Genomic DNA, 144,179 nt, shown 5'->3' on the forward strand with positions numbered 1-144,179 from the left:
GGTAAAAGTTTATGTATTAATTGTGTTCACAAATTTGTAATTAACTGATCTTGGGTGCCTGGTAATGTGTGGGCTTACATCACAAAGTTTCAAAAAGTAAGTCCACAAAAACACTTAAGCTGTATAGAGAGAGCTTAACAATACACCTGGTCACTGCACTATTGTTTCCATTATCATTTCCATTCCCCACTGGCATTCTTGACAGGGCATCCGCGATGACATTTTCCTTACCTTTTAGAAGATGAACTGCGTATTTAAACTGCTGTAAGAACATTGACCACTTGGTAATTCTCCCTTGATACAATTTACACTCTTGTAAGTAAGTTAATGCTTTATGATTTGTATAAACTTTTAGTTCATGCCCAAACAAATAATTTTTAAATTTTTTGAATCCCCATACCATTGCCAAAAGTTCCTTTTCAGTTATCATGCAATTTCTTTCATGTTTCTGTAAGGTTCTGCTTGTAAATGCTATAGAATGATGTTCAATTTTCCCATTAATTTCTTTCTCTTGGGATAAATGTACTTCCAGTCGATAATCACAACTGTCTGTCATCAAACAAAATGGTAAAGATAAATCAGGTATATGGAGCATTTCACCTTCTGCCAGTTCTTTCTTAATTCTGTCAAAAGCTATCTGGCATTCTTCAGACCAATCCCACACTGCATTTTTTTCTTAACAGGTTGTTCAAGTATGGTGCATTAAGTGCCTGTGTTTTCACATATTTTTGATAAAAGTTTACTAATCCAAAATAAGACTTTAAATCTTTTTTATTTCTAGGTTTTGGGAATTTTGCGATGGCCTCAATCTTTTCTCCATCAGGCAAAATCCCTTTTTCATTTATGCAGTGGCTAAGAATTTTTCTAATTTCAAAGTCACTCCTCCCCCCACCTGTCTCATTTTCTCACCAGTTTCCTTTAAAATTTGAATATGTTCCTCCCAGGTCTTACTTGATACCAAAATGTCATCCACATAAATGATTAACTTTTCTAAGAGTTCTTTACCCAAAACAAAGTCCAATCCCCTAATAAATTCCGCCACAGATACATTCAAACTAAATGGTACAACACAACATTGAAAACATTTCCCATTAAACAAAAATGCAGTGTATTTTCTAGAATCTCTTTCTAATTCAATCTGATGAAATCCAGAAGTCAAGTCAATGCTAGTCATATATTTTACATTTTCAAACTTATTCAGTGGTTCATCTAGGCTTTCAGGGTGGTCAATTTCTCTCTCCAAATATTTATTCATGTGTCTAGAGTCAAGCACTAAACAAGTTCCCCCATCTTGTTCAGAAACTATCACTAATGGGTTATTGCAAGATCTACAACTTCTTTATATTATTTTCCACCTTTCAGTTTTCTGAAATTCTCTTTCTACCTCCTTTCTCTTAGAGATGGGGATAGCATACGGTTTTATGACCAACGGGTCATGAGCTTTCAATTTTAGTCTACTCTCCCTGGTTTTATATAAAATATGTCATTATAATCCCACAAAAAATTTTCAAGCTCTCTTCTGTTCTCTGCATTAACGCTTTTAGCTACTAGTTTACTGTAATAATTAACACTACCCTCATCAATCCCAAATTCTTCCCCTTCCTCACAATAACCATCACCATTAATCTCTTGCATCCCTCTAATCAGACTACTTAGACCATGATCTTCCATTACAATACTCATTTCACCATGAATTCCACTTTTTGGTTCTACAGATGTTGTTTTCATGTCAACCCAGATAAAATTTACTTTACCCTTAACAATCCAGTTCATACCTAGTATCAAGTTTTCATTCAAATCATAAATTACTACACATCATTGTATAAATTGTAAATCATTAATCTTAAATTCAATTAAGACTTGTCTACTAATCAACTTACTACTTTTTTGTGTTGCCCCTTTTATCCTTACCCCTGTTACTGGAAATTCTGTGAAATTTTTATTATTTTTGATCCTGTCTCTTAGCTTTCTCGATATTCATATAATTGGGCTACCTGTACCCAGCAGACTGATTCCCATCCAATAATTAATCTGTACTACAATATATGGACTTCCAAATTCTTTACTCATTTCATTGACCTCATTTTCAAATAACAAATCCTCTTCTATTTCCTGAAAATTTGCCCCTTTATTTCAGTCACTACATTTTATTACAAATTCTACACATTTACTAATCATATTACCACCTGGAGACTGTTCCATATTTTTCATGGCAATTTTATCATCTGAGTACATACTTTGACAAATTTCACTTAAGACCTTACACTTTTGATCACCATACTGACATTTGTTACTATAGTCATTGACTACACTTAGTACTCTATCACTAACTAGATCTTCTTTTCCATTTTCACAAACACATTCAGACAAATCATCACTAACATCAACTGGTAACATTAATCTATCAGGCACTGTTCTACTGGTTAATAACTCATTACTCGAACACACATCTGAATTTGCAGAATCATTCAGCATCAAATCATCAACTTTAACTTCTACATATACCATCCCATCTAATTCTGTAAGTTACATATCATCATCTGGAACATTCTCATCAGAAACATTATCATTACACTTAATATTATTTTCAACATCAAACACATTTCACTATTCACACACTTCTTCAACAACCTCAACACTGTGACTACTCTGGTCTACCACATCCTCATTTTCCTTTCTATTATCTACTGCAATTTCATCTGGAATTACTCTGTCATTATCATTTCCATTACCAAACACATGAACATCAGCTTCCACACATACAGCACATTTCACAGTCACTCAACATTGTCACTAAACCAAACTCATCAGATCTGTTCTCATCACTATCAGCAATTACTACTGCATTACTACTGTTAAAGAAATTTGTCAAAGTGTTTTCTTCTAATTCAGATATTTTACCTTTTTGTTCATCTTTGTTTTCAGATAAAAAATTTTCCCAAAATTCCCTATCAAATTTAATTCTATTCACTTCAGGTTGTATTCTGGGTACAAAATTTTGGTATGTCATATTTGTTCTGCCCTTTCCCCTTCTGAAATTACTGCAATGTGCCTGATTGTACTTCCCATGTCTATTTGCCCCATTTCGCCAGGCTCCGAAAGGGGCAGGTCTTAGTTTATCAGATCATTTCTTCTCTTTTCAAAATTGTTGCTATTGTTTCCCTGATTTTGGCCCCACTGCCTATTTCTTGGTATGAAATTCCTATTCTCAGGTCTCTGCATATCATTCCTCTCTCCATTTCTTCTGTCATCATTTCTGAATCTGCTATTGAAATGATCATTGAAAGCTCTGTTATTGTTATTTCTGCCATCATCATGTCTGTCATTACGTCTGTCTTTTCTCTCCCATGCTAAATCCAATTTAGCTATATATCTAAGAAATTGTTCAGTTGTATTATCAGGTCTGTAGACATGACTCCACTGTACCCTGCTCAGCAATCTACATTTTAATGCATCTATTTGAATAATTTCATTGAGTGGTTTATTATGATGTACTAAAGTTCTTACCTGTTGTTCACAAAAGGTTGTCATGTGTCCACTACCCAGTTTGAAATTTGGCCCAATCAAAAATTTTGACTTAATTTTTTTTTTTAGTTTCTGACCAGAATTTGTTAATGAAAGCTCATTCTACTCCATTAAACGACATTTCTGGTTTGATTACTTGGTTCGCCCATGACAAAGCGTCCCCATGTAAAAACTCTTTAAAAAATTTAATTTTCAAATTATCGCTTATTTTATCATTGAAATTGTGTTATATCAGGTACATGAAATCAACTGGATTTATATTGCACTCTCCTGCAAATGTTTTTATGTTAACATTGTTCCACAATGGACTGTAACTACAGAAAGATTTCACGATAACGGAATCTTCGATTTCTTGAAATTTAGATTTGAAGTTCGAAATTTTCCCTACATCTTTTAACTCTGCGAAATTCTCATTTTCAATTTTGGTGAAATTTTGGTCAGTTTCTGTGAACTTCTTTACAAAATCTTTGTTGAGCTTTTCCAATTTTAACACTTCTACAGTAGCAACTTTTTCGAAATTTTCCATGGAATCTAACCTGTCTTCGAATTTTTGGTGTTCCTGTTTTAAGGTACAACATTTTTCTCTTCTATAGTCGACACATTTTTGGTATTCTCATCTACTTTTTCCCAACATCTGTCAACTCTCTTTTGTCTTGCGAATCTGGGTTCCATACTTGCCTAATTTTCTATCTATCGAATCAAACTTTTGATCAAGAGTGATTCTATGCTCGTCAATTGACCATTTTTGTTCATCAAAAGATTTTGCAATTGCCTTTTTCTGTTCTTCGATTGATCTTTTTTTTCTTCCATTAGTTGAACTAACCTATCCAAGGCTGATACATTAGGTTCTAATCCACGAAAGGGTGAACATCCACTGCCATGATCCAGGGCTGGTACAAGCCCAAGTGCTGCCCCCGTGCTAGCTGCTAAATTGCCACCCCCCCTTCCCCCCTCCCCACTATTTTTTTTTTTTTTTTACAAAACGTTTTGTGGGATTTTATTTAAAGAAATCTGTAGGAAATGTCAGCAATCAATAACAATTTTTGTATTTACTTTTCAGATCTACCTGGCCAGTCTTAAAGCTTTCAGTACATGCTTACATATAAACCGTCATATTGACAATTATGTTCAGCATGACGGTATAGATGCACTCAAGAGTATCTTTAAGTATTCTTAAATGGACATAATTAATCAAGAATAATCTAATTTGAAATGAAGCATTCTGTATCCACTTACAATTTCTTTACAAAACACAGAGAACATTCCAAATCATTTGACAACAACCTAAAACATTTGAGAAAAATCCAAAATATTCATAAATAACATTTGAGGATGGAAATTCTGTTTGTTTGTCACCAGTTAAATACACTGAAATGTGGTGCTACAGAAGAATATTGAAGATTAGATGGCTAGAGCACATAACTAATGAGCAGGTATGGAACAGAATTGGGGAGAAGGGAAATTTGTGGTACAACCTGTCCAAAAGAAGGTATTGGTTGGTAGGGGACATTCTCTGAGTCAATGGATCTCCAATTTGGTACTGTAAGAAAGGGTGTGAGTTGAAAGTCGTAGAGGGAGATGAAGAGATTGTTACAGTAAGCAGACTGAGGGATGTAGGTTGCACTAGTTACCTAGAGATGAAGAAGCTTGCGCAAGGTAGAGTAGCATGGAGAGCTGCATCAAACCAATTTTTGCACTGAAGTCAACAGCAACAACAACATCCATTCTCACTCGTACCTCTTCCTTACAACAGCCCTATCCTCCTCTCCCCTCCCTGTCTGCTGCATTTCCCATGCCCTCCCTTGAGGAACCACTTCCCCTCCCCTACTGAAGAAGTGGCCCCATTCTTTGGTACCTGCCAGTGATTGCACTCCCCCCCCCCCCCCCCTCCCTGTGGCCCCTCTCCACAGTGTCTCTTGGGCTGGAAACCAACTACTGTACCTCAGCCAAGAGACACACCTTCTGTCTGTGCATACTCCGAGATTTCTTGCTCTCTTTCGGTTCTGGATCTTTCAGAAGCCTGTACTCCCTCCTTGCCCTACCCTCCTCCACCTCAGAAAGAGAAGAAAGAGAGACGTAAGTCCCAGGACAAACACCCCCCTCCCCCTCCTGGTGCCCCCAGAATAGCAGTCTCCCTCTTTGAAACCTGAGTTTGATGACTTGCGACAAATTTGTTATTAAAAACTGCTGTAATAAAAAATACACACCAGGCATGCAGTTCAAAGGTAGCAAGGAGACAAAGGTGGAAACTTTAAAAAACAGTGACAATCCTTTTTAATATGCCTCTTCTTGGAGCATTGCTTCAGAACAGACTACTTTAGTATCAGTGCCGTAAACATTGATGTGAAGAGAGCAGATTGTGTGAAGAATCAGTTTGCATGGTTAGTTGTCTTGTATTACAGTGTTGTGAGTAATTTTCTATTTTTGACTTTATTCAATCAGAAATATAACATCTCTAAAAATGAATATCTGTTTGTCTTCTAATTGTTTTCATACTATTCAACTGATTACAATGAAGCTGTAATGAATTGTGCTCAGCCTGTGAGGATAACAACAACCAGCCACCCACAGAGATAGGAGCGAAGAGCAGGTGATACAGAAGCTTAGCTCGGGACAATTTTGAGCAATTTCACTCAAATTTGGTATATTTATGACTCATGATGTGTATAAAAATACTGTCAAGGTAACATACCTGAATCACCCTTAGGAAAGGCATTGGGAGTGTGAAGATGTGACATAAAAAAATTGATAGTTATCAGTTACACATTAACTAGCAGAAAGAGCCACTGCGAGCTGCTACTGTAAATTATACTCATAAAAAACGATGGTAGGTGAGAAGTATTATCTCTGGAAAAAGCTTCTGTGCTTCTTCTAAGATTATCTGTCTGCTGTTAGTATCTACTGATTCAAGCTAACCATCTCTGTAATATCATGCACAGCCAGCACTTGCTTCAAGAGGTCAAATGTTTAGCATTGTGAATAGAAACACACAAAAGTAGAAATGATGACACTGTTCTTGCTTTAGGAACAAGTAGTTCAATCCCTGGGGAGGAGAGGAGGATAGACTGAAGAAAGTTAGAAAGGAAAGGCAGACCTAGTGTGAGACACCCATGTGTGGTTATAGTTAGGGTAGGCATATGTGAAGGGTAGCCACCTGAGAGTGTATGAGAACAACAAAAATTGATGGTGAGTGATAAGGGGGTCTAGTGAAGAAAAAAAGCAGGATGGGAATTTGCTAATGTATATTATGTCAGGGAGGTTGTTGAGATGTGAGCATGTCATGTCGTGAGATCCTGTCTCCTGGAGTTTAGGAAAGCTGGTCTATCTCAGCCACTCGCCAACCTGCCATATATCAACATCCAGTGGGTGGCCATGTTGTCTATCACAGCTAGCACAAATACCTTCTAGGTAAACCCAGCCTGCACTCACCTTGTATCTTAGTACACATTCCAGACAATGACCACAGAGGCCGATTTGTTGTCTACAGAATCTGAGGCAACCACCAGGAGAGGCATCTGGCTCACTGCCAGTGGAGTGTGGATGCTTGACCATGGTGCTGCAATCACAGGTCCTATTTTCATGATGCAAGGTCACGTGGTCAGCGTTAGGTCCTACCTTGACCACATTACACAACAATATTTATACCAGTGCACAACCACAGAATGGCAGTTCAGCTGCAGCCACCAAAACAGCTCGTATGGTGAGCTCCCTGGGCAATTATGCTGATAACTGCCACATTTCCTCAGTGTCTCTGTGCGAAATGTCCTAGACAGACCTGCAGCCAGCATGCCTCTGGCACAGCCATATATGAAGCAGCTTGGAGATGCCAGCCTTCTCATCATTGCTACACATCACTAACCTCCACGATTTAGCATTCCACACACAGTATCATGGCCAGATAATGTATTTCGACTCGAAGACATTCTTTAGTGTAGTCCTTTGGATTAAAACTTTGTTACTTTTCCATGAACTAGTGGTTCATCTTGAGAGACTGTTTAGAAGATTACTTTTTGTATTCAAACATTAAAATTTCTTGGGAGCTGTAGTGTGGTTCTTTTTACTGTATAGGCCTAATAGATGAAACAGATAATGTTTGCTTGGTCTAATTTCATTTGTTTCCTGAAAACATTCAAGATCACTCAAAAACCTTCAAGAACATAGTAAAAATAAAAATTCAAATATCATAAAAATGTTAGTATTTCACACCCAAGTATACTCTTGAATGCTCAAAACTATTTCTAAGTACTGTTAAATCCACTTAATTAAATTACAGTAACCTAATTTGAAATGAAGTATTTATTTATTTATTTTATCCATCTTTCTGCACTAACATGCAATCGATGTCGTCAGAAGAGTTACAGCTATTTGTACATTATGTTTTACAAACCAAAATATTACATAGTAAAAATATAGCAATGTTGTAAACTATTAGCTTACAACAGCCTCTACACCTAGATCCACACATAACAGTAAGCCATAATTTATCAGCATTAACATGCAATCAATGTTGTCAGAAGTATTATAGCTATTTGTACATTATGTTTCATATAACAAAAATATTACATGGAGAAAAAAAAAGACAGTGTTGTACCCTATTAGCTTATAGGTAGCTGCCTCTACATCCATAGCTATACATAACAGTAAGCCTTAGTTTATCAATAAATTAGATCATTTTTACAACTATTCTGAAATTCTTCTACACTGTAGAAAGTATTTTTCTTCATCCACACTTTGGTTTTAGTTTTGAAAATATCCATTGAAACCAATTGAGCCTGTACGGGTAAAGTGTTGAATAATTTTATGCCTATGTATTCATAGCTAGATTGGGTTTTCTTAAGCCTGGTTGTGGGTATATCAATCATATTTGTTTGTCAAGTATTGTGTTGATGAACTGATTTCCTTATAGTGTAGTGGTTTAAGTTTTCTTTTATGTTTAATAGGCAACAATATATGTAAAGAGATGGGACTGTGAGAATCTTTAAGTCTCTAAAATAAGGTCTACATGAGGTCTTGTTGTCAGTGATTTCGTAAAAACGTCTAATTGCTTTCTTCTGCCAAGTGAAAATTTTTTGTCTCCTCGAGAGTTACCCCATAAAAGAATGCCATATTGCAGATGGCAATGAAAGAAGGCATAGTATGACTGAAGCAATAGATCTTGTGTAACACATGTGTGTAGTTTGGCTAGTAGGTTGATAACTCGTGATAGCTTTCAACATACATAATCTGTATGTGTGTCCCAAGTTAATTTTGAGTCAATGTGTATTCCTAGTAGTTTAACAGATGATAACTCCATGTTACTGTCTGATAAACTGAAGATTATCTTGACAGTCTTTTCATGGTTCATAGATAAGTCATTAGCTTTAAACCGGATATTAGATATTTTGAGACACTCTTCACTTTCCTCCTTCAATATGTTTATATCCTTTCCAGAATTAACTAATGTCGTGTCATCAGCATAGAGGATAGATTTATGGGATAAGTTATTCAGAAAGTCATTTACAAACAATATAAATAGTAGAGGGCCAAGCACTGAGCCCTATTCTGTATGCTGCTACTAGTTAGCATGACTACGACGAGATTATGTCACTGTGCATGTGTGGTTGAATTGGCCGCCAACTGTATCAGCCCAGTCCAGCCCCTGGAGCCCCCCTGTGGGAGGTGTGGGCGCCATGCAGTCTCCAGTAAGCCATCTGCCAGGGACTTGTGCATATAAATGCGCAGAGCAACACTGAGTGAGCCTCTCTGTTCTTTTAGTGGATTGAGAGGCTTATTTCTGTTATTGTTTGGAGGTTATGAATAAAACGATATTTGTGTTAATTGAATTGTTTTTGTGTATTACTTGGTTATTACACATTTCTTTACAGAACAGCAAGAATATTGCAGAATGTTTTAGATCATCCTAAAACATTCAGGAACATTGCAAAATGTTCGTACATGAAATGTAAAAATGGGAAATAGAGCAGTGGAATTTCCATTTGCTCACTGCCAATAAAATATACTTGCAAAAATGTATAACATTTGTTTGGCAATGGTATGATCTCACTCCATGACACTTCCCCATTAATTGAAAACAGAGCGATGAATTGAAGTTCTTCACTGATCATGTAAGTAGTACAAAATAATGCTATGTCAAAGGAAGTATTGCAAGCTCTCAAATTTTGTAGAAAATGTTCTGACTTGGGATTTTCCCCAGACATCTTATAAATCATGGAGAGACACCTTCTGTGGTATTAATTGATATTTTCTCCCCGAGGAACACATTCCTGGTGTTTCACTAAAGTATTTCTTGGTGTCACAGACCCAAAGCACTTGATCCATTTTGCAAGTGATGACGTGTTTGTGTTTGTAGTCTTAAGTGGTATCATAATGGAATGATCCATCTGCCAAACTCTAATCTCCACATCTCCTTTTCATTTCTCATACACTAATAGTCTGCTCCTGTGCTTGTGATCGATGTTTTTCATGAACTTAACTCATTGTAACTATACGTATTCTGTTTTGTAATGTTGTTTCTTCAGCAGTTTCTCTGTGTCAGCTTGCTGAGTGTCTCACTTGATCCTCTTTCCTAATTTCATTTTGTTCATCTGTTTTCTCTCAGTCTGTTCATTCTCTTAGGTTGTGAAGCTAAACACACTTCTTACTCCTGATTTGTTCATTTCTTCACTGCTCTGTTTCTTTTTTGTCAGTTCACCACAGACAGTATCTTCTCCACTGTTACATAACAGCATCCGGATAAATGTTAATCTTGCATAACACACTAAAATGCCACTTACTACACATCCCACTATCTTAAACAATCCACTTCCACTTACCATTATTTAATTTTCACTTTCCCTTGATTGACCATAATAGACTTAAAAAAATACAGTAACACAGTGAGAGGATACAAGATTTTCTATGGTGTTATCAGTAATAATCCTGAGTAAAATTACTGGACCAATCAGAAAGTCCGTTCCCATCATAGATCATAGAATATAAAAGAACCATGACAAACTTCATTTTTGTGAGAAGAGGGGTATCATCGTGGTCTCGAGAAATAAAATTACTTCTATTTGAAATGATGGTTTCTTTGGATTATAACCTGTTGTTCTGTTTATCTGTGGTATTCCTTTCGAGCTTTGTGCAGCACTCAGTATAGTTGAGCTACATCTGGCATCACCACAATTGCACCACATCGTAAACTGCTGAAAGGAATATCGATGACACAAACATCCAGTGGAAAGTAATGTCATCTGCAGTGATGGTATTTTGTATGATGTTTATTTTGATCACTAATGTGTTATTCAGTACAAGTCAGTCACTGTATGATGCAGAAAAGAAGGTGAAAATGTGCTTTTATCCTCAAGTTGACAGAATACTCTGTTGGTAAGGCTGTTAACTATTGTAATGAATACATAATGAGTGTCTGTTCAGAGTCCATAACTTTTATTGACTCCAGAAGGATTTGACAGATGGGAACTCATGCAGCAGTTGTCTCATCATTGCCTACATATACACTTCTGACACGCCTAAACCTCCAGATGTCAGACACTCTGGTACTAAACATCATGTGTTGATAGAGTATCAACCAAAACACTGATTTAGTTTGTGATGTATGCTGTCATCCAATAGAAGATGCATGAACAGTAATTAATAGTAAAATCAGAAGTACAGAGTATAGACAAAACATACCTGTGTAAGGGATAGGGAAGGACATTTCTGAGTTTGTAGCAATGACCTTTTGACAATCTGCTTTCGCTTAATTAGTTCAAACTACCATACCTATAGTGTGTATTTGTGAAGATAACCACACCTATTTATACAGATGTACACTGTAGGTTTGCTACTTTCAACTAACGAAGCAAAAGCAGGCTACCCAAAGAACACTGCTACATACTCTGAAAAATCCTTTTACATAGCAGAAAAATGTTCTCCCATATAACAATTTTACACGTCATCTGTTAAAATAAATTGGCAGCAGAGGGTTTTGAACTCATGACCTTTAGCAGAATGATCTGACACTTTACCAACTTACCTACCAGAGATATTCAGATTTAGAGCTTATAGATACTGTTTGCCTAGACTGTTCACCCATCTTCTGCTGGACGGCAGCACACAGCACAAACTAAGTCAGTTGTTTGGTTGATATTCTATTGACACACAATGTTTGGTACTGATCTGAGAGTCTGACATCTGGAGCTTTGGGTGTGATCTGGAGATCACCACCAACACAAAGCAGGGTAATGAAATGTTTGATAATGCTCTACAATGTACTGAAACATTCTGGAAGATTTTCAAACCTTCTGGAAGTCTTTACCACATTCCAGAACGCTGTAAGCCATTGTGCAACGCTCTGGCCAGTCACAGAAACTTCAGCACTCGATTCCCAGCTGCTTCGCACAATTCTGTAATAAGCACATTGATATGAAGCTCTCATATGGCATCTATATCTTTGAAACCTATTCATGCAGTTCCAAAACAAAACCACTTTCATGGATGTGGGTGGTTGAAGTGCTACTATACCATATAATCCATACGGTGCTACACGAATAGGGTGACCAGCTATAGCGAAATATGGGGACATGCCACTTTTCCTTTTATTACATGTGTTGATTGATTATCAGCTTTCATGGATTTTAAATTTTTTTCAGAATTTTGAAAGGTTTTTTGTGAATTTGCAGGTAATCTCTGTGTGTTAGCCTATTTGAATCACATTCACTTGTTATTGTTGTGGTAGTAGATTTAGAAAGCTATCCGATGGTTCTGATAAAGTACAGTAACTCTGTTGCACATAATTCTATTTGATCAGCTCATACAAGAGGGATAGAAAAAAATAATGTGGTTCAACTATATGAGACCACATATTTTGCATGTCACAAGGGATTTTCCCCTTGTTTGTCAAGTGGTATTTTGTATGTGTCCACTCTATTTGCATGTGCCACCATATATGTTACAGCTGGAAAAGACTTAGCCACACTCAAGTACCAAAGTTAAAATCAACTTGGAGCATTCAGTACACAGTTAGTTATGAAGACACTGTTAGTATTCTCTTCCCTTGTGTAGTAAAGATGACAATAATCATGCATCTAATGAACTTGTGATTGTTTTCCAAATTGTGTAATACTGTAATAAAGAATTCCCATCAAACAAGAAAACTACCATCCAGTATCCTTGACATCGATTTATTGTAGAATCTTTGAATATATTTGAAGCTGAAACGTAATGAGATATCTTGAACAGGATGATCCCCTCAATGTAACCAGCATGTATTCCTGAAACATTGATCATCTGAGACCCTACTCACACTTTCTCCAATGACATACTGAAAGCTTTCTATCAAGGCAATCAGGTAATGCAGTGTTTGTTGACTTCTGAAAAGCATTTCACTCGGTACCACATCTATACCTATTGCCAAAAGTATCAAGTGAAATTTGTGACTGGATTGAGGACTTTTTGGTAGGGAGGAAGCAGCGAACTGGTATGGGTGAGAGTCATCGTCAGATGTAGAAGTAACTTTGGCTGTTACTCAGGGACATATGATGGGAACCTTGCTGTTCATTTTCAATGTTAGTGATCTTGCAGACAATATTAATAGTAAACTCAGGCTTTTTGCAGAAGATACATTTGTCTGTAATGAAGTTCTATGTGAAAGAGGATCCTGATATGATTTCAAAGTGGTGCAAAGATTGGAAACTTGCTTTAAATGTCCAGAAATGTAAAATTTTGCACTTCATAAAAAGAAAAAAAAGTAGTAACCTATGACCATAATGTCAATTATTCACTGCTGGAATCTCCCTACTCATACAAATGCCTGGGTGTAACACTTTGTAGGAATATGAAATGGAATGATCACATAGGTTCTGTCATGGATAAAGCAGTGGAGACTTCAGTTTATGGTAGAATACTGGGCAAGTGCAATCAATCTACAAAGGAGATTGCTTACAAATCACTCATGTGACTGGTTAAGGAATATTGCTCAAGTGTGTGGGACCCATCCCAGAAACAACACATACACGGAAGTGCAGCATGAATGGTCACAGTTTTCTTTAATCTGTGGGAGAGTCTTGCAGAGGTACTGAAGGAATTCAACTGGAAGACTCTTGAAGACAGATGTAAGCTATCCTGAGAAAGTCTGCTAACAAAGTTTCAAAAACTGGCGTTAAATGATTATAGTAGATGTAGGTGTAATGTACTGTTACAATATGAAATTATACTGTGATGATAAGGGCTTTGAATATTCATTTACCTGGTGTGCAAGATATACAAGACAGGCTTCAAGAAGACTTCTATAATTTCAATTCTAAAGAATTCAGATGCTGACATGTGTTAATATTACTGAACTAAGAGTTTAATGAGTAATTGTTGCAAAATATTGATGTGGGTTATTTACAGAAGAATAGAAAAACCAATGGAAACCAACCTTCAGCAAGATCAGTGTGGGTTTTGGAGAAGCGTAGGAACCATGTGAGACCATAACAACTCTACAAATTACCTAAAAAGACAGGTTAGAGAAAGGAAAACATACATTTATAGCATTTGTGGAGTTTGGGAAAGCTTTTGACAATGTTGACTTGAATACACTCTTCGGTATTTTGAATGTAACAGAGATAACATACAGAAAGTGAAAAGTTATTTATAACTTGTACAGAAACCTGACTGTAGCTATGAGTCATAGAACATGAAAGAGCAGCAGTGGTTGAGAGGGGGGTGAGACAGCATTGTATCCTATCCTGTATGTTGTTCAGGTTGTACTTTGAGCAAGGGGCATAGGGAAGCAAGAAGAAATTTGGAGATGGAATTGCAGTATTGAACTTTCCATGCAGATCCTATGAACTATGAGGGTTGATCCTGAAGTAACATTCCCAAAGATCTCAAGCTGCACTGGAAGGTGCTATGAAAAACTGTCAACACTGCTGTGTGCAGTTGTATTGGCTCAGGAGCTGTCAGCAAAGGAGGTGCCCACCATAGATTCCTGCAAGTGTGATATTCATTCATAATTCGCTTTTACACATGTAAGGGGCCATGCATGGATATTCATCGTCAGTTGACACAAGTGTATGGTGACAAGTGTATTTCCATTCAATGCATTTGAAAATAGTGCATGGAGTTTAGTGCCCGTCAGAAGGAGATCCACAATGAAGAACAAAGTGAAAGAGTTTCAGCTTCTGAGGCAGTTATCAAAATGGTCTATCGAAAAATGCTTCAAAGCAGGAGGTTCGCCATCCATGAACAATTTGCTCGGATTCCTGGGAGTTCTTACAGTACAGTTGAAAGAGTTTTAATGGAAAAATTGGGGTATCACAATTGTTGCCCTCAATGGGAACCATGTATTCTGACAGCAGAACTCAAGGATATATGACTTTGCCGTGCTGGCCAGTTTCTTCAACAGTTTCCAGAAGATAAGGATGAATTGTTGGACCCCATAGTCATGGAACAGGAAATGTGGGTGCTTATTTCACTCCCAAAGCGAAAGAAAAATATAAACAGTGGTGTAACTCAGGGTCAACAGTCACAAAGAAGTTTAAACAAACTCCTTCTGCTGGCAAATTCATGATGACTCTCTTTTGGGATTGTAAGGGGATACTGGTAATGGATTTCAAGGAACCTGGGACAACAATCACTCATACAGTTATATTGAAACAGTAGGGAAACTCAGGCAAGCTATGCAGAACCACCAGAGAGGACAACTGGCAGAGGGTGTAATGCTGCTTTACGATACAGCCCGACCTCATGTCTCCCACCAAACTCAGGAACTTTCGACAAACTTTGGTTGGACTTTCATGCCCCTCCCATTTTACAGTGCAGACCATGTGCCTTGCGATTAACACTTATTCCCCAAGTTAAAGGATCATGAGGATGGCCACTGCTTCTGGAAGAGGTGAAATGCCTCAGCGGGTTGGTGGCGGAGTTCTATGACAAGGGGAATCAGAAATTGCAGCACCATCTACAAAAATGCGTGGAACAAGTGGCAATTATGTGGAAAAATAGTGCTAAAAAGTTTCTTCTTTGTAACAGTGTAAATTTCTATGAAAATAATCAGTGTTGTCTGTTTGTAAAAATGAAGGGAACCTTACATCGCGATCAACCGTCATACTTCAAGGGAGTGATTTTTAAGTACATTGCCTCTCTGGCTATCTTGTATTAATGGACTACTTTCTTTGTTATTGAAGTCATCACACTGCTTAACTGATTTCTCCTTCAGCTATAGCACATATAGATCTAATTTTACTATCTCAGGTGTTGATTTCAGTCAGTACACAGAGATTTTTGATCACTTTCTTAAGTACAGTACAGTGTTTCTCGCAATACAAAGTCAGTCCTACTTTATCATTTCAAACAGTTTCCTTTTTTTTTGCTAATCTTTTGATTCTTTTTGTAATCCATGGCTTTTTTATGTCTTATTTGAACCACACTCTGTCATTTCATTGGGAAAGCAGCTGCTAGAGCTTGATGGAAACCAGTACATAAATACATTCACCTCACTGGAATTTATGTCTTTCACATTATATACATCCTTCTAATCAATCTTTTGTAACGCTGTATTGAAAGTTTCTGTTGTTTGTTCATTTATTCAAATGTTTTGTATGATACAATTCAGTATGGCTAGTTGTGCATGATTTTCGGCTGTTTGCATTTTTCATTATCCTCACAGTCTTTATTTGTTTCCGGAATGTTGTTATGCTATGATGAGAATTTCCCCAGAATATGATGCCATGTCTCAATAGGGAGTGTATGCAAGTGTAATACACCACTCTAACTGTTTCAGGTCTTGTGTTATTCCATATAATCCTCATCACATAAGTCATTTTCGATAGTTTAGAATTAAATGATGTGATGTTGAAATTCCATTTAAGATTGTCTTGTAAACAGATGCCAAGAAATTTTGTTTCAGTGACACTGCTAATTCTTTTCTTTTCCATGGACATATTTGGTTTTAATGGGTTTTTATTTTGTTATGTATGGAAGTGTAAGACGACTGTTTTTGAGGGTTTATCAGTAATTTATTCCTCATAAACCACTCTGTGACATTTTCATTTGTGACGTTAGCATTTAAACTTAGAGCCAATTTGTTTTCACCTTCAATTAATATGCTCGTGTCATCTGTAAATAGCGTTGAACATGTGGGGGGAAGTCGTTTATGAAAATTGAAAAAAGAAAGGGACCTAAAATTGAGCCTTGTGGTACACCGTGGGCTAATGTGGAAGGATTCGGTTGATAAACTTGGAGTTCGTTTTTCCCATGTGTCTTACCTCTGTTATCTGAGAACGATTTTCTAGGTAGGATTTCAGCCACTTGTGTGGCATACCTCTTACACCATACCACACTAAGTTTCTTAGGAGAATTTCGTGGTCTATTAAATAAAATGCTTTTGTTAAATCCAGGAAAATCCCCGAAGCATTTTTGTGATTATCCACTGAATTTAAAATACGATTTATGAGGCTAAAAGTGGCTATTTCAGTACTACACTGAGGCGTGAAACCATGCTGAAATCCTGAGATCATATTTTTTTTGTTAAAGAAATCAGTTAATTGTGGCATAACTAGTTTTTCAATGATTTTTGAAAAACCTGGGAGGAGTGACACAAGCCTCTAGTTGACCATCTGCTGCCAATCGCCCTTTTTGTATAGGGGTACAACTTTTGCAGTTTTTAACTGTTGTGGGAAAATACCACTCGATAGTGAAGAACTGTATATATCTAAGAGTGGTGTGAGTATCTGTTCAGCTGATATTTTTATAATATAGTCTGGCACATCGTCAACTCCAACTGAATATTAATTTTTTAATGACTTTGTGGTGTTTATCAGTTCTTCCCTACTTATTGGTCGAAGGAACATGGATGTATTTGTTACACTATTTCCAGAAATTTCCTGTAATATTTTGTTTGATGTTTTTCCCATTTGTTCCTTCACTAGCTCACCAGCAATATTGGTGTAGTAAGTATTGAAATGGTTAGCAATTAGTTTTGGATCAGTGATCTTGTTGCCTGCCTGTGACAATACAATATTTTTGTTTGTTTCCACATTTCCAGTAAGTCTCTGTACCGTGTTCCACATTGTCTTAGCTTTGTCTGATGATTCCATAATACGTTTGTCTTTTTCCTTTAATTTTGCTTCCCTTATTACACGACTCAGAGTTAAATTGTATTTTCTGAAGTAGTGAGCAAATTCAGGGCTGCTATCTGTTGATAGTGCGAAAAGTTCTCCTTTTCTTCAACATGATACTTTGATCCCTGATGTAATCCAAGTTTTGGGTTTGCTGGGGCCTTTACAAATTATTTTCTTTTTGGGAAATGCAATTTCAAAACAATGCCTGTAAATTTCATGAAATTATCCAGCTTTTCATCTGTGTTGTAACTGTTGTAGATTTTATTCCACAAGTGGGTACTTAGCATATGTTTGAAGTGCTCAATATTTTGCATGCTGAATTTTCTCTTGTAGATACCACTTCCATTCCTAGACACGTCAATACTTCTGCATATGGCTAGTAGCTGTGCATTGTGGTCACTGTAGCCAGTATTAAAGTTTTCTGAGGTGTTCATGTCTGTGTTTACAAAGATCTGATCAATAAGCATACCACTACTTTTTGTTATGAGTGTAGGGGAGTTTATTTTAGCGCACAGGTTACATTCTTGAATAATATTAAGGAATTTTTCTTTTTGGGAGCTGTGTGTTAAAAGGTTAATATTAAAATTGCCAGACAGAACTATAGTTTTGCAAGTATTTTTAAGTTTCCCTAGTGCAAGTTCAAGTTTTTGAAAGAAAATATTTACATTGCTGTTGGATGATCTGTAAACACACATTATTATTGCTTTTTCTGATGTTATTTCAATAGCTGAGTCTTCAAAGTGTTTTTCACTTCCTAAGTGATTTACACAGTCTATTATCTTATAGTCTATGTTTTCTTTTACATAAATGTAGCTTCCTCCAATCTTTGATATTGATCAGTAGTTTGCCATAATGAAACCGGTTATGTTTGAATTCTGTAAATAGTCCTTGTCTAGCCAGCGCTCACAAAAACATAAAACTGATACCTCCTTCCACTCATTGCTAAGAAGCACATTTATTTCATCAAGTTTGTTTAGTAGGTACTGTACATTTTGGTGAATGACTTTCAAAGTGTATATATAAGTTTGTTTTGTAACACATTCTGCTGTGGCCCCCTCAGCTACTCTAAAAAACATCTACCTGTCCCTTGGTGTGTGTTTCTTCCCAGCCATTTATCCAACATGTTTTGGACCATTTTTGTGTTATTCATTCTTTCTTTGGGTTTCATCCTTCTCGGTGACTCAATTTGGACCCCTTTAACACGTTCTGCTTTGTTTTTTGGGATTTCATTGCCTGTTATGAGCCAATTATCCAACGTACTGGTAAGTTTTCTAGTGTTATGCTTTACAAAATTATATATTTTCTCCGTTAGGTATTGTTTACCAGCATAGTTTAGATGAAGTCCATGTCCAGTGAGCACAGATTTTTCAAGAGTGCTTACATCTATTACATTTGCATAATCAAATTTTCCACAAACATCCTTCATGTCAGAGTTTATCTTAATCACTAATTTATTCACACATGACCTGGTAGGTAGGTCATGCCTGTGTGGTTGGTTCATAACTAACACATTCTAAGTGGTAAGCAATATTCTCAAATCATTCCTTTTATCTGAATGAACCAGAAAAGTAGTATTACTGTAATATACAAAGAGTGTAATTACAACACTGCATGAGCCTGAGTTATTTTAATTTTGAGGCCAGTGTCATTATGTTATATTTATGTTGGAATAACACGCCTGATTTCATTTTGGAACATGTGGTAATGAAATTTCAAGAGTAAGGTTTCTTTTGTTTATATGTCTTTCTTGTGAAGTCTCCCTCTGTGGTTTCTTGAGCATTTCTGTGACACACAAATGCTGCCCAAGCAAACACGAGACAGTCACAACAACTCTTCTCTGAATTTTTCTGTCTCTACAGTTAATTAACTTAGGAAAAGTTCCCATAACAAGAAACAATATTCAAGTGATGGTTGAATGATGGATTTATACATAATATCTTATTCTTCCCTCTCCCATTTTCACGTACATTATCATTGAAATAACAATACCTGTGACATGGTCTCTGTTGTAAAATTTAGAGAGAATAACCTGTACAAGACTAAAGAACTCAGGAAAATGTGGCTGGCTGACAGTTAAGAAGAATCCACAATTTACAGGATAAATGTAACCAAACTACTGCAGTAACCACAGGAATAAATCAACATTGAATACATGAACAAAATTTCCTCCTACTTTAATTCAAGATTGGACATAAATTTGTTCTGATGTGGCAACATGTCTGCCCATTTCAACTTACCTTTTCCTGAGTAAAAACCTGTTGTGATTTATGCTTAGCTGCTTCAATCCATGGCTTTCAAGATGTAATGTGAGTAAAGCTTAAGTCAGATTTTGAACAACTGATGGTTTCGAAAATGGTGTTAGTTGGCACATAGAAGGCCATTGTACCTCATTATGTTTGTATCCAGAATATATTCCAAGACTGGTATTCACCTTCACTGTTTCATTCCTATCGTAGTTTTGATGTGGTATGTGTGGGATACAGTAACTGTAGAGCTTACAAATTCATTTCAGAGTTAATTATATATATGTGACTAACATTATTTAAAGGTAAGATTAGTTGATGGATCTTTTGTACATTCTGTAAATCAATTGACATCAAATTTCTAGTAGTTTTTTTGGGACTTGTGTGAACTCTTTTTGTAGACACACTACACATGAGAATAACTCTACCAGGTATCTCCTGGATGTTTGTATTGCTCTTCGATATGGGGAGATAGTTGGAGACTTGCTTTATATTACCTACTGTATGTTGCAATAAAATGGATGGTAAAGTTTGTAAACTTAGAAAGAGTCTGTAAGGTTTAATGCACTCCCTCAAATTATGAATGTTAAATTTGACAAAGTAATAGCTGACTTAGGATCTGTGAGCAGTGATTATGAGGATTGCTTGTATTTAAGTCTGAAAAGAGCAATGAAATGTACTTGTTTACATTGATGATCTGCTGGTAGCTTCAACTTCCCAAAGTGGAATAGATGACTTAAAGATGTTAAAAAGTGATAACTTCAAAATTAAGGATTGAGGTCTGATTAAGAACTATCTGGAAATGAAAATTTTTAAAATTTAATGATGGGTACTGTTGCTGATTGTAAAGGTTCCTGTCTTTGAAAAATATTAAAAGTTTTTTACGTATATTAATGTAATTCTGTTTCAATTCCCATGTAGTAAAGTGTGTTGAAAAGAGATTAATATGAAAATGAAGACATTGAGAACTGATGTAAAAAATTAATGGGATCATTGATGTATGTCACATTAGGTTCCATACCAGATATTCATGTAGCAATAAGTATTGTGACCAGGTACCAAACATAATCTAGTCTGTGTTTATGGAAAGTTTTAAAATTTGTACTGCAGTAAATTAAGTGAACCATAAAATGAGATTGTTTTGTGCTAAGGAAAAAAACTGTACTGATACCATAATTGGTTATGTTCACTCTGACTGGGCTGGTCACAGAGGACATAGAAGTCCACAAGTGGTTATCTTTTCAAAGTTTTGGGTTGCAGAGTTTCTTGGGCATCTAAGAAACAATCTACAGTGTCCTTGTCATCAAGAGAATTAGAATTTTTAACGTTAAGTATGGCGAATAGTGAAGGCTGTCAGCACAGTAGTAGGTAACATAGTGTTTCTGGCAGTCAAAGAGCTGTTGTACTGCATGAAGGTAATATGCCCATAACAAGCTTTTGCAAGATCCTACAGCTCCATAAAACTTAAGCATATTTATGTCAAAATTTTGCTTGTGAGGGGGAAAGCTTTTGTGAAGAAGTTGTGTTAATGTATGATAGCACAAATGAGCAACAAGCTGATGCTCTGACACAGCCAGTAGGTGATAAAAAATTTTAGAACTTTACAGCCTTGCTAGGACTTACAGCCCAGCCCAGCCAAGCTGTGTCGAGCTCAGCCCATCCCAGCCCAGCCCAACCCAGCCGAGTCAAGCTGAACTCAGCCTAGCCAAGCCATGCTGAGCCCAGCCCAGCCCATCCCAGCTGAGCCGAGCCGAGCCCAGCACAGCCCAGCCAAGTCGTGCTGAACCCAGCCCAGCCCAGCTGAGCCAAGCCCAGCCCAGCCCAGCCAAGCTGTGCTGAGCTCAGCCCAGCCCAGCCCAGCCCAACCCAGCCAAGTCAAGCTGAACCCAGCCCAGCCAAGCCATGCTGAGCCCAGCCCAGCCCATCCCAGCTGAGCCAAGCCGAGCCCAGCCCACCCAAGCCATGCTGAGCCCAGCCCATCCCAGCTGAACCGAGCTGAGCCCAGCCCAGCCAAGCTGTGATGAGCTCAGCCCAGCCCAGCCCAGCCCAGCAGAGCCGAGCCAAGCTGAACCCAGCCCAGGTAAGCCATGCTAAGCCCAGCCCAGCCCATCCCAGCTGAGCCGAGCTGAGCCCAGCCCAGCCCAGCCCAGCCCAGCCAAGCCATGCTGAGCCCAGCCCAGCTGAGCTGAGCCCAGCCCAGCCGTGCTGAACTCAGCCCAGCCCAGCCCAGCCAAGCCGTGCCTAGCCCAGCCCAGCTGAGTCCAGCCCAGCCCAGCCGAGGTGAGCCCAGCCCAGCCCAGCCGAGCCAAGGTGTGCTGAGCTCAGCCCAGCAGAGCCCAGCACAGCCCAGCCGAGCTGTGCCTAGCCTAGCTGATCTCAGCCAAGCTGAGCCGAGCCGAGCTAATCTGAGCCAAGCCAAGCTTAGCCAGCCTCCACCTGGCAGTGATGTGGTCTCTCAGCAGCTGGTGGTGGGAACCAGTTAACGTTTATTTCAGTTTTACTGAGGAGTTTTTAAAAAGTAAAACCACACTGCTGTCTTACCTAATACTCCATACTAAAGGCACTGTATTCTGTTTTGTGTAAAGATTTTAGTATTATGTCATCTCACCTGCAAACAACAACATTTAAAGATGTAAGTTAAAACTGCGCTACATGATGGCAGCACTAGAGTAATTCTGAATGTGGGAGAATGTTAGGTAGCCTGAGACAATCTAATCCTTTATAGTTCTATATTTCCTGTACAGGGTGACCCACCTAAAACTTGGACCAGAGTTATTACGAAAATGCAAAGTGCTATGGACGTGCACCTTTCACGGAATGGACTGGTAGTCAGGGGCTCATATTGTTAGCCAATCAACAGATTGTAATAATACTTACAAGGGCAGGCCCTGATATTGGGATCACAGATCTACTGCAGACTTTGTAAAGCTTTAGTAGACTACTAAAACAACATAATGTACAAGTAGTAAGGTGCACTACTCTTGCAGTTCTGAGAAAATCGCAAGAGAAATTTTCGTGTCTATCACCTAACTAATGTATATGTACAAAGACAGAGAAAAAATTTGTATGCAGCTTAATAATAAGTTTAAGATTATTTTGCCAATAGGTATTGTAAATTAGTTACTAATTGGGATTTTCAATTAATTGAAAACGAATAGGTGAAAATGAAATATAAAAGAATGAAGAAACCTAAAAATTGAAATAATGAATTTCATGGTACTGAATTCACAATGTGAAAATTTTGATAATTAAGTAATTTTTTACTTACTTTTTACACTAAATATAATTCATTTGATTTGTTTTCTTAAGTTCACCTTTTATAAAAAAAAATATTAAATTTTATTTTCCAACATTCACCTTTTGTATGAAAAAATAATTATTCTGAAAATTTGTGAACTTGATATGAAAAAATATTCACTTTTATTAATTTTTCTGAGTAATTTAAACGAAATATGTGAGGTACACCATGAAAAAGTGGATTACAGTTGGATATTTCAGTAAGTTCTAGATAAATTCTACTGAGCTAGCTCAGGAGGTACGAGTGAGTTAGCTAGAACTGAGCTAGAACCTACTAAAATATCCTACTCACTGCTTCTCACAATCGCCACAATAAAATATTTGACCTAATACAGAAACAGACTACACCCAAAATCATGAAATTATTTACAATACTCTTTGCATCTCTTTCTTTCATACTGATTCTTTCAAAATTTAGTCTAGTATTCTAAATAGTGCAATGACTTCTGAGGTCTTTATCCTCAGATCATATCTAGCTCATGTAAAATGTCCACCAATATTTCTATTTCAGTATAAATCCATTCTAATCCCTTAGGATCCAACCCCACTTCATCACCATATTCACTATATTCTCCTAGTTCTTCCTGTTTCCTACAATACCTTACAGGAATTACAGTCCCTTTCCTCAGTTATCGGTTTCTTTTTCCTGTAAAATATATTTGGTGTAAAGAACATAGAGAGATCTGTGTACATAAATTATGCATAATATTTTGACTGTGAAATATTTTTTTAATATTATGCCAGAGATATGCTTACATACAGAGTCATCTTTTACATTCACAAAAATAATTAAATTTGACACCATAATAAATTTTCGTAGAGATCTGTAATTATGATTACAGTGATCAACGATGGTCACTGATCACTGATGGTGACTGATCACAGATGGTCTCTGATCAATGGTGGTCAGTAGTTCAGTGATCAATGATGGCCAGTATTTATAGATATTATGAATTGCATAAGGCCTTTACCATTTGGATTTTAGCATACCCTCTTTAGCATTTATTGTTAAGTAATTTGTGTTTAACTTACAGCATTTGCCATTTACTGTTTACCATTTACTGATAACTGTTTAATGTTTACTGTTAAGCCTATAGCATTTACTGTTTAGGATTAGGCATTTGTTATTCAGCCCTAACTGTTTAACATTTATCATTCTATGTTTACCTTTCAGTGTTTAGTTATTAGCACTTACCATTTAGTGTTTGCCATTTGGCATGTACCATTTACCATCTAACTAAACTAATACTTCATCCAAACAGTCCTCAGAAGGTCCAATGGCTACCAACCACTCACTGTGTCAATCTTAGCTGAGAGGCATCACTGCATGCGAATATGGAGGGGCACATGGTCAGAGGGGCAAATGGTCAGCACATTGCTCTCCTGGTGGTTGTCAGTTTTCGTTACTGGAGCTGCTACTTATTTGACTCCTCAATTGGCCTCACAAGGGCTGAGTGCACCCCACTGGCCAGCATTGCTCAGCAGACCTGAATGATCACCCATGCAAGTACTTTCCAAGCCCATAGTTTGATGTGAACCCATGTTACCAGTGTGGCTTCTACTGTATAGCATTTAGCATCTACTGTTTGCCATTATCTGTTTAGTGTTAAGTGTTTACCATCCTGTGTTTACTGTTCATCATTTACCATTTAATGTTTACCATATACCATTAGCATTTAGTAGAATGGGGTGTGTGGGGTACGAAATACAAAGTTGGTTTATTTTTATCATCTTGGTTTCCTAATACTGTGCTGAGTAGATGAGGGGCTGGGGTTACAAAGCACACAACTGGTCTGTATATAAATACTATGACTCGGAACCATTTTACGCTGGAGAGAATGAATACCTTTGACTTTCAAGGAAATAATAAAAATCGCAGATAAAATAGTTTTTTTATTTTCAAAAAAATAATGAATGTCTTTGACTTTTCAATGGAGGTTATGTATAATAAGTATCTGGCACAGCATTTAAATACTTTGCTCTAATTGGATGGGAAAAGAGGAAATGGAGCGGTCAATTGCTTTGTTTCCATGCAAGGAGGTAAGGGTTTTCCATTAACACAGTTGCAATATTTCCACCATCTTGTGTTTGTAATACTGGACTATGATTTTCTGGAGGTAAGTGGGAGGGGGAGGGGGAGGGGGTGTGACTTGGTGTGTCTATGAAAAGTAGTGTAATTCGTCGCCAGTTTTACACACTATCCTGTGATTGGTAGGAAAAAGGTGAGGGGAGCTGGTGTATGAAGTTCACAACTGGTCCATGATCCCTTATATCGAGAAGAGAAATTTTTAAATCTTCCATTACCACAGTTGTGATATTTCTACCGTCTTTGATTTTTATCATGTAGTATAACTGGCTGAGAATAAGGTGCAGTGCACTGTGCGATTGTTAGGAAATATGTAGAGAGGAGGGATTTTTAAATTTTTGAATTGGTTGGAGATAAGAATTGTTAATCCAGAGCGTGGTTACATTCAGTTGGCAGGGGGGATAGATTTGCCTTCCTTTCAATTGTGTCACTCCTTAATTGGTCATTTGTTGTTTAGTAAAAATTTATGCTTATTGTGATTTCATTGCATTTTCTATTGTTCTCAGGTGACCACTGTTCGACATGGTCTCGAAGGGGTGTCCAGGAATTGGTTATGTCAAGAAGAAGTTCTTGCAGTATGAATTGAGGATTCATGAACAACCTATAATGGGTAGTGTTCCAGAGTTTGCAGCTTGGTTGTGCGGGGTCTCGGATATACGGATATCCTTTACGGAGGGTATGATTGGTGAGGTAGGTGATGCCTTGCAATTTATTTTGAGCGCCGTTGATAAGATAGACTGGAGCCTTGCCTTTTTCGAGGATAGCCAGCCAACACATAGGCAGATATCTTGTATACAGTCCCAGTTACTTGGCTGGCTCTGAGCACTATGCGACTGGTCATCAGTCACCTAGAACTTAGAACTAATTAAACCTAACCTAACCTAAGGACATCACACCCCCCCCCCCCCCACCCCCCACCACCACCACCCAGTTAGTTCATTTGGGGAACCACTTAAGAGATTTTGATTGTGTGGAAGTTAAAGACGCCGAGAGGCAGCAAATAAAACAAGTTACGAGTCATGTGCATGGTTTGTAAAGCAGAACCGCAGCCCTAAGTTTAAATATGGAAGGCGCTAGTTCGGAACAAGGGGATGTTGGTAGTCAGCGACACTCAGAATTGTGACGTAAAGGTTCGCAGTCAGGTAGCCTTCGACTGGTTTGCTAAGCTGCCCGATCCAATTATGTGTTTATCTACTGGATTATCGGAATTATCTGTCGATAATTTGAGTCAGGTTCAAGAGCTTTTGTGGTTATTAGCCGAGTTGGAGGTTCAGACAGATACCTTCCGTGTCCTGCACAAGGTAATGCTCCCGCTACTGTATCCCTTAACTAAAGGAGTGTTAAATGTATTAGTTTCGGAAGTTTTGACGAGTCGGCAGTCTATTAAATATCTGAGGACTTTAATTATAGCTAGGTAATTGTCAGCTCGAATGCGAATCGAACTTGAGCTCAAGTTTCTTTGGCAAGTGCAGGGCTCTGCTGAAACATTAGAACAATACGTGGAGAGCGTTCGTAACGCAATGTTGGCTCTGGATATGTCTAAGTCTGAGTCTGATGTCATATCTAACATTCTTGAGGGGATGCGCCCTGATGATTGGTCACGGCTAGATTTTGCTAGCCGGCCGACTTGCCTTTCGGAGCTGGACCAAGTAGTGGAGTAAATTCAGGCCCTCGCATTCGCTGATTCCCAGCGTAGTACTAATTATAGCGCAGGGATACTATCTTTAGTTCCAGCGAATTGCAGGTTATGCGCTGAGCCTGTTGTGCAGACTAGGAAGCTTTGTATTCGCTGTGGCGGCACTAATCACTTAGTGCACAATTGCTCTATTCCTAAGGGATCGCAGGCAAACCTCGACGCCATAGGAAGAGAGGGGGTGGGGATCGTAAGCTACCCTTCCGATGTGCACACATCTGTGCTCCCGATAGGCCCCCTCTCCCCTAAGTTTGTCCTCGGGAGGGAACAGAGCCCCTTCGTGGAGTGCTTGATTCCGGAAGTTCGGTGTCCTTGATTGATTTGGAGTTTCGTTGATTGAATAGGTTATCTGTTGTGAGATCTACCTGGCAGAATTGTCGAGCTGCAACTGGGGAAGAGTTGCCTGTGGTGGGGGAAGTGCAGCGTAGCCTATCAATCTGTGATTTTACATGGCCAGTTACCATGTTGGTGGTTGAGGGATTAGCCGTACCCTTACTCCTGAACTGTGATTTCATTCAGCATACCGGGTTGGTATTAGAGTATGCTAGTCATACATTAAGCATTAAGTTCAGACCGGAGGAAAAGATAGCGCTGTGTGCATGTGATCATTCTAACTTGGTCAATATGGTGGGCAGCAAAGCCAACAGGTTTGGGGTTAGTCGCCTCCCTGATGATCGCGTGGCTCAGTTAATAGAATTGTTAGATGGGTTTCCTGACGTCCTTCCTGACAAACTTGATGTAACTAGCCTGATTGAATATCACATTCATTTGTATGATGGGCTACCGGTTAGGCAGTCGCCGTATAGACTATCTCCACCCAAAATGAGAACCCTAAAGGAAAAATTGGACGCTATGTTGCAGGAGGGCGTTATCAGGCCGTCGACCTCGTCTTACGCTTCACCATTATTACTTGTTCCTGTAGCCGGCGGTAAGGATTATAGATCTGTAATTGATTATTGGTTATTGAATAAGAAGGTTATGTTGGAATCCGTTCCCTTACCCGATATTCATAATTGTTTTACGTGGTTTTCAGGGGCGAGATGGTTCACTGTTCTTGATCTTAATCAAGCTTATCATCACATTCCCCTTAGTGAGGAATCAAAACATGTTACCGCATTCTGCAAAGACTGGAATCTCTTTGAATTTAACAGAGTTCCCTGTGGTTTAGCTACTGGCGCCGCAGTATTGTCACGTTGGACCGTTTTTTGGGAGATTTAAAACTTAAGTGTGTGTACAACTATCTGGATGATGTTGTGGTGTATAGCTGAACCTTCGAAGAACACCTTTCCCATCTTGAACAGGTGTTGCGTGGATTTCGTTCTGCTGGATTGACCTTTAAGCCGGTCAAGATTACTCTTGCTAGACACCAAGTTTCATTTTCAGGCCATCTTGTCTCAGGCGACGGAGTTAGAATCTATCAAGAGCGGACCAGTGGGATTAAGAAATTTCTGACCCCAAGGACAAAGAAGCAGGTCGAGCGTTTTATCGGCATGGCGAATTATTTTCGCAGCTTCGTCCCTAATTTCGCACAGTTGGCTGCCCCTCTCAATGACTTGCGAAAGAAAGGCCAAGAGTTTACCTGGGGAGACAGCCAACAAAATGCTTTCGAGGCGATTAAGACCACAATTGCGAACCCTCCCGTTTTGGTAGTTCCCGATTTCCAGAAACGTTTTGTAGTCCAAACCGATGCTTCCAAAACCGGGATAGCAGCCGTCCTTCTTCAAGAGGATCAGGGCGTGAAGCACCCCCTTGCCTTTGCTTCAAGGAAGCTCACCGCTACAGAGTTAAACTATTCTGTTTATGGTGTGAGGCTCTTGCAGTGCTCTTCGCCTTGGAGAAATTTCGATTTTATTCGGAACATAGGGAGTTCTAACTCGAAACCCACAATCAAGCATAGAGCTGGGTGGGTCCTAGCTCGACCTCTAAAAACCGGGAGGATTGCTAGGTGGGCGGTCCGTATTTCCGCCTTTTCTTTTAAGGTGCGTCGTATTAGAGGCTCCGACAATCAGGTAGCTGACGCCCTTAGCAGGATGTTTAGTGAAGACCTCGAATCTCAGCTAGGGGGAGAGCATGACTCTGGTAGTCAAGTGGTGAATAGTGTCCTCACAGAGATCCCTCAATTATTCATTGACCTTAAAATCAAGCAGAATGAGGATCTGTATTTGGGTCCGATCAAGCGGAAGGTGACTGCTGGCGAAGGCCTGCCCTGTTACTCTTTAAGGAATGGAATACTCTGTAAAGAGGTTCGTAAGTCTGGAGACGATAGAATTTGCTTACCACTTGATTTAGTTTCACCTCTCTTTCAGTATTTCCATAATTCTGTACTAGGAGGGCACCTTGGCTTCTATAAACCCTTGACCAAGGTGTGGGCCCATGTGACGAGGCCATCTCTGTACCGCGATGTGCGGTGGCTCGTCAGTCAGTGTGACGACTGTAGAAGGAGCAAGGCCAGTTCTCACGCCCCTTTGGGTCTACTTCAGTCTCAAAGAGAGCAGCGACCGATGGATAATATGTTTATCGACTTTGTAAGGCCTATGCCTAGGACTAAGGGAGGGTATCGTTACATCTTCGTCGCCGTGGATGACTTTTCGCGTTTTGTATGGTTGCTGCTCAATACCTGGGTCGCTACGAGTATAACCGTATGTCATCTGACCCATATTTTCTTATGGTTTGGCCCCCCTGAAACAACTTGTTAGCGATAATGCGCCTGCCTTTGTGTCAAGAGTGTTTAAACAGTTTTGCTTCCGTAGTGGAATTGGGCATATTACTACTAACCCTTATTATCCTCAAGCATCCTTGTCAGAAAGGGTCAACTGTAACCTAAAGGCAGCGCTTGTAATTTATCACACCAAATCCCCCAGTAGGTGGAATACTACACACCCGTGGTTAAATTCCGGTTTCAACATGGCCCAGCATGAAACTTCTAGGGTAGTTCCGGCTGAGTTAATGTTGGCGCATCCAGTCAATTCGCCTCTATCCAATCTTTGGCAGATCAATAACTTTTTGCCGTTTTCCATTCCTCCGGATACCCTTAGGGAAAATTGGCAACGTGCTCGAAACAACATGGAGTTAGCCCATCGACGGCAAGCCGAATGTTATAACCAAGGCAGAAGCGTTTTTCAGGCTAAGACCGGGGATAAGGTGTTTATAAAGAACATCACTGGTCAGAAAGCTCGTGGTATGGGAACTCGTAAATTTGTGCAGTGTTTCTTCGGACCGTGTGTTGTCACTAGAGTCTTAGGTTCTGTTAATTTGTAAGTTAAGGTGCTTGCAATGGGGAAGAGGTTCAGAGTGCACCTTAGTCAAATCAAGCCTGTTAGATAAGTCTCTTTTCCTTCTTTCTGTGGTGGTAAGACAAACGGGGAGGAGGCTGGTCAGGTTTGAGCGGGGGAGGTTGAGCCATGGTGCGCCTTTTCTGGCACACTAGGTCTCTGGCACGACTATCCATTAGGATGCTATTACACTATCAAATTTTTTTGTCAAATATCTTTGTCCAATACCTTTGTCAAAGATATTTGATGGTGTAATAGGGAAGTTTGTCAAATGTCGTCCAATATTTGATCAAATCTAGGGCCTCAGTGTAGATTTGATCAAATAAGTCGCTTGTCTTCTGTTCACTGCAATGTGACATGTTACCACATGGAGTGCTAGCATCGCTGCATTCTGTCATCTGTAGTATTTTTATAAACATTGCGGGTAAATACAATTGATGTGTGCCGACAACTACAAAATTAATAGAGGTGTATGAAGCTGATGAGGCTCTTTACAACGTGAGGCACGCTGAATCCAAAAATAGATTACGGAGATTGGAGACCTGACGTAACCTAACCTAACCCTCTCCTGTAGCAAGGAATCGAAGTGTTACAGTGAGCCTGTCTTCTGCAGATGTAGCAGTTCTTAAGTGTATATTGTGCTTTGTGATATGAGGATACACATCATTGAGCACATACTGAAATGCATGCTCATACATTCTTGAGTAATTGATGTATGACTTGACGTCCTTCACTATAAGCTCACGTAACAAGTCTTGTTGAATGCTTTTAGCGTGTCATTGTAAAACCCACGGCTTCACCCAGGTATGTTTCCTTTTTTTTCCCCTGCTTCTTTTCTGCATATGCACACAGTGCAATTGCCTTACATGCAACTGCTGCGGTTAATAACAAGTTGTTGTTGTCAGCCATCTTGAACTTTGACGAAAAATATGATGACAGTGTAATACCCCTTCTAGCGCTACGTCAAAGATCTGGGTCAAATACATTTGACGGAATATTTGATCACATCCTTGATCAAATCTTTGACGGAGAAATTTGATAGTGTAATACCGGCCTTACCCGGGTGTACTATAATCTTTGCCGCTATTGTGATCTGGTGGTGGGTATCTGCGGTCAGGGAGTTGGTCGTTGGACTCGCTATGAGGCGCTAGGACGTGCTTGAGGGGACAAAGGAGTAAAACACGGGCGGCTAGCAGCAGTCTACCTTGCAGGATGGTCAGGAATTTGTGGGGCCCTTGCCTGATGTCAACTCCGGGAGACGCTCGTCGCATTGCGTTGGTGCCTGTTTTCTCGGACAACGCTTCTCCATTGAAGGTGGAAGTGGTTTTGGTGCCTTTGTTTGGTGGAACTATTTGCGTTGTAGCGACTATCACTTGTTGGTTGCTCTAATGTATGTGCTGTTGCAGTAAGAGCAAGGCGTGTGATCGCATGGAGACCAGCTGTCACTACTTCCTTTAAGGAAACCAGCGTCCCCAAAATATGTAGTAACTGTAAGGTACTGAAGATACTAGCTCATAATCTAGTTCTGATTTTATGCATACCATGCTTACACAGTTGCCAGTTACATTACAGACCTATGCAACCAAATTAAAGTGCACAAACCTAGTTTTGTTGTGAAGTTGTGCATTTGAATAATGTAATATTATCTTTAAATTATTTCCGTGTCATCTTTGTACACATTGTCGGCCTTAATCATATGTGTAAATATTGTTGGGTAAACTATGAGTGTAAAGGTCTAATATTATTTTACAGCATTGCATTTGTGTACAAGTCTTAGTTTAAATGTTTTACAGCATTGATATTGCTGCAAAATTTAAGTAGTTTCTATTGAAAGCACTTACAGTTTTTTAACTTATATTTTGAGGTTCGCCGATGACATTGTAATTCTGTCAGAGACAGCAAAGGATCTGGAAGAGCAGTTGAACAGAATGGACAGTGTCTTGAAAGGAGAGTATAAGATGAACATCAACAAAAGCAAAACAAGGATCATGGAATGTAGTCGAAATAAGTCGGGTGATACTGAGGGAATTAGATTAGGAAATGAGACACTTAAAGTAATAAAGGAGTTTTGCTATTTGGGGAGAAAAATAACTGATGATGGTCGAAGTAGAGAGGATATAAAATGTAGACTGGCAATGGCAAGGAAAGCGTTTCTGAAGAAGAGAAATTTGTTAACATCGAGTATAGATTTAAGTGTCAGGAAGTCGTTTCTGAAAGTATTTGTATGGAGTGTAGCCATGTATGGAAGTGAAACATGGACGATAAATAGAAGCTTTCGAAATGTGGTGCTACAGAAGAATGCTGAAGATTAGATGGGTAGATCACATAACTAATGAGGAGGTATTGAATAGAATTGGGAGAAGAGGAGTTTGTGGCACAACTTGACTAGAAGAAGGGATCGATTGGTAGGACATGTTCTGAGGCATGAAGGATCACCAATTTAGTATTGCAGGGAAGCGTGGAGGGTAAAAATCATAGAGGGAGACCAAGAGATGAATACACTAAGCAGATTAAGAAGGATGTAGGTTGCAGTAGGTACTGGGAGATGAAGAAGCTTGCACAGAATAGAGTAGCATGGAGAGCTGCATCAAACCAGTCTCAGGACTGAAGACCACAACAGCAATAACAGCATTGTTTATTGATCTCTTAACTTATATTAATTGATGTTTGCTTGGTGTTTGCCATGTTTTCTGCGAGTTTGGGTGCGTGGGAGAGGCACCACGTTCCGCTTTGGTGCACAGAAGTTGTGATGTGTCGACTAATGGGCCCCGGCGTTTAGGTGTTGTTTTTTACGGCTGGTCTGCTGCTTCCGGCATTTAAAGTTGTCACCTTTTGCCCAGGGCACCCTCACATCACAGCCCATTTGATAAACATTTAACATCTCTCATGTACTTAAAAAAATAATTTTAATTTTGTTTACCAATGAATTATATTAAGTGTAACGTATTGTGCTGGTTGCGTTATTGCTCAGAGAAAATTTTTATCTCATCCACGTTTTTAAATTACTTCATATTTATTCTTCATTAAGTAATTCTAATTTTCTGCTTGCTTGAGAAGGAAACTATTGGTCATTTTGGATATAGTTTTTAAGACAGCCACGTGTTGATTGTATGTTAGCTGTTTTATAAATGTGGTCTTGAATAAATTGTTAATTTATTTATTTATTAGTTGTGTTTAAGGAGTGACATTATTGGGGCTTGACATTTCAAAGTCAGAGTGGCGCAGTGGGAGCGTGCTGGGCCCATAACCCAGAGGTGGCTGAGCACCTGAAGGATAATTTGGAAAATATTTCGAGTAGACTTCCCCACCATGTTATAGTTCTGGGTGGACATTTTAATTTGACAGATATAGACTGGGAGACTCAAACGATTATAACGGGTGGCAGGGACAAAGAATCCAGTGAATTCTTTTTAAGTGCTTCATCTGAAAACTACCTTGAGCAGTTAAACAGAGAACCGACTCGTGGCGATAACATATTAGACCTTCTGGTGACAAACAACCCCGACCTATTTGAAACAGTTAACACAGAACAGGGAATCAGCGATTATAAAGCGGTTACTGCATCGATGATTTCAGCCGTAAATAGAAATATTAAAAAAGGTAGGAAGATTCTTCTGTTTAGCAAAAGTGACAAAGAGCAGATTTCAGAGTACCTGACGGCTCAACACCAAAGTTTTATCTCAAGTACAGATAGTGTTGAGGATCAGTGGACAAAGTTCAAAACCATTGTACAATATTCGTTAGATGAGTACGTACCAAGCAAGATCGTAAGAGATGGAAAAGAGCCATCGTGGCGCAACAACCGAGTTAGAAAACTGCTGCGGAAGCAAAGGGAACTTCACAGCAGACATAAACATAGCCAAAGCCTTGCAGGCAAACAAAAATTACGCGAAGCGAAATGTAGTGTGAGAAGGGCTATGCTAGAGGTGTTCAATGAATTCGAAAGTAAAGTTCTATGTACTGACTTGGCAGAAAATCCTAAGAAATTTTGGTCTTATGTCAAAGCGGTAGGTGGATCGAAACAAAATGTCCAAACACTCTGTGACCAAAATGGTACTGAAAGAGAGGATGACAGACTAAAGGCCGAAATACTAAATGTATTTTTCCAAAGCTGTTTCACAGAGGAAGACTGCACTGTAGTTCCTTCTTTGGATTGTCACACGGATGACAAAATGGTAGATATCGAAATAGACGACAGAGGGATAGAGAAACAATTAAAATCGCTCAAAAGAGGAAAGGCCTCTGGACCTGATGGGATACCAGTTCAATTTTACACAGAGTACGCGAAGAAACTTGCCCCCCTTCCTTCAGCGGTGTACCGTAGGTCTCTAGAAGAGCGTAGCGTTCCAAAGGATTGGAAAAGGGCACAGGTCATCCCCGTTTTCAAGAAGGGACGTCGAACAGATGTGCAGAACTATAGACCTATATCTCTAACGTCGATCAGTTGTAGAATTTTGGAACACATATTATGTTCGAGTATAATGACTTTTCTGGAGACTAGAAATCTACTCTGTAGGAATCAGCATGGGTTTCGAAAAAGACAATCGTGTGAAACCCAGCTCGCGCTATTCGTCCATGAGACTCAGAGGGTCATAGACACGGGTTCCCAGGTAGATGCCGTGTTTCTTGACTTTCGCAAGCCGTTCGATACAGTTCCCCACAGTCGTTTAATGAACAAAGTAAGAGCATATGGACTATCAGACCAATTGTGTGATTGGATTGAAGAGTTCCTAGATAACAGAACGCAGAATGTCATTACCAATGAAGAGAAGTCTTCCGAAGCAAGAGTGATTTCAGGTGTGCTGCAGGGGAGTGTTGTAGGACCGTTGCTATTCACAATATACATAAATGACCTTGTGGATGACATCAGATGTTCACTGAGGCTTTTTGCGGATGATGCTGTGGTATATCGATAGGTTGTAACAATGGAAATTTGTACTGAAATGCGGGAGGATCTGCAGCGAATTGACGCATGGTGCAGGGAATGGCAATTGAATCTCAATGTAGACAAGTGTAATGTGCTGCGAATACATAGAAAGAAAGATCGCTTATCATTTAGCTACAATATAGCAGGTCAGCAACTGGGAGCAGTCAATTCCATAAATTATCTGGCAGTACGCATTAGGAGTGATTTAAAATGGAATGACCATATAAAGTTGATCGTCGGTAAAGCAGATGCCAGACTGAGATTCATTGGAAGAATCCTAAGGAAATGCAATCCGAAAACAAAGGAAGTAGGTTACAGTACGCTTGTTCGCTCACTGCTTGAATACTGCTCAGCATTGTGGGATCCATACCAGATAGGGTTGATAGAAGAGATAGAGAAGATCCAACGGCGAGCAGTGCGCTTCGTTACAGGATCGTTTAGTAATCGCGAAAGTGTTACGGAGATGATAGATAAACTCCAGTGGAAGACTCTGCAGGAGAGACGCTCAGTAGCTCGGTATGGGCTTTTGTTGAAGTTTTGAGAACATACCTTCACCAAGGAGTCAAGCAGTATATTGCTCCCTCCTACGTATATCTCACGAAGAGACCATGAGGATAAAATCAGAGAGATTAGAGCCCACACAGAGGCATACCGGCAATCCTTCTTTCCACGAAAAATGCGAGGCTGGAATAGAAATGCGAGACTCAAGGTACCCTCCGTCACACACGGTTAGGTGGCTTGCGGAGTATGGATGTAGATGTAGTTGTAGATGTCCGTGGATTGATACCACGCTCTGCTACTAATTGTGACTTAGAAAGTCGTAGCGAGTCCGACTACCAACTCCCCAGCCGCAAATACCCGCCACCAGATCACAACAGAGGCAAAGGTCGTAGTACACCCGGGTACTCGATAGTCGTGCGAAAGATCTGGTGTGCCAGAAAAGAGACACCATGGCTCAGGAGGGGGCAGAGGTTGTGGTCTCCCACTGATATGGCCGATAATAGAACTTATAACGCCATCCATCTGAGGTCATTAGTAGTAACATGTATGATCTTGAAAGAAGCTCCATGATTGAGTTCAAGATTGTGTCTGTATGGATTCTAGCTGTGCTAGAACGCCCATACCTATACCACTACAGTAGTCTGACATGGCACCAAGCAAGCTATTGGCAACTAGTTTTCAGTAATCAAGTTTTGTACGTAGAAAACCGGTGTTTGTTAGTAATTGAGTACTCACACATTTTTGATGTTTTCAAAACAGGAAGCCTGCCTGTTTTTACATTAATTCTTATAAATCTGTGCTTGGTTCTGAAAGGGCCAATGTCAATATTCGTCAAAACTGGTTTTATTGGTGTACGCTATATAGTTTCACATGCCCTTCATATTGTTAAAACGGCCAATGTCTAAGCCCCATAGGATGAGAGATACTAGGGGTTTTAAGTTGTAAGCCCCAAAGTGTTTTATTAAGGTTCCAATCGGCATAAAAGGGCCAATCTTGCCCTTGGCCTTTTTTGCTGAAGGATGGTTTCAACAACTGAAACAGTGCTGTGGCATTGGACTTAAATCTGGCGGGAATACACAATAATAAGAGTTGTTCCTTCAGCAATTCCCCTTACCATTCGGCACATTGTTAGTGAGGAGTCTAGACAGTCATGGTGGACACAAACATGTTTCACAGAGGCGATAAGGAAGAACTTGAGGAACAAACTGCATCTGAAATATCACCGCTGAAGTCATCACTTTGCCTTGAAGATAAGTTTACCAAAATAAACTAGTATCAGGAGCATTTATCCCTAATTTTTCCAAAACAAGACCATAAATTGACTGGTATCTCTATTTAATGCCAATCTAAAATATTATCATCCGCCTTTTAAATTTATTTCATTTTTATTTTCTTTAAGGTCATCCCAGTACCAGTACAGAAGGAAATTCATGGTCGTCATTATTGGCAGACGTGATTTCAAGTTCTGATGAAGATGTTTTTGAAGATTCTGAAGAATATGTTCCAAGTGGTGGCGTAAGTAGTGATGAAAGCAATGACTGAGGGAATATAGCCGTACAAAAGACAGTTAAAAAATCTTCAAGGACGAAGAAATTGATCTAATTCAACCGCAGCCTGGCAATGAAATAACAAAGTTCAGTGGAAGGTGGAGGAAGAAATGTGATCCAGAGGATCAGCCAGAAAAAGAAAGCGAAACGAAAAATTATGGGAGAAAAATTGGAGTAAAGAATTTTAAACAGCAGGAAATGAATATGTGACGTCGAAATGAAAAGTTATACCTGCTAAAGTTCTGAAACCATCGTGCAAGTCCAGGAAAAATTGTGGAGGAAAAGTAAATGACGATGAGAGAGAGAGAGAGAAAATGTTAAATAGAATATTACGAATTGTCCCCAGAAGCTCAAAATCAGTTCATAGCTAATATGTGTCTGAGGAAAACAAACATGTGGAGCGTTTAAGGAACAAACCTGAAGGAACTGCAAGCAGGCGAAAATATTCCAGGAAGTACTTTCTTTACAGTCCTTCTTTGCAGACTAAGATAGAAGTATGTGAGGATATGTTCCTTAGTACATTTTCTTTAACACAACAGAAGGTAAGAATAATCGAGGAGAAAAGACGCGGCTCTGAAGGAGGAGTGTGTTCTGAAGATGGACGTGGTAAACATTCTAATCATCCGAAAGTTCCATCTGACGACATTGATTTCATAAAGGAACACATTAACATGTTTCCTTCCTACGAAAGCCATTATTCTCGATCTCATTCTTCTAGAAAATGTTTATCTCCAGACTTGAATATTTCAGCAATGTACCGGCTCTGTCAAGAATTTTTCAAAACCAAAGGTATGAAGCCAAGAAGTGAAGCGTGTAACCGAAGAGTTATATCGACCTGGTTCAATCTTAGCTTCCACAAACCGAAGACTGACACTTGTGCAAAATGTGACAAACACGTTATGATGCTCAAGAATTGTACTGATGATGCTGAAAGTTGTAAGGTTGAAATGGAACAGCAACATTTGGATTTATCCTAGGCTGCTTACGATCAGAAAGACAGTAATAAAAAGAAAGCTGAGCAGAATTCCAATATAGTAACCCTGGCCTTTGATTTGTAGAAATGTCCACCCACTCCTTTTCTACGTTGTGGAGTGGCATTTTACAAAAGACAACTTTGGACCTTCAGCTTGACCATTTAAGTAAAGAGACATAAAGAATGTTCTCCAGTATGTTACATTTGGAATGAAACAGTGGCAGGAAGAGGTGACCAAGAAATAGCTTCTTGTCTATATGATTATTTGATGAAACTGGCCAACGAAAGGTACATCTGTACAGCGATTCGTGGACCACACAAAACAGTAATATTTTTTTTGCCATCCTGTTTCTGAGAGCAGTGGAAGAATTCATAATTAGGGAAGACGTTTGGAAATCAACCACAAGTTTCTTGAATTTGGACATACTGACTTGGAAGTTGACTCAATTCACGCAGCCATTGAGAAGACAAAGAAAACAACAACTGTTGAAGTAGAACTGCCAAGAGACTGGGCCAAATTAATACGCATGGTCCCCGAAAGCCATCCATAACAGCAATAGACCTGGAACAAAAGGACCTCTACAAACTTAAAGACCTGATGAGGAGCCATTATCTGCAAGAAAATTGACACAGAAGGAATCCTATTGTTTGAAACAAGATAAAATAGATGAAGTATCACTCAGGTATGCCAGGAATTGTCTCCCACAAACACAGTTACTCCTCAGAAGAACCATTCAGGATTATAAATCTGAACAGAAAGAAAACTCGATGCTTGTCTATGCCAAAATTTGCACCTATTTCTGAAGACATCATACCTATTTCAGAAAAGAAATTATAGGACTTAAGGAATCTCTTTCCGTACATCAATGTAAGCAGTCGTCCATTCTACATGCAGTTCATCAATCAAATGAGAGCCAATACACAGTCAGATGAAAGAGATAAACAGATACCTTACGAAGGGAGGATGAGAATGGTGACGACGGAAACGAGTGATATATTTTTTCTGTCTCCCCTTCTATAGTGTCAACCATAGTATATCCAAATTATTTGAATGATATTAAGAATTTTGAATAAAGTTTCCCCGCTGCTTACGAGACCGAACAGTGTTTTCATGATTTACGGAGATAAAATGTGTCTTTTGGAACACGTAACAGTTGCTATCAGTTATTAAATTGCAGAGGAATGAATAAAGTGATTTAATTAATCTTAAAACTACCTGTTTCTGGTTATTCAGTGTACCTGACCCTGATGTCCAAATGGGCAATGTCAAATAATTTAAAAGAGTTCATGATTTTAAAGCAGGCCAATATAATCGTAAGTCCTTTAATTCTGAAGTTGAATATTCTAGAAATTTATTATTTAAAAATAAGCTTTACTTAAGATGATTTACTATAATGATGGTAAGAAATAGCCACATATAGGAGGCCGGAGTGGCCGTGCGGTTCTAGGCGCTACAGTCTGAAGCCGAGCGGCCGCTACGGTCGCAGGTTGGAATCCTGCCTCAGGCATGGATGTGTGTGATGTCCTTGGGTTAGTTAGGTTTAATTAGTCCTAAGTTCTAGCCGACTGATGACCTCAGAAGTTAAGTCGCAGAGTGCTCAGAGCCATTTGAACCATTTTTGAACCAGCCCCAAATATACTGTTAATAGAATGAGATTTTCACTCTGCAGGGGAGTGTGCGCTGATATGAAACTTCCTGGCAGATTAAACTGTGTGCCCGACTGAGACTCGAACTCGGGACCTTTGCCTTTCGCGGGCAACTGCTCTACCATCTGAGCTACCGGAGCACGACTCACGCCCGGTCGGTAGCTCAGATGGTGGAGCACTTGCCCGCGAAAGGCAAAGGTACCGAGTTCGAGTCTCGGTTGGGCACACAGTTTTAATCTGCCAGGAAGTTTCATACTGTTAATAGTTGTCTAAAATTGACAGAAAATATTCAGAAACAAACTAAGATTCTTCACATTGGCCCTTTTAGAACCAAGAAATAGAAATCTCCTACGTCCCTTTTGTTGCCATCTTGTTATACACATGTACTATGTAAATGTGGGTGCAAATATTGAGAACAGGCTAATACTTTTGTATAATTTATTTTTAAAAAACGCAGCTGTTTATACACAACAGTCATTTTTCTGGAGTGCCAGCTTCAACTAAGCATGTTTATCAGCTGCCGGTCGTTCCATTTCCTGGCATTATCCTGAGGGGTGCGCCCAAATCTATTCCTGGCCCTCTTGTCGGCACCTGCCTCCAACAGTGCAGCTGCTGCATCTGCGTGCCCATTGTACGCTGCCCAGTGCAGCGGAGTCGTCGCATTCTCCTCCGTGGCGTTGGGGTCGGCACAGGACGCCCCCAGAAAGCGCACGGCAGCCGTGTGTCCAGTCATTGCAGCCAGGAACAGGGGCGTGTTCTGCCACATGTCCCTCGCCTCCAGGTCAGCCCCTGCGGAAAGCAAAGCCTTCGCCGCCTCCACCTGCCCCTGTCGTGCTGCCCAGAACAGGGCGGTCCATTCCCACTGCCCCCTGGCCTCGACGTCTGCCCCTGCAGCCAGCAGACACTTGGCCATCTCCGCCTGTCCATCTCTTGCCGCCCAGTGCAGGGCGGTCCAACCGTCGCCGTCCGTCGCCCCCACGTCCGCACCTGCAGCCAGCAGGGCTCGCATTTCCGACATTCGTGACTGCTGAGCTGCTTCCAGCAGCCTCCTGCCCTTCTCTCTTCCCGAAAGTCTCCTGCACAAAACAAAGACATTCTCACACGTTGCCATACACACATCTGATCACGGAAGCAGATCTACACTATTGGCCATTAAAAGTGCTACACCACGAAGATGACGTGCTACAGACACGAAATTTAACCGACAGGAAGAAGCTGCTGTGATATACAAATGATTAGTTTTTCAGAGCATTTACACAAGGTTAGCGCCGGTGGCGACACCTACAACGTGCTGGCATGAGGGAAGTTTCCAACCGATTTCTCATACACAAACAACAGTTGACCGGCGTTGCCTGGTGAAACGTTATTGTGATGCCTCGTGTAAGGAGGAGAAATGCGTACCATCACGTTTCCGACTTTGAGAAAGGTCGGATTGTAGCATATCGCGAATGCGGTTTATCGTATCGCGACACTGCTGCTCGCGTTGGTCCAGATCCAATGTCTGTTAGCAGAATATGGAATCGGTGGGTTCAAGAGGGTAATACGGAATGCCGTGCTGGATCCCAACGGCCCTGTATCACTAGCAGTCGAGATGACAGGCATCTTATCCGCATGGCTATAACGGATCGTGCAGCCACGTCTCGATCCCTGAGTCAACAGATAGGGACGTTTGCAAGACAATAACCATCTGCACGAACAGTTCGACGACGTTTGCAGCAGCATGAACTATCAGCTCGGAGACCGTGGCTGCGGTTACCCTTGACGCTGCATCACAGACAGGAGCGCCTGCGATGGTGTACTCGACGACGAACCTGGATGCACGAATGGCAAAACGTAATTTTTTCGGATGAATCCAAATTCTGTTTACAGCATCACGATGGTCGCATCCGTGTTTGGCGACATCGCGTTGAACGCTCATTGGAAGCGTGTATTTGTCATCGCCATACTGGCGTATCACCCGGCGTGATGGTATGGGGTGCCATTGTTTACACGTCTCGGTCACGTCTTGTTCGCATTAACGGCATTTTGAACAGTGAACGTTACATTTCAGATGTGTTACGACCCGTGGTTCTACCCTTCATTCGATCCCTGCGAAACCCTACATTTCAGCAGGATAATGCACGACCGCATGTTGCAGGTCCTGCTCGGGCCTTTCTGGATACAGAAAATGTTTGACTGCTGCCCTGGCCAGCACATTCTCCACATCTCTCACCAACTGAAAACGTCTGGTCAATGTTGGCTTGTCACAATACACCAGTCACTACTCTTGATGAACTGTGGTATCGTGTTGAAGCTGCATGGGCAGCTGTACCTGTACACACCATCCAAGCTCTGTTTGACTCAATGCCCACGCGTATCAAGGCCGTCATTACGGCCAGAGGTGGTTGTTCTGGGTACTGATTTCTGAGGGTCTATGCACGCAAATTGCGTGAAAATGTAATCACATGTCAGTTCTAGTATAATATATTTGTCCAATCAATACCCGTTTATCATCTGCATTTCTTCTTGGTGTAGCAATTTTAATGGCCAGTAGTGTAAAAGCTAGGTGTCGCAGAGGTTAGCACGCTTCACTCGCATTTGGGAGGACGGCGGTTCAAACACTGACCCGGCCATTCTGATTTAGGTCTTCCGTGATTTCCCTAAGTAGTTTAAGGCAAATGCAGGGACGGTTCCTTCGAAAGGGCATGGCCGACTTCCTACCCCATCCTTCCCTAATCCGTAGAGATTGATGACCTCGCTGTTTAGTCCCCTCCCCCGAATCAACCAATCAACCAAGACATCTGCAGTGACAAACGTTGAATCTACAATTCTCTCCCTTCAGTGATGCAGAGCACTGGGACTGCCTCTGTATATTAAGGTACAAATGTATCTCCCTCTCAAAATCTTCATCCACTCTACGCTGAAAAGTACTACATTCCATCTAATTCAGTTGTCCCACTTTTGTCATGCTGATTGCTGCCACTATGTTCCTTTGCCCTCTGGATGTCACTGTTAAGCAGTCGTTGGCCTCCAGTGAAAGAGCACGCAGCCAATACTGCCTGTAGTAATCCCTTCTGACACTTGGAAATGTGATGAAGCTAATCACATCTCCAGTTTTTTACAAAAACTTTTCTGTCGTGGTAGAAAAAAATTCAGCTCCTTTATTCGCAAATATCTTGACACACCATCACCAGGGATACAAGAAACCATTTAGCCAACATGATTCACATTTAGCAACAATACTAACTCGCCTCTACTATCCCTCCGTAAACACACATGTTGGCGCATGCACTTATGCACTTTGCACAGATAAAAGCGTCTGCACAATAAAAGGACACACACACAGACTTGCTAGTCTTAATTCTTGTGATGGCAATGCCTCTCAAGGTAACAGCAAACCATGTAGGTCATAAGAGTAAATGCACATTTCATGCGTTTGTATAATTTACGATATGAAAATTTGCTCGAAGTGAATCTGAGCCTCCTGAACACCTCGAAGATCTCTCACGCCGCTGTAGATACTGAGAAAAGATGGACGTCATGTCATCAGTATGTGAAGCCCCCTGTACAACGACCGTAACAGCTGTGTGTTGCTTTTCTTCAGATGTAAAATGTAACAAATTCTTTATAAGTGAATGGAGTTAACAGCAAATTTATTTTGTTACTCTGCCGAGTGAAGTGTTGCACATGAGAAACCCACCCTCTGTCAACCAATCAAATGGTCACTTTTTACTGGTATAAAATATAATGCCCAAATGAAAGTGCTGATGCCGCTGTTTCAAGTGAAAATCGTACACTGCATATACTCAAAATGGATCGGAGTGTTCTCACAGCTGTTCGTTTGTCGATTCTTCATCTTTCCTATTCACTGACGAAGCAAAAAATGTAAATTCAGGATGCCTCTACATTGGCCAACGACGAAAGGTTGCACAGTGCTTTAAAAGGTGAGACCATGCACCTCTGCCTGCCTCTGATGTGAATTACTGTCAACACTGACCCACAGTCTGACACAGAATACTAGTAATGGTGCCACATAGCTTTAAAACACACAGAGCACTGGCAGAGGTCAAAGCCAGAACGCCGACATTTCTCCAGACCTGCAAACATTTCCAAAGGAACTTTGCTCGTAATCAGAGTAACACGCGCACTGCAATATCATATTGATCCGCCGATACCGGGCAAGCGGGAATATCAATAACGGATGTACGAGTACAGGTCGTAGACGCGAGTTTGACGACATATGTGGGTTTGGGGCTGGCCCTGAGTCGTGCCAAATGGTGAGGCGACCGCTCCCGATACAACGGGAAATCCGGGTTTGAGTTCCTGTCCGATGATTCCATTCAGTACCCAGAACAACCCACTCTGGCCGTAATAAAAGCCTTGATACGCCTGGGCATTGAGTCAAACACAGCTTGGATGGTGTTTACAGGTACAGCTGCCCATGCAGCTTCAACACGATACCACAGTTCATCAAGAGTAGTGACTGGCTTATTGCGATGAGCCAGTTGCTCGGCCACCATTGACCAGACATTTTCAATTGGTGAGAGATGTGGAGAATGTGCTGGCCAGGGCAGCAGTCGAACATTTTCTGTATTCAGAAAGGCCCGTACAGGACCTGCAACATGCGGTCGTGCATTATCCTGCTGAAATGTATGGTTTCGCAGGGATCGAATGATGGGTAGAGCCACGGGTCGTAACACATCTTAAATGTAACGTCCACTGTTCAAAATGCCGTTAATGCGAACAAGAGGCGACCGAGACGCGTCACCAATGGCACCCCATACAATGACGCCGGGTGATACGCCAGTATGACGACGACAAATACACGCTTCCAATGTGCGTTCACCGCGATGTCGCGAAACACGGATGCGACCATCGTGATGCTGTAAACAGAATTTGGATTCATCCGAAAAAATGACGTTTTGCCATTCGTGCACCCAGGTTCGTCGTTGAGTACACCATCGCAGGCGCTCCTGTCTGTGATGCAGCGTCAGGGGTAACCGCAGCCATGGTCCCCGAGCTAATAGTCCATGCTGCTGTAAACGTCGTCGAACTGTTCGTGCAGATGGTTGTTGTGTTGTAAACGTCCCCATCTGTTGACTCGGGGATCGATACGTGGCTGCACGATCCGTTACAGCCATGCGGATAAGATGCCTGTCATCTCGACTGCTAGTGATACGAGGCCGTTGGGATCCAGCACGGCGTTCCCTATTACCCTCCTGAACCCACCGATTCCATATTCTACTAACAGTCATTGGAGCTCGACCAACGCGAGCAGCAATGTCGCGATACGATAAACAGCAATGGCGATAGGCTACAATCCGACCTTTATCAAAGTCGGAAACGTGATGGTACGCATTTCTCCTCCTTACACGAGGCATCACAACAACGTTTCACCAGGCAACGCCGGTCAACTGCTGTTTGTGTATGAGAAATCGGTTGCAAACTTTCCTGTCAGCACGTTGTAGGTGTCGCCACCGGCGCCAACCTTGTGTGAATGTTCTGAAAATCTAATCATTTGCATATCATAGCATCTTCTTCCTGTCGGTTAAATTAATGTATCACGTCATCTTTGTGCTGTAGCATTTTTAATGGCCAGTAGTGCATGTATCGCATAAAAATGAAAATTCTTAGATTGTAAACTTGCTTAGCACTTTCTGTAAAAATTTTCACAGATACCAAATGCATAGCAACTTCATTACTAACAATGATTCAGTCCGAAATATTTCATTCTAATGACCAGTATGCTTGTACCCTCGTGCTCAGAAAAAAGAGCATCGGTGACCCAGTCGTTGCCGTGTTTATTCGTATCCTTGTTAGCGAGAGTGAAGTTCAAAACTCCACCGCAAAACACCGATGGACCATGCAAGATGACTTGGGCGCCTACGAAATCCTTGGTAGTAATAGAAACGTTGTCTATTGCTTTATAAACTGTAAGACGCGAACGCCTGTCACCTCTGGTAGTGTACGATTTGTTACACTTTTCCACTGTCGATGCGGAGCCGAGAAGCATGCAGGTCAGTCCTGCAATGCTACACGAACAGAAATTTCTCGCATTGGTTAGACATGTGATATTCATAGGACATGTACACTAGTATGTACTGCAGAAATGATTAGCATTTCAGTCGCCTCAGTTCGGCACATGTCATGCTGCCTGGTAGCCACAGGGTCCGCCATGGCCCCTGATAACTTGTCCCATGCGTGATGGCATCGAGGCATATAAGACGCGAATGGCGTCCTGTGGTATAGCCATCCACGCTTCATTCACCTGGTTCCAAAGTTCATCTATGGTGGTCGACACTGGGTGATGGCGCTGCGCCCGTCGCTTCACCACATCCCACACGTTTTCGATTGGCGACAAGACTGCTGATCTGGCGGGTCAGAGCAAAAGGCTGACATCCTGTGGCACCAAGAAGGCACACGTTCATGCAGCAAAATGTGGTCGTGCGTTATCTCGATGGAAAATGGTGCCTGGGGCAGTGTGCACAAAGACTACAGCTACGGGTCGCAGAATGTCATTCACGAAGGTCATATAACGGCTCTTCTTCTTGATGATTTGGCTTGATTTGTACTTGGACTCGGCTAAAACTCGGCGACAGTCGGTACAGTGTTGAGATCGTTATCAAGTTACGATGACGACGGTACACAAACGAAATGTCGACGTGCGTGAGATATTTACTTCACCAATAATAGTAATTAATCGTTCGTAATCGATGTTTAACTGATTAATGATGAAATATTAATGATAAAACCAATACAGTCACATCCACAACAAATTCCCTGGAAGCTGGTCGTATTTTCAAGTATCTAAGAAATCGTAACAGTGGGCTTTTTATTTGAGTCAAAGATTTTACACAAGTGCCGAGCGCTACAGTCAAATATTATCGCCGCGCGTAATTATTACTCGGGAGTTTCTTGTCAAGAATTTGATAGAATTTTAAATCACAAATGCACGACTTGGCACGAGAGGATGTTTTATTGCACAATATCAGTCACTTTCTAACCGAGCCTTGAGAAGAAAACTTTCCCAGGTGTTGGGGGGATTTAAATTATATGCTTCGGACCTATCACTGAAGTTCCATAAACCACTGGCTATTATGAATGAAAATTGTCTATCAGTGTTCGTTGCCTAAATCACTGTCTAAGTAATGTTTAGTTCAATTATCTAGTTAAAAGTTCACTTTATTGTAGTGGGTAAAAGTCCTCCGTTCGAATTCTAATGTCGTGATATTTGAAGTCAGAAGATCGTATTACTGCGTCATAATAGATCGCAATTATTCAATTTCAAAAACATTCTAAGCGCGCCTACATGTACGAGCATTCAGATATATGACCCGCTTCGGCTAACTCTCGTAACGTAGTGACAATGCATTGAATTATACTTAGTTATTACTCACGATTCCCAAAGAGCACTCACACGGAGCATTCTTTGGGATCGTTGGTTCTACTTTGCGAATGTTAATTTATGCTAATTCTGCGATTTATTATGATTTTGATTTTAATTTTGCTGAAATTTAATCTTTCTTTCGTAGATTGCTAAATTGTCAAGTCTTTGATTCCTGATTTAATTACTTGTTATTGTCCTAATCATAGTGATAAATGGAACTTCGTTCGCTTATTCACTTTTCTGGGAATTTGGGACTTGGGGGGAAATCTTTGGGGTATTGAGAGCTAATTTTTGATTTTTTATTTCTCGTCCGAGGAAGTGGCATTACAGTCACACACAAACTGTGATTTATGGCTGTACCCAACAGCACCCCCACACCATAAGGCCTCGAGTCGGCCGTGTATGTCTCGTGCCAATGCCGTCACTGTGATGCCGCTGCCCCTCTCTGGATCGAACCGAAACGCGGCCATTACTCTCAGACAAACAGAAACTAGATTCGTCAGAAAACACTATCGGATGCCATTCCTGTCACTAGCGACGTCGGTCCATGCATCATTCACGTCTAGAACCTTTCTGCACATTCGTCAAAGACAGGCAGAAAAGTGGACGACGCGCACGTAACTCATGCTGTAATAAACGGTGACGGTCACCTCTGGTAGTGTACGATTTGTTACACTTTTCTACTGTTGATGTGGAGCCGAGAAGGATGCAGGTCTGTCGCGCATTGCCAAACGAACAGAAATTTCCCGCATTGATGCATCACATTCTCTCACACCAATAATGCGCCCTCTTTCGAACTCACTGATTTGACGGTACGGTTCGCTCATACGTCTGCGAGGCGTCCAGCACGTCTGATCATGTTACACTGATCCTTAACGTTCATTTTACAGCGACAACGAGAGCGGCAGGCATACTTTACCGGTAGGTGGTGTTGCTACGCGATATTGATGTTGGTCTTGAACCTGCTGGCCGACATGGTTCAAATGCTAATCGTGTCTGCAGAACATAGTAACGTACATATCCTGTGAATATGAACGTCCTACTTGTAGTCGCTCAAGATGTTCTTTTTTCTCTCAAAGTGAGTGTACATATTCCAGGTGGCTCTGCTATATTTGGTTTAACGTATGTAGGAACACTAATACGAGATGTGTGTATCTTAGGATTTAATCAGAAAAAGTACCAAGAACACGACATAAAAAATTGATGATACTCTGGGAACAATTTTTTTTTTCATTTATAAAGTATGGCTCACATTTTCCTCTCTACGTTACTGTAGAATATTATACAGTCGTTGCTGTCATAATTATAGGCATCAACATGTATCTAACACTAAGATATCATTCAGTTGTGGTGGGAAGTGCCGAGAAGCGGTACCTTACACAAGCAGTAATGTAACTGATTTTAATACGTTGAAAACAGACGAATACGTCTTTCGCGATGGAACCAGTAAAGGTGCACTCAAATTAAATGACGCCAGTGCAAACCGCTCATAAACGTTGCACCTGCAGCTTAATACGTAGGCTGGAACTTAAATAGTGGCAAAACCGCTGTGGAGACACTATGCAATGGAATCTACTATTGTCGCTGATAGCACACGTTGTTGACATACCTGCCTTACCTCCGAGTAAACGGACTCGCCCGTCCCACATCACTGGCGTGCGCACGGAGTTGGACCAAGATTGAATGTGCCAGAGTTCGTATAGCACAACAGTGACATCGAGGTCTTCAAGAGGCGTGCGGGGAATCGGCATTGCGGTACAGAACAGTGGCACGTTGGGTAAAAGCCTTCAACGAAGGCAGGCATGCATCTCCCTCCTTTGGTTCCCCCCCTTTCGTTTTTCCGCTCCTCCCTCCTTCCCCCCCTCCCATCTGTCCAGGTAGCCTCCCCCCCCCCCCCCCCCCATCTGCCCTTGGCTACAGTGTGTCATCTTTGTGTCGACATTTTAGTGCAGTGTTTACAGTGAGTGTTCAGTGTTGTGTGTCTTGTCCGAAGTGTTTGCGAACGGACATCATACTGTCGCTGGGTGTGATTTTTATACCTCTTGCGAACAGAAACCAGATTGTCGCCATGTTTTTTTAATTGTCTGTCTACTGTGTTACCTGTCTGCTTCCTGTGTATTTTATTAGCTTTGTCAACCTTTTCCTTTATGTTTTAACTTTCCCCAATTTTTCGCCGTTTTACAATTTAAGTCACCGTTTTATCACCTGCTTTTATTGTTTCTTATCTACTTCTGACGTCTCAAAAAGTCTTTAGGCTGCAGAGCAGCGTAATAAGCTGCTGCCAGCCAACCCTCTTCTTCGGGGGGAATCGAAATTCAATAAAGGAAAAGAAAAACAAAAAGACGATTATCTGATTCGTCATCATCAGGAGCTGAATGTCTTCACTGCTGCTCCTTATAGCCCGCGGACGGCTTCTGATTGGTCGGCTTATGATTGCTCGGCGATTACGTACTGCTGTCACAGACGGTGTCACTGTGTGAGCCGGTGGCGCCACCGCTTCCGTTGGAACGTAAACCTGGGAAGGAACGTCTCTGCTGCTTCTCTACATCAAGCGCTCGTCTCCATGCACAGCTCAGATGACATCCGCTGACGCGGTTAAAGTTATTTTGGCTCATTCTTATTTCAACAGCCTCCTTTATAACAGAAACCCAGTACGTGGAGGTATGGGATAGACGTTTTGTTTCATCGAACAAAATTTTATGTTTGTTCGTGAGGCTGTGCTCCGCAATTGCCGATTTCTCCAGTTGTCTATTTTTAATGTGGCGGTGGTGTTCTGCACAGCGGTCAGAAACGGAACGAATCGTCTGACCTATATAATTACTTCCACACTTACAGCGTATATTATAAACTGCAGGGACCCTGAGGCCGAGATTGTCCTTAACAGGGCGCATCATCTCCTTAATTTTCTTAGGAGGACGAAAAATCGGTCTTGTACCTCGTCTACGCAAGACTCTTCCTATTTTGCTGGAAATCGCGCAACAAAAAGGAAGAACCGCAATCGGTGTTTCATCCTGTGAGTGTGCAGCATTTTCACGTTTCCCTTTTTTGGAGAACGCTACCTTTATATGGCGTGCACCATAGCTATTCTCTCGGAACACGTACTCCAGATGGTTACTCTCGGACCTTAAGTGGTCCTCGTCAGAAACAGTTTTTGCTCTATATACCAACGTGTTCAAAACGGCTCTCTTCTGAGCAGGATGATGGAAACTCTGTGCATTCAGGTATAAATCGGTATGCGTCGGCTTACGGTATACAGAGTGGCCAAGACGTCCGTCCGCCTGTCGTACTAAAACGTCTAAGAAAGGCAGTCCCCTTCCTTCTCCATCTCGACAGTGAACTGGATGTTCGAATATATGCTGTTCGTGAGTTCCATGAATCGTTCGAGAGCTTCTGCGCCGTGTGGCCAGATCATAAATGTGTCATCAACGTAACGATAAAATAAGGATGGACGGAGGGAAGCTGAATTTAATGCACGTTCTTCACAATTCTCCATAAAAATGTTAGCCAGTCATGGAGACAACAGAGAGGCCATCGCCATACCGTCCATCATTTCATAAAATTTGTTACCATACAAGAAGTAGGTGGTCGTCATTATGTGCCGGAACAACTTTGTAGTTTCAGAACATTTTAGTCAGCCAGGATGTGGTATCACTGTTCACAAAAGTTCCTGCGGAGGACACTTTGAAAATGCTGGCGGATCTTTTTCCTCCTGATGAAACAAAAATTCTGTCCCATACCTCCACGTACTGCGATACTGTTATGAAGGAGGCTGTTGAAATCAGAATGAGCCAAAATAACTTTAACCGCGATAGCGGATGTCATCTGAGCTGTGCATGGAAACGAGCGCTTGATGCAGAGAAGCAGCAGAGACGTTCCTTCCAAGGTTTACGTTCCAAAGGAAGCGGTGGCGCCACCGGCGCACACAGTGACCCCGTCTGCGACAGCAGTACGTAATCGCCGACCAATCAGAAGCCGTCCACGGGCTATAAAGAAGCTACCACAGCAGCAGTGAAGACAGTCAGCTCCTGACGATGACGATGGAGGTAATCGTCGAGAGCTCGAGATTTTATCCAGAACTAACATGGCAAGAATACCGAGAATGTTTTACATATAAGTTCCGTCGCGAAAAACTTCGTTCCCATATACAACGGTAAATTAAACTTACGTTACGTGAGCTGAATCGCTGTTTGATTCAACAATAAAAGAATTAACTTTCATTGTGTCTCTGTGTTGTCGCGGTCAATCTTCCCCAACGCTTTTCTTCAGCAGACACTGCACAACGCCACTCTGTCATTGCAATACAAAACCACATAGGGTCTCTATATTGAAGCAGTATGAGTAGTCACATTTTATTTTGATTGCACTGTTACCACTAATTTTCTTGCGCATTTTCGAGAACTCCTTGACGCTTCCCACACGTATGCACTGTTTTCACGTTCCTTTTGCAATCAAAGCTGCGGCATGAGTGCCACCTGATGGTGACACACTCCGCCCTCTTTTCTCGGTGGCACTCTCCTCTTTCAATCCACGGTTCTTTCCATTTCTCGAGGAACATTGGTGCGTCAGTACGAAGTGAAAGAATCTTAGCTCTTTGCACTAGCTGAAGGTTCATAAGGGAAAATCCTTCTCTTCTTTCTTGGATTTACCTCTTTCGCATGAAAAATCATTTGATTATTGATTCCTGCTGTATCCATTAGAGCTGTAACAATGTAACTGAAAACTATCCCTGGTTAATCTGTAGCTTCGTCAAAAGTTTCAGAAACTTGCAAAGCTAATGTTGTGTACATAGTTCCGCGTAGTCAGCACGTACACAACTTCCCCACTAGGCACAACAGCGCAGGCGCAGCACTCGTCCGTCTCCGCACTACGAGATGGCGCTGTCTTAGACACGGACCAAATTCTGCTTTCGCCGATCCGCGTATTAATATGTAATGCAGCCAATGAGATTGCTGCTAACGTAGAACCTTTTCTCCTCACGGATCACACTAGTGCAGTGATACCTGAACGCGCGAGTTATTATAATGAGTGTACAGACCTCCGATTAGTCAGTCTGCATTAGTCTGCATTTGTCTGTAGTCAAATTTCAGTCTGCGCCTAATAAGATTATCATATTCCTGTACATACCCATCAAGATAAATGATTAGACACTTTGTCAAGTATCAGAGACATGTGAGAATAAGATTAACGTACCAAGACCAAAGGAACTTCAGATTGTCAATTGTAAATAGCATCCAGAATCAAGTTAAATAAGGTTTATGATAGTTATTATTTAAATAAATGTGTATGAAAATTAATCAAGTTCTGTTTAAAGTTGGTCACCGTCAATCTGCTACTCTAAGCGTGCAAGTGCCATTTCTATCGTCTGACCTAACGGCAGAAGATAAACATGCCACAATAAGACCACGAGACATATTGCTGACACTCGCCTACTTCGTTAGAGCGACAAGTCAAATAATCTGATGGATGTGTGTACCGAAGGTCTTACAGTACGCACACCACAGCTAAAAACAATAAAACAGCCTTCTTTTTTTCGGTAATCGGGAACTGATATTATATCATTCCGGAAACCAAACAGACGGGAATGAAAATCCCTAGCTTTCTTAGGCAAAAATTGTTGTGGCGTCTTGCATTTATTTTTTGTCAGTATACCGATGTATGTTAGCCGCTTTTTCAACCAGGAGATGGCTAAAGGAGCAGCTGATGTGCCAGTTTACCATCGTATGGTTTCTTCTGAAGCCCCCAGAGTAAGTAATAAGCCTTCCTACATCAGAGGAAGAAATGGAAGTATCGTTTGGTCATGTAGGTCGTTTCCCACAAGACACTTCAGTATCACTTGTGAGGAATGCTTCAGCATCTGCGGAAACAAAAACTGAGCAGTGGTAAGATTTGCTGTTTTGAAGAGCGCGCCGCAGCGCGTAATGTGACTCAGTCGCCCTCCGTTTCTGACGGTGGAAGCGCTGTGGCAGTCGCAGCTTTGGTGTCTCCTTATGGTGAGAAAGGGGAAAGGTTGCCTATTCACGTGTATTTAAGGGGCGCTATGAGCTCGGCAGTGAGTCAGTCTGTCAGTCTCGGTGAGTCTGGTCAGTTGGTCAGCCGGGTCAGCGTGGGGCAGTCAGTATCTGTCTGTCGTCCGGAGTGTTAGTATCTGTTAGGTCGCCAGTCTGCTCGAGTTTATTCAGGCAATGGTCATTGGCGGTTGGATCGATCGGTTGGTCGGTCGCGTACTGAGACACAAGATGACTTGTCCGTCTTGAGCGTCGGCGCATGTGAGGTCGCCACGTCAGTCCGGTGGACCGCGCCGTATAGGGAGGGATAGTGGCTTCGCGGCCGACACGAGAGCAACAGGAGTCAACCCACGACATCGGACTGGCTGGGGAGAGCTGCGACGACGTGAGACGGGAGATCGACGCGCCTTCCTGCGTCCGTTGAAGCGGCTGGTAGCAGACGGTTCGGGAGAACGTTTTGGGGTGCTGCGCCTGGTCTTCGCAGACATCGCAGTTTATTAGAAGTTAAGTGATCCGTGATATGTTGTTTCATTTACTTGTTAAATTCTACTTGTTTTCTTGGTCAGCCGCCCGTTCTCAGCTTGTTCGTCTGTCTCTCGTCCGAATTTGTTAGGCAGTTAGTGTCTGTCTGTCTGTCGGTCGGTCTGCCGTTCGTTAATAGCTGCCTCTCTCATGTCTGGCTGTTAACGAATTTATAGAATTAAGGTGTAAAGGCCGAATTCCTGAAATATGATTTTATCTTGCCTATCATCTTGCGAGGCGGCATATGTGTAATGTAGAGCATGTTATACATTTTATGTAAGTCTTAATTTCATGGCTTTTATTTAAATAGTCATTTTTATAAAGTTGACACCCTTCCACCATCAGAGTCCTTTTAAAAACAAATTGCACTTGCGGTGGCAAATAATTTATTTGTACCATTTCCATCCCTCTTACGGGATGCATAGTTAATGTGTTTATGTGAGTTGTTAAAATTTTTAGTTTAAAATAATCTGGTGTGTTGCAGATTTGCACCAGTGTAGTCTTTCAGAAGTTGTTGTGAGCGGTCGTGACTACGGCCGTGTTGAAAGGGAGCGGCAAGCTTCTCAGCCCGAAGGCTCATACTGTCAATATTACTCTTTCTGCCTCTTAATAAAATTGTAACTTGATATTTCGAGGGTCCTTTTCTGCTTATAATTTTTAAATCTGTTTTTGAAAAGGCTCCTATGAATAAAATTCCCATTTGTTAAAGGTAATTTCATTTTCATCAGTTACTACTTCCACACTCACCTAGTGTGATTAAATGTGTTAATGTTCTTGATGAATCGCTAGTAAATAAAGTAAATTCTTTAAGAAAAGATTTTGAAAGTAAATTCACGGTTCAAAAACCTGTACCCCGTTCCACACTAGATTGTCCGGGACGTTGTTGTTGTTGTGGTCTTCAGTCCTGAGACTGGTTTGATGCAACTCTCCATGCTACTCTATCCTGTGCAAGCTTCTTCATCTCCCAGTACCTACTGCAGCCTACATCCTTCTGAATCTGCTTAGTGTATTCATCTCTTGGTCTCCCTCTACGATTTTTGCAGTGCAGGAAGGAATTTGTTCTTCAAAACATTTTCGTAGGATGCACCTGTTACCATAGTGCCCTTTGGAACGCAATGGGTAAGGATTACGCCCTCGCTGTCCCAGAACATGGACACCATCATTTTTTCAGCACTGGCGGTTACCCGAAATTTGTTTGGTGGCTGTGAATCTGTGTGCTTCCATTGAGCTGACTGACACTTTGTTTCTGGATTGAAAAATGGCATCCACGTCTCATCCATTGTCACAACCGACGAAAAGAAAGTCCCATTCATGCTGTCATTGCGCGTCAACATTGCTTGGCAACATGCCACATGGCCAGCCATGTGGTCGTCCGTCAGAATTCGTGGCACCCACCTGGATGACACTTTTCGCATTTTCAGGTCGTCATGCAGGATTGTGTGCACAGAACCCACAGAAATGCCAACTGTGGAGGCGATCTGTTCAACAGTCATTCGGCGATCCCCCAAAACAATTCTCTCCATTTTCTCGATCGTGTCGTCAGACCGGCTTGTGCGGGCCCGAGGTTGTTTCGGTTTGTTGTCACACGATGTTCTGCCTTCATTAAACTGTCGCACCCACAAACGCACTTTCGACACATACATAACTCCATCACCACATGTCTCCTTCAACTGTCGATGATTTTAAATTGGTTTCACACCACGCAAATTCAGAAAACAAATGATTGCATGCTGTTCAAGTAAGGAAAGCGTCGCCATTTTAAGTATTTAAAACAGTTCTCATTCTCGCCGCTGGCGGTAAAATTCCATCTTCCGTACGGTGCTGCCATCTCTGGGACATATTGACAATGAACGCGGCCTCATTTTAAAACAATGCGCATGTTTCTATCTCTTTCCAGTCCGGAGAAAAAAATATCGGAGGCCTTAGAACTTGAATGCACCTCGTATAACACCAAACAATTATGTTTCAGTGACCTTCCATCCATGGCCAGTTTTTCAACCTCCACGAGTTTCAGCCACTGTGAAGCAATGGCTGCCTGTAGCAAGTCTTTTTCCTTTATGTTGGTACTTTAATGACCCATGAGGACAAGGGCCAGGCAACGGATAAACACGGTCTGTCAAGACCTGGTGTTGTTTACAAACGTTGCATACTATAAAACAAAAGAGGGGAGGCAATTTGCCGTGCGAGATTAGCTGAGCGGTCTAGTGCGCTGCAGCTGTGGACTGTGTGGCTGGTCCCAGCGGAGGTTCGAGTCCTCCCTCGGGCATGGGTGTGTGTGCTTGTCCTTAGGATAATTTAGCTTAAGTAGTGTGTAAGCTTAGGGACTGATGACCTTAGCAGTTAAGTCCCATATGATTTCACACACATTTGAACGTTTTTGGAGACAATTTACACACACACATTAGGAGGATAATAAACTCTCTCAAGAATGAAAGCTCACATGGCATTGATGGCATTTCCAGCAGGATAATAAAAGCTTGTTCTCAAGAAATAAGTGGGATTCTTAGCGACATATGTAATAGCTCTCTGAAGCAGGGTATTTTCCCAGATAGACTGAAATATGCCATTGTTAAACCACTGCATAAAAAAGGTATACGTCTGATGTCAACAACTACCGCCCAATCTTTCTCCTGACTGCCTTATCCAAAATTCTTGAAAAAGTAATGTATTATAGAGTAGCTTCACACCTTTGTAAAAATAGAGTTTTAACAACATGTCAGTTTGGTTTCCAGAAGGGTTTTTCAACGGAAAATGCTATAGATACTTTCACTAATGAAATGTTAAATGCTCTGAGTAACCGGAAGTCACCCGTTGGGATTTTTTGTGATCTATCAAAGGCTTTTGATTGTGTAAATCATGGAATACTTCTAGATAAGCTCAACTACTGTGATATGAATGGGGCAGTGCTCAAATGGTTTAAATCATACCTAACTGGAAGAGTGCAGAAAGTTGAAATAAATAGTTCACATAATATGCAAAAAACTGGTGAATTCTGAAACTGGGGAAGAATCAAGAATGGGGTGCCGCAAGGTTCGGTCTTGGGTCCTCTGCTGTTCTTAATATGTATTAATGACTTGCCATTCTATATTCACGAAGATGCAAAACTGGTACTTTTGCCAATGATACAAGTATAGCTATCGCACCTGACAGACAAGAATTAACTGGTGAAATTGTAAATGATGTTTTTGAGAAAATCATTAAGTGGTTCTCTGCAAATGGGCTCTCATTAAACTTTGACAAACTATACAGTTCCACGCAGTAAATGGAATGACCCCATTAATAAATATAGACTTCGATCAGAAATCGGTAGCTAAGGTAAAATATTCAAAATTTCTAGGTGTATGCATTGATGAGGGGTCGAACTGGAAAAAAACACACTGAAGATCTAGTGAAACGTTTGAGTTCAGCTACTTACGCTATTAGGGTCACTGCAAATTTTGGCGATGTACATCTGAGTAAATTAGCTTACCACGCCTATTTTCATTCTGTGCTTTCGTATGGCATCATATTCTGGGGCAACTTATCATTGAGTAAAAGAGTGTTCATTGTACAAAAGCGTGTAATCATAATAATTGCTGGAGCTCATCCAAGATCATCCTGCAGACCCTTATTTAAAGAGCTAGAAATCTTCACTGTAGCCTCACAATATATATACTCACTTATTACTGATAATGGTCGAAGTAGAGAGGATATAAAACGTAGACTGGCAATGGCAAGGAAAGTCTTTCTGAAGAAGATAAATTTGTTAACATCGAGTATAGATTTAAGTGTCACGAAGTCGTTTCTGAAAGTATTTGTATGGAGTGTAGCCATGTATGGAAGTGAAACATGGACGATAAATGGTTTAGACAAGAAGAGAATAGAAGCTCTCGAAATGTGGTGCTACAGAAGAATGCTGAAGATTAGATGGGTAGATCACATAACTAATGAGGGGGTATTGAATAGGATTGGGGAGAAGAGAATTTTGTGGCACAATTTGACTAGAAAAAGGGATCGGTTGGTAGGACATGTTCTGAGGTATCAAGGGATCACCAATTTAGTACTGGAGGGCAGAGTTGAGGGTAAAAATCGTAAAGGGAGACCAAGAGATGAATACACTAATCAGATTCAGAAGGACGTAAGTTGCAGTAGGTACTGGGAGATGAAGAAGTTTGCACAGGATACAGTAGCATGGAGAGCTGCATCAAACCAGTCTCAGGACTGAAGACCACAACAACAACATCATGAAATTTGTTATTAACAATCCGAATGAATTCAAAAGTAATAGCAGTGTACATGGCTACAACACTAGGAGGAAGGACGATCTTCACTACTCAAGGTTAAATCTAACTTTGGCTGAGAAGGGGGTAAATTATGCTGCCACAAAAGTCTTTGGTCACTTACCTAATAGCATAAAAAGTCTGACAGATAGCCATATAGCATTTAAAAGGAAATTAAAAGAATTTCTTAATGGCAACTCCTTCTACTCATTAGATGAATTTTTGGGTATAGTAAGTGGATAATTTCCCAAACCCCACCAAAAAAAAAATTAGAAATATTGAGTGTCATGTAATATTTTGTCTAATGTAATATCTTGTATAGACACCTTTTATTAACCTGACACGTTCCACATCATTACGAAGTGTCGTATTCATGGTCTATGAGACAAGTACTAATGTAATCTAATCTAATCCTATGGTGAATTGAGAAATATACATGATTATTCAAAGGTTGACATTTAATCTTCAAGCTGAATGCTACTGACTCTGTGAAGGCAAAGAAGTATGTAGAGATCGACTGAAACAAGTACTTTACTGTTAGGAGTCTCCCCTCTGCCTTCTTGAAAAATGCAATAAAATGTTGTGTGATTTATTGTCTGTAACTACTGGCTGACGCCCCCGTAATTCATACTGTGAACGTGAAAAACGTGGACACGTTGCGATGGAACTCACCTCATGTGAGAGACTTTAGCGTCACCAGGTGGTGGAGTGGGGCAGGCTTCCACTGGTGGTGCAGCTGCCACGGGAGTACAGCCTTGCTCGCTGGAGGTGCCGGCCGCCTTCGCCCTGCTGTCTTCAGTGGCTGGAGTGCTGGACCGAGGGAGACACCGTGTTAGCGAGGAGGCCAGGGGGCACCTCACTACAGGCACTACTGCTAAGGGATTGTCATTCTTAACAATGGAACACACACTGCCGGCGACTGTACTGTGACCACAAAGGTGAATCCCTTACCATCGAGCTAATCAGTTCACACACCTCTTCTCCTCAGATTCTCACAACAATCCGTTGCATACCAAAAAAACATGTTGTATAAAATAATATGCAAATGAGAGGTACATACAAGTGCCAACAGTTATGGTGGAGAGATATAACTACTGTAGAGCACAATTTGAATGCATAAAAACAACAAGAAAACAGAAACCACCACTCGAACAAACTTTGAATAAACTGATTGGGCACTGTAGTCACTGAATGATGTTCCCAGCCCATGTGTCACGGACGGGCTGTAAAGCCACAGGTGCAAAACGAGGAGAGCAGCATTTGAACTAGTGGGGAGGACGATCAGAGAAGCAAGGGGTACAAAATTTGCGATATTATGAAGCCATTCAAGTAAACCATTCAATTGCTGTGAGAATTAATATCACAGAAATTGAAACATTTCCCAGTGCCTGTATTTGATTCATATTAGCCAACGAATACCCTCAATGAACAGGCGAATGTTGAATATCATTTGACTGCAAAGTTTAAGTGTCTGAGTAAGATCAGTAAAGAAAACAGAGACAACGCATATATACAATTACGCTTGGCAATGGGTATAAAGAGCATATATTGTGATCATTGGTACCTTAACGTCTACCCACTCCTGTGTGATAGTTATTTTTCCTCTGTGTCTAACAGTATTCCCAAAAATAAGTCACATAATGTACTACCTGATATTTTCGCATGGCCACAACTGCTGCACCATTAAGTGGACTACACTTGCCAGTACAGACTAAACATTTTGCATCCACATGACCACACTTCAGCACCTGACTTGCTGCTCTTGACACATCTACTTGGACGTACTAACCAACCTATAATAATATTATTCCTAATATTTATTATTAGTAGACTGCAAATGAATTAAATATGGCATAATATTGTGCATTCACTGACTTCAGTCATCAATATAAATATATGCAGTCGTACATCTACACTCTTATATACATACAACACTGTCCAGTTACATTAATATGATCACCTGTCAAAACCCTGAATAGGTTAAATAACGCATGGACAAGAGCGAGACATGCCGGAAGAGAACCAACGACGTTCTGATAGGCACCAAGAGGCATGAGCTGTCATGCCATGGTCATCTGTGCTTGGTTTCTCAGTTGACAATCCGTGGCACAGACTGTCTGATCAAAGTGGTCCCGTACATTCTCGTTTGGTTTGAAATCCGCTAGTTTCGTGGCGAGGGGATTACAGGCCACTCACCATGATGCCCTTCACACCATGTACATGTATTGCGAGCTGTGTGACAGTTTGCATTGTCCTACTGGTAGATGCAATCATGACGAGGGAAAAAAAACCTGCTTGTAGGGGTGGACATGGTCTCCTAGGATAGATGCATACTTGTGCCGATCCTTTGTGCCTTCCAGAATGACGAGTTCATCCAATGAGTACAACGGAAACATTATCCGAAATGGCCACCTGTCGCCATTCAGTGTACACCTAGTTCTGGTGCTCCCATGCAACTTCCATCCTTCGTCATGAAAAGCAGGACCATATGTACCAACATTCGCTGAATGGTCGTTAAATAAACACTGTTGATATCCCATTAGTTCATCTGGGCAGTCAACTGCTCAATGGCTGCATATCTGTCAGCTCATACACGTCTCTGCAGCCATCATTCACCACTGTCATCCATGGCACGCAATGCACAACAGTTGTCTTGGCACCGGTTTTGGGTGGCGCCATTATGCCACGCAGGTTGTGCTTTAACCAGGACGGCGAAATGTTTCTTTTCATTTGTAAATAAATTTCAGTCCGAAAATTGAAATAATTTATGTAAACCTACGTCAGAAACGTCGTATTTTTGTGTGAATTTCGCGTATTGTTTCTGAGTTGACTTATAACGTAAAATTGCAATTAATTCTTAAATGTGAGAGAGCATACAGATGTCAAAACTAGTGAAAGAGAGCAATTGTATTTTTTAATTGATAATAATGCATCAAATGCTGCGCAAGCAGCGTCAACAACCAAATTTGATGCGATCGGTCGCACCGGAAAGGAGCGCAGTGAAGTCTCTCGAACATTTTCCCCTGCAAGAGACTTCCAGAGCAGTAAGAGACTGAGTAAGAATGACAGTAGAGTTGCCTTCAGTTGTCTATTTGTATATAAACACGAGCGGAGTCTGGATCGGTCTCTCTCGGTATCTCTCTCTCCTGAGGCCCGCTCTCTTCCGGAGTCTCCGCTCTTGTCAATCGGTCTCTCGAATGATTTTGTGGTAGGCAGTTGAACTTGAAAGATGTTTTCAAGGTGTGTAAGGTACTTATCTATGTAAAGGTATCGTCAGTATATGAACCAATGTTTCATTTCAACAACATTAACCTTGCCTGCCAACTTTTCTATATCTCAGTAGTTTCTGTACTGTGGTAGCTGCGACACTGCCGGACTTATCGTTTGCTATCATATCATTCTGTTTACTTGACTGCTTCTTTTAATTAATGGCACTCCAGTTAATTTCCTCTTTTCAAAATGTATTTTTCCATTACCACTAAAGAGCACCTTCAAAATAGATACAACTTTCCTTTTTGGAAATAATAACTCGACAGCACACATACAATTTACAAACTTGGCAGTTTCAAAAATGCTTCTTGGCCGGAAAGCCAATGCTCGTGCATGTTTGGAAATCAGATAAATCGCTCCCTTTCTGTACTGTGGTAGCGACTGTACTGTTTCCTCGTTCATTCAACACGTTTCATTTGCCCTCCACAGCTTACGCCGCCGCCTGGCGTGTACGAGGGGTGTTGCACGTTGACGTCGAAAATAGGCGATTTCCTTTTAGTTGTGTTGTCGCCTCTATGGGTTGTCTACAGACGTACATTTCTGCAGCTTCGAGTTCCACGTTGAAGGTCAGCATTTCACCCCTGTTGTTTGAATGTGGCTATTGTTAGGGAATATATAAATTAGTTTATGCACATTGTGTTCTCAGTCACGTGACTTCTGCAGGTTTGTCAGTAGACCACATATATAAATTAAAGCTACTAATGCGTTGAGGTAAGACGTTACGAAGTATGGGACTGGCAGTTATTCTCTCAGTGCAGTGCAAAAGCTATGCCAAGTAAGCCACTCGACGGAAGTTTGTATGTAATGTTTTGACAAGCAGAAACAACTGTGAGAGGAATGTGGATGATAGTATAATTAAACATATACTTCATGAATGAGCTAATAATGAAGCAGTCATAGTCATGGCAAAAGAAAATAAACAGTTAAAAGTTGTGTGATTCATTCCATATACTATAGAAGCAATATTTAATGACACTAACCATTAGAGACGTTCGCATATCATATTGAAGGTGTGGGACGTTGCCGTGCTACGAATTTACGATTGACTCAACATGAAGACTATCACATAGATCCTGAAGATGGGAACAGAAGATGGATGAGAAATTGTTTTTACAATAAGCTGGCCATTCAAAAATTTGTGAAGCCTGAGGCAATGAAGAAGATGACGATCAGGAATTACTGAAGGGACTCTATTTAAGTTAGCTAGTGTATTTTCTCCCCCCATGAACCATGGATGTTGGCGTTGGTGGGGATCCTTGCGTGCCTGAGCAATACAGATAGCCATACCATAGGTGCAACCACAACTGAGCTGTATCTGTTGAGAGGTCAGATAAACGTGTGGCTCCTGAAGAGGGGCAGCAGCCTCTTCACTAGTTGCAGGGGCAATAATCTGGATTACTGACTGATCTAGCCTTGTTAAAATCACCAATATGGCCTTGCTGTGCTGGTACTGCGAATAGCTGAAAGAAAAGGGAAACTACAGCTGTAATTTTTCCTGAGGGCATGTAGCTCTACTGAGTGGTTAAATGATGATGGCATCCTCTTAGGTAAAATGTTCCGGAGGTAAAATGAACCCCCATTCGGATCTCTTGTGGGGGGAGGGGGGGGGCGGGAGGGGCTATCCAGGAGGACGTCGCTATCAGGAGAAACAAAACTGGCGTTCTATTCATCACAGCATGGAATGCCAGATCCTTTAATTGGCCAGGTAGGTTAGAAAATTTAAAAAGGGAAATCGATGGGTTAAAGTTAGATACAGTGGGAATTAGTGAAGTTCTGAGGCAGGAATAACAAGACATCTGGTCAGGCGAATACAGTGTTACAAATACAAAATCAAATGGGGGGTAATTCAGGAGTATATTTGATAATGAATAAGGAATGCAGGTAAGCTACTATGAACAGCACGGTGAATGCATTATTGTAGCCAAGATAGACACATAGCCCACACTCACCACAGTAGCACAACTTTATATGACAACTAGCTCCGCAGATGAGGAGGAGATTGAGGAAACGTACGATTAGATAAAAGAAATTATTCAGATAGTTAAGGGAGACGAAAATTTAAGGGTGCTAGGGGACTGGAATTAGTAGTAGGTGAATATGGACTGAGGGAAAGGAATAAATAAGTATATATGTCGTGTGACTAGGGCCTCCTGTCAGGTAGACCATTCGCCGGATGCAAGCCTTTCGATTTGACGCCACTTCGGCGACTTGCGCGTTGATGGGGATGAAATGATGATGATTAGTACAACACAACACCCAGTGCCTGAGCGAAGAAAATCTCCGACCCAACTGGGAATCGGACCCGTGCTCTTAGGATTGACATTCTGTCACGCTGACCACTCAGCTACTGGGGGTGGACGGAGAGAACAATTAAGAGAGAGCCAACTGGTAGAATTTGCACAGAGTATACTTTAATCCTAACTTGGTTTAAGAATCATGAAAGAAGGTTGTATACGTGGAAGAGACCTGAAGACACCGGAAGGTTTCAGATTCATTTTATAATGGTAAGACAGAGATTTTGGAATAGGATTTCTAATTGTAAGACATTTCCTGGGGAGATATCGACAAGGAAAGCGTTTCTGAAGCAGAGAAATTTGTTAACGTCGAGTATAGATTTAAGTATCAGGAAGTCGTTTCTGAAAGTATTTGCATGGAGCGTAGCCATGTATGGAAGTGAAACATGGGCGATAAATAGTTTAGACAAGAAGAGAATAGAAGCTTTCGAAATGTGGTGCTACAGAAGAATGCTGAACATTAGATGGGTAGGTCACATAACTAATGAGGAGGTATTGAATAGAATTGGGGAGGAGTTTGTGACACAACTTGACTAGAAGAAGGGATCAGTTGGTAGGACATGTTCTGAGGCATCAAGGTATCACCAATTTAGTACTGGAGGGCAGCGTGGAGGGTAAAAATCGTAGAGGGAGACCAAGAGATGAATACACTAATCAGATTCAGAAGGATGTAGGCGTCAGTAGGTACTGGGAGATGAAGAAGCTTGCACAGGATAGAGTAGCATGGAGAGCTGCATCAAACCAGTCTCAGGACTGAAGACAAGAACAACAACAAACAACAACAGCTACTCTGACCACAATTTACTGGTTATGACCTGCAGATTAAAGATTAAGAAGGCAGGATTTTATGGAGATGGGTCCTGAATAAACTGAAAGAACCAGAGGTGGCAAAGAGTTTCAGATTCAGTAGTAGGGAACGATTGACAAGAATAGGGGAAAGGAATACGATAGAAGAAGAATGGGTATCTTTGAGAGATGAAATAGTGAAGGCAGCAGACCCCCTGAGTAGACAACATTCCATTAGAGCTACTGATCGCCTTCGGAAAGCCACCATGACAAAACTTTTCCATCCGGTGAGCAAGATGTATGAAACACGTGAGAATATAATAGGCCCAAAGAAAGTAGTTGCTGACAGATGTGAAAATTACCTCACTATCATTGTAATAATTCAAGGTTGCAAAATACTAACACGAATTCTTTACAGAAAAGACTGGTACAAGCTGACCTCAGAGGAAGATCAATTTGGATTCAGGGTATATGTAGGAACATTCGAGGCAATAGTGACCCCACGCCTTCTCATAGAAGATTGGTTAAGGAAAGGCAAACCTACGTTTATAGCATTTGTAGAATTAGAGAAAGCTTTTGACAATGTTGACTGGAATGCTCTCTTTGAAACTGTAAAGGTGACACGAATAAAATAAAGGGAGCGAAAGGCTAGTTACAATTTGTACAGAAATCAGATAACAGTTATAAGAGTCGAGTGGCAGAAAAGGAAAGCAGTGGTGGAGAAGAGAGTGAAACAGAGTTGTCGCCTATCCCTGATGTTACGCAATCTGTATATTGAGGAAGCAGTAAAGGAAACAAAAGAAAAATGTGGAGTAGGAATTAAAGTCAAGGGAGAAGAAATAAAAGCTTTGAGGTTGGCTGATGCCACTGTAATTCTGTCAGAGACAGCAAAGGAATTGGAAGAGCAGTCGAATGGAATGGACACTGTCTTGAAAAGAGGATATCAGATGAACATCAGCAAAAGCAAGACGAAGATAATGGGATGTAGTCTAATTAAATCAAGAGATTATGAGCGAATTAGATTAGGAAACGAGACATTTCAAGTAGTAGATGAGTTTTGCTATTTGGAAGCAAAATTACTGATGATGGTTGAGGTAGGGAGGATATAAAATGTAGACTGGCAATGGCAAGATAAGCGATTTTGAAGAAGACACATTTGTTAACATCGAGTACAGATTTAAGTGTTAGGAAGTCCTTTCTAAAAGTATTCTGTGTGGAGTGTAGTCATGTACGGAGGTGAAACATGGACAATAAACAGTTTAGACAAAAAGAGAATAGAAACCTTTGAATGCAGTGCTGCGGAAGAATGCTCAAGATAAGATGGTTAGATCATGTAACTTAAGTGTCAGTACTGAACAGAATTGTGAAGAGAAATTTGTGGCACAACCTGACTACAAGAGAGGATAGATTGGTAGGACACATTCTGAGGCATCAAGGGAGCAGCAGTGTAGTACTGGACGGAAGGGTGGGGGTAAAAAAGTAGGGGCAGGCCAGGAGATGGAAGCAGTAAGCAGATTCAAAAGGATGGAGGTTGTAGTAGTTACTCGGAGATGAAGAGGCATGCACAGGATAGAGTAGCGTGGAGAGCTGCATCCAACCAGTGTTTGGAGTGAAGACCACGACAACAACAGAGTATTTTCTAGCTATACTCAGGAATGAGGCAGAAGGAATTACATTTAAAGTTATGGTGTTAGTAATAGGATATCTTGAATAGACATCTACTGTGAAATTTGATTTCTTTAAAATTATAGTATTCATATATATTTATGGAAATACACTTCTACCTTGGAGTAACTAAATAAGAAATACGTCAGTAGGCAGTGTTGTCAGGCAAACAGATCATTAAATGCAGTATATATAATGAATCATACATGAAAAATAAAGGAAGTTTCTGCCAATTAGAAAGCACTAGGCTTGTAGGGGGTGTGTTTACTGTGGATACAGAGAGTAACAAATGATAGTTCGATCCGTTGGCTTCATCAACATCGACACTGTTCGAGATGAACCAGTGACTGCAATAGATGTGAGAGGGTGGGTGCTAGTAGAAGGAGACACCGTGAAACACACGGGACCCCTTTAAGTAACGCAACAGAAGACATCAATTACGACAGCTGGACAGAGTTTAATGTCTGCTGTTCCAAGAAGCAGGAACAGCGTTTCGACCTATAAAACACTCTCTTTGTGTGTGTTGTAGAAGGTAGTGTACCGAAGTATGGCCCATATCCAGAGGACCAACTGAACACAAAAGGAGAGAAAAAGAAGGAAAGTAGCTGAGTTTTGTTGTTGTGAGGACTGGTTTGCTGTCTTCTGAGGTAGTCACAGAATGTGAGGGGAGTAAACAACTACACCCTCATGCACATGTTCTTGCATCACATTTTTTGGTTGGATGTATTCCTTACATGCTCAGATTAAGAACTACATCCTTCTTTCTGTAGTGTGGTGTACTTCTTACAAGTTATATCTACCTGGAGAGAATAGGCGTATTTTCATAAGTAAGTTGTAGGTGTACAGCACACATGTATCTCCAAAGTGAAAGAGAACTACACAAGAAGTTAACTGTAGTACTAAAGTGGGAATAGTCTTCACGTAAGTCTCCCAAGGGTCAATATTTATAGAATGACAAAATCAGAAATGGTAAATTTTAAATACATTGCGCCCTCTGTAAACTACTGCAGCGTGCCAAAGCATTTGTCGAGCTGGTATTGGGTGACAGACTTGCTTCTCGTCACCGTCTTTCCTTCAGTCAGCATATCACGTCACCATTTAAAGGTATCTCGTTGTCAGCTGAAAGAGAGACAGCTTACAAGAATAAACGTTACTTTATGTAATCAGACGTAGAGTGACCTGTGCAGCACACAGAATAAAGACTGCATGCTCGCTTGCCCCGACTGTGGACTATACGCATCACTGTGTCTGGTTTCTTTCTATTCTGAGCGGGACATCGTAGTGTCCACAGCTAGAATGGCTGCTGCCATATGTCGATGTACTTTCTCTTCAGATGCTTTACGCCACAAACATAAATAACACCTTGTGGCACATATACAATTTAAGGCAACTGGTGACTGCAAATAAGATCAAAACAGAATGAGATTTTCACTCTGCAGCGGAGTGTGCGCTGATATGAAACTTCCTGGCAGATTGAAACTGTGTGCCGGACTGAGACTCGAACTCGGGAGCTTTGCATTTCGTGGGCAAGTGCTCTACCAACTGAGCTACCCAGGCACGACTCACGCCGCGTCCTCACAGCTTTGCTTCTGCCAGTACCTCGTCTCCTACCTTCCAAACCTTACAGAAGCTCTATTGTGAGCCTTTCAGAACTAAGGCAAAGGTCCCGAGTTCGAGTCTCGGTCTGGCACACAGTTTTAAGCTGCCAGGAAGTTTCATATAAGCGCACACTCCGCTGCAGAGTGAAAATCTCATTCTGGAAACATCCCCTAGGCTGCGGCTAAGCTATGTCTTCGCAATATCCTTTCTTTCAGGGGTGCTAGTTATGCAAGGTTTGCAGGAGAGTTTTTGTAAAGTTTGGAAGGTAGGAGACGAGGTACTGGGAGAAGTAAAGCTGTAAGGACAGGGCATGAGTCGTGCTTGGGTAGCTCAGTTGGTAGAGCACTTGTCCGCGAAAGGCAAAGGTCCCGAGTTCGAGTCTCGGTCCAGCACTCAGTTTTAATCTGCCAGGAAGTTTCAAGATCAAAACAGTTGATAAATTATTTGTTGGCAAACACAGCTCAGTTCAGACATTTGATGAACTTATTACGACATATCAGTGGCGATGTTTGGTTTGTAGGGTCCTCAACTACACACTCCCAATTTTTGCACAGTCCAATTTTTACCCAATCTAATCTAGTCGCTATCACAAATGATGACAGTGATGATTAAATGATGAGGACAACACAAACACCCAGTCCCTGGGCAGAGAAAATCGGCAATCTGGCCAGGAATCGAACCCGGGACCCTCCGATCCGGAGGCAGCGATGCTAGCCACTAGACCACGAACTGTGGACTGAAATGTCGATAAAACCGTAATGATCTATGGCGGTGTATTTTAGAGCACTGGCTCATCTGGGGAAACTTAGTAGCAAAAACTGTAGGTATGGAAATGCACACATCTGTAAAAATGCAGAAGGGTGGCTCGTCGGATGCTTACTCGGTCTCGTTTGATGGACGAGACATCAGCCGAATCACTTCGAGCAAGTCCTCGGGGTGGGTTTGCATCGCCTCTGTCCAACCCCGGGTGGCCACCACGTGCAGCAGGTGGGCCTTTACGAAGGCCACGACGGCCTGCCTGTGGCTGTCAGAGCCGTGCCTGACTGCGACCACAGCTGCGGCCGCCGCAGTCTCCGTGGACAGCTGCGCGGCCACCTGCTGCTCGCAGGCAGACTTGAGAGCTGGCAAGCCGAACTTGTCAGCGGCGGCCAGCAGCTGGTGGGCCGTGCTGCGCAGCTGGGGGACCCGTAGGGTGTAGCAGTAGGCCACGAGGTGGCGCAGCGCCGGGCCCTCCACGTCCGCGACGCTGACCTGGCCGCCGCTGGCCTTCGGCGCGTCTTGGGCAAAAATGGCGGCTAACACGGGGCTCCTGGCGGCGAGGACAGCCCTGTGCGCCACCAGGCGCGTCTCGCCCGCCACCAGAGTCACCACAGCGCCGCTACTCGCGTCCAGCAGGGCAGCCAGGTCCGCGGCCGCCGTCTCCCCGTCCTCACCGACTGCTGACACGGTGGACGAGTCTGAAACACGGCGTCACTGATCAGCTCTCTTCCCTTAAGGTCGGGACACACATGTCTGGACCGTGTCCGTACCGAGACACGTCCGAGTATCGGCCGTCACCCGGACAATGAAATACATCATTAAAACTAATGTAGCGTAGCGGGCCCCACTTGACCGGGCCGTGCACGGGGAACATCATCGGGCCGGAGCCGGGCCGGGCGGGATTCGCCGTGTTTAACATTTAAGTGACGGACACGGCCTGACGGTAGAATTGTCTTGTGAGCTGTGCAACTGCGCAAGACTGTTCTGTGTACAAAACATGAATGTGGAACGACTAATAGAAGAAGTTCGTAAGTTTCCTGTTCTTTACGACTAGGGAAGTGAAAACTACAGGAATATCGAGTACAAAGACAGAGTTTGGAAGACAATTGCAACAGATCTACAAGCCAAAGGTAAGAAAAAAACTATACAAGTTTTAATACCCAAAAGATATTTATTTACTTTTTATTTTACAAACAGATGTTTGGTTTATGTCATCGTTATATCGCCAAGGTGACATGTTCTTCCCATTCCACAGTCCCTTGTAGATAATTCAGGAACTTTTTGAGTTGTTCTCGTACAGCAAATGCAGTGTCTGTTGATCTCCCACGAATTCGAGGTAGGTTTCGAAGATTTGATGATCTTCCGGATCCCTAAGCAGTTTCCTTTCGATCCATCATCTGTTTGGGCACCCTATAACCTTCCATTTTTCGAATAAAGTTGTACAGTACACACGCAGCCGCCACAATCATTGTAAGGTTATTAGGATCTCCCTGAAGGATTCTTCTAAATATTCGAAATTTCTGTTGCAATATACTGAATGCATTTTCGGATATTCTTCTTGCCCGACTCAAACGATAAATTAAAAATAGCCTTATCATTTGTTAAGTTCCTGCTGAGATATGGTCCCATTAAGTATGTTTTGAGAGGAAAAGCTTCATTGGCTACAATTACCATTGGAAGTTCAACATCAGTTCCGGGTAAAGTTGTACTCTTTGGGACACTAAGCGTATTGTTTTCCAATGACTTTCCAAGGTTTGAATTTACTAGAATGCCTCCATCAGAGTCTATTGCACGTCTATTGCAATCAAATTATAACATGGGTCAACCAGAGCAAGAAGCACAATGGAATATGTTTTTTTGTAATTCCAATAGAGACTTCCTGAGTTGTTTGGAGCCTGTATTGTTAGGTGCTTTCCATCTAGTCCTAATTCACTATTACAAAAATTAGTTAACATGTTTTACAGATTTCACAAACAGAAACACAGATCACCGCGTCCGAGTCACTACAAGGAACAACAAAGACACGGACGTGCCCTGGTCATGTGTGGCCCCTGCGGGAACGGACCGGAGCACGTCTGTCACTCGTCCGACGCTAGGCCCTGACACGGCCCGGACGTGTGTGTCCCGACCTTTACACAGTGCCGTCTGCACCTGCTCGAGCCACAGGCAGATCAACATCTAGCAAAAGTTGCTCTGTGCTGTGTGATATCTTTTCTATGTCTTAAACAGGTGGCACAGGCGAACAGCTGCAAAATCTTAAACTAAACCGTTTATTGTATTTACTGCTTGTTTGCTCGAAAAGCCCTAGGTTTCCAGAATGAGATTTTCACTCTGCAGTGGAGTCTGCTCTGATATGAATCTTCCTGGCAGATTAAAACTGTGTGCCGGACCGAGACTCGAACTCGAGACCATTGCCTCTTGTGGGCAAGTGCTCAACCAACTGAGCTACCCGAGCACGACTCACGCCCCGTCCTCACAGCCGTACTTCTGCCAGTACCTCGTCTCCTACCTTCCAAACTTTACAGAAGCTGTCATGGTTGAGCTCTTGCCCGTGAAAGGCAAGATTCCATCGCAACGAAAAACGCCTTTGTTTTAATAATGTCCAGCCCAAATCCTGTATGATTTCAGTGATACTCTCTCCCATATTTCGCAATAATACAAAACGTGCTGCCCTTCTTTTGAACTTTTTCGATGTACTCCATCAACCCTATCTGGTAAGGATCCCACACCACACAGCTGCTTTCTAAAAGAGGAAGTACAAGCGTAGTGTAGGCAGTCTCCTTAGTAAATATGTTACATTTTCTGAGTGTCCTGCCAATAAAACGCAGTTTTTAGTTAGACTTCCCCACAACATTTTCTATGTGTTCCTTCCAATTTAAGTTGTTCGTAATTGTAATACCTAGTTATTTAGTTGAATCTGCGGCCTTTAGATTTGACTGATTTATCATGTAACCAAAGTTTACTGGATTCCTTTTAGCACTCATGTGGTTGACCTCACACTTTTGTTATTTGGGGTGAAGTGCCAATTGTCGCACCATTCACAGGCATCCCAAGATGCCTTGCCACGGTTCACACGGCTCTCCCCATCAGAGGTTCGAGTCCTCCCTCGGGGATGTGTGTGTTTTGTCCTCAGTGTAAGTTAAATTAAGAAGTGTGTGATGCTAGGGACCAATGATATCAGCCGGCCGCGGTGGCCGAGCGGTTCTAGGCGCTTCAGTTTAGAACCGCGTGACTGCTACGGTCGCAGGTTCGAATCCTGCATCCGGCATTGATGTGTGTGATGTCCTTAGGTTAGTTAGGTTTAAGTAGTTCTACGTTCTAGGGGACTGATGACCTCAGAAGTTAAGTCCCATAGTGCTCAGAGCCATTTGAACCATTTTTTGAATCAATGATCTCAGCACTTTGGCCCCATAGGAACATAGCACACATTTCCAAAAAAATTTTCAGTTCTCAGTTATATGGTGTAATTCTTCCTCCAGTTCACACTCAACATCTAAAATGTCGCGGTTATTGTTTAAATAAGAGTTTAAATCACTGTTCTCTTATTGTAATTACTTTATATCAAACAACACCAGTAGTTGGAATACTCATCTCAATAGATTAATCTCAAGTAATTCCGTAAAACCTGAGGAACCATAAGCGTCCATCCACAAAAATTCGAACATCTTAAAACGCGAAAATTACAGAACGCTCGGTCTAGTTGTGAATGCGTCCTAAAACAATAATTTCGATTGTCCTCAAAAAGTGAAAGCCATCATGCATTCCGAAAATCAGTTTGGCTTCTGGTAAAACAAAGGAACCAGGGGAGGAATACGTTCTTTAACATTAGGAATAGAGAAATGTGAAATCTGGTTTCGCAGGATAGAGCAGATCAGGTTATGGTTGTGCAGCGGGACGTTATCAGTTTCAAAGAGATGTCACAGCAGTTGAGGTTTCATAACAGGTTAACTGATCGCTCAACTTCAGTGTCCATGTTCAGTGGGCAACGATCTTTGCAGCTCTCGCAGCTAGCGCCTCACAATCCGACCGCGCGTGCACGCCGCCAGTGGCCCCGGCCTGACCCCGCACCGTGGAGACTTACTTGCTGCTCTGTCCTAAATGACCGACTCAATCCAGCACACAGACAGCATTAAAATGACTGCTCAGGCAAAGTGTTGCGCGAAAACACTTCCACAAACAACTCGAAGAATACTAAAACAGTCACTGTGGAACAACAAGGGCGAATCACAAGTCGGGAACCCAGAAGCGGTCGGCGACCAAATACATGTCGTCCGATGAGACGACCGACCGAACGACCAACCGAGGTCGTCCCCACTCAGGTCACGTGTCAGCAACGGTGGGCAGGACATGGCTGTCCGGACCGCACTGCTGCTCCGCCCCGACTGAACTCCCTACACACGACGACCCGGAAATACTAGCGGTCGCTCCAAAGACAGTACGACAGTGTCCTTATCGATAAGCGCTAATACTAATGTATAGAAGCCGTAGACACTCATTTCGAAACAGCTCTGGCGAAATTTTGTTGGAAGGGTCGCACTTTTTATCAGTCAGAGTTCAACTGGAAACACGCGATCGACGTCTAATCGTTGCTATGGACGAAACGTATTTTTTGACCGTAACCTAAATATCTCTGTTAATTAGTAATTATTAGTAATAATATCTGGAGATCTTTCAAAATACTTTGCCTCAGCGAAGTGAGATTCTTGATTTGTGCTACCATGATCAAAAATACGCGTATAACGTCACACGTACTGTTTCCATTTGACTTTATTATGTTTGTAAGCTCACCCGGCGAAATATTAGTCACCTCTTTATAGAAAGGGAACACTGTCTACGCTGAAGCGGTCCGCATGCTGCAGAACTGGTAGTACGTGGTTGTAACAGAGGACTGTGTCGTCCTACAGATTCAGACAGATGAGGTACGATCGCCAACATCCCAGCGCGTTTTGCGCTCTGGCAGAGCAGGGCCCAGGACTGCAGGGGAATAGTGGCGGCAGTAGCTCAGCGGTGCCAGGTTCGTGAAACCCTTACCCAGCCGCCAAAGAGTAACGGCATGCGGATGCAGGAGGCAGTGGTAACCACTGCATTAAAGTCACGTAACGTGTAAGTCACAAATATGTCATCGTGATGAAGTTTCCATTGGGAAAAGATATCGGATTAGTTCTCCATACCTTTATCTGGTAGTGGACTGCCAATCACACGGTGACAATGAGAAAAACATCGAGTACCATACTCAACGAAATGGTTATTCGCCGGAGAGTAGAATGTAAGAAATGTTAATGCGGTAGCGAAGCTAGAAAATCTGAAAAGGGAAATGCAAGGGAGCGATCTACAAAGGTCGTTCAATAAATAATGAACCACATTTTTCTCAGAACACATTTATTGGTAAGAGTCAGAATTTGGTGACAATATACACCAATATGTTTCGTCCATTTCCTATTTTTCTACGTAGTCTACATCACGTTTTATGGCTGTACGTCAATTTTGTGGAAGAACATGTATTCCCTGTTGGTAAAAACTCTTGTCCTGTAGGCGTAGCCATGTTTTACTGCGTGACTGACACACTGGAATCTTCAAAGTGTATTCCCCGTACAGAATCTTTAAGCGGCGCGAACATGGAAGTCCAAGGATGGCAGGACTGGACTGCAGCGTGGATGAGGCAGTGATGTCCAACCCAATTTGGCGATGTGTTACCGGGTTCTCAGACTTGTGTGTGGGCGTGCATTATCGTGTTTGAGCAAGATTTCTGATGGGTTCTTGTCCGATCGAATACGTCCGAAACTGTTCTTGAGTTGATTCAGAGTCCTCACGTATGCCTCTGAATTGATGGTTGACCCTCTTGGCATCACATGCACGAGAATGTCATCACAATGTCACCATGACTTTTTTGGCAGAGGGGGTTGTCTTGAATTTTCTTCTTTTGTGGTGAATGAAGATGATGCCACTCATCAACTACCTTCTTGTTTCCGGTGCAAAGTGGTGCACCCAGCTTTCGTCCCCCGAAACGATCCGTGACAGAAAAGCTTCTCTGTCGGTCTCAAAACGCTTCACCAATGCAGATGAAATGGCCTTTCTGTGAATCTTGTAGTCCGCTGTGACGATTCGTGGAACCCATCGTGAGCACCTCTTTGAATATCCGAGAGTCTCGATCATTTCAGACGCACTTCCAATGATGGCCGACAACTGTAGAGGAAATTGTCGAGTTGAGATGCGCCGGTTGGCACGAATAATGGCATCCGCACGATTCAGCATGTCTGGAGCAGTGGCTGTGACAGGACGTCCCAAGCGTGGCTGATCTGTTTCTTCATTTTCTGAGACTGTAACTTTCTTTACCTGTCGCCCAACTGTACTCAAGATGTTCAAATGTATGTGAATTCCTAAGCGACCAAGCTGCTGAGCTCATCTATTCCTACACACTACTGAAACTAACTTAAACTAATTTATGCTAAGAACAACACATACACCCACGCCCGAGGGAGGACTTGAACCTTCGGCGGGAGGGGCCGCGCAATGCGTGAAACCGCGCAGTATGAATACTGGGCGGCAAATGTACTCCTATCAAATGCAGCATCGTCATATACTGCACACAAATGTTTTTGGATGTTCACTATGGTTTTATTTTCCTATACACAAGAATTCAATAACAATGTAAAATGTGTGTGAAATCTTATGGGACTTAACTGCTAAGGTCATCAGTCCCTAAGCTTACACACTACTTAACCTAAATTATCCTAACGACAAACACACACACACCCATACCCGAGGGAGGACTCGAACCTCCGCCGGGACCAGCCGCACAGTCCATGACTGCAGCGCCTCAGACCACGCTGCATGTAACGTGAGTCGTTTGTAGACGCCACTTTGACGCTGTAGTACGGCTCTACAACCTGCCACAACGGTGCTAAATTTCACCGGCGCACAGAACAAACATCAAATGTGAAGAACCAAGAAGGACGTTGGTTGTTGTGTCGGTAGCTGGGCCGACACCGTGAAGTTGAGATGGCTGAAAATGTACGCTAGACTAACGCAGACGGGCGTGAAGTACTGGAACAGGCTACGTAACTAATGTTATTAAGAAAAGTACGTAGCTGTATTAATACTTATCTTTAATATCATTGTGGTACATCGATTTTGACGATACACAGGAGACTTTAATTACAATCACTGTATGGCTAATGTCGCCTTGCTAGTTCGTAGCCATTAACTTAGCTGATGGCTATTCTGTCTCTCGGCTAATGAGAGAGAAAGGCTTCGTACATCTGGTCGGTAGCTAGGTTCTCGTACAACTGGGGCGAGTACTCTCTCGTATCACGAGACCTGCCTTGGTGGTGGCGCTAGGTCTGCGATTACACAGTGGCGACACGCGGGTCCGACATGTACTAAATGGACCGCGGCCGATTTAAGCTACCACCTAGCAAGTGTGGTGTCTGGCGGTGACACCACATTGGTCTATGTTTATTAATAGCTTTTTTTTTTTAAATGTGGGGCATTACTTATTGAACAACCTTCGTAGCTATAACGGGGCTCAGTAAAGGACAATGGAAGGAAAGATTTCTGCGAATGTAGGATACGTCAAGGATACGTCAACTGCAGTAGAAAATGGTGTAGCTGTAGCAGGACTCACTATAAACAAGAAGTTAGGGCAGAGAGTGAGCTGCTGTGAGCAGTTGAGAGACGGGACTTTTATCAGAGTCGACAGTGATCTGGGGATGCTAACAACGATAGTTCAGCTATACGTGTCGACATCACTGGCAGAAGATGAAGACGTGGAGAGAGTCAGAGGATACTGAACGGGTAACTGCGTGTCTGAAAGGACCATGAAACATTTGTAACAGAGCGGGATTAGAGCGAAGTACTACGAGTATATGAAGGAACGGGAGACAGACTTATACAAGGATACGGGTTTGTTGGCAGAAATGAGAGCAGAGTAAGACCAACTGAGTTCTGCAATAAAATTCAATCAGTAACTGTAAGTACAGATGACAGACATGTATACTGGGGGAGGCCCTGGAGGCACGGGCAGACACCAGCCGGATTACGTCACTGTGGGGCAGTAATTTCGAATCAGTTATTGGCCTGTAAGGCATAGTCAGGAGCAGATGGACTCAGACCACAACTTAGTAATCATGAAGAGTAGGCTGAAGTTTAACAGAAACATCAGCAACAATCAATGCGCGAAGAAGTGATATCCCGACACATCATAATCAGCGTTTGAACCTCACTGAGGCAATAAACGCAGTGTTACTCCTGAGTACCTCTCGGGTTTCGCAAGACGACCACACGAAAAGTACAACACCTATGTGGACCTCCGATTACCGACTCGTCTCGGTTCTTAATATCTTTTCAAAATTAATCGAATGACTAATTCATACGAGAAGAATGTTTTGTAATAATTAATGAAAAAGACAGTTTCGCTTTCCTAAGGATGTTCGTCTTTACAGCTGTGAATGATACCTCAGAGAGCCTGACCAGAGATTGTTCGCAGGTTCGAATCCTGCCTCGGGCATGGATGTGTGTGATGTCCTTAGGTTAGTTAGGTTTAAGTAGTTCTAAGTTCTAGGGGACTGATGACCTCAGATGTTAAGTCCCATAGTTCTCAGAGCCATTTGAACCATTTGAGTAGGTACATGCTGTGATTTGACTGGCGCTCTCTGTTGGTCACGAACTGCTACTAGCAAACGCTCAACAATATAGCGTCAGTGGCTCATCAGCTACACTTCTGACATCTCGTCTCGCTGAAACCGACGCTATGTGACATCAGACAAGGGAGTTATGTATTTTTGTGTTCCGTCGTGTCTTCCCTTTTGTTTCCAATTTCTGGTAGCAACCCGCTCACAGCAACGTTATGAAACTGTGAATTCAATTATTTCCTTACAGATGAGACCAATATGGTGATTAAAAATGTGTGATGCGTACACCAGTAACTTCCTTTCCCTGTTTTCCATCATGTTAACTGTAAGCTCCCTTTCAACCAACATACGTCACATCAACGACATTCAGTTTAGTTTCTCCCTGGCAAGAAAAATCTAGGAGAACTTACGTACGGTAAGGTCATCGCAAAAAGGTCATCAGGTTAAAAACAAAACAGGAAACAAATCATACTCCACATTCTGAACAAGAGAGCTGATGGATTTTGGTTTTTCATTGATTTTATATCGTTAGTGATCAGGGAGTGTGGTGTTTAAATAATTTTTAAGGAAAAACTTTTCTTTTTCAAATAATCTTCATTATGAAGAAAATAGTGAGTAGAATAATTTGTAAAATAAGTCCAAGGACCTCTTGGTGCGAATCGTGTAGACAGTTGAGAATTAATAAATGAAAAGCAGCAGTTTGCTTTTGTTCTATAAAAGAACAGATAAACAAAAGCAAACTGGTGCTTTTCATTTATTATAATGTAGTTCTACCAAGAATCGACGGAAGATTCTGTTAACAGTTGAGAATTCATCACATTGTTTCACAATTTATCAGGATTGTTGTCACGAACTCTGATGTATATGAAAGCAAAAGTCCACGTGAGCCACAGTAACGGCACATACTACAGACACGAAAATCTGCCGCTGGTGAATGAAGACTTTAGATGTAATGGTACCACAATTCTGTACCGACTGGACTCAAATGTGTCAGAAACAGAGAAGGCATTACCTAAATGCAACTCTTCCTGTATGATAGCTTCTTGTACTCCATTCGTGAATTTGTAAACACGAGTGCAAAATACCCCCCCACCCCCCGCCCCCATTGAACCATGGACCTTGGGCTTGGGGAGGCTTGAGTGCCTCAGCGATACGGATGGCCGTACCGCAGGTGCAACCACAGCGGAGGGGTATCTGTCGAGGGGCCAGACAAACGTGTGGTTCCTGAAGCGGGGCAGCGGCCTTTACAGTAGTTGCAATGGCAACAGTCTGGATGATTGACTGATATGATCTTGTAACACTACTGCCAGTAACACTACCGCGAACCCCTGAAAGCAAGGGGAAACTACAGCCGTAATTTTTCCCGAAGGCATGCAGCTTTACTGTATGGTTAAATGATGATGGAATCCTCTTGGGTAAAATATTCCGGAGGTAAAATAGTCCCCCATTCGGATCTCCGGGCGGGGACTACTCAAGAGGACGTCGTTATCAGGAGAAAGAAAACAGGCGTTCTATGGATCAGAGAGTGGAATGTCGGATCGCTTAATCGGACAGGTAGGTTAGAAAATTTAAAAAGGGAAATGGATAGGTTAAAGTTAGATATAATGGGAATTAGTGAAATTCGGTGGCCGGAGGAACAAGACTTTTGGTCAGGTGAATACAATGTCATATATGCAAAATCAAATAGGGTTAATGCAGGAGTAGGTTTAATAATGAATAAAAAAATAGGAGTGCGTGTAAGCTACTACAAACAGCATAATGAACGCATTATTGTGGGCAAGATAGACACGAAGCCCACGCCTGCTACAGTAGTACAAGTTTATGTGCCAACTAGCTCTGCTGATGACAAAGAAATTGATGAAATGTATGAGATAAAAGAAATTATTGAGATAGTGAAGGGAGACGAAAATTTAATAGTCGTGGGTGAATAGAATTCTATAGTAGGAAAAGGGAGAGAAGAAAACGTAGTAGGTGAATATGGATTGGAGGTAAGAAATGAAGGAGGAAGCCGCCTGGTAGAATTTTGCACAGAGCATAACTTAATCATAGCTAACGCTTGGTTCAAGAATCATGAAAGAAGGTTTATACATGGAGGAAGCCTGGAGATACTAGAAGGTATCAGATAGATTATCTAATAGTAAGACAGAGATTTACGAACCAGGTTTTAAATTGTAAGACATTTCCAGAGGCAGATGTGGACTCTGACCACAATCTATTGGTTATGACTTGTAGATTAAAACTGAAGAAACTGCAAATAAGTGTGAATTTGAGGAGATGGGACCTGGATAAACTGAAAGAACCAGGGGTTGTAGAGAGTTTCAGGGAGAGCATAAGGGAACAATTGACAGGAATGGGTGAAAGAAATATAGTAGAACAAGTATGGGTAGCTTTGAGGGATGAAGTAGTGAAGGCAGCAGAGGATAAAGTAGGTAAAAAGACGAGGGCTAATAGAAATCCTTGGGTAACAGAAGACATATTGAATTTAACAGATGAAGGGAGAAGATATAAAAATGCAGTAAATGAAGCAGGAAGTGCAAAATGCCTAAGTAGGGATGGCTAGAGGACAAATGTAAGGATGTAGAGGCTTATCTCACTAGGGGTAAGATAGATATTGCTTACAGAAAAATTAAAGAGACCTTTGGAGAAAAAGAGAACCACTTGCATGAATATCAAGAACTCAGATGGAAACCCAGTTCTAAGCAAAGAAGGGAAAGCAGAAAGGTGGAAGGAGTATATAGAGTGTCTATACAAGGGCGATGTATTTGAGAACAATATTATGGAAATGGAAGAGGATGTAGATGAAGATGAAGATGAAATGGGAGATACGATATCGCGTGAAGAGTTTGACAGAGCACTGAAAGACCTGAGTCGAAACAAGGCCTCCAGAGTAGACAACATTCCATTAGAACTACTGACATTCTTGGGAGAGCCAGTCATGACGAAACTCTACCATCTGGTGAGCAAAATATATGAGACTAGCGAAATACCCTCAGACTTCAAGAATAAGATAATAATTCCAATCCCAAGGAAAGCAGGTGTTGACAGATGTGAAAATTACCGAACTATCAGTTTAATAAGTCACAGCTGCAAAATACTAATGCGAATTCCTTACAGACGAATGGAAAAACTAGTAGTAGTCGACCTCGGCGAAGATCAGTTTGGATTCCGTAGAAATATTGGAACACGTGAGGTAATACTGACCCTACGACTTATCTTAGAAGAAAGATTAAGGAAAGGCAAACCTATGTATCTAGCATTTGCAGACTTAGAGAAAGCTTTTGACAATGTTGACTGGAATACTCTCTTTCAAATTCTGAAGGTGGCAGGGGTAAAATACGGTGAGCGAAAAGCTATTTACAGTTTTTACAGAAACCAGATGGCAGTTATAAGAGTCGAGGGGCATGAGAGGGAAGCAGTGGTTGGGAAGGGAGTGGGACAGGGTTGTAGCCTCTCCCCAATGTTGTTCAATCTGAATATTGAGCAAGCAGTAAAGGAAATAAGAGGAAAATTCGGAGTAGGTATTAAAACCCATGGAGAAGAAATAAAAACTTTGAGGTACGCCGATGACACTGTAATTATGTCAGAGACAGCACTGGACTTGGAGGAGCAGTTGAACGGAATGAACAGTGTCTTGAAAGGAGGATATAAGATGAACATCAACAAAAGCAAAACTAGGATAATGGAATGTAGTCGAATAAGTCTGGTGATCCTGAGGGAATTAGATTAGGAATTGAGTCGCTTAAAATAGTAAAGGAGTTTTGCTATTTGAGGAGCAAAATAAATGATGACGGTCGAAGTAGAGAGGATAGACTGGCAATGGCAAAGAAAGAATTTCTGAAGAAGATAAATTTGTTAACATCGAGTGTAGATTTAAGTGCCAGGAAGTCGCGACTGAAAGTATTTGTATGGAGTGTAGCCATGTATGGAAGTGAAACATGGACGATAAATAGTTTGGACAAGAAGAGAATAGAAGCTTTCGAAATGTGGTGCTACAGCAGAATGTTGGAGATTAGATGGGTAGGTCATATAACTAATGAGGAGGTATTGAATAGAATTGGGGAGAAGAGGAGTTTGTGGCACAACTTGACTAAAAGAAGGGCTGGGTTGGTAGGACATGTTCTGAGGCATCAAGGTATCACCAGTTTAGTATTGGAGTGCAGCGTGGAGGGTAAAAATCGTAGAGGGAGACCAAGAGATGACTACACTAAGCAGATTCAGAAGGATGTAGGTTGCGGTAGGTACTGGGAGATGAAGAAGCTTGCACACGATAGAGTAGCATGGAGAGCTGCATCAAACCAGTCTCAGGACTGAAGACCACAACAACAACAACAACAACAACAACAACAGTGCAAAATTAATTATTGCCGTTATCACCTTTGTATTTTCAATTTGGCTATGTAATTATTGTGTACTTAAGGTGCTTATTATGGAGTCACTGCATCGGTTATACATGTGCAACCACAATGTTGGAAGAGTTCGCAATGCATGAATGTTAGCACTGCGTTCGTAAGACAGTAGCGTCTTCAATGTTATTGTTTGCTGACGTTCTATACTGACATCGGTTGCACACGTAATTCTCAGTGACGAGTTCGCTGTAATGATCTATGGAAATTGTATACAACAAGTAAGTAAATGTCATTCCAACTAGTGTAGTGTACAGCATCAAAAGCAGTGATATACTGAAAGTGAATGATGTTCTACAGTTTGTTCACATTTACAATGTTATTAGACTGTAGGCAAAGAAGTTGTTAAATCAAGAGGTATGACTAACCTAATGAGATAAGTCAGCATCAAATGAATATTTTGAACCATAAAATGTCTCTAAGAAAAATGGAGAGTAAATACTTCTCAGGATTGTCGATTCTTAAACTATTGACTGTGACCGCATGATCAGATCCTAAAAAAGAAATTCACATAAATCTCAATGAGAAAATATTGGACCTGTATTATATCACTTACTGCTGTCGTTGTTGTGGTCTTCAGTCCAAAGACGGGTTTGATGCAGCTCTCCATGATACTCTATCCTGTGCAAGTCTCTTCAGCTTCGAGTAACTACTGCAACCAACATCCTTCAGAATATGCTTACTGTAGTAGTCACCTATTGGTCTCCCTCTATGATTTTTACCCGCCTCCCCCCCGTCCCCTTGCTTTCCACTGGTACCAAACTGGTGATGCCTCAGAATGTATCCTTTCAACCGATCCCTTCTTGTAGTCAAGTTGTGCCACAAGTTTCTCTTATCCCCAGCTCTATTCAGTACCTCCTCATCAGTTGTGTGATCTACCCGTCTAATCTACAGCATTCTTCTGTAGCACCACATTTCAAAAGCTTCGTTCTCTTGTTGTCTAAACCATTTATTGGCCATGTTTGACTTTTGACTTCCATAGATTGCTATGTTAACAAATGCCTGTTCTTCAGAAACGCTTTTCTTGCCATTGCCAGTCTGCATTTTTTATCCTTCGTAGCTTAATTATCATGAGTTATTTTTCTTCCTACATAGCAAAATCCATCTTCTGCTTAAAGTGTCTCGTTTCCTAATCTAATTCGCTCAGCATCACTTGACTTAATACGACTACATTCCATTATCCTCGTTATGCTTTTGTTGATGTTCATCTTATATCCTCCTCTGAAGGCACTGTCCATTCCGTTCATCTGATTACAATGCCATCGGCAAACCACAAAGTTTTTACTTCTTCTCCATGGATTTTGAGTCCTACTACAGATTTTTCTTTTGTTTCCTTTACTGCTTGGTCAACATACAGGTTGCATAACATCAGTGATAGGTTACAACCCTGTCTCAGTCGCTTCCCCACCACTGCTTCCTTTTCGTGCCACTCGAATCTTATAACTGCTATCTGGTTTCTGTACAAATTGTAAATAGCCTTTCGCAGCCTGTATTTTACCCCTGCCCCCTTTAGAATTTCAAAGAGAGCATTCAGTCAACATTCTCAAAAGCTTCCTCTGGTTATACAAATGCTTTAAACATATGTTCGCCTTTCCTTAACGTATCTACTATGAGAAGCTGTAGGGTCAGTATTGCCTCGCGGGTTCCTGCATTTGTCCTGAATCCAAGCTGAGCTTCATTTACTATAAATCTGTTAATCATTGTCATACCGGGATATATACAGAAGAGTCAAAGAAACTGCTACTAATATTGTAGATAGCCCCTGTGAGAACGCAGAGTTCTGAAGTAAGATTCTTACGTACGTGTCACTTGTCAGAATCGCATCTAGACTCCACTAACGTCGGAAGTAGTGCTGGAGGGAACTGACACTATGAATCCTGCAGGGGTGTCCATAAATCCGTAAGAGTACGAGGGATTGGAGATCTCTTCCGAACAGCGCGGCACAAGGCATCCCACATATGCCCAAAATGTTCATGTCTGGGGAGTTTGGTAGCAGCGGAAGTGTTTAAACTCAGAAGTGCGTTTCTGGAGCCACTCTGTAGCAATTCAGGACGTCTAGGGTGCCGCATTGTGCTGCTGGAATTGCCCAAATCCGTAGGAATGCACAATGGAAATGAATGGATGTAAATGATGAGACGGGATGCTTACGTACGTGTCACTTGTCAGAGTCGCATCTAGACGTATCAGGGGTCCCAATCACTCCAACTGCACACGCTCTACAGCGTTGCAGAGCCTCCAACAGCTTGAACAGACCCCTGCAGACATGCAGGATCCATGGACTCATAAGGTTGTCTGCATTCCCGTGCACGTCCATCCACTCGATATAATTTGAAACGAGACTTGTCCGACTAGTCAACATGTTTCCAGTCATCAACAGTCCAATGTCGGTGTTGAAGGGCCCAGGCGAGGCGTAAGGCTTTGTGTCGTGCAGTCATCAAGGGTACACGAGTGGGCCTTCGGCTCCGAAAGCCCATATCGTCGATGTGTAGTTGAATGGTTCGCACGCTGGCACTTGTTGGTGGTGCAGCATTGAAAACTGCAGCAATTTGTGAAAGAGTTGCACTTTTGTCACTTTGAACGATTTTTTCAGTCGTCGTTGGTCCCGTTCTTGTAGGATCTTTTGCCTGGCGCATCGATGTCGGAGATTTGAAGCTTTACTGCATTCCTGATATTCACTGTACACTCTCTAAATGGTCGTACGGGAAAATTCCCAAGTCATCGCTACCTCGGAGATGCTGTGTCCTATCGCTTATGCGCCGTCTATAACGTGACGTTCAAACTAACCTAAATCTTGCCATCATAGCAGCAGTAGCCGATCTAACATCTGCACCAGACATTTGTCTTATACAGGCGTTGCCGGTCGCAGTGCCGTATTCTGCCCGTTTACATATCTGTGTATTTCAATACGCATGCGTATAGCAGTTTCTTTGGCGCTTCAGTGTGTATCAATTGAAAAAAGTAAATTTTTTACCTGTCCTGGACTTCGAGCCACTGTAGTCAGCTGCTATGGCTACTGCCATAAAGACGCAGATAAGCCAACTAGTGCTTCTGCAAGACATGATGGAGGAGAAAAAGTGTCTTCTCCGTCGAAATGTGTTCGGCACGTGCACGCTGTTGGGTATCCTGTAATTTTATAACCACACACATACAATTACATGAGATTTTATTTCAACAAGCTATAAAGGAAAGTGGCTAGTGTAAATTAATCTATCAAGCTATAGTGGATAATATCTGTTTCAAAAATGAATTTTCACTTCGTTCTGCCCAATACACAGTTTCTGCCTCAGCAAGGCCGTTTACCTCAAGTATTTCGGAAATGAAATGACATTGAATGAAATTGTCTTAAGTGAAATTACGAGCTGATGAGGGGATGCTGGTGTGTTTTACTTAAAGCAGCAGCGAGCCTTGAGCAGGCAACAACAGCGCAAAGTGGTGGGGGAAACTACGGCCTGAGGCATATACTGGCAGCTACAGAGAGCTGATTCTAGTACGACTTTTGCCGCCCTCTAAATACACAGAAACAGAAACAAAGACACGACGGAAATTGTGTCGACGATACGAGCTCGTTTTGCGATAAATTTGAGAAGAGTTACCAATATTTGTGATTATGGATATTGTGACAGGCAATAGAAAATTAATGGCTACTATTTTAACTGCCATAGAATATGGGGTATCACATGAAAGCTGAGAGTGTCAGTAAAAACTATAGAAGTTACATTTCTTTTATATTAGTTAATCTAAAAGTACAGCCGATTTTACAACAGTATCGTAGGGGAAATGTGTCATTATTCTGAATTTGCCACGGCTGAATGTAATAAAAAGGCAGTATGAGTCATTCAGTTCCGTTACTAGCTATTCCAGATGATGAATATTGAAAGTTTAATGGTATTTAATCATTAGTTCATTGTTTATGCAAATGGGAATTGCTAAAATTTCTAAATAAAAATCAAATGCTACACGCTCTGTGAAATCTAAAAGCACAAATGTGTGGAGGACGGAGGGATGCTCTTTCTAAGCTTGCCACATGTATTCGTATGTCTTTATTTGTATATTGTATATTGAGCAAGAAGCAAAGGGAACAAAAGAAAAATTTGGAGTAGGAATTAAATTCCATGGAGAAGAAATAAAAACTTTGAGGTTTGCCGATGACATTTTGATTCTATCAGAGACATAAAAGGACCTGGAAGGGGAGTTGAACGGAATGGACAGTGTCTTGGAAAGAGGATATAAGATGAACATCGGCAAAAGCAAAACGAGGATAACAGAATGTAGTCGAATTAAATCAGGTGATGCTGAGAGAATTAGATTAGAAAATAAGACACTTGAAGTAGAAGATGAGTTTTGCTACTTGGGGAGCAACAGAACTGATGATCGTCGAAGTAGAGAGGATATAAAGTGTAGACTGGCAATGGAAAGGAAAGCTTGTCTGGAGAAGAGAAATTTGCTACTGCGAGTATAGATTTACGGTAAGCGTCAGGGAGTCTTTCCTGAAAGTATTTGTAGGGAGTGTAGCCATGTGTGGAAGTGAAACAGTTTAGACAAGAAGAGAATAGAAGCTTTCGAAATGTGGTGCTACAGAAGAATGCCGAAAATTAGATGGGTAGGTCACGTACCTAATGAGGAGGTATTGAATAGAATTGGGGAGAAGAGGAATTTGCGGCACAACTTGATAGAAGTAGGGATCGGTTGGTAAGACATGTTCTGAGGCATCAAGGGATCACCAATCTAGTACTGGAGGGCAGCGTGGAGGGTAAAAATGGTAGAGGGAAACCAAGATTCAAATGGTTCAAATGGCTCTGATCACTATGGGACTTAACATCTGAGGTCATCAGTTCCCTAGAACTACTTAAACCTAACTAACCTAAGGACATCGCACACATCCATGCCCGAGGCAGGATTCGAACCAGCGTACGTAGCGGTTGCGCGGTTCCAAACTGAAGCGCCTAGAACCGCTTGGCCACACCGGCCGGCCGGGAGACCAAGAGATGAATACACTAAGCAGAATCAGAAACATTCAGGCTGCAGTAGGTACTTGGGGATGAAGAAGTTTACATAGGATAGAGCGGCATCAAACCAGTCTCTGGTCTGAAAACCACAACAACAACAACAACTTTACTTAGCGTACTTTCTGTGTGCTAAAAACCGAATGTGAGCAAGATTCTCGTTCATATCTTACGTAATATTGTGTATTTCACGTCTAGAGAGGCCACAAAATGACAGTGATGAATGTAAAGTTATTGTAATGTGATGTATACTTGAGGCAAGCTTTAATTCTGAGTGTTTCTCTCGGAATCAAACTGGGACGCAGCGGTGTGAGACGTGACGGAGGGCAGCGACAGCCGCACACCGTCGTCCTCTCCGCTTTCCGTGTCTTCCCGGCGTTCGGGTTTCGGCAGGGGTGTCTCCTGGCGGCGAGTCATTCCGGGGAGCTGATGCGCGGTAATCCTGCAGACAGTGTCTGGGCCGCGAGTTGACAGCAGCGCTTGCCGTGTGCGAAGCGTCGAACTTGGCGTAATTCGACTGAGCTCAGCCTCACACCGTCGCTTTCAGCAGGATTAGAAATACTCTCAACGCCGCCTCAGTGAGTGATTTTGAGCAGTTATTTGAAATTTAAATTTGCAATTGTGAGAAGCGACGCAGCAGTTGACGTAGACAGTTTTACTACAACTGTTTGCCTCAGTGAGCGATTTTGAGCAGTTATTTTTATTTTTATTTTTTTTTGATCATCAGTCTACTTACTGGTTTGATGCGGCCCGCCACGAATTCCTTTCCTGTGCTAACCTCTTCATCTCAGAGTAGCACTTGCAACCTACATCCTCAATTATTTGCTTGACGTATTCCAATCTCTGTCTTCCTCTACAGTTTTTGCCCTCTACAGCTCCCTCTACTACCATGGAAGTCATTCCCTCATGTCTTAGATGTCCTATCATCCTGTCCCTTCTCCTTATCAGTGTTTTCCACATATTCCTTTCCTCTCCAATTCTGCGTAGAACCTCCTCATTCCTTACCTTATCAGTCCACCTAATTTTCAACATTCGTCTTTAGCACCACATCTCAAATGCTTCCATTCTGTTCCGGTTTTCCCACAGTCCATGTTTCACTACCATACAATGCTGTACTCCAAACGTAAATCTTCAGAAATTTCTTCCTCAAATTAAGGCCGGTATTTGATATTAGTAGACTTCTCTTGGCCAGAAATGCCTTTTTTGCCATAGCGAGTGTGCTTTTGATGTCCTCCTTGCTCCGTCCGTCATTGGTTATTTTACTGCCTAGGTAGCAGAATTCCTTAACTTCATTGACTTCGTGACCATCAATCCTGATGTTAAGTTTCTCGCTGTTCTCATTTCTACTACTTCTCATTACCTTCGTCTTTCTCCGATTTACTCTCAAACCATACTGTGTACTCATTATACTGTTCATTCCGTTCAGCAGATCATTTAATTCTTCTCCACTTTCACTCAGGATAGCAATGTTATCAGCGAATCGTGTCATTGATATCCTTTCACCTTGTATTTTAATTCCACTCCTGAACCTTTCTTTTATTTCCATCATTGCTTCCTCGATGTACAAATTGAAGAGTAGGGGTGAAAGGCTACAGCCTTGTCTTACACCCTTCTTAATACGAGCACTTCGTTCTTGATCGTCCACTCTTATTATTCTCTCTTGGTTGTTGTACATATTGTATATGACCCGTCTGTCCCTATAGCTTACCCCTACTTTTTTCAGAATCTCGAACAGCTTGCACCATTTTATATTGTCGAACGCTTTTTCCAGGTCGACAAATCCTATGAAAGTGTCTTGATTTTTCTGTAGCCTTGCTTCCGTCATTAGCCGTAACGTCAGAATTGCCTCTCTCGTCCCTTTACTTTTCCTAAAGCCTAACTGATTGTCACCTAGCGCATTCTCAATTTTCTTTTCCATTCTTCTGTATATTATTCTTGTAAGCAGCTTCGATGCATGAGCTGTTAAGCTGATTGTGCGATAATTCTCGCACTTGTCAGCTCTTGCCGTCTTCGGAATTGTGTGGATGATGCTTTTCCGAAAGTCAGATGTTATATCGCCAGACTCATATATTCTACACACCAACGTGAATAATCGTTTTGTTGCCACTTCCCCCAATGATTTTAGAAATTCTGATGGAATGTTATCTATCCCTTCTGCCTTATTTGACCGTAAGTCCTCCAAAGCTCTTTTAAATTCCGATTCTAATACTGGATCCCCTATCTCTTCTAAATCGACTCCTGTTTCTTCTTCTATCACATCAGACAAATCTCCACCCTCATAGAGGCTTTCAATGTATTCTTTCCACCTATCTGCTCTCTCCTCTGCATTTAACAGTGGGATTCCCGTTGCACTATTAATGTTACCACCGTTGCTTTTAATGTCACCAAAGGTTGTTTGGACTTTCCTGTATGCTAAGTCTGTCCTTCCGACAATCATATCTTTTTCGATGTCTTCACATTTTTCCTGCAGCCATTTCGTCTTAGCTTCCCTGCACTTCCTATTTATTTAATTCCTCAGCGACTTGTATTACTGTATTCCTGATTTTCCCAGAACATGTTTGTACTTCCTCCTTTCATCAATCAACTGAAGTATTTCTTCTGTTACCAATGGTTTCTTCGCAGCTACCTTCTTTGTACCTATGTTTTCCTTCCCAACTTATATGAAATTTAAATTTGCAATTGTGAGAAGCGACGCAGCAATGGAAGTAGACAGTTTTGCTACAACTGTTTGTGATTGAATGCGCCAAATATCTTCAGCATTTGCACGCTCTTGAGCAACATGTAATTTTGTGAATAAATACAACTCATTTCCTCTCAACAAGATGTAAAGGAAAGTAGCTAGTGTAAATTATGTCTCAGTCTCCGGCGTCGTGTTAAATGCAGGAACAGTGCTTCTTGACAGAATGAGATTTTCACTCTGCAGCGGAGTGTGCGCTGATATGAAACTTCGTGGCAGAACTCGTGATGGCTGGGTGTTGCGTGATGTCCTTAGGTTAGTTAGGTTTAAGTAGTTCTAAGTTCTAGGGGACTGATGACCATAGATGTTAAGTCCCATAGTGCTCAGAGCCCTCGTGACAGATTAAAACTTTGTACCGGACCGAGACTCGAACTCGGGACCTTTCCCTTTCGCGGGCAAGTGCTCTACCAGCTGAGCTACCCAAGCACGACTCACGCCTCGTCCTCACAGCTGTACTTCTGCCAGCACCTCGTCTCCTACGTTCCAAACTTAACAGAAGCTCTCCTGCGAACCTTCCAGAACTAGCACTCCTGAAAGAAAGGATATTGCGGAGATATGGCTTAGTCACAGCCCGGGGGATGTTTCCAGAATGAGATTTTCACTCTGCAGCGGAGTGTGCGCTCATATGAAACTTCCTGGCAGATTAAAACTGTTTGCCGGACCGAGACTCGAACTCGGGAGTCTCGGTCTCGGTCTCGGTCTGGCAAACAGTTTTAATATGACAGGAAGTTTCAGTGCTTCTTGAGTCCGGATGTTTTCAAGTGCACTTTCGTAGTGATATTTGCAGAATATCAATAAACATTTACTACATTCGAATTACAATAGTACTGCACTAGTAAACATTGCTATTCCTATTGGATGTATTAACTCAACTAATTTTTTAAATAATTCACTAACCAGCCTATAAATTGGTAGGGTGAATGATCATTTCGTATATGTAAACAAGTGCTTCATCAAAAATCAACGAAATACGTAGTTTTCCTCTCTGACAACATGAAGAAAATGTACGTTTCAGTAATTGAACAAATTCGAAAGAGAAAGGTCTCCCTACGGTAATGACAGAAGCTGAAGAAATGAACCGAAATTTTTGCCACGGCCGGCACGCGAACCCAAATCTTCTTGTTTACTAAGGCAGAGATGCTAACCATTACCCCACCACAGCGCTATGGCCAGCAGTTCTACACGAACTACTCAAGTCCACTGCCCTCTCCAACACAAACTTCAGCTCATACCTTCATCTTAATTTCCCCGTACATTGCCACTATTGCCAGGGCTCTCCATAATTGGAATAGCACCCCGACACTGGACGTAATGGGAAAATCGTATACCGTAGCTGATCTTACAGCGATTTTCCCCGAGACATTTAAGTCTCATCTTTATCTACGATAATGATGGACTTCTGTCGTTCGTCAGCAACACTGACTGTAGTGCTGCGGTGGTGTAATGTTTGGCATTTCTGTCTAATAAGCACAGTTCCGCATCGAGTGCCGGGCACGAAGGTTCTTGTTTATTTCACTTGCCGCAGCGTCGCTTGTGTGAAGTTTTTCTCGTTAGTGTTGTTCTGCCTGCCGAGTGAGTCCTAGCGCCTCCAATCCGCCACACTGTCTCTTTATGTATAAAAAAAAAAAAAAAAAAAAAAAAAAGTGTGAAATCTTATGGGACTTAACTGCTAAGGTCATCAGTCCCTAAGCTTGCACACTACTTAACCTAAATTAACCTAAGGACAAACACACACACCCATGCCTGAGGGAGGACTCGAACCTCCGCCGGGACCAGCCGGACAGTCCACGACTGTAGCGCCTTAAACCGCTCGGCTAATCCTGCGCGGCAAACTCCTTTATTATACGCTGCCACGGCGTCAGCTTTTCTCAGTTCGTCTTTGATGGATTTTGTGATGTCGGGACGTAGTACCACTGGCTGTACCCCCCCCCCCCCTCCCCTACCCCCAATAATATGGCTGCTCTACCACAGCACGAACAGCTGTATCTTTGCCAGATCAGTTCTCTGTAGTACGCGCTCTTTGCTTGACGCATTGCGCATACGCTGTGAGAATAAAAGTATTCATAGTAAGTGGCAGAAGTGCGAGTGATGGTTTATCGTCGTAGTTACCACGCCCGGCCCCACTACCTACAGTGATATCTAAATACACGCTAGGTATGAAAAATCGCAAATTTTCTTGTACTGTTTCTACAAATAGTGAATTTTCGCGGACAAGTGGCTGACCATTACGAAATCAACGCTTTTGTTGTTTGTTGGTTGTCAGTAGTGCTGCCCTTTTCGTGGTGTCAGCTGCGCCTCACAAGTGGAACACGTCGCGCAGAGTACCGCGACCGGCAGATGTGCAGTGGGCAGGGCACGCGTGGGGCTGCGGCACCCGCCGTAGGGGAAGTGCCGCTCTAAACTCTAGCCTGGGCTCACATTTTCTGTGAATGTTAAGGCGGGGGAAGAAATGAAGATGATAAACGGGTATTCATTGGACAAATATATTATACTGGACCTGACATGTGGTTACATTTTCACGCAATTTGGGTGCATAGATCCTGAGAAATCAGTACCCAGAACAACCACCTCTGGCCGTAATAACGGCCTTCATACGCCTGTGCATTGAGTCAAACAAAGCTTGGATGGCGTGTACAGGTACAGCTGCCCAAGCAGTGTCAACACGATAAAACAGTTCATCAAGAGTAGTGACTGGCGTATTGTGACGGGTCAGTTGCTCGGCCACCATTGACGTTTTCAATTGGTGAGAGATCTGGAGAACGTGCTGGCCAGGGCAGCAGTCGAACATTTTCTGTATCCAGAAAGGCCCGTACAGGACCTGTAACATGCGGTCGTGCATTATCCTGCTAAAATGTAGGGTTTCGCAGGTATCGAATGAAGCGTAGAGCCACGGGTCGTAACACATCCGAAATGTAACGTCCACTGTTCAAAGTGCCGTCAATGCGAACAAGAGGTGACCGAGACGTGTAACCAATGGCACCCCATACCATCGCGCCGGGGGATACGCCAGTATAGCGGTGACGAATACACGCTTCCAATGTGCGTTCACCGCGATGTCGCCAAACACGGATGCGACCGTCATGATGCTGTAAACAGATCCTGGATTCATCCGAAAAAAATACGTTTTGCCATTCGTGCACCCAGGTTCGTCGTTGAGTACACCATCGCAGGCGCTCCTGTCTCTGCTGTAGCGTCAAGGGTAACCGCATCCATGGTCTCCGAGCTGATAGTCCATGCTGCTGCAAACGTCGTCGAACTGTCCGTGGAGATGGTTGTTGTCTTGGAAACGTCCCCATCTGTTGACTCAGGGATCGAGAAGTGGCTGCACGATCCGTTACAGCCATGCGGATAAGATGCCTGTCATCTCGACTGTTAGTGATACGAGGCCGTTGGGATCCAGCACGGCGTTCCTTATTACCCTCCTGAACCCACCGATTCCATATTCTGCTAACAGTCATTGGATGTCGACCGATGCGAGCAGCAATGTCGCGATTCGATAAACCGCAATCACCATAGGCTACAATCCGACCTTTATCAAAGTCGGAAACGTGATGGTACGCATTTCTCCTCCTTACACGAGGCATCACAACAACGGTTCTCCAGGCAACGCCCGGCCAACTGCTGTTTGTGTATGAGAAATCAGTTGGAAACTTCCCTCATGTCAGCACGTTGTAGGTGTCGCCACCGGCGCCAGCCTTGTGTGAATGCTCTGAAAAGCTAATCATTTGCATATCACAGTATCTTCTTCCCGGCGGTTAAATTTCGCGTCTCTAGCACGTCATCATCGTAGTGTAGCAATTTTAATGGCCAGTAGTGTATTAATTCTGCTTCTAAAAAGAATTCCCCTGAAGACACAGCGATTTATTTTCACTTGGCTTGTTAATCATTTGTACCTTTCACAGAAGCGAATTTTGAGTAAAACTTGACACATTTCTCTGGTTGCCATGTTAAAATTTGCTTATTTTGCCACAGCACAGCATAGTATACACAGTGTCACCCGTCCAACATGTGCAGAGGCAACTGCGAGAGAATTCTAAACAGTGACTTATTAAGTTTAAGTGTGGAACTGAGGAAAAGTAATGTCAGTATTTTATCGAAAAAGCACATCCTCGAAAAAAATAAACGTATAGAGGCTTATGTCGCTCCAAAACTCATAGCATTTCTCGTTTCAACTGCTATTGATGGCCCCTAAACATTACATTCTTTCATCGAGTAAGTCTGTAGTTAGTGGAATAACATGGCAGAGAATCAACTTTTGCACAATAACCGAATGGAAAAAATACCATCCTCTTTCTGTGCTATCATTTGCCAAAATCTCATTTCGATATCTCAAACCGTTTATGTCCGGCCCGTGTGGCCGAGCGGTTCTAGGCGCCTCAGTACGGAACCGCGCTGCTGTTACGGTCGCAGGTTCGAATCCTGCTTCGGGCATGGATGTGTGTGATGTTCTTAGGTTAGTTAGGTTTAAGTAGTTCTAAGTCTAGGGGACTGATGACCACAGATGTTAAGTCCCACAGAGCTTAGAGCCGTTTGGAGCATTTGAAACCGTTTATGAAATATGAAGAATTTTGTGGATATTTCATTCTGGATTCATCGCAGACGTGGTGCGATCACAAATGACTGTGCTACATTAGATCAACTTTCTAGAGGTTCGTGACAGATAGAGACCTCCACCCAAGTTTTAAGAAGAATTCGATATGTTAGCGAAATTTCATACGCAGCAATATATTATGTAATTTTTACAAGACGCAAAACCATAGCGACATCCATTTTTCATTGCAAACTTTTTCGAATTTCGCGCAGTGTGTTACTTCCATGTAAGTATCACAATAACTATGACCGTTAACGAAATGATGGGCGCATCATCATGATCGTTGCATATAAAGCTATGAGTGAAACAAAAACTTTTTTTTACTGTATAGTTTCTGTAAAATCGTTTGAGAAATACTGCAGTGCGTGCGTCTCGATTCTGTGGTCGACGACCAGCCAAAAGGTGGCAAATATTTTATTTATAAATGAAAAAATCTGCTAGATTGGTGCCGCGACTCTTGACGCTGGAACAAAAACGCATGAGAATGGACACATCGGAACAATGTTTGGCCCGTTTTAGGAGAAACGAACAAAATTTTTTACACCGGTTTGTGACCACAGATGAAACGCCAGAGACAAAATAACAGTCAAAGCAGTGGAAACATGTTGATTCTCCGCCACCAAAGAAAACATAGGCAATTCCTTCGGCGGGAAAGGTCGTGGCATCATTGCTCTGGAATGCGAAGGGGGTTCTGTTTCTAAATTATCTCCCCACTGGCCAAACAGTTACTGGAGAATACTATGCTAACTCCTGCACAAATTGCAACAAAAGATACGGGAAAAAAAGCCACGTTTAGCCAGGAAGAAAGTCATCTTCCATCAAGACAAAGAGCGCCTGCACACATGTGCCGTCGCAATGGCAAAATTACACGAACTAGGGTATGAATTGTTGCCACACCTACCTTATTCACCTTATATGGTTCCGTCAGACTTTCATCTCTTCCTAAAACTGAAATTTTTCTTGGTGGTCGAAGACTCACTTCAGACGAAGAACTGATAGCCGGAGTTGACAACTATGTTGGAGGCCTGGAGGAAACACATTTTCCAGATGGGATCAAGGCACTCGAACATCGTTGGACCAAGTGCATTTATCTACAAGCAGACTACATTAAAAAACAGAAGAAGTTCCAGTGATCTAAGTACTTTCTTTCTATTCTGTTCCGAGAACTTTTGAAACTACTCTCGTACGCGAGCATAAAACACGTTCCAAATTCTACAACTGGCCGACGTCACAGATATAGGCATATAGTTTTGTGTGTCTTCTTGACGACACTTCCTGAAAATGGGAGTCACCTATCCTTTTCTTCCAATCGTCAGAACCACTTCGCTGCTCCAAAGACCTACGGCAGAGTGCTGCTAGAAGAGGGATGGATTCATTCGCATACTCTACGTAGATACGTATTGGTATCCCGTCAATGCAGTGGCCTTCCCTCTGTTGAGCGATTTCCGTTACTTTATCTATACAACGGTAACTTGTGGACCACTATTTGAATGACTTTTGCAACTACAGACACACACAAGTGTTTACACTAGTCAAAGATCCCTCAAATGTAGTGTTAAGGAAAACAGTTCCCGTCAACAGCTAACATACAGACAGTAGCTTGGCATCGTACAATGTAAGCACTAGGGCAGTATACAAACATTATGATATAGATTTAGCAACGACTAATACATAGAGATATCATATGACATGATTACAGATATAAATGTGCGTAGGAACAGCGCTTTATAAAACTGCAAGTAAGGAAAATATCTTTAATTGCAGACTTATTTAACTCCTCCTATGAGAAAGTAGCTATGACAGAATACTAACTCATTTAAATGACCAAAACTTCTTAAATGCCTCACAGTTTGGCATTCGTGAACATTTCTCTACAGAGAAATCAGTACAGCACAAATTAAGCGGCTGCAGAGCCAAGCAAGATAAATTACACTATTCGTATGTTATGTGACCTTTCCAGAGTCTTTGATTGTGTGGATCACATTATTCCACTTGGCAAACTAATGAGTTCTGGCATTAATGCACCCTCTTCTCCACAGATGGAGCCTCAACTTCAAAACAGAAATCACTGGATGTTACAGGCACGAAACTAACATCAGTATGGCTTGAAACTAACGTATGAGGCCCCACAACGATATGTACTGGGCACTGATTCACATTACGTGATTTCAAACACGCAAAGAAAAGTGTGCAGGTGCTCCACCAAGTCGCCATTATGAAAACTTCCTGGAACGTCAAAATTGTTCAGTAAGCAGTGCATTATCTTTTCTGAACTTGAGGAGCGCGTATGTCGATTGTCTGTGTGGCTCCTGACTATCGAAAGCTATCCCTGTGACAGGATTGCTTCAAATACCTTAAATTCCTACCCCCAAGCTTGTCTTTTAAGACCTGTATCAACTTTGTGCGCAATCTTGAGAGTCACCATGTACACTGTAATACTATCAATGTCAAACTTTCTTCCACATTTTTACTTATTTAGCAAAAACAATGATGAACGCTTTGTACGAGGTGTTCTGCCAATTGGCAAATACAGTTCATATATGTGGCTTCTTTGCGAAGCGGTCCCGACAACTCGACTCTTTCTACTGTTACGGTAAGAGACACATTCGTTCAGGAACCTGTTTCAAAAACGCACAAGATGTAACAATAGTAAGTATGTAGGAGCAGTCATATTACTTTAATTAAGCTGTCAGACGCAGTAGGCTGGCACAGGGCACACCAGACCACCCCCAGGACGATACAGGGATGCCTCGGAGGAGCTGCTGCTCCACAGGTCACGGACAATACACTGACGGGGGAAAAAATCGCAGCACCAAGAAGGAGACTCACAATAAAAAAGAAACTAGGTAGGCGTGTTTCTACAGGGTGGCGCACGAAATGTGTTACAATTTTATTTTTGAATATAAACTTTATTGTCAATACAATCTGAAAGGAACATATATTACAATGAAGAGCCGTTTATGGAGATTTGTTCTAACTCAGCACATGCTCAATATGTCCACCATTTCGTTTCCTACCTTCCTTCAAACGAACACTGAAGTTAGTGATTACCCTAATTACCGTAATTTCACTGCAAGCTTGAAGAATAAGTCTTCTGAGCTCCATTAAATCACGTGGACGTTTCGGGAAAATTTTTTCCTTTAGGTACCCCCAAAGAAAAAAGTCACATGGATTGAGGTCTGGATTATTGGGGGGGTGGGGGGGGGGGGCAATTTTGTCCGTCATTGAAGCGACCTGGAAACCTGATGAAATGATTCGCGTGTCGAAATGCTCGTGTAAAAACTCCAACACAGTGTTTGCAACATGTGGCCCTGCGTGTCGAAGGACAATGCAGTAGCAAGAAGCTGTGGAATGAAGCTATTGCGAAGCGTGTTCAAATAACGCTCGCTGTTCACAGTTTCTTCAAAGAAAAAGGGTCCAATAAGTCCGTAACTGGAAATTGCTGCCCACGCTGTAATCCTCGGAGAGTAATGTTATCGTTCATGAAGCATTTGTGGGTCTTCAGTGGCCCAAAAGCGTACATTTTGTTTGTTAACCACACCGTCTAAATGAATATGCGCCTCGTCTGAAAACCAAACTTTGTTGAGAGTTGCTTCCCTATCCTCCACCCACTGAGCAAACAGTAGTCTCTGCTGCTTGTGTTCTTCAGTGAGCTTCTGTGCACAAGTCATCTTGTATGGGAACATATGGAGGTCACTTTTAAGAATGCGTTGATTGGAGCGTCTGGATATTCCCAGTTGCACTGCTGCCTTTTTACACGATTTCCCGGGACTTCTCTATACAGCAACTCGTACCGCTTCAATATTCTCCGGTGAACAAACAGGCTTAAGCCGAGGTCGCTGCGATTCCAATACTGTTCCTTCCTGTACAAATTTATCGTACAACCTGTGGATGGTCTTCTCGCGCGGGACCCGTAGTGTTAAACTATTGTCGAAAACTCTACTGAGTCACAACAAGGCTTTCAGTTTGATGAAAAAGTAACACAATTGCCGATCGTTGCTGTGTCATCACTCTTCCATTGTCAGCCATTGCTGATTACTAGTCTCCTAGTGGCAGTATCGTGAATTAAACGTCATTTCGTAACTCATTTGTTTTTCCAAGCTCTGCTAATGTACGTCGTAAATTCGGAAAGAAACAATTGGTAACACATTCCGTGCGCCACCCTGTACATCTGGTAGATGACGTCTGTTCATATTTCGTGCCATTCACGTAGCAGTGGCGCTAGGAGCGTCGCTATGAGGATGCAAATAACGTCTGCTTTAAATACACGCCTTAACTGTCATGAGCTTTTGTTACCTTACAGACTGGACGTGGTGAAATGATATTAGACAAGAATGCCTGTAAGGTGAGAAAGATAACATCATCAACGCCTCACTGACTTTGACGAGGTCTTGTAATTGGACTACGAGAAGCCGGACCTTCGTTCTGTGATATTGTAGAAAGACGTGGAGGGAATGTAGCCACTGCACATCATTCGCTGGCAGAGATGATAATGGGAGTGTACGGTAAGGGGCAAGATCAGTTTGGATTCCGTAGAAATGTTGGAACACGTAAGGCAATACTGACCCTACGACTTATCTTAGAAGAAAGATTACGGAAAGGCAAACCTACGTTTCTAGCATTAGTAGACTTAGAGAAAGCTTTTGACAATGTTGACTGGAATACGCTCTTTAAAATTCTGAAGGTGGCAGGGGTAAAATACAGGGAGCGAAAGGCTAATTACAATTTGTACAGAAACCAGATGGCAGTTATAAGAGTCGAGGGACATGAAAGGGAAGCAGTGGTTGGGAAGGGAGTGAGACAGGGTTTTAGCCTCTCCCCGATGCTATTCAATCTGTATATCGAGCAAGCAGCAAAGGAAACAAAAAACAAAAAAATTCGGAGTAGGAATTAAAATCCATGGAGAAGAAATAAAAACTTTGACGTTCGCCGATGACATTGTAATTCTGTCAGAGACAGCAAAGGACTTGGAAGAGCAGTTGAACGGAATGGACAGTGTCTTGAAAGGAGGGTATAAGATGAATATCAAGAAAAGCAAAACGAGGATAATGGAATGTAGTCGAATTAAATCGGGTGATGCTGAGGGAATTAGATTAGGAAATGAGACGCTTAAAGTAGTAAAGGAGTTTTGCTATTTGGGGAGCAAAATAATTGATGATGGTCGAAGTAGAGAGGATATAAAATGTAGACTGGCATTGGCAAGGAAAGCGTTTCTGAAGAAGAGAAATTTGTTAACATCGAGCATTGATTTAAGTGTTAGGAAGTCGTTTCTGAAAGTATTTGTATGGAGTGTAGCCATGTATGGAAGTGAAACATGGACGATAAATAGTTTAGACAAGAAGAGAATAGAAGCTTTCGAAATGTGATGCTACAGAAGAATGTTGAAGATTACATGGGTAGATCATATAACTATTGAGGAGGTATTGAATAGAATTGGGGAGAAGAGGAGTTTATGGCACAACTTGACTATACGAAGGGATCGGTATGTAGGACATGTTCTGTGGCATCAAGGGATCAGAAATTTAGTACTTGAGGGCAGCGTGGAGGGTAAAAATCGTAGAGGGAGACCAAGAGATGAATACACTAAGCAGATTCAGAAGGATGTAGGCTGCAGTAGGTACTGGGAGATGAAGAAGCTGCACAGGATAGAGTAGCACGGAGAGCTGCATCAAACCAGTCTCAGGACTGAAGACCACAACAACAACAACACGGTAAGACGAAAACTGGGCTCCGGACGGCCACATGGCAGTGCAGAGACGGAAGAGGGTCGTGTTCGGCGTATGGCCCTCGTCGAGGCGTGCTGCGTCTGCAACAGCAATTTGTGCACCAGAGTGACACAAGGAAATGTTTTATTTCACTTCAAGGGTAGCTCCGAACCAGTGTGCATTCCACTGACCCCGAACCACCACCTTTTGCGACTGCAGTGGTGTCAAGCGACAGCTCGTTGGAGTGCAGGGTGGAGGTCTGTTGTGTTCTCTAATGAAAACTGGTTGTGCCTCGGTGTGAGTGATGGCCGTGTGTTGGTTGCGAGGCCAGCTGAGGGCCTGCAACCAACCTGTCTGCATGCTACACACCCTGGACCTACACCTGGAGTTTCACCGAGCGAGGTGTCGCAGTGCTCAGCACACTGGACTCGCATTCGGGAGGACGACGGTTCAAACCCGCGTCCGGTCATCCTGATTCAGGTTTTCCGTGATTTCCCTAAATCGCTTCAGGAAAATGCCGGGATAGTTTCTCTGAAAGGGCACGGTCGATTTCCTTCTCATCCTTCCATAATCCGACGGGACCGACGACTGTGATGTACGGTCCCTTCCCCCAAATCAATCAACCAACCTGGGGCTATGGTCTGGGAAGCGATTTCGTATGATCACAGGAGCACTATCGGGGTTATCCCACTCACACTGACTGTAAATTCGTACGTCAGTCTGTCGATTCGACGAGTTGTGCCTGCATTCACGAACAGCTTTCTGCAGAGCGTTGTCCAACGGGCTAACGCTCGCCCACATAGCACTGTATGTCCCCGTGGTCTAGGGTTAGCGTCTTTGATTCATAATCAAAACGTCTTCGGTCCCGGGTTCGATCCCTGCCACTGACAAAATTTTGATAAATAATCAGCATTGGCGGCCGAAGACTTCCGGCATAAGAAGTCAGCCTCATTCTGCCAACGGCCTTGTCAAAGAGGGCGGAGGAGCGGATAGAGGTTCAGGGCACTCTCTTGTCCTAGGGGTGGGAAATTGCCCCTAAAGGCGGAAGAATCAGCAATGATCAACGACATGAGAATGCAGAAGGCAATGGAAACCACTGCATTAAAGACAAGTAACGTGTATCCACAGGACATGTGACCTGTATTTGAAGAAGTGTCATGATGATCTCTCCATTGGCAAAAGATTCCGGAATAGTCCCCCATTCGGATATCCGGGAGGGAACTGCCAAGGGACAGGTTAACATGAGAAAAAGATTGAATAATCAACGAAAGGATAACGTTCTACGAGTCGGAGCGTGGAATGTCAGAAGCTTGAACGTGGTTGCGAAACTAGAAAATCTGAAGAGGGAAATGCAAAGGCTCAGTTTAGATATAGTAGGGGTCAGTGAAGTGAAGTGGAAGGAAGACAAGGATTTCTGGTCAGATGAGTATCGGGTAATATCAACAGCAGCAGAAAATGGTATAACAGGTGTAGGACTCGTTATGAATAGGAAGGTAGGGCAGAGGGTGTGTTACTGTGAACAGTTCAGTGACCGGGTTGTTCTAATCAGAATCGAAAGCAGACCAACACCGACAACGATAGTTCAGGTATACATGCCGACGTCGCAAGCTGAAGATGAACAGATAGAGAAAATGTATGAGGATATTGAAAGGGTAATGCAGTATGTAAAGGGGGACGAAAATCTAATAGTCATGGGCGACTGGAATGCAGTTGTAGGGGAAGGAGTAGAAGAAAAGGTTACAGGAGAATATGGGCTTGGGACAAGGAATGAAAGAGGAGAAAGACTAATTGAGTTCTGTAACAAGTTTCAGCTAGTAATAGCGGATACCCTGTTCAAGAATCACAAGAGGGAGAGGTATACTTGGAAAAGGCCGGGAGATACGGGAAGATTTCAATTAGATTACATCATGGTCAGAGAGAGATTCTGAAATCAGATACTGGATTGTAAGGCGTACCCAGGAGCAGATATAGACTCAGATCTCAATATAGTAGTGATGAAGAGTAAGCCGAAGACATTAGTCAGGAAGAATCAATACGTAAAGAAGTGGTATACGGAAGTACTAAGGAATGACGAGATACGTTTGAAGTTCTCTAACGCTATAGTTACAGCAATAAGGAATAGCGCAGTAGGCAGTACAGTTGAAGAGGAATGGACATCTCTAAAAAGGGCCATCACAGAAGTTGGGAAGGAAAACATAGGAACAAAGAAGGTAGCTGCGAAGAAACCATGGGTAACAGAAGAAATACTTCAGTTGATTGATGAAAGGAGGAAGTACAAACATGTTCCGGGAAAATCAGGAATACAGAAATACAAGTCGCTGAGGAATGAAATAAATAGGAAGTGCAGGGAAGCTAAGACGAAATGGGTGCAGGAAAAATGTGAAGACATCGAAAAAGATATGATTGTCGGAAGGACAGACTCAGCATACAGGAAAGTCAAAACAACCTTTAGTGACATTAAAAAAAGCAACGGTGGTAACATTAAGAGTGCAACGGGAATTCCACTGTTAAATGCAGAGGAGAGAGCAGATAGGTGGAAAGAATACATTGAAAGCCTCTATGAGGGTGAAGATTTGTCTGATGTGATAGAAGAAGAAACAGGAGTCGATTTAGAAGAGATAGGGGATCCAGTATTACAATCGGAATTTAAAAGAGCTTTGGAGGACTTACGGTCAAATAAGGCAGAAGGGATGGATAACATTCCATCAGAATTTCTAAAATCGGGGGATCTGGCAACACAACGACTATTCATGTTGGTGTGTAGAATATATGAGTCTGGTGATATACCACCTGACTTTCGGAAAAGCATCATCCACACAATTCCGAAGACGGCAAGAGCTGACAAGTGCGAGAATTATCGCACAATCAGCTTAACAGCTCATGCATCGAAGCTGCTTACAAGAATAATATACAGAAGAATGGAAAAGAAAATTGAGAATGCGCTAGGTGACGATCAGTTTGGCTTTAGGAAAAGTAAAGGGACGAGAAAGGCAATTCTGACGTTACGGCTAATAATGGAAGCAAGGCTAAAGAAAAATCAAGACACTTTCATAGGATTTGTCAACCTGGAAAAAGCGTTCGACAATATAAAATGGTGCAAGCTGTTCGAGATTCTGAAAAAAGTAGGGGTAAGCTATAGGGAGAGACGGGCCATATACAATATGTACAACAACCAAGAGGGAATAATAAGAGTGGACGATCAAGAACGAAGTGCTCGTATTAAGAAGGGTGTAAGACAAGGCTGCAGCCTTTCGCCCCTACTCTTCAACCTGTACATCGAGGAAGCAATGATGGAAATAAAAGAAAGGTTCAGGAGTGGAATTAAAATACAAGGTGAAAGGATATCAATGATACGATTCGCTGATGACATTGCTATCCAGAGTGAAAGTGAAGAAGAATTAAATGATCTGCTGAACGGAATGAACAGTCATGAGTACACAGTATGGTTTGAGAGTAAATCGGAGAAAGACGAAGGTAGTGGGAAGTAGTAGAAATGAGAAGAGCGAGAAACTTAACATCAGGATTGATGGTCACGAAGTCAATGAAGTTAAGAAATTCTGCTACCTAGGCAGTAAAATAACCAATGACGGACGGAGCAAGGAGGACATCAAAAGCAGACTCGCTATGGCAAAAAAAAGGCATTTCTGGCCAAGAGAAGTCTACTAATATCAAATACCGGCCTTAATTTGAGGAAGAAATTCTGAGGATGTACATCTGGAGTACAGCATTGTATGGTAGTGAAACATGGACTGTGGGAAAACCGAAACAGAAGAGAATCGAAGCATTTGAGATGTGGTGCTATAGACGAATGTTGAAAATTAGGTGGACTGATAAGGTAAGGAATGAGGAGGTTCTACGCAGAATCGGAGAGGAAAGGAATATGTGGAAAACACTGATAAGGAGAAGGGACAGGATGATAGGACATCTGCTAAGACATGAGGGAATGACTTCCATGGTACTAGAGGGAGCTGTAGAGGGCAAAAACTGTAGAGGAAGACAGAGATTGGAATATGTCAAGCAAATAATTGAGGACGTAGGTTGCAAGTGCTACTCTGAGATGAAGAGGTTAGCACAGGAAAGGAATTCGTGGCGGGCCGCATCAAACCAGTCAGTAGACCGAATGACCGAAAAAAAAAGAATGCTGTACAGCGTTGACATGCTGCCTCAGCCTACACCGTCACCAGACCTGTCTCCAGTCGACCACACGTGAGACACCATCGAACGAAACTGCAGCGTTAACCAAAACCAGCGTTAACCGTTCCCTTATCGATCGATCGAGTGCAAGAGACACGGATGAAACTAACATCCAGCACTGGTACGACAAAATGGACGCATATTTTTCATTAATCTGCGTTAATTATTTCTCGGTGTTGCGATCTTTCTTCAAAGACAAAGAGAGAGGAATAAAACTTGGTTCTTTGCATCGTTGTGACAACCACCGCTGTCAAGATACGGTAACAGTGACAAGAGGAAGGTCAAGCAGAGACTCCACTCACCAGACACGTCCCTCGCCGCGTCCGCCCGTGCACTGCTGGTGCTTGAGCTGGCGCTGGTGCCGCCCCCCACGTGCTCCGCCCCTCCACCTCTCGGTCCCCACAGCCACCGTCGCCGCCTCACCACTCGGCTGACGCGCCAACTACTCACAAGGCAGACGCCGGGGTCACGTGACCGTGACGGCGCTTCATGAGTTCGGCGGTAAAATTTGGCCGAGAGTCCTAACAAGTTTGGTCTTAAATACACTACTGGCCATTAAAATTGCTACGCCACGAAGATGACGTGCTACAGACGCGAAATTTAACCGACGGGAAGAAGATGCTGTGATGCGCAAATGATTAGCTACTCAGAGCATTCACACAAGGTTCGCGCCGGTGGCGACACCTACAACGTGCTCACATGAGGAAAGTATACAACCAGTTTCTCATACACAAACAGCAGTTGACCGGCGCTGCCTGGTGAAATGTTATTGTGATACCTCGTGTAAGGAGGAGAAATGCGTACCATCACGCTTCCGACTTTGATAAAAGTCGGGTTGTAGCCTATCGCGATTGTGGTTTATCAAATCGCGACATTGCTGCTCGCGTTGGTCGAGATCCAATGACTGTTAGCAGAATATGGAATCGGTGGGTTCAGGAGAGTAATACGGAACGCCGTGCTGGATCCCAACGGCCTCGTATCACGAGCAGTAGAGATGACTGGCATCTTATCCACATGGCTGTAACGGATCGTGCAGCCACGTTTCGATCCCTGAGTCAGCGGATGGGGACGTTTGCAAGACAACAACTATCTGCACGAACAGTTCGACAACGTTTGCAGCAGCATGGACTATCAGCTCGGAGACCGTGGCTGCGGTTACCCTTGACGTTGCATCACAGACAGGAGCGCCTGTGATGGTGTACTCAACGACGAACCTGGGTGCACGAATGGCTAAACGTCATTTTTTCGGATGAATCCAGTTTCTGTTTACAGCATCATGATGGTCGCATCCGTGTTTGGCGACATCGCGGCGAACGCACATTGCAGGCGTGTATTCGTCAACGCTATTCTGGCGTATCACCCGGCGTGATGGTAGGGGTGCCATTGGGTACACGTCTCGGTCACCTCTTGTTGGCATTGACAGCACTTTGAACAGTGGACGTTACTTCCAGATGTGTTACGACCTGTGCTCTACCCTTCATTCGATCCCTGCGATACCCTACATTTCAGCAGAATAATGCACGACTGCATGTTGCAGGTCCTATACGGGCCTTTCTGGATACAGAAAAAGTTGGACTGCTGCCCTGGCCAGCACATTCTCCGGATGTCTCACCAATTGAAAACGTCTGGTCAATTGTGGCCGAAAAACTGGCTCGTCACAATACGCCAGTCACTACTCTTGATGAACCATGGTATGGTGTTGAAGCTGCATGGGCAGCTGTACCTGTTCACGTCATCCAAGCTCTGTTTGGCTCAATGCCCAGGCGTATCAAGGCCGTTATTACGGTCAGAGGTGGTTGTTCTGGGTACTGATTTCTCAGGATCTATGCACCCAGATTGTGTGAAAATCTAACCACATGTCAGTTCTAGTAGTATGTTTGTCCAGTGAATACCCGTTTATCATCTGCATTTCTTCTTGGTGTAGCAATTTTAATGGCCAGTAGTGTAAAAACCGTAAGCGGACTGAACAGTCCAGTCAGTCACCTAGTCACGTTGTCACCGTGCTGAAGATTGCACATACAAGGCCGAAATACTGAATTCGGTCTTCCAGAACTGTTCTACCACGGAAAACGGTAAAACAGTTCCTTCTTTCAATCACTACATCAACGAGGAAGTGGCAAATATTGTGATAAGTGATCGTGGAACGGAAGAACAGCTACAATCGATAGGTGGTCGAAACGCATCTGTCCGTCACGACAAATAGTTCAAATGGCTCTGAGCACTATGGGACTTAACATCTGTGGTCATCAGTCCCCTAGAACTTAGATCTACTTAAACCTAACTAACCTAAGGACATCACACACATCCATGCCCTAGGCAGGATTCGAACCTGCGACCGTAGAAGTCGCACTGTTCCGGACTGAGCGCCTAGAACCGCTAGCCACCGCGGCCGGCCCGTCACGACAGCTACGAGTTATACAGAGATTATGTGAAAGAACTTCCTTCCCTTGTAGCAGCAGCGTATCATGGGACGCTGGAGCACTGAAGGGCACCCGGTGACTGTAAGAAATCGCAGGGCATTCCGCTAGACGAGAAGGGTCGTAGGACCGATCCACGTAATTTTAGTCCTATATAGCTGACACAGATCTCTTGTAGCACAAGCTGCGACGTAGTCGCGAATTGAACAGCGACCCGAAATTAGAATAAATTTCCATGCATTCACGTCTACGGTCATAAATTTTTTGTCACCAGACTGTCGGTTTCGTTGTATAATGACCATCTTCAGATTTGTTTTATGGAAACATTTCCTAATACACTGGAGCCATAGCAGCATAGTCAAATGCTAAACACAAAATCAGCGCATCATCAAATGTGTACATATAATGGTATATACAAGAGCCATGTCGTCAGCAGCACTATTGTTCAAAGCGAACTGCCCAGATTGCTTTGAACAGAAGTGCTTTTGATTACTCTTGTATATACTGTTATTTATATAGCTTTGGGCAGTTTGCTTTGAAACAGTAGTGCTGCTGACGAGATGGCTCTTGTATATACCATTATTTATACACATTTCACGATGCTGCCGCTGCTTTTGTGCTTAGCATTTGACGATGTATATTAGGACGTGTTTTTATAAAATAGACCTGAAGATGGTCATTACAGACCGAAACCGATAGTGTGATGACAAAAAATTTGCGACCAGAGACGTGAATAAATTTAGATCTCTTGTAGAATTATGGAATGTGTTCCAGGCTCAAGTATTACGTCGTTTTCGAAGAACAGATATCTCCTCTATAAAAGTCAACGCTGTCTTGCGAAATTCGGTTCGCCGTGTTCCTATGTGAGAGCCACACGGCTGTACACACCAGCGTTCAGGTTGACGCCGTCCCACACTGCCCTTTAGCGGGAAATGAGTTCACCGAGTATCTGACCAGATTTCCAGATTTATGACTGGATTCAATACTTCCTCGCAGACAGAACTCAGTGTGTCGCCCTCAACGGAATAAAATCGAAAGATGTAAAGGTAAATTCCAGAATTGCCCAAGAAAGTGTAATAGGACCGTTACTGTTTACATTGTACATAAATGATCTAGTAAGAAACATCAGAAGCTCTTTAAGACTGTTCGCACACGATCCGGTTATCTATAAGAAAGCAGCAGCGCAAAAACACAATATCACTTTCCGGAATGGCCTACAGAACATTCATGAATGGTGCAGGCTCTGGCAGTGACCTTGAACGTATATAAGTGTACCGTACTGCGTATACACAGGGAAAGAAATCCATTACTGTACGACAACACTGATGACAAGTTGTTGGAAACAGTGTCAACCGTAAGATACCTAGGAGTAAGAGAGCCACCTTAAGTGAAATGATCGCGTAAAACAAATAGTACGAAAAGCAGATGGCAGACTGAGATTCACAGCGTGAATCTTAAGGAAATGTAACTCGTTCACGCTTTTTTGTACACTGCTTGTCAATGTGCGACTCTTACGCGGTAGGAATGATAGAAGAGTTGGAGAAGATCCAACGGAGAGCGGCGCGTTTCGCCACGTTATCTTCTGGTCGGCGCGGGACGCCTAGCGAACTCCGCTGGCAGACGCTGAAAGAGGGGCGTTGTGCACACGGATATACTGTATTACTGCGGTCGAAATTCCGAGAGAGTGCGTACCAGGAAGTCTAGGAGACCATGTTGCGTCCTCCCAAAAGCATCTTGCGAAATGACCACAGCGAGAAAACCCGAGGAAATAGAGCTAGTACGTAATTTTACCGACATTCAGTCTTCCAAAGCGCCGTTCGCAAATGGAAAATGGAAAGAAGAATGTCCTGATAAATTAATGATGAGTGACAGGGGATGGGGAGCATTCCACGATAACGACTTTTCTTTTCCTCTCGGCTGAGGTACATTAGCAATAAACAATTTTTAAATACTGATAGTTTATGCGGAATAATATTCATATAAATAAGATTCTGTCAAATATTAAACATTTTAAAATTTGTGATTCAGATAAAACGTAATGCCCTGAGAATTACATGCTTTCCAGAATAATCGCACCCCGCAGAAGTACCCTCCGCTAGACACTGTCAGGTTACTTGCAGAGTGGAGACGTACATGTGGATGTAGAGGTAGATCGCACTACATGAAACACTTACTAGTCGAGCGTAAGGCGCGTAAAAAGCGTCCCACAGTTTCCCGCTGGAGAGGCAGGAGGTGACCCTGAGTGTATTCGGCAGCGTCGACCCCGAGATAACCTCTTGCTTGAACAGTGTTTTCCTCGAAGCGATTGTGCGTCGTATTGGCTGAACTACTGCTTCCCGTTTTCTATCCTGCTTGCGCCACGGTAATTTAGATTTCCTGCTACTTCTGATTCCTACTGTCGATGACATTGGTAATCACAATTTTGTGACACGTTCCCAGGTACACAAGCAAAATAATGAAAGATCAGTATCATAATAATTCCGATTTGAATCTGTACTGATGAAAAATTGCTCCCAGACGACGAATTAAATATATCTCAAACATCTCCAATCTATCCGACACTACAAGGCTTGCGGTTGAGCCGTCACAGAGAAACAAAATTTAGAGTCAATTACTTTTGCATAACAACTGTATCGTAGAACCACTAGAACCTGCAGAAACGAGATTTATTCGCAGACGACTAATTCGGTGAAGCGAATCTGATAGATTTTGAAAAAAGAACGTACTTCGTAGCACATGAAGAAAGGAAATGAAGAGCTTACAAAGACTTTAAGACAGCCAGAGAGCCACTTACTGTGAACAGTGGAGTGATATGGTCATTCTGAACAAAATCGGCAGCAAAACAACTCTAACGACAATATTTCAGATACATATGGCAACGTCGCAAGTAAAAGATGAAGAGATGGAGAAAGTATATGAGCATGTTGCACAGGTAATACAGCACGTAAAGGTGATGATCATCAAATAAATATGGAGTTTTGGAATAGAATAGTATGGGAAGAAGCAGAAGACGGAGACGCAGGAGATTTTGGGTTTGCTAGGAGGAATGAGAAACGAGAAAGGCTAAATGAGTTCTACAATAAATTTCGTATTTTCAAGATAAGAGGAATATGTTTACTTTGTAAAGACACAGAGACAAGGCAAGATTCCAGCTGGATTGTAACAGGGCCAGATGGAAATCCCGAAATCAGATATTGGAACTTAACGCTTTCTGATCTGATATAGACTCGGAATGCAGCTTAGTAATAGTTGTCTGAATTTAAGACAATCATCTAGAAGAATCACTGTGCAAGGATACTAGGGCACTGAGAAATAATGATATATGATTAAAGCTCTGTAAGACGTTAGAAATTGCCATACTGACTACCAAAGTAGTCAGTTAAGTCGAAGACGAATGTATATCAATAAACACAGCAATCACGGAAGTTGAACAGAGAAACATAGTAACTTGGGTTACGGAAGAATTACTTCAGTTGACTGAAGAAGGAAGGAATTACAAAAATGTTCAGGAAAAGTTGGGAGTACAGCAATATAAATCGCTTTGGAATGAAATAACTAGGGATAGCAGGGAAGCCAAGGTGAAATGGATGCAAGAAAATGGAAGAAATCGAAAAAGGAACGGTCGTCAGAAACACTAAATCAGCACGCAGATAATAATCCTCTGTCAGATTAAAAGCAAGGACATCAATACTAAGAGCGCAATTGGAATAGCAGTGTTAAACTCCGAGGATAGAGCAGGTAGGTGGAGAGTATATTGAGCATAACATTTGAGAGTGAAACGAAGAAAGACGAGGGTTATAGGGAATAGCAGGAGGGAGAGTGGCGATGAACTTAACATATAAATAGGAGTCCAAGAAAAATACGAACTGAAGGAATTGCGCTACCTTGCAAGCAAAATATCAGATGATCCACGGTGCAAGGAGGACATAACAAGCTAAATAGCACAGGCGAAGAAGACTAAATGAAGTCTACTAGTATCAAAATTCAGTTTTCTTCGAGGGAGAAATTTCTGACAATTTATATTTGGAGCACAGCATGGCGTTGAGGTCAATCATGGAATGATGGAAATGAGGAAAAGAGGAGAATCGAAGTGTTTGGGATGTGGTTCTATAGGAGGATGCTTAAAATTACATGGAATTGTAACATACGTGATATGGAGAAACTCCGTCGAACTGGTGAAGTGAAAATCACTGACAGGAAGAAGAGCCGTGACGGTGGGCTGTGTGTTAAAAAGCTTACTAGAGGGAGCTGTAGAGAATAAAACTGTAGAGGAAGACAGAGAGTGGAGTACATCCAGCAAGTAATTCAGGACGTAGGTTGCAACGGTACATTGAGATGAAGAGGTTAGTACAGGAAACGAATTCGTCGTGGACCGCATCAAACCATTCAGAAGATTGATGAAAAAATGACTTATTAATTGAACACTACTGAAATATTTTGTGCGATAATGTACCGTTATGTGTCAAGTAGTACTGCGTGCAAATTAATAACTTTAGGCACATGTGAACAGCTCTATCTATTTTGAAACTAGGAACTATAATCCCAGTGTCCCATGGGTCACGTGAGCGAAGTCTGAGTAGTGTGGGTATTTATACCAGACAGATATATCTACTTAGTTTTAGAGCTATATCGTCATTTGTTGATACCAAACAACGTCTTTTTCGTTTACTTTTTCTTTTAAATTATTCTTTTTTGTGTATGGCCGAGAACATTAAATGTATAGCTGCCGAATTCTGGTAAAACTGTCAAGTATGTTGCTAAAAAACAAGAAAATAGTATTGTGGTGGCAGAAACTGCCCCAGTTCATTGCTTGAAACTACCAAAATACAGGAGCTAGAATTCACCTGTACACTGTCGAAAAAATGCGAGGCACTCGAATAGTGTGTTGAGCGGTAGCAGCTTGTTATATGTGCATACGGAGGGTTTTTAACGTTAGTGATTCATTTGGGACGTCCATCGGCGACCAGGTGGAGCTCAGGAGGGCTCTCCTCTGTTTCGACTCTCGATGAACTAACTGTGCTGTGTTTAGAAGTGAACGGTGTACAACCCTGCCTCTACGACGAGTACAGACTTCCGCTGAACAGCTTCAGACATTTGAATCTGACGGCATTGTGGACCTGTGGGAAGCTGGATGGATACACTACTGGCCATTAAAATTGCTACACCAAGAAGAAATGCAGATGATAAACGGGTATTCATTGGAAAAATATATTATACTAGAACTGACATGTGATTACATTTTCACGCAGTTTGGGTGCATAGATCCTGAGAAATCAGTACCCAGAACAACCACCTCTGGCCGTAATAACGGCCTTGATACGCCTGAGCATTGAGTCAAACAGAGGTTGGATGGCGTGTACAGGTACAGCTGTCCATGCAGCTTCAACACCAAACCACAGTTCATCAAGAGTAGTGATTGGCGTATTGTGATGAGCCAGTTGCACGGCCACCATTGACCAGACGTTTTCAGTTGGTGAGAGATCTGGAGAATGTGCTAGCCAGGACAGCAGTCGAACATTTTCTTTATCCAGAAAGGCCCGTACAGGACCTGCAAAATGCGGTCGTGCATTATCCTGCTGAAATGTAGGGTTTCGGAGGGATCGAATGAAGGGTAGAGCCACGGGTCGTAACACATCTGAAATGTAACGTCCATTGTTAAGTGCCGTAAATGCAAACAAGTGATGACCGAGATGTGTAACCAGTGGCACCCCATACCATCCCGCCGGGTGATACGCCAGTATTGCGATGACGAATACACCCTTCCAATGTGCGTTCACCGCGATGTCGCCAAACACGGATGTGACCATCATGATGCTGTAAACAGAAACTGGATTAATCCGAAAAAATGAGGTTTTGCCATTCGTGCACCCAGGTTCGTCGTTGACTACACCGTCGCAGGCGCTCCTGTCTCTGATGCAGCGTCAAGAGTAACCGCAGCCATGGTCTCCGAGCTGATAGTCCATGCTGCTGCAAACGTCGTCGAACTGTTCGTGCAGATAGTTGTTGTCTTGCAAACGTCCCCATCTGTTGACTCAGAGATCGAGACGTGGCTGCACGATCCGATACAGCCACGCAGGTAAGATGCCTGTCATCTCCATTGCTAGTGATACGTGGCCGTTTGGATCCAGCACGGCTTTCCGTATTACTCTCCTGAACCCACCGATTCCATATTCTGCTACCAGTTATTGGATCCACACCAACGCGAGCAGCAATGTCGCGATACGATAAACCGCAATCGCGATAGGCTACAATCCGACCTTTATCAAAGTCGGAAACGTGATGGTACGCATTTCTCCTCCTTACACGAGGCATCACAACAACGTCTCACCAGGAAACGCCGGTCAACTGCTATTTGTGTATGAGACATTGGTTGGAAACTTTTCTCATGTCAGCACGTTGTAGGTGTCGCCTTCGGCGCCAACCTTGTGTGAATGCTCTGAAAAGCTAATTATTTTCATATCATAGCATCTTCTTCCCGTCGGTTAAATTTCGCGTCTATAGCACGTCATCTTCGTGGTGTAGAGATTTTAATGGCCAGTACTGTATATGGAGGGAGTGCTGCCTATATGGGACACAGCGTATCGGCGCTGCTCTGTGGAACACTCCCACAGCTGTGCACTGCGTTCTGACGCGTCTCGAGATCGACCCACTATGTGAACTGCGTAGCCAACCTTACATCAGGGACAAAACCTGGGCACATGTTCCACCTGCTGCCTCATCAGCGACCTCTCGGAACCGTCTGCTTGCATCAGGACATGTGTCAATCTGGCCAGGCTACCACAGACTAGACGAATAGTCACGGCTCCTGTGATGTCGTGAGAGAGCTGACTGGAGAATGTAACGGCGCTCTGCTGTCTCCAATGATGAGGGTAGGTTCTGTCTGTACGCATGTGAGGGACGAGCACTGTATGGTGTAGAGCTGTGAGCAGCCTGTTCAGAGCATTCGCCCAAATGGTTCAAATGGCTCTGAGCACTATGGGACTTAACATCTATGGCAATGAGTCCATTCGCCCACAATACAGAGGTCGGACCCCAGGCTACACGGTGTAGAGGCCAGTCAGTTCCACCTCGCCGTCATATTCCTATTCCTACAGAGTAGCCGCTGTACTGCGCAGAAAGTAGTCCCCGTGATACTGCCATTTATTCGACAGGAAACTGAAGTGCATTTCTGCGTGACAATTCAATTCACAGCTGCAAAATACTGACGCGAATTCCTTACAGACGAATGGAAGAACTGGTAGAAGCCGACCTCGGGGAAGATCAGGTTGGATTCCGTAGAAATGTTGGAACACGTGAGGCAATACTGACACTACGACTTATCTTAGAAGAAAGATTAAGGAAAGGCAAACCTACGTTTCTAGCATTTGTAGACTTAGAGAAAGCTTTTGACAATGTTGACTGGAATACTCTCTTTCAAATTCTGAAGGTGGCAGGGGTAAAATACAGGGAGCGAAAGGCTATTTACAATTTGTACAGAAACCAGATGGGAGTTATAAGAGTCGAAAGACATGAAAGGGAAGCAGTGGTTCTGAAGGGAGTGAGACAGGGTTGTAGCCTCTCCCAGATGCTATTTGTATATTGAGCAAGCAGTAAAGGAAACAAAAGAAAAGTTGGGAGTAGGCATTAAAATCCATGGAGAAGAAATAAAACCTTTGAGGTTTGCCGATGACATTGTAAATCTGTCAGAGACAGCAAAGGACTTGGAACAGCAGTTTATCGGAATGGACAGTGTCTTGAAAGGAGGATATAAGATGAACATCAACAAAAGCAAAACAAGGATAATGGAATGTGGTCGAATTAAGTCGGGTGATGCTGAGGGAATTAGATTAGGAAGTGAGACAAAGTAGTAAAGGAGTTTTGCTATTTGGGGAGCAAAATAACTGATGGTGGTAGAAGCAGAGAGGATATAAAATGTACGCTGGCAATGGAAAGGAAAGCGTTTCTGAAGAAGAGAAATTTGTTAACACCGAGTATAGATTTAAGTGTCAGGAAATCGTTTCTGAAAGTATTTGTATGGAGTGTGGCCATGTATGGAAGCGAAACATCGACGATAAATAGTTTAGACAAGAAGAGAATAGAAGCTTTTGAAATGTGGTGCTACAGAAGAATGCTGAAGATTAGATGGGTAGATCAAATAGCTAATGAGGAGGTACTGAATAGAATTGGGAAGAAGAGGAGTTTGTGGCACAACTTGACTATAAGAAGGGATCGGTTGGTAGGACATGTTCTGAGGCATCAAGGAATCACCAATTTAGTACTGGAGGGCAGCGTGGAGGGTAAAAATCGTAGGGGGAGACCAAGACATGAATACACTAAACAGATTCAGAAGGATGTAGGCTGCAGTAGGTACTGGGAGACGAAGAAGCTTGCACAGGATAGAGAAGCGTGGAGAGCAGCATCAAACCAGTCTCAGAACTGAAGACCACAACAACAACAACAACATAAGGCTGTAGCAAAGAAACTTGTTCTTCGGCTGGCCTAGCCAGCAAGATCACCAGGTGTCTCCAACTGAACGCATACGGAACACTATGCAGCGGGAAATGAAGTCGCTCTCCAGGGCCTGCAGGAAGCACTGCTGAAGCGCAAGATGCTTGGGGCAGTCTGTCACAGGATGTCACTCGGCACCTTTGTGATCGTCTGTATGCTGAAATACATGCCTGAGTTGCCAACAGTGATGGGGGACGGGGGTACCGTGTGAAAAGGAGATGCTGCTTGGGCAGCCTTTTGAGTGACACGTGTGTTTCATTTGGTCCGGATTTGATATCACGTACTCCTACAGTGATGAACAACCTGTCATCTCACTTGTTAATAGAATGAACTTATCCTTGAAGGTGTTTGTCTTCCGGTATTTTATTTATTATAATTTGCTTCTTATCTCGTTCAAATGGTTCAAATGGCTCTGAGCACTATGGGACTTAACATCTATGGTCATCAGTCCCCTAGAACTCAGAACTACTTAAACCTAACTAACCTAAGGACATCACACAACACCCAGTCATCACGAGGCAGAGAAATCTTATCTCGTTCATTGGAATGTAACATGTTATAAATGTCTTCTCCCTCGCAAAATAGCCACTTTTTTTTGAAAGTTCTGCAAGTCCTGTTGCGGCAGAGGGTGACTAAATCGGACCGCTTAGCATGAAATGAATAGTCACTGGCCGTACGAATCAAATTTTCGGATGAAAAGAAAGCATAGAAAATGATTGCACTAACTACTAAAGCAAATCAGGACCGTTACACGACTAATTTCGTTTATTTTGTAGGGTACGCAGGCAGACCGATTAAAGAACAAAAATTTCTAAGCTGATGCCCACTGTAACATGGTTTACATATTCTCTAATCTTTAACAGCCGCAACCTACACTTTCTTCTTTTAGCAGCAAGTAACCTACTCGCGTTTTTCTTGGCATATATCCTGATCTACATACCTACATCTACACTATCTGATCAAAATTATCCGGCCACACCCAAAAACAAACGTTTTTCATATTAGGTGCATTGTGTTGCCAGGTACTCCACGTCAGCGACCTCAGTAGTCATTAAACAACCTGAAAGAGCAGAATGGGGCGCTCCGTGGAACTCACGGACTTCGAATGTGGTCAGGTGATTCGGTGTCGCTTGTGTCATACGTCTGTACATGAGATTTCCCGTGCGGCTAGTCCCGGCGGAGGTTCGAGTCCTCCCTCGGGCATGGGTGTGTGTGTTTGTCCTTTGGATAATTTAGGCTAAGTAGTGTGTAAGCTTAGGGACTGATGACCTTGCAGTTAAGTCCTATAAGAATTCACACACATTTCAACACACACACACACACATATATATATATATATATATATATATATATATATATATATATATATATATATATTTAGATTTCCACACTCCTAAACATCCCTGGGTCCGCTGTTTCCGATGTGATAGCGAAATGGAAACGTCAAGGGACACGTACAGCACAAAAGCGTACAGGCCGACCTCGCCTGTTGACTGACAGAGACTGCCGACAGTTAAAGAGGGTCGTTATGTGTAATAGGCAGACATCTATCCAGACCACACAGCAATTCCAAACTGCATCACGATCCACTGCAAGTACTATGACGGGCGGGAGGCGAGAAAACTTGGATTTCATGGTCGAGCGGTTGTTCATAAGTCACACATCACGCCGGTAAATGCCAAATGACGCCTCACTTGGTGTAAGGAGCGTAAACATTGAACAATTTAACAGTGGAAAAACGTTGTATGGAGTGACGAATCGCCCTACACAATGTGGCAGTCCGATGCCAGGGTTTGGGTATGGCGAACGCCTGGTGAACGTCATCTACCAGTGTGTGTAGTGCCGACAGTAAAATTAGGACACGGTTATGTTATGGTGTGGTCGTGTTTCTCATGGAGGGGGATTGCACCCCTTGTTGTTTTTCGTGGCACTACCACAGCACAGATCTATATTGATGTTTTAAGCACCTTCTTGCTTCCCACTGTTGAAGAGCAATTCGGGGATGGCGACTGCATCTTTCAACACGATCGGACAGCACTTCATAATGCACGACAATAACATCCCTGTGATGGAATGGCTTGCACAGAGTCCTGACCTGGATCCTATAGAACACCTTTGGGATGTTTTGGAACGCTGACTTCATGCCACGCCTCACCGCCCGACATCGATACCTCTCCTCAGTGCAGCACTCCGTGAAGAATGGGCTGCCATTCCCCAAGAAACCTTCCAACACCTGACTGAACGTATGTCTACGAGAGTGGAAGCTGTCATCAAGGCTAAGGGTGGGACAACACCATACTGAATTCCAGCATTACCGATGGAGGGCGTCACGTACTTGTAAGTCATTTTCAGCCAGGTGTACATCTAGATCTGCAATCTGCATTTCAATTTCCGGTGTATTGCGGAGGGTATTTCTGGTACCAATATCAGGTCCCCTTACCCTGTTCCATTCGCGAATGGCGCGTGGGAAAAATGAATATCGGCAAATCTGACTTCTAATTTCCCATATTTTCTCAAAAAATTGTTCAAATGTGTGTGAAATCTTATGGGACTATGTGCTACACAATCGAGCTGTGACTCAGGGATGCACAGTGCTCCCTCACACTGAGAGCATTCCCATTTGCCCTGTGAGTTAAAACACCAAGAATCGCTTCTCACTTTTTAGCAAGATCAGTGTGTATTCCTTTTTTTTTGTTGGCGGGGGGGGGGGGGGGGGGGATTATCAACTAGTAATAATAACATATTTTGCCGTGATAACTGATGACTTACCCGACGGGAGGCCCTAGCCACACGACATTTCCATACCATGATTATTCCTCGCTGTGGAGGTTTTTAGAGTATGTATACCTTGTTGGTGATTTGACTGTATATTATCATAAATGAAGAACTCTGATCCCCCCACGCAAAAGAAACTACACATCGGTCTTGCCAAAAGCCGAGAAGTCTGTTGGTGTTGTAGCTCTCAGGAGCACCCACGAAAGCTCTCTGTGTGAGGCGACCTGCGAATCTCTCTAATCGCAACTCAGAGCTGTATGTTTCCTGTGGTGTGTGACTTTGAATTTTTATCACTGGGGTCAAGGAAAAATAATGTGAAGGTGAAAGGCATTTGTTCCTGGCTGTCCTTGCGTTCTTATAGTTGGTATTTTGAACTTTGCACTTTTTAATAACGATAAACTTAGCCATGATAATGGACGATTCGCCATGATTATTCCTTGCTGTGGAGGTATTGAGAGTATTGGTGGTGTGGGACTTAGGATTTTTCGTGCCTCAGCAAACCTAGCTTTGCTGCCTGTCGGCGGTGATTTGAGACTGAAGCCGGATGTGAAATCAGCAGATAAGGGGTCAGTTTTCAGGCCACTCATTTTCAATAAAACTCTTTAGCTTTCAACAGCTATCTCAACCATTGTTGTCATCGGCAAGAAACCACAGATTACCAGGGCTGGGCCGGCCGTGGCGGCCGAGCGGTTCTAGGCGCTACAGTCTGGAACCGCGCGACCGCTACTGTCGCAGGTTCGAATCCTGCCTCGGGCATGGATGTGTGTGATGTCCTTAGGTTAGTTAGGTTTAAGTAGTTCTAAGTTCTAGGGAACTGATGACCTCAGAAGTTAAGTCCCATAGTGCTCAGAGCCATTTGAAACATTTGAACCAGTGTTGGCACTGTTTTCCACTTACAAAAAAATGGTTCTAATGACTCTGAGCACTATGCAACTTAACTTATGAGGTCATCAGTCACCTAGAACTCAGAACTAATTAAACCTAACTAACCTAAGGACATCACGCACATCCATGCCCGAGGCAGGATTCGAACCTGCGACCTTAGCCATCACGCGGTGTGGTGTTTGTACTGTAAGACCTTCGGTACACACACCATCAGAGTAATTGACTTTTCGCTCTAGCGAGTGTCAGCAATATGTCTCGTGGTCTTATCGTGGCGTGTTTATCTTCTGCCATTAGGTCAGACAACAGAACTGCCACTTGCACGCTTAGAGTAGCAGATTGACGGTGACCAACTTTAAACAGAACTTGATTAATTTTCACACACATTTATTAAAATAATAAAAAACATAGATATTACGTAACTTGATTCTGGATGCTGTTTACAATTGACAATCTGAAGTTCCTTTGGTCTTGGTACGTTAATCTTATTCTCACATATCTCTGATACTTGACAAAGTGTCTATTCATTTCTCTTCATGGCTATGTACAGGAATATGATAATCTTACTTGCCGCAGACTGAAACTTGACTACAGACAAATGCAGACTGACTAATCGGAGGTCTGTACACTCGTTATAATACCTCGCGCGTTCAGGTACCACTGTGTGATCCACGAGGAGAAAAGGTTCTACGTTAGCAGCAATCTCATTGTCTGTGTTACATATTAATACGCGGATCGGCGGAAGCAGAATTTGGTCCGTCTCTAAGACAGCGTCATCTCGTAGTGCGGAGATGGACGAGCGCTGCGCCTGCGCTGTTGTGCTTAGTGGGGCGCGCTCTAGTGGGAAAGTTGTGTATGCGCTGACTACGCGGAACCATGTACACAACACACGGTTCCCGACTGAAGCGCCTAGAACCGCACAGCCACACCGGCCGGCTTTCCACTTACATTGGCAGTATTGCAGCATCTGGCACCAATCTGAGAGGCACAAAATAATGCCTGCATGTAAGGCGAGCAGTGCAGCACGCAGCAGTTACAGTCCCCTGTGGAACCAGTAGTGTCACGTGGTGCCAGGGGCTGGCGCCATATTTGTAACTGCTGCTATCACTGCCCTACAAGCGTAAAAAATCTGTCTTTTTATATCCAGAGTGGCAGATGCTGCAGTTGCGTTTGTATAAGGGGAAAAGTGCCAGAGAAGATTTTATCCAGGCACATTTCCATTAAAGACTCCAAGGACAAAGAAATTAATGTATTTTGTTAGCTATTTTGGAAACAGACGTGCTTTGTGGTGTAAAAGAAAGAATGCAATCTTGTGTGGGATACAAAGTACTGGTAATGAAAGAGGTTTGAGCGAGAGTATTTTATGTACAAGAAGTTTATTGGATCAACTATTTCAGTTTTTATTACAAATGCTCCTCAATCACAAGTGTCAGAATTTGCAAAATAAAAATTTAGTTAGTGTACTCTTAATGAATGTAGAGTTTATCATGATGACTTAAAATTCAGCTAACTACTTAAACTGAAATTTATGAAGCTTGACAGAGGTTGTTTGAATGCTGGTAAACTAATAAGTAAGAAAATTTTATTCATATTGTTAGACTCACTAAAGAATAATTTCTCATGAGTAATTGTTCATTCAGGTATTAAGTTTTCAGGGAGTATTCAGGCAAAATATTGCACTTCACAGATTTTTATGTAATATATTTTGGATAATTTCTGTATTTATTTTTTTTCGTGACTTTATACGGATACTGAAGTTATACATTTTAAAAAAAATTGACAAAGCCAATATGAAAAGTTTGAGCATATTTCGAGAAATTTTTGTACATCAGCTACCATAAGCTAGTATTTTCTTATGTCTTTTTTCTTGACTGCAGAAAATTCATGACACAACAGGGTGTGGGGGGTTCGATGTAAGTAATACTAGTGGCTTCACACATGAATCATAGTTATGTTGTTGCCTTTTCTAACTGTGCACTTGTGATACATTACAAGTCTGGTGCTATGTGTTGTGTTACTCTAGTAACCAACACATAACATAGAAAATACTAGAATAACATACAATAATTCAACTGTAAATTACCACATTAAAAATTTTATTTGATGTCTCTATAAATAAACTTTTTTTGTCAGGAGAATGTACAATCATCTTTTAGAATAGCACCTGTTCTGGTAAGTGGTCAATCAGGCATTGTTGTGCTTTCAAATTACTTTTTGATCCAGTGTGAGGCAAGGACAAGCACACATCGCCCCAAGGCCGTTCCCCACTACCCTGGATTGAGAGGGAACATGTCATTGAGCACTGGACATTCACTACCGAGTAACATCAAAAGGTTAATTTGTACCTGGAAGATGCTCATATCAATAATGTAAAATGTTCACACATTTTGTATGTATATTTTGCAGAAAATAACTTTATATACTTCAGTTTCTTGTTTTGTAATGCATAACAATGACAGTACACGCAAAAACCATTCAAGTTAACAGTTAATTGCAAATAAAAGTTAACTTATCAAATGAATACAGAATAAGAAGTGAGTTGCTGTGCTGCTGTACATTAGAATTTTGATAAACATGTGGTACCAACGGCTTGTGATACTCATTATATTTAAAGCAAATAGATTGGACACTTATGACTCAGTTGCTCTGCATCTGAAGTCCAAAAATCAGATAGTTTAGTATAACATTTATTTTCCTTATGTGAGATGCAAGTAAGAGCTATTCTTGGAAAAATCTTTACAAAAAAGTTACATAGTACTTCAAGACGTGAAATGAGCTCTTCCACCTCTCGAGATGTGAGATTCCATGGGAGTCTTAATACAATGTTTGGTCTTTAACCTGTTATGACATGTCACCGCCAAAAGGGCATTATCTCAAGTGTGGGAGCAAGTGTCGCATCAGGCTTGTATCTTTCTTGAGTATGTATTGCGGCAGACATCATATCCAGAGGCCGCGTCTGCTTTTGAATCTCTTCTGACACATCACAACTGTACAGGCGTTCGCCAGTGGTGTGACTTGCCAAGAGTTGCCTGAGGCAGTCACTTCTCGTAAATCTTGTCTCACACAAATCACAACTATATGGGCGTTCCCCTGTGTGAACACGATATAGACTCTTCACACCGCTTTTGCTTGAAAATTTCTTATGACTAAGTCTGTAAATGTAGGGTTCTTCCCCTGTGTACATTCTCAAGTGAGCCTTCAGGGCAGAACTTCGTGTGAATGTCTTGTGACTGGCTCACAGACATACGGGCTTTCACCACTGTGCACATGGAAATGGATCTTCAAACTAGAGCTATACCAGAACTGCTATTGACATTGGTGCAAGAAAAGGGCATTTTCCCTGTGTGCTGTTGTAAATGAGCATTGAGATGGCTTCTCTGTGTGAATGTCTCGGAACACACACAAAAAGCGTATGGAGTGTATGAGCCTGTGGGCACTTGTACGTGGATCTCCAGAACATTATGGCTCATGAACACCTTGTGACACAGTCCACATCTGTAGGAATGTTTATCTGTGTGCACATATGAATGCTTCTTCAAGTCAACACTACTCGTGAATGTTGTGTGACACACACTGCAGGAATGCAGAAAATCATGACCCTCCACATGTTTGCGTTCCTTCAACTCTTGCAAATGTATTTTTGCAGTTATTGCACTTGTACTCAAAATATTGTGAACTGCTGTTGATCTCGCAAGATGCTTCCTGCTTGATGGTGCCTTGTATGGTGTTGCCCATTTCTGCAGGGAGACTGACTCTGGTATCCAGACTGCCACTGCGTCAAGTTTTATCGTCGTCCTCTGTGCCATTGGGGATAATACTGTAGAACTACAGAAAAAACTGCATCATAAAGCTTTGTCACACCAGTGCAATATCACACGATAGGAAATATACAGCGTGATTCAGGTAAGCTGTTCATGTCAAATATTTCTGAACCTGTTTTAAGATATTTTGATTCAGTTTTCATCCAAATGAACTGTGTAAAAGTCATCACTAAACTAAAGAGATCCTTAAGTCAATTTCAGCTTTTCAACTGTAACTACATTATAATAATATCTGCTACTTATACTGTGTTTCTAATGGAAATCAATTCAATTCCATTTCTATCTTTGAAACATACATAGCAGTTTAAGAGAAGTTGGAATATTTGAAACTTACAAATCATCTGTTTTGAGCATTGAAGCAACTGCTGTCTTTCACAGAGATTCATGATTCTGTCATCATAAGGAACTGTCAACTCAAGCTGACTGGGTGCTCCAGATTTATTCATCTGACCAGACATTACTGGACAATCCGCCAAGAATGCCAGAAGTATAGACCAACAGCCACCTGGCGGTAGACAGGATGGAACAAAGGGAAATACCAGAGACATTGTTCCCGTGTGGAAATAGACAGCAGTTCTAAACACCCATGAATTCGTACATAAATGCTAGACACTGATAACATGTGCAAGTGCAGAAGGGTGAACACTGAATATGCTCTGTGCTTTTCACTGTTTGTGGTCTATTGTTATTGTTGACATCTGTTTCCTGCACAAACTACAGGTTTTATGATGTCTGTCCAAAAAATTCTGCAATTTTGGCCACAAAATTTTTCTAGACTTACCTTTCACTTATTGTGCATGGTCTCCTTGGAAATACTCTCCTCCTCAATCACCGCTCCCAGTGCTGTTCCCACTTCTGGTAGCAGTCTTGGTACGCCTCTTGCTGGATCACGTGAAGCATCGTCTGCAAATTTTCTTTTATCTTGTCTATCGCAAATCTCCATTCATTTAACGAGGTTTTCAACTTTGGAAATAAAAAAAGTCCACCGGAGCCAGATTTGGAGAGTACAGAGGATAAGGCAGCACAGTGATTTCGATTTCTGTGCAATAGTCAAGCACCAACAGGGATGAATGTAAGGGTGCATTATTGTGATGCAAGAGGCATGAATTGTCTCGCCACATTTCAGGCCATTTCCTTCTCACATTTTTTTTCTGGTGCCACTCAAGTCCCGATAGTACTATCGATTAATAGTTTGTCCTTGTGGCATGAATTCATGATGAACTAATCCTTCAAAGTTAAAGAAAACTATCAGCACAGCTTTGACATTTGACCTCACATGATGAACATTTTGTGGTCTGACAGAACCTTTCCCAACCTATTGTAGGCCAACGTCTCATCACTAGTTGCAATTCTCTTAAGGAACATCTTGTGCTCATTTGGACAATCCAAAAGCTCTTCACTGATTGACTCATTAGCCGAGGGATTACCTTGGCACCAACATGATGCATTCCAAAATGCTGTGTCAGGAGTTCATGACATGATCGAGACTGAAATACTACATTTTTCTGCAATCTCTCAGTCAGTCAGTCTTGGGAATGCAAAACTTAGTTGACATTTATGACATGAGTGTAGTCAGTAAATGTCGAAGGACATCCTGAATGATGGTCATATTTTACCTTTGTCAGGCCATTTTTAAACCATGTGAAGCATTCACAGCACCGAGTACTGCTTGAGCACTCACCACCGTAGGCTTACTGTGTTATTTTGTGTGCTTCTGTAAACGTTTTCTTGAGTTACACGCAACATTTAATGCAGATGTGTTGCTCCTCTAACTCTGCTATCTCAAAATTCGCAAATTGTGTCACACAACGTTCTACTCAATACAGCAGCGAACAATAAGTAACAGACAAAAACAATGAAACTTCCAGCAGTGACACATTAAACACAGGCACGTGCACGGATGTCAACCACTTTTCTCTCCAGCACACCACTGGCACAAAATTACGAATGTTCCAGAATTTTTTGAACGGACCTTGAATATTGAATATTTCATGCAATCTTCCCTGGGTAAATTTTCATAAATGCAGTAATCAAAGAAAATAAATATTTTTTTGCCAGCATATGTCTTGTACGCAAGCAGTTTTCAAAAAGCATTTTTTGTACTGGATGCTACGTATTCTAGAAATGGAATGCACTACACAAGCATCAAGCATCCTAATACAGGTGTCTAGTGAGGAAAGGCACCTCTGTAATCCTCATTACCTGCTGTGTTGGGAGTCATTTACTTCTGAGTAAACATACATGAATCATGCACGGCACGCATGTATTCCATTTATTGTTTCTCATCTTCTATTACGGTACTGCCGCGTCGTTTTCTTATTCCATTTACTGGCGTTACTAACTCCCTGCCCTACTTGCCCGTGAGCGGCAGCAACAGTGCGTATCGGTAAGTGCACTGTCATACCATCTCTGGAGTGACCGATAGTATTTCTGGGTTGTCGTGTGTCGGGCAGTCAGTTCGAGATGGACCAGCAGTGCAGTCGGGACGCAGGAGCCGTGAAGTCGGGGGAAGCAGCATCGGTGAGTCGCCGACAGCCGATGCTTACCGCTGGCGACACACATGAACTGTCCGACGGAGGGAGGTTGGAGCAGGAAGACCGTTGGTTGGTCGTTCGGTTGGTCGTCTCATAGGCCGACGTGTACTTGGTCCTTTCACCGTTTTCCGGGCCTGGGCAGTCGGTCAGTTGGCGTGGAGTAGCGAGGAATTCTCCACGGGACGTACTTTGTCTGGGGCCGCTGGCATTCTCTACGTGGTGTCGGAGTGTGTGGGGCTGTTCCCATTCCTACGAGGTTCGTGGGTCACCGACCTTGGACACGAAAGTTGAGTTTGATTTAATCTACTGGCAAATCAAGACTGTTCACATTATGTCGTTTGGAATTGGTTGTCGGCTGTTGGGATATTCCCGGGATCAACAACGTGGTTTTCAAGTTGGAAAATTCTAGCCCCCCCCCCCCCCCCCGGAGGAGTTCTACTGTATTTGGTTATTTGAAAGGCCGTTAACGTTCCGGTTACGTACCCTGGCCGATGACGTAAATTTCAGGCAGTGTAGTTTCCTCATCGTGTTGTTGCTATCCAGCACAGTGTGTAGTTTGACAGTTCCATGTATTACTGTGTGGGCGCCAATATCTTCTACGTTGTTCCGCTGAACTCCCTGTTGTGCCCTGGTCGGGTGAAGTGGAAGTTATCTTGTCGGTGGGTCCGTTGACTGTTGGTCGGTTGGGTTGTCGTCGGATCGTGAATGGTTGGCCTGACTGCCTGTCTCACCCAAGCAAGTGATAGTGTTTGACTTCGAGGCCGACCCTCGAACATCTAAGCGCCCTTGGGTGTACTACCTTTTTTTTATTTATTATTGTTGTTTGTACTTGTATGTCTTCTAGCCGATTTTTTTTAACTAAATTTGTTTTGCCCTTAAGGTATAAGATTCTTTTGGCCTTCAGCCTAATTTAAATAACTGTTTCACGTAAGGCCTTTGGCATTTTAAAAATTTTAATGTTGTTGAATTTTAGGTGTTAGGCCTTCAGCCAATTTGAATTTAACGTCTTTGCTTTTGAAGTGTCTGATTGTTTGGGCCGTGAGCCTAACTAAAGAACTGTCTTAAGATAAGGCTTTGCCTTTTAAATTCCTGTTTTGGTTGAGTTTTCCCTAATTAAGAACTGTTTTATGTAAGGCCTTTTTTTTAAAAAAAAATTAATGTTGTTTAGCCTTGAGTGTTGGGCTTTCAGCCGATTTTGAATTCAAATTGTTTGGTCTGAAAAGCTCAGATTCTTCGGGCCTTCAGCCTAAATAAAGAACTGTCTTAAGATAAGGCTTGCCTTTTAAATTTCTGATTATGCTTGCGTTTTAAGTTATTGGCCTTCAGCCGTTTTTAATTTAAAGTGGCTTTCAGCTGGTAATTAAGTCCCAAAGATTAAATCTGTGTGTTAAAAAAATTTTTTTTGCGGCTTTTGTAATGTTTGATCAAATAATAAAATTGTATGTTCAAGTGTAACTGACAACCCCTTATTTTGGCCCCTTTCCACAATTTAAACTACCTGTCCTGTCCTGCAGGTTTAGCAGGGCGTCTCAATACATGTAACTTTTCATATGCGATTTTCGATTTGTACATGTAAAGTCTCTATTAACGAATGTTCATGTTTGATATCACTACATCTTTTGCTTTATTTCAACATAGCAAGAACGAGAAACTGGCAATAATCAGTGAAACAGTCAGTTCACAAAATGAATAACCAAATGGTGTAATTCTTATTTCCAATTCGGTAAAATTCTCTCCTGCAATCGTGGCTACATATCAAGTGAATTCCTTCCTCCCAGTTTGTCAAAACCAGTTACGAAGAGCTGCAAGTCCCACAGATGTCTTCAACCTTTCTTCCCAGCCAGGCTCGAACTCAGCATTGGCTTTCCATTGTTCTGCTCTCCTAATCCTAAGGGTAGACACTACCAGGGCAATAGCTCAAAAAATAACTGCATCATCTATACATGTAAGTTTGGATGAACATATGCTATTGTAAACATAATATAACATAAACAAATGAGCCTTTAGTTCAGAACAGTAACAACATAATTCTGTGATAGCCACATAAGAGAGCAACAGTTACTTAATAATATAATAATAATAATACCAATAAATGAAATAATTACTTAATAAATAGGAACCTTGAGATATTAGAAATTTTTAATTTGAATCAATGCCTTTACAAGAAGTAAGTCAGTTTCCTCCAAGTTTTGTGCATTATTGACACACAGTGTACACGTGCGGATTTTTGTGAGAAATATCACATGTGTATCTTGTAAATCAGATGACATGAGCCAGTCTGAAGCTCTAACCATGAACACTTGGGGTGCTACTGCATAGATAACTCATGTAGCACAGGCTTAAGTGAGTGTAGCTATAAGTGCGCATTAGTGTAAAAAGGTTTAATTTGAAACTGCTGCTAATCACAACTGACTGACGGTGCCTGTAGCGACACAACTACTGGAAACCAAAGCACAAGGTAGCTAAGGATGGTTCACCGTTTAATAAAATTTGTAGAACAGGATAACACCATTAAATTGATCAGTGACCCTGCCACGAGGTACCAAAAAAACACACACAAAACTTCTGAAATGCTCAAAATTACCTCCACAGAAGTTCAAGATGGCGCAAAAGATTCCCAAAGCAGCCCACCTAAATAGTTTACCATAAATACAGAAAAACAACTGTTTAAGTAGGCTGTTAATTAACTGAAAATGCACTATCTTACCACCTAGCCACACTCACACACACACACACACACACACACACACACACACACACACACACACACACACACACACACACACACACTACTACTACTACTACATAAATTGTACACGTACATTAACAACTGGAGCCTACAAAACACGAACTAACTGATAGAAATTCCACAGACAATACAGTCAGCCACTGGCACACATACACTCAAATTTCAGATTCATGCCACACAGTCTTAACAGAACTCCACTGGACAAACTCAGCTATGCACGGAAAATATACATAATATAATAGATGGCAAGAGAGAAAGAGTAGAAAAAACAAATAAACAAACTGTACAACAAAATAAAAAGAAGCAAATTGAAAAAGAACAAACAAATATATATTAACAGTCACAAGAAAGGACTAGCAGCACTAACACATGACACACACGGAGATCACAGGGAACTAAGAACACCTTACCAAGAACACAATATGTCATATAGTAACATACAGCAGTGAAAACGTTAGACGTGGGGAATTTTTTTTAGATTAACAAATTATTATACTGTGGTCACAAATTAAATGTTAACTGTGTTTGCTCTGCTGACTTTAATTGCCCAGGTAACTCGTTCTCTTGACTTGCACAAAATTGACATTAAATACAATTCTGGTGTCAGGATAAAACCTTGTCCAGATGTACGATTTTCGCTTTATTTATTTAATATTTATTTGTACTTCTCAATCAATTTGTTGATTTTTTTAGGTCGTTTAAAATTATTTAAAGGAATATTTACTGGCACATGCACCACTGCACAATCAGACACCTATGTTGGCTGAGAACATACTAAATCTACTTTACAGATGTGTGCTTGCCCAACGGTTTGTAGTCAGCAGCAAACAATCTCCTGACGATTAACTTCACTTTATTTCATTGCTACAAACCGAATGGTACACTGAAATTGGTTAGCTTTCATCAGAAAATAAAGCACCAATAGTATACGTGATGAAATTGGATTGGCTTATCCAGGATAGTGCTGTAATTTGCATTCCATTGCATGATTTATTTAGAGGTCTCGTGTTCCAGTAAATGTTAATGGCTTTGAACAGTTAAAGTGGAGGCTCAAGCATTGCAAGAGCAGGAGGAGCGTTAGTAGCAGTGCAATCGTCACGTGTGGGAGCACATGTAGTGTAGCAGTAGGCTACGGCACACACGAAATCGGAGCGCGTTTTGTACCACTGCACTCTGCCACAGTCTCTGCACAGAGTTTCTGGCCACCACGCATTTACGCAAGTGTTCACTGGGTCGCGAGGATAGTGTTGCTGCCATCCGAACTGCTGCGCGCGACTGCTCCAGATTTTCATCGGATCGCCACATTCACACGGCACTGACAGCCCGGGCCACATCCCAACCGTTTGGCAGCTGTCGCACCTGCCCGCACCGACACCACACTGTCTGCACACTGGCCAGTCGCAGCCGCCGTGACTCGATCCAGCTGCTGCCACTGTTGCAATGTCTACGCACAGATGCCACAGCACCTCCACACCGTCACACAATTGCCACAGCGTCTCTTCGGGACAGCCTTCCGAACCGGCGCCACCTCTGTCTGCAGTGACGTGCACACTTGCCGCTGTAGCCACTACCGTCTGTGCTGCCATCACCACATCATCATATGGTCTCTGCAGTGTTTCCGTCGCGTCTCTTCACCGCAGACAATATTCGCAGGTGTCACCTTCCGCAATGTGTATATCTGTAGTGTTCAAGAGACTGTGACAGCAGTTGCCCATTTCTCGTTTGTATTTTCGTATGTCAGTCGTAGCTGATGTAACAGACTGTGGGTCAGAGGGCGTTGGGACATAAGTATTCCTACCATCCAAACAAGAGAAACAGACGTGTTGCCAAGAATTGAACTTAGCTGGAAATGATAACTTGTTAGGGGATCCTATGGGGATAATGATTTCTTACCAGAGCTTTTAATGGAGGGGACAGATATCATACAAAGGATTTCTTGGCTGTATGCAAGGACACTTTTGTAGGTGGCATTATAGATGTTGCTAAAGTTAAATTTGTAAGGAGGCAGTTAAAAAGGGTCAGTTCAAACTTGAACTAGTAAAAATGATGAACTGTTTTGTAAATTAGGACACTGAAGAGGCACAAAGCAGTTAAGATTAGAAAATGAAACGATGGAAACTCCAGGTACGAATATCAATAATGTAGGAAAAGACAGAGTTCTACTTACTGTAAAGAAGATGCATTATGTTGCAGGCAGGTACAACTAAAAGACACTTACATAAAGCTTTTGGCCACAGCCTTCATGACTAAAAGAGAGACACACACCATTCAAACACACAAGCAAGCACACATCATGCACACATGGCCACCAACTCTAGCATCTCGGGCTGGAATGCAACAGTCACGTTGGATGCAAGCAGCAGCAATGTGGAGGGGGCGGGGAAGGGGAGAGAGACGAACGCTGTCTGGTGAAGTGTGCAGGGACTAGAAAGCAAACAGGGGCAGCGTTAGGATTTTGTGGAGCAGGGAGGTGGGGGAAAAAGGAGAGGAGCTGGGAAAGACAGGTGGATGCATTGACAGAATATGGCAAATAAACAGCATTGGAGACGAGAATGAGGAGGGGGTGGAAACTGTTGGGTGGATGGTGTGGGGACAGTGTTGAGCCGTGGTAAACCTTGCTGTTTTGAAGAGCGCGCCACAGTGTGCAGTGTGAAGCAGTCGCCCTCCGTTTCTGGCGGTGGCGCCGCTGTGGCAATCGCAGCTTTGGTGTCTCCCTCTGGTGGGAAAGGAGAAAGGTTGCTTGTTCACGTGCATTTAAGGGGCGCTATGAGCTCGGCAGTCGGTCGGTCTGGTTCAGTCTCTCGTCCCCACCGAGCGAGGTGGCGCAGTGGTTAGCACACTGGACTCGCATTCGGGAGGACGACGGTTCAATCCCGTCTCCGGCCATCCTGATTTAGGTTTTCCGTGATTTCCCTAAATTGTTTCAGGCAAATGCCGGGATGGTTCCTTTGAAAGGGCACGGCCGATTTCCTTTCCAATCCTTCCCTAACCCGAGCTTGCGCTCCGTCTCTAATGACCTCGTTGTCGACGGGACGTTAAACACTAACCACCACCACCACCACCATCTCGTCCCCAGCTTGCTAGTCAGTCTCTCGTCCTCATTTGTTAGGTAGTTAGTCTGTCTATCGTTCGGAGTGCTAGTATGTCTGTCGTTCGGATCAACCTTTAAAGCCGGCAAAATGAGAGTCTTTCCACTCCGCCAGTAAGAAGCGAGTGATGGCCTGGTCGGGGCTTAGTTCCTGCACCTGAGTCTGCGCGTTAGGCCGCCAGTCTGCTCGAGTTTGCTCAGGCAATGGTCATTGGCTGTTGGATCGATCGGTTGGTCGGTCGCGCACTGAGACACAAGATGACTTATCCGTCTTGAACGTCGGCGCATGTGAGGTCGCCACGTGAGTCCAGTGGGCCGCGGCATATAGCGAGGGGTAGTGAGTGACTTCGCGGTCGACACGAGAGCAACAGGAGTCAACCCTCGGCATCAGTCTGGCCGGTGCGAGCTGCGACGCCGTGAGACGGGAGATCGGCGCTCCTTCCTGCGTCCCTGCGTCCGTTGGAGCGGCTGGCAGCGGACGATTCGGGAGAGCGATTTGGGGGTGCTGCGCCAGGTCTTCTCGAGAAATCGCAGTTTATTAGAAGTGATTGGTGATATCTTGTTTGATTTACTCTTGTTAAATTCTACTTGTTTTCTTGGTGAGGTCACCAGTCGTTTTGCTTTGGAGTCGTCCCACCATTCTTCTCTGTTTGCCCACCGCGGGAAGGCGGTTGTTTATAAATTGGGTGGTCCGTTTTTCCCTTGTGGAGCAGGGGCGGGTTAGAGCAACCTGCGGCTCGCGTTGTTCGGTAATCTTCCTATCAATCTATCGTACGTTAGTAGCTGCCTCTGTCATGTTTGTCGGTTTTAGAGTGTTAACGAATTTATTGCTTGGAGCGTAACGGCCTAATACCTGAAATATGTTTTGATCTGTGGAAACTTTGATATTATTGCCTATGATCTTGAGAGGCGGTATCTGTGTACTGTAGAGCATCTTAACTATTGTTTGGCCAACCTTGTAGAATTCTATATAAGATTGCATTTCATGGGCTTTAATTTAAATGATCATTTTAGTATATAAAGTTGCCACCATTTCACCATAAGACTTTTCTTAGAAGGTAAAATCAAGTTGCACCTTCGGTGGCAAGGTTAATATTTTAATGGTTAGTGTTTTGGGGACGAGAGACTGACCCAGACTGCAAATAGCTTGACGCTGGGATACTTACAAGAGTTGAGAATGTGTTGTTACGATAACTCCCATCTGCATAGTTCAGGAAGGCTGGTAGTGGAGGGATGGATCCAGATGGGTTGGGTAGTGAAGCAGCGATTGAAATCATGTTTGTTATGTTCAGCTGTATGCTGAGCTACAGGACAGAATTTTTTGCTCTCTTTCGGCGGCGGCCATTCACCTCGGTGGACAGCTGGTTGGTAGTCATACCGTGTCGTTGCTTCGATAACGAACAAGGTGAAAACAGAACATAGCACTTCTCAGTATGCTTACATGTATTAAGTTAGTAGACGTTTAATAAAGATGCGTGTCTTTGTTGCTTATTACTTTATGTCTCTGTTGTGTTTCTGACCAGGAAATTTGATATTTTATTCCTTTCTTCTTGATAGCTGTACCGCTCCCCCCATCCCGGCACCCCTGCTCCGTTCTCCGCTAAACTGAAAGACAGAATTTGAAACGTTTGGTATAGCTTATAACTAACTGCAGTCAAAATATGCAGCGTATTATTTTGGGGGCAGGATTACTCATTAAGACATTAAGCAGTGAAGAGATTACTTTTTGTTAGAGTGTAAAGTCAAGCGGTGGCACCGCAGTCGAGAACAATAGAGAGGAGACGGCTGTGAGAAGAGGTCAGTCAACCAAACGTTGACCGAACCTTCCTCCAGGACGACAGCGCGACAGCAGCGGCCCCTATGTGACTGGGGGCGGCCAGTTGAACAGTAGCTTCGAGACTATATAGCCAGTTCTACAGCAGCGTCAACGCTCGCTACTTCGCTTGGACACTCTATGCAGCACAGACTTGGAATTGTTTATACTGAAGACGCTTGATTACTCTGTATGTCGCCCTTTGCTTGCGACACATCTGTGTAATTGCAAACTGAAGTATTGTAATTTACTTGTTGTTGTTGTTGTTGTTGTGGTCTTCAGTCCTGAGACTGGTTTGATGCAGCTCTCCATGCTACTCTATCCTGTGCAAGCTTCTTCATCTCCCAGTACCTACTGCAACCTACATCCTTCGGAATCTGCTTAGTGTATTCATCTCTTGGTCTCCCCATACGATTTTTACCCTCCACGCTGCCCTCCAATACTAAATTGGTGATCCCTTGATGTCTCAGAACATGTCCTACCAACCGATCCCTTCTTCTGGTCAAGTTGTGCCACAAACTTCTCTTCTCCAAAATCCTATTCAATACTTCCTCATTAGTTATGTGATCTACCCATCTAATCTTCAGCATTCTTCTGTAGCACCACATTTCGAAAGCTTCTATTCTCTTCTTGTCCAAACTATTTACCGTCCATGTTTCACTTCCATACATGGCTACACTCCATACAAATACTTTCAGAAATGACTTCCTGACACTTAAATCTATACTCGATGTTAACAAATTTCTCTTCTTCAGAAACGCTTTCCTTGCCATTGCCAGTCTACATTTTATATCCTCTCTACTTCGACCATCATCAGTTATTTTGCTCGCCAAATAGCAAAGCTCCTTTACTACTTTAAGTGTCTCATTTCCTAATCTAATACCCTGAACATCACCCGACTTAATGTGACTACATTCCATTATCCTCGTTTTGCTTTTGTTGATGTTCATCTTATATCCTCCCTTCAAGACACCATCCATTCCGTTCAACTGCTCTTCCAAGTCCTTTGCTGTCTCCGACAGAATTACAGTGTCATCGGCGAACCTCAACATTTTTATTTCTTCTCCATGGATTTTAATACCTACTCCGAATCTTTCTTTTGTTTCCTTTACTGCTTGCTCAATATACAGATTGAATAACATCGGGGAGAGGCTACAACCCTGTCTTACTCCCTTCCCAACCACTGCTTCCCTTTCTTGTCCCTCGGCTCTTATAACTGCCATCTGGTTTCTGTACAAATTGTAAATAGCCTTTCGCTCCCTGTATTTTACCCCTGCCACCTTTAGAATTTGAAAGAGAGTATTCCAGTCAACATTGTCAAAAGCTTTCTGTAAGTCTACAAATGCTAGAAACGTAGGTTTGCCTTTCCTTAATCTTTCTTCTAAGATAAGTCGTAAGGTCAATATTGCCTCACGTGTTCCTGTATTTCTACGGAATCTCTCTTCCCCAAGGTCGGCTTCTATTAGTTTTTCTATTCGTCTGTAAAGAATTCGAGTTATTATTTTGCAGCTGTGACTTATTAAACTGATTGTTCGGTAATTTTCACATCTGTCAACACCTGCTTTCTTTGGGATTGGAATTATTATATTCTTCTTGAAGTCTGAAGGTATTTCGCCTGTTTTATACATCTTGCTCACCAGATGGTAGAGTTTTGTCAGGACTGGCTCTCCCAAGGCCGTCAGTAGTTCCAATGGAATATTGTCTACTCCGGGGGCCTTGTTTCGACTCAGGTCTTTCAGTGCTCTGTCAAACTCTTCACGCAGTATCGTATCTCCCATTTCATCTTCATCTACATCCTCTTCCATTTCCATAATATTGTCCTCAAGTGCATCGCCCTTGTATAGACCCTTTATATACTCCTTCCACCTTTCTGCTTTCCCTTCTTTGCTTAGAACTGGGTTTCCATCTGAGCTCTTGATGTTCATACAAGTGGTTCTCTTATCTCCAAAGGTCTCTTTAATTTTCCTGTAGGCAGTATCTATCTTACCCTTAGTGAGATAAGCCTCTACATCCTTACATTTGTCCTCTAGCCATCGCTGCGAAGCCATTTTGCACTTCCTGTCGATCTCATTTTTGAGACGTTTGTACTCCTTTTTGCCTGCTTCATTTACTGCATTTTTATATTTTCTCCTTTCATCAATTAAATTCAATACTTCTTCTGTTACCCAAGGATTTCTACTAGCCCTCGTCTTTTTACCTACTTGATCCTCTGCTGCCTTTGCTACTTCATCCCTCAAAGCTACCCATTCGTCTTCTACTGTATTTCTTTCCCCCATTTCTGTCAATTGTTCCCTTATGCTCTCCCTGAAACTCTGTACAACCTCTGGTTCTTTCAGTTTATCCAGGTCCCATCTCCTTAAATTCCCACCTTTTTGCAGTTTCTTCAGTTTTAATCTACAGGTCATAACCAATAGATTGTGGTCAGAGTCCACATCTGCCCCTGGAAATGTCTTACAATTTAAAACCTGGTTCCTAAATCTCTGTCTTACCATTATATAATCTATCTGATACCTTTTAGTATCTCCAGGGTTCTTCCATGTATACAGCCTTCTTTCATGATTCTTAAACCAAGTGTTAGTTATGATTATGTTGTGCTCTGTGCAAAATTCTACCAGGCGTCTTCCTCTTTCATTTCTGTCCCCCAATCCATATTCACCTACTATGTTTCCTTCTCTCCCTTTTCCTACACTCGAATTCCAGTCACCCATGACTATTAAATTTTCGTCTCCCTTCACAATCTGAATAATTTCTTTTATTTCATCATACATTTCTTCAATTTCTTCGTCATCTGCAGAGCTAGTAGGCATATAAACTTGTACTACTGTAGTAGGCATGGGCTTTGTGTCTATCATGGCCACAATAATGCGTTCACTATGCTGTTTGTAGTAGCTTACCCGCATTCCTATTTTCCTATTCATTATTAAACCTACTCCTGCATTACCCCTATTTGATTTTGTGTTTATAACCCTGTAGTCACCTGACCAGAAGTCTTGTTCCTCCTGCCACCGAACTTCACCCACTATATCTAACTTCAACCTATCCATTTCCCTTTTTAAATTTTCTAACCTACCTGCCCGATTAAGGGATCTGACATTCCACGCTCCGATCCGTAGAACGCCAGTTTTCTTTCTCCTGATAACGACATCCTCTTGAGTAGTCCCCGCCCGGAGATCCGAATGGGGGACTATTTTACCTCCGGAATATTTTACCCAAGAGGACGCCATCATCATTTAATCATACAGTAAAAGCTGCATGCCCTCGGAAAAAATTACGGCCATAGTTTCCCCTTGCTTTCAGCCGTCGCAGTACCAGCACGGCAAGGCCGTTTTGGTTATTATTACAAGGCCAGATCAGTCAATCATCGAGACTGTTGCCCTTGCAACTACTGAAAAGGCTGCTGCCCCTCTTCGGGAACCACACGTTTGTCTGGCCTCTCAACAGATACCCCTCCATTGTGGTTGTACCTACGGTACAGCTATCTGTATCGCTGAGGCACGCAAGCCTCCCCACCAACGGCAAGGTCCATGGTTCATGGGGGCAGTACTTTTTGTTATGAACTTATTAATACAATTTGTTTGATTTGTGTGTCTAGCGAAACGAGTACGCAGGGTTCCTAGACTCCACAATTTTTATTTCTCTCTCTGTCGCTTTGCAGAGGGTCAACCACTTATCGGTCCTCTGCTGGTGTCATGTGTATAGCTGCTTTTGTGTTTCAGACGAGAGTGGAACGGTACACTCCCACTCAGAAAAAGTGGAACATGAAGTACGAGCTGGTCGCACAACGAAAAAATCGAAACTAGAGAGTATGTAAGTAGTAGGACGCCACTCTGCATTCTTGCCAATTTCATTCAAGATGGCGGCGATGACGTCATCCAAGATGGTGGCGTGTAGATTTGGCAACAGCGGATGACGTCATCCTAGATGGCGGATTTTGGCGGGAAGATAGCCAATTGGGCTACCTCCACTAACCTAACCCTCCAGAAAAAAATTTGCGCCAAATTCAAATTCCAACATGATAATGCCTTAAAAAACCGTACTCATCTTTATTATTATTCATTTATTATCATTTATTATTATTATTATTATTATTGGCCTACCTCCACTGGAAAATTTCGCCAAATTCAAATTCCAACACAATAATGTCTCGAAAACTGTACTTCTATTTATTATTATTATCATTTATTATTTATTCAAGATGTCTGATTTCGGTGGGAAGAAGGCCATTTGCAAGACATCCATAGTAAAAAATCTGTCACAGGTTCAAATTCCAACACCGTAATCGATCGAACGTACAAAATAGTCCACGTCCTACGAACTTTGACTGTCACTTATCTTTTTTCACTGCTAACCTATCAAAATCGCGTCAAATAATAAACCGCACTTGTATTAACTTAATTCAGATCCTCTGATTTTGCAAGGAAAGAGGGCTGAAGTCTTTATTTCAAGCAGTACAGTCATCACTTGTTCTCCAACAGACTTAGTACACATCTGAGAGATCGCAGTCCAGTCACGACGAGGTCCCCAGTCCAACTGAATTATTTCATATGGTCGCTGTCGACCCGCGCCGGCCTGTGCGCCACCATCAAGTGAGCACTCGCTCACATCACAGCCCACTGGCACCAACTCGCTTCGCAGGCCCGCGCTGGTCCGACGATGTAAACATGTTTTCGTGGGCAGTGGAGTCTGACCCCACCGACCAGCTGGCGCCAAAACTGTTTGCTGGTCACGTTCAAACCTGTCGATGCTGACCGTTCGCCATCCACCACATGTCTTTGTGCGACCGAGAATGCCGTGCTACACTTTTGCCGCCAAAGTTTGCTCGAGAGTGGAACCCGTCACGACTGTACAACTGCACGTTTGGTCGCCACGAAGCCCCTCACTAAGTTAATTGACTCTCTCTCATGCATGCGTGTGTTATAACTGGACACTTGCCATGCCGCTGAACCATGGATGTGACATTGTGTAAATATGATAACACCCACATCGCGCATCTAACCTATCAATTACCCAAGTACTTAATTCCATTTCAATTTTAATCACATTAAATAATTTAAATTACAATTTCATATACATATGCAAAGGTGTTCAACTACCTACTTTCAATTACTTTTCGAGGACCAGACCCCCACCTCTTCCTAGGAACGCTCACCGAGTTTGAATTGTGTCAGTAAAGAAAAGTCACTTTTGCTTTCGCTGCCAACCTAAGAAAATTGCGCGTAAAGAAAGGACACTTGTACTAACCTCATCCGCCCAACCACCACTTCATCCCAGGATCAGGCGCCAAGTGTGAAATCTGCCAGTAAACAAAGCTCACTTGCGTATTCACTACCAACGTAAGAAAGTTGCTGCAAATGAAGCGTACCATCACCACCACTGCCTAGAGGGTGGGTGGTAAAAGGACTCACCCTGCACTAGTGTGATTTAGGGGGGAAGGAGTGTACCTTATTTAGGGATGGAGTATATGTATCACAGAACACACGCACCGACATGTCCCACACCATACACATCTGCAAACCACTCCTACATAACTCTTTATAATGCTCTAGACACACGCTTGCTAATTGTAAACAGTTAAATATAACCCATAGTACAGCCTACAGCCATTCGAACCGCTCGTAAATAATGCAAAACATTTACGTCCAAATAGCCAAACAACTCCCAATTTTCGGAAATAATTTCAGTGCAGACCTGCAAAATGCTCCTAAATAATACAGAACAATGATGTGTAGACACGCTAAGTACTCGTAAACAATTCAAATAGCGCATATGAAGGTCAACCGACCTGATACCGAAATAATGCAATCAACGCGGGCAAGCACAGTCCATTGAGAACACAGGAGGCAGCAATAAGTGACGTATACCTCAGATGTCGAACCGCGCACAGCCCCTGCTCGCCTTCCGCAAACATGAGGTGGCGGCACCTCCCTCACCTACATCTGCATGGCTACTCTGCAATTCACATTTAAGTGCTTGGCAGAGGGTTCGTCGAAACACAATCATACTATCTCTCTACCATTCCACTCCCGAACAGCGCGCGGGAAAAACGAACACCTAAACCTTTCTGTTCGAGCTCTGATTTCTCTTATTTTATTTTGATGATCATCCCTACCTATGTAGGTTGGGCTCAACAAAATATTTTCGCATTCGGAAGAGAAAGTTGGTGACTGAAATTTCGTAAATAGATCTCGCCGCGACGAAAAACGTCTTTGCTTTAATGACTTCCATCCCAATTCGCATATCATATCTGCCACACTCTCTCCCCTACTACGTGATAATACAAAACGAGCTGCCCTTTTTTGCACCCTTTCGGTGCCTCCGTCAATCCCACCTGGTAAGGATCCCACACCGCGCAGCAATATTCTAACAGAGGACGAATGAGTGTAGTGTAAGCTGTCTCTTTAGTGGACTTGTTGTATCTTCTAAGTGTCCTGCCAATGAAACGCAACCTTTGGCTCGCCTTCCCCACAATATTATCTATGTGGTCTTTCCAACTGGAGTTGTTCGTAATTTTAACACCCAGGTACTTAGTTGAATTGACAGCCTTGAGAATTGTACTATTTATCGAGTAATCGAATTCCAACGGATTTCTTTTGGAACTCATCTGGATCACCTCACAATTTTCGTAATTTAGCGTCAACTGCCACCTGCCACACCATACAGCAATCTTTTCTAAATAGCTTTGCAACTGATACTGGTCTTCGGATGACCTTACTAGACGGTAAATTACAGCATCATCTGCGAACAACCTAAGAGAACTGCTCAGATTGTTACCCAGGTCATTTATATAGATCAGGAACAGCAGAGGTCCCAGGACGCTTCCCTGGGGAACACCTGATATCACTTCAGTTTTACTCGATGATTTGCCGTCCATTACTACGAACTTCGACCTTCCTGATAGGAAATCACGAATACAGTCGCACAACTGAGACGATACCCCAAAGGCCCGCAGCTTGATTAGAAGTCGCTTGTGAGGAACAGTGTCAAAAGCTTTCCGGAAATCTAGAAATACGGAATCAACTTGAGATCCCCTGTCGATAGCGGCCATTACTTCGTGCGAATAAAGAGCTAGCTGCGTTGCACAAGAACGATGTTTTCTGAAACCATGCTGATTACGTATCAATAGATCGTTCCCTTCGAGGTGATTCATAATGTTTGAATACAATATATGCTAAAAAACCCTACTGCAAACCGACGTCAATGATATAGGTCTGTAGTTCGATGGATTACTCCTACTACCCTTCTTAAACACTGGTGCGACCTGCGCAATTTTCCAATCTGTAGGTACAGATCTATCGGTGAGCGAGCGGTTGTATATGAGTGCTAAGTAGGGAGCTATTGTATCAATCTTATCCAAATACGCGCTCGCCTACACACACGTGCTGATGTGATCTGGCGGGAGTGCAACCCCGAGCTTCAGCCGAATGTAGGCCAAAGTTGGATGTAGGCGCCCTTAATGACCAAGCATTTATTTACACACACAACGCGCACTCCAATCAAGCTGCGCGCGTTCGGCGTTCCTCAATCTAACTGCGGTCCGACGAAGACGCTTCAGAATTCCATTCCACAGTAGCAGAGCCTGCTATCCCCTCTTAGTGATTCTAACGGACCATAAGTGAAGATTGACTGATGCTTCACCGCTCGCGCCACAAGCCCCACGAAGTGTGGCAGCCACAGCTTGCACACGCCAGTCGCTGCCACCAACACGGGTGAAAGTTGCATTCCAAGCAGCGCCCACATCAGTCTCATATTCGAGGCATTTCCAGGTGCCGCTCGTCTCTGCTGTTGAATGCAAGGGATGTTGACACACACACACACACACACACACACACAGTCATCCCCTCTGCTCATCCCATAACATAAGCAATAGTAACTTTAGAATCCAATATATTACAATACATTACTGTATCCCACAGCTGCAGAATAATACTTCAACAGTAAAACATAAATGAGAGAAAAAAGCGAAAATAACTTAAATTGCGAAGGAAATGCACCATATACAGCAACAACACACAGTGCTCATGCAAGTGTCTGCCAACAACGAAACGTTTCAAAGGCTTTAGGAAGACTATATAATGATTCATAACAAAAAATTGCATCCAATGAGCGTGAAGTGGCAAGTGGTTACATTTGATTCGTTTTAGCAGTTACGAGCGGGCTAATGCGCTTGTGCAGTTGAGTCGCGTTTGAGTAGTAGATTCTCCCGCTTCTGGCTACAGGAATGTGGCTGTGTAAGCAGTTTCAGCAAGCAGCTAGATGCTACCGGGAAAAGGGGGCGCCAAATTCAAATTCTTGGGGAAAAAAACTTGTCTCACAAAGCGCCTAGCATCCAGCGCACGTTGGTCTATCGATAATTCATATGATTTTGAAACGCATCCATGTTGGTTTTTGAATATTTTTGAATACATTTTAAGTTGATTTCTGAATGAATCATAAGTTGATTTTTGAATGCGTATATAGTGTACGTGATGTATCTGTCAGGAGTATCCTCGTCACATCTAGAAATAAACTTTCCGCAGGCAAAAGAAGACGGGACTATACGAGCTGAGCCTAGTAAAGCTGAACGGATGAATGCCAATCACTGTTTGATTTTGACAATGGCAGGAACAGCTACAGAACTGGTGATTACAAGGTTGTTTGTTAGAATGAGGAAGGAGAATAAGCGGGAACATCACACAAATTATGGAAGAATAAGACGATTCCAAATTTATATAAAAATTTTGTAATACCAGATTTCGATCTCATGTTTGGGAAACTGGTGTGTATGAATGAAATGTGAAACTATTTCCGAACATAAAGCTTTTGCATGTAGTAGGCCTAATATGCAATTGACATTGGTACTTTGTGAATTATATTCTGTCGTGTTATAAAAATGACCATTTGTGCCAAAACAGTCTCGTTTATTTGGTCTGTGTTACAAAATTGTTGCAATATTAGAAAGGCCTATTTTGTTTTATCTAGCAGTCAGTGAAAAAATAGATGTAATCAGATCAAGAGACCACAGCAGTCTTGGGTATTATTTGTATTAACTGCTTTTTCAGTATTAGATAACATTTCGATTTTTCATGTAGCACAACATTCCACGAACTTTGATGAGGTAATAGATTTTTTCGCAGAAAGGAAAGCACACTATGTAAACCTGTAGCAAGATTAGGGAGAAAAAAATGCTAGGAGCTAAGGTTTGAAGAAATGTCTACTTTCTTGCTTCTCTCTTGTGTTTATTGATTTTATGTATCCTATATTTAATTTTATGTCACACAAAACCATTACAAAATATTACATGGTTGAGTACCACAGAACGAAATACAGTGACGTGCGATAGAAGAATGCTGTATGAAGAGGTATGGCACTGCACTTTGGCACACTTAAGACCGAATAATGTGTCTTACATTTTCTCGAACACATAAGTTTTATGTTTCAGTCTTTTCAGAAGGATGTTCGCTACAAGATGAACATATTTTTGAAAATTCGATTTTTTTTAGTATTGACCCGGTTAGCAAATATCGTAGATCCAGGGCTGATGTGCAGAGCACTCTGAGTTATAGTGGGTAGTCTCCACGTGACCCGTGTTTACATTTAGTGATTTTGCTGTTTCCCCTTAGTTTACTCTCACGTCAAATGAAAACAAAAGAGATGTCTGCGGTCGGGAGCTATCAAGTGAATTAAAACGCAGTCATATAATTACGGAAGGCTAAAATATGTTATTAGTTTCAAATTTTAGTTTATTTCCATCTTTCTGACAGTCAAGCATTAATCGCCTTGCAGAACAATGAAGTTATTTTTTGTCTGTTTGCTAAAGAAATTTGACTTTTATTAACCCTTTCCTCAGAGGCAGTCGTTTAATTCCGCAGTACTGGCTAGTTTCAATTGAGTTCGCTGCGTTGCAAATGCACGTTTTCATCTTCTAGCACGTATGTAATTATGCCATAATAAAGAACAACACATGATGTAGTACAGTACTGGTGCTCCAAGAAAATTTACATCCCAAAAACCATATTGAAAAGTTTAATATCAGGTCGAGGTCTACTTCGTTGTGAATCTGGACATACGAATGTGCACTTTAAGTATGCACTTTATATGTGCACATTTTAGTATGGTTCATGAAATTTCTGATGCTCTTGGAGTATCCTCTGATGTCTTGTTTATTTTATGACATAATGTATGATCTTTCAGTGATTTACACGTATGTACGTACGGGCTTTCTACGTCACGGCCGGCTACTCTGACCGAGCGGTTCTATGCGCTTCAGTCCGGAACCGCGCGGCTGCTACGGTCGCAGGTTCGAATCCTGCCTCGGGCATCGATGTGTGTGATGTCCTTAGGTTAGTTAGGTTTAAGTAGTTCTACGTTCTAGGGTACTGATGACCTCAGATGTTACGTCCGATAGTGCTCAGAGCCATTTGAACCATTTTGTCTTTGAGCCTACGTCATGGTAGCTGCGCAAGCGCGGTGTCGTCTGTTATCTGCGCGCTCTGGCAACTGCTTAAACGAACCCATTTCTAACAGGTCGCGAGAAAATATTGCGAATGGTGGTTTGAAAAGCGTTACTTTCCAAGTAAATATCCGTTTATGTAAGTTGAACTGTGTGCAAGAATGTACCACGAATTTCTTAAATGGTTCAAATGGTTCAAATGGCTCTGAGCACTATGGGACTTAACATCTGTGGTCATCAGTCCCCTAGAACTTAGAACTACTTAAACCTAACTAACCTAAGGACATCACACACATCCATGCCCGAGGCAGGATTCGAACCTGCGACCGTAGTAGTCGCGCGGTTCCGGACTGAGCGCCTGAACCGCTAGACTACCGCGGCCGGCCAGTTTCTTAAATCACAGAGCGTTTGACTCTCATTTAAAAATCAACTCTTTGATACGAGCCATTTAGAAGAATTTTTAATCTTGAAGATCAGATATTTATGTCATTATTAAAAGTTTTACTGACACGTTTGTGTGATATATCTTAAAGTGTAATAGGCGCAAAAAAGATCAACATTAGTTGCGAAAGCTTAGCCTCTCTTGCAGCTTATTAGCCTTAGAGACCAATATTATATGTGAAAGCTTTGATGTTCTTGTTCACACCATGTAGTGGAGATGCTGAATCGCAGATAGGCACAGCAAAGAGAATGTCGCAAATATAGCTTTCAGCCAGTAAGGCCTTGCCGAAATTAGACAACACACACACACACACACACACACGCACACACACAAGACTGCAGTCTCAGGCAACTGAGGCTACACTCAGTTGGCCCCAGCACGACGGGAGTGGTTGTCTACTCGATGGCTCCTTCCTGCACTATCCGCTCCACAGTTGAGGCAGTGGCTGGGGCTGGCTCCACTTCTGCCTCTGCTGCCGGCCAATTCGTGAGAGCGGCGTGCAAACGACGCAGTTTGCGGCACGCCTCCTCGGTCTCCACTGAGGACGGCCACGAAAGCAGCCCTCTCTGCCACTGTGGCGGCCTCGGAGGCTGCAGTCACCTGCTCGGTAGCAGCCGTGAGCAAGGCACGCGTGCCTGCTGCAGGCAGCATCCGTTGCTCCCCTGCTAGTGGCCGGGCCTCCACAGCTCTGACCCTGGTGGGATGTTCCGGCCTACCGTGGTCGGCAGTTGGCTGCTCGCCTCTCAGTCGTGTTGTCGCCGTCTACCAGCATCTTTCCTTCAGAGGGATTTCTTCTTTGTTGGGGTCTCCCTTTGTCCGTGGCTCGGCTGTGACCAGAGAAGGCCGGGCAGCCACTTGGTGACATGCGAGTCAGCGTAGCGAGCACTTGTCTGAGTGTCTTCTCTTCATCTGTCACAGGTTCTCTTGTTCCCAAGAGAGCACTTGATGCGTCTCGGGGTGTGGCGGTAAAATATAGCTTCGTTATCGTCATCCTGGCACCTGAAGCACTGGGGCTTAGTGTCCACACCTGAGGGAGGCCTCCTACCTGAATCGGCAAGCCTAGGAGCTTGCTTCTTCAGCATGAAGACGTCGCCTGCTGTTCGCACAGCTATGACAGCCAGTGGCAGCTACTTAATGTTTGTCTGGGTTTGCAGCTTGA

General features: G+C 42.5%; 1 protein-coding gene across 1 annotated transcript; it reads right to left on the reverse strand.

The window, feature by feature from the left end:
* Positions 1-40,222: 40,222 nt before the first annotated feature.
* Positions 40,223-103,907, reverse strand: LOC126424841 (ankyrin homolog). The gene is made up of 5 exons (XM_050087647.1): positions 103,886-103,907; positions 84,325-84,476; positions 68,442-69,018; positions 58,620-58,757; positions 40,223-40,871 (listed from the first exon to the last, which is right to left on the reverse strand). Exons 2-5 carry the CDS (start codon positions 84,410-84,412, stop codon positions 40,292-40,294), a joined length of 1,383 nt encoding a protein of 460 aa, XP_049943604.1. The 5' UTR covers positions 84,413-84,476; positions 103,886-103,907; the 3' UTR covers positions 40,223-40,291.
* Between the last annotated feature and the right edge of the window lie 40,272 nt (positions 103,908-144,179).

The sequence above is a fragment of the Schistocerca serialis genome, chromosome 10 (assembly GCF_023864345.2).
Source record: "Schistocerca serialis cubense isolate TAMUIC-IGC-003099 chromosome 10, iqSchSeri2.2, whole genome shotgun sequence".
In the NCBI taxonomy this organism is placed as follows: Eukaryota; Metazoa; Arthropoda; class Insecta; order Orthoptera; family Acrididae; genus Schistocerca; species Schistocerca serialis.

Coding starts and splice junctions, on each gene's coding strand:
- LOC126424841 (XM_050087647.1), bottom strand. CDS start 84,412: ATGTCTTGCAGAAGCACTAGTTGGCTTATCTGCGTCTTTATGGCAGTA. Junction 69,019..84,324: donor TGGCTCGAAGTCCAGGACAG/GTAAAAAATTTA, acceptor GCCGTGTTTCAG/ACTCGTCCACCGTGTCAGCA. Junction 58,758..68,441: donor CGTCCATCAAACGAGACCGA/GTAAGCATCCGA, acceptor CCCTCGGTCCAG/CACTCCAGCCACTGAAGACA.